The sequence below is a fragment of the Nylanderia fulva genome, unplaced genomic scaffold (genome assembly GCF_048542155.1).
Source record: "Nylanderia fulva isolate GAGA-0341 unplaced genomic scaffold, ASM4854215v1 Scaffold304, whole genome shotgun sequence".
Lineage (NCBI taxonomy): Eukaryota > Metazoa > Arthropoda > Insecta > Hymenoptera > Formicidae > Nylanderia > Nylanderia fulva.
The window spans coordinates 1-129,107 of NW_028190373.1; the positions used below are offsets into that span (position 1 = coordinate 1).

General features: G+C 36.1%; 1 protein-coding gene and 3 long non-coding RNA genes across 9 annotated transcripts; 2 read left to right on the forward strand and 2 right to left on the reverse strand.

Moving 5' to 3' along the window:
• Nucleotides 1–175: 175 nt before the first annotated feature.
• On the forward strand, nucleotides 176–786 carry LOC146722506 (uncharacterized). Its single transcript, XR_014925133.1, has 3 exons — nucleotides 176–406; nucleotides 488–588; nucleotides 718–786. It is a non-coding gene; the product is annotated as an uncharacterized LOC146722506 (long non-coding RNA).
• A 20,650-nt stretch (nucleotides 787–21,436) lies between these two features.
• On the reverse strand, nucleotides 21,437–29,443 carry LOC146722507 (uncharacterized; the record flags this gene model as incomplete). Its single annotated transcript, XM_085484671.1, has 3 exons — nucleotides 21,437–21,604; nucleotides 22,022–22,222; nucleotides 28,904–29,443. Coding segments are annotated over 3 exons (909 nt in total), but the record flags the coding sequence as incomplete, so codon positions are not given.
• On the reverse strand, nucleotides 29,385–30,619 carry LOC146722508 (uncharacterized). The gene is made up of 2 exons (XR_014925126.1): nucleotides 30,352–30,619; nucleotides 29,385–29,466 (listed from the first exon to the last, which is right to left on the reverse strand). It is a non-coding gene; the product is annotated as an uncharacterized LOC146722508 (long non-coding RNA).
• A 4,519-nt stretch (nucleotides 30,620–35,138) lies between these two features.
• Nucleotides 35,139–48,917, forward strand: LOC114940656 (uncharacterized). Of its 6 annotated transcripts, none has more exons than XR_014925130.1 (6): nucleotides 35,139–35,440; nucleotides 38,046–38,276; nucleotides 38,568–38,705; nucleotides 38,879–39,098; nucleotides 39,459–39,618; nucleotides 39,788–40,323. It is a non-coding gene; the product is annotated as an uncharacterized LOC114940656 (long non-coding RNA). The 6 variants fall into 6 exon arrangements; XR_014925127.1 differs by lacking the exon at nucleotides 35,139–35,440 and adding an exon at nucleotides 36,709–37,739 and having other exon boundaries at nucleotides 39,959–40,323; XR_014925128.1 differs by lacking the exons at nucleotides 35,139–35,440; nucleotides 39,788–40,323 and adding exons at nucleotides 36,710–37,739; nucleotides 48,837–48,917.
• The last annotated feature ends 80,190 nt before the right edge of the window (nucleotides 48,918–129,107 follow it).

Here is a 129,107-nt window from a genome sequence, read left to right on the forward strand (position 1 = left end):
ATACTACAGTGGTATATATCAACACAAAATATTTTTTAATTATGTGAAATACTAATAATATATGACTGATGAATATTAGATGACGCGGCGAATGAAAACGTGGTCGTAGAGGAGCGAGAACAGAAGGAGGAAATCGACGAGAAAATAAACTCGATTTCGGAAGATGAAGAGAAACTGGAAGAGGAAGTGAACGAGGAGGAGTAAGTGGAGGAGGAGGAGGAGGAAGAGGAAGATGAAGAGTTGGAAGAAGAAAAAATACAGCAAACGGAAGATGAAGAAGAAGAAGAGCCGGAAGATCGAGAAGAACAAACGGGAGATGAAGAAGAAGAAGAAGTGGGAGATGAAAATAACGCCACGTTTTCTGAAGAAGAAGAAGAAGAAGATAGCGGGGCGATGACTGAGGAAGGTAATAATTGCATATTTTATACTTAATCTTTTCCTACGTATAAATTTTTTGTTTATTTTAATTAAAATAAAATTTTATTAGGAATTTCTTTCTCTCCTAACATCGCGCCCGAAATTTCATATTCACCGGAGTATTAACCCACGCAGGGTGATACAAATGCCTCGGTAAAAGAATATTAAAACGTAAGTGAACTTAACATAATTATTAATAACAAAAATTTTACATTATTAATAAAAATTCAAACGTAAGAAAATAATATCTTATTAAATATTGTATTTTATTTTGTTAATATAATTTTTTATTTCTCACAGTACAGAGTGGCGGGGGAAGGAACGTCGAAATACACCAAGAAGATTCTCAAACCCGCTCCGGTGAGGAATCCGACGATGTCAAAAAGCGACATTTAGCGGCTGCTGGCGGGCAAGAGGAAGAAGAAGAAGAAGAAGCGGTGGAAGAAATAGCGAATCAAGAGCCTAATGGTAATTTAAGATATTTAATAATGTTAGCGGAAAACGTGCGTTGGTTTAGAACTTTTGGTGTAGAAGGACGAAAAATTAGTTTTCGTATTCGGCCGATATCCGAAGGAGCAAACGCGTATGAGTGGTTAGAAAATGCGTTTCGCGAACTTCACGAGTACGCGTTGCATTCGTGCGAGGGATTACGTCGGTATGTCTTTTGATTCCGCAAGTTTAACACGCGGCCCCGTAGGTATATCGTTCCGACCTTCGCGAGATTTGACTTACAAAAATATTTGAGAACTCGTAAGCTCGTTAGCGCAAAGCTGCGGAAGACACGATATAGCAAAAGAATTTAACATTTGGATTTTTAAAGTCACCCCTCCCATTGGTCGCGGACGTAACGAGCTTACGCTCAATGTTATTGCAAAACGCTCGATTTTAACAATTTCCAATACCGATAATTTATGTCTTTCTTGCGCGCTTGTATCGGCTCTAATTTTTAACGAGCATGGAAATTTACGCACGGGAGAGTACCTTCTTTTGAACATGGCCTGACCTTTTCATTTCTATGATTTTTTAGGATATCACTTACTTTTTAAAGTACAGATATATAGAGCAGCTTTCTAGTAATTCAAGTATCACAAATATATGTATTTTCGATTCTTATCACATAACATTGTATAAGTAACAATTTATGCAATACAGTTCAAAATAATTGAAATATATGGTATATATGTACATATATAAAATATATAATTATTTTATAGTATACATATATATTTTATTTAATCATATATGTAAATGTTTGTATAATTGTAATAACTTTTAACGATACATTGTACATTTATTTCAATTGCAACAGAATGAATTTATATTCTTGTATGAATATTGAAAATAAAGAATGGGCCCCTCCATCGCCCATTCTCGTGAGAACGCAACCATATTTTTCTTCGTCTCTCCGATTTTAACACGACATACATATTTCTGTCTGATAATTTTTTTCTGGATGATACTTTTTGAAATGTCATGAAGCCTAGGTCAAATTAGAAACTTATTGCACTCGTTTTAATGCAGCGCTTACAGCAGCTTTTATAAAGCGCCAGAGCAGCCGATATTTTATTTTGGCGCTTGCGGCAACTTTTATACAGCGCTAGAACAGTTGATGTTTTAATGTAGCGTTTACGGCAGCCTTTATACAGCGCCATTATTTAATCTGTTCTAAGAACAATATGTATGCCCCTTGTGCTCCTTTGGGCCATTTTTTCTTGAACACTTCCATATCATTAGAGTAAAACCATTCCGATTTTGTGTCAGCTCTCAACATACACGTGTAGTGACCACGATTCATTTCTTCGCCTTCGTGAAATATAGCGCTTATTAGCTTGTACTTTTTTTTATTAATCGTGATATTACTTGTCGGCACGGCGGTAATCCGATTGTTGATAATTTTTTTAGAAGCACCATTTACAAAAGTATATAAATTGAGCTGTATTACTACGACGGATAAAGTTGATTCGATTACGGTTTTCTTTTTCAACACGGTGCCCTTACATTCGTTACAATTGCCGTTTATCGTTTCCCATTTAGAAAATTCTACATTAATCAAACTTTGTAGAGTGACACCTTTTTTCCTTTTTAATGTCGAATGTATAGGTAATATTAACAAACTACTGCTTTCCAGCTTAGTTACATTGTAATTACATTTGATATTCGAGCAACATGTTACGTGCTTTAATTCGAGTTTTAATACATCATTGATGTCGGAATACGTCGATATTAGAGCCGTAAAAAATTCCGAAACATCTTGTTGTGTTCGTTCTTCGAAGCGTTTTCCGACAGATCTTCTAACCGCTTAAATGTTGCAATATTTACGTTCACCATACGCGCAGATAGCATCAATCAATGCATTCGATGCTTTATTTTTCAGTATTTGTTGCCTAATACGTACGCAATGAAACGCACATTGTAATATTACATTAGCGTAACACGAAACAGCATCGTTATTGCAAAGGCCATATATTTTCCACGTAACTATACTTTCTGGTTCCTCACAATCATAATTCTGCATATCATCAATGATATTAGAGATATCCCATCGACGATCGTACATTTTCACAACCTTTTTCTCGGACAGATTGATTTGTGGCAGTTCAGATTTGAATATAGATCTCAGTCAATTATATTCTACAATGGCTCTCGAGTTTGCTTTAACTGATGCTGGATTGAAATTTATCAAATGTAGGCCTTCCAATTTACTTACTCGTGACAAACCTACGTAGGCTTGACCATCACTGAATACAGTCGTTCCTAAATCCATCATTGCATTGTTACATGTAATTCCTTCGATTATAAATAATTCGACATCCTTTAATTTGTCTCTCAAAGTTTTCAAGACCATGTCTGACAATTGCGTATATTTTGGTGTAGATTCATGACTAACCGGTAGTTGAAACATTCTATGGATTGTCAAGCCATCGATATTGAATGCTGCGATACCCGTGAGAGCAGATATGGCAGTCGTTTTTTCCAAATTTATTCTGATCCAATGTTTAATCGTTTCAATTAGAAAACTTTTCCCTGTACCACTCTCGCCACTTACGTACAGTCGCAGAATCTGATTCTTATCTTGTAAAACTTGGCATACTCCATCAAAGACTCTTTTCTGGTCTTTGTTCAATTGCGACATCATTTGCGATAAATCAATCGGGTCGTCAATCTTACCAAAATCTTCCAGATCTTTCATCGCGTCGTCAGCTTCTATCGGATTACAATCCAGTTCATCGTCATCGGATTTGTCTCTATCTGCTGTTTTCAGATCATTTTCGCGCTTCTCGATTAATTCAGCAACGTTCTCAAAAGCTTTCTGTATTTCTTCGAGCCTTTCGTGATATTTCATTGCCTTCGTTAAAACAGACTCTGAATTCTAACAGCATCCGGGTAAGTCTCGAATGTACCTTTGAGTTCACTCAAATCTCTCCATGGTTTGAACAGAAGAAGCAGCGAGTAAAGTATTTTCGGGCTCAGTTTTTATATAAATCGATAATGTGTTAATTAAATAACCCTTTTTCGTTTTTTTAAATAAACCCGATGCCAGTTTGTAACACTTGACTTCGTCATTAGTTTGACATCTGTTTCGTAATTTCCCAGATTCTGCAAAATCGTACAATTCAATGATTCTAATTCCTGAGGTCTATTTGGATAGTATCATTGATGAGTGACGACAATAAATATTCTAGAATGTTCATCGAGAGCTTAAATTCATTAAATGTTTTAACTTTCTATTCTCACCTCATTAACATCGATCCATTTGACCATGGTATCATTATCCGTACCGTACAAGGGATTCCCTAATAGTGTATCCGCCAGCTTCTAAAGCACCGCATTCTCTGTTATTTAATGAAGCGATTGCAAAATTCCACAGTTTCGATGCCAAGGACTTATTCGAATCTATCACTTCAAAGTCTGTATTGCATTTTCCGACTTTGTCGTGTATTTTGTTAAATATGAGTTTAAAAACCTGATTTTTCTCTAATAATTGTATGTCCATATTTCCTTCCCAGGCTAATTTGATAGACGGATTATAATCATTTATAAACGTTCCGACTCCTTGCGAGGAAGATCGTACAATCTGCTCTTACTGCGTAAAATTTTTTCTAACCGACAATCAAAGTGATAACGTCTCTTAAACGAAATTCTCAGTAACTGACCGCGGAAAATCGAAACCGACACTATTCGTATATATTAGTTTCCGTTTTTTTCGTACGCATGCAATACGAGTTATGTTTATGAGTCTGATCACTTATTACCGTATCGTGACAACTGTTGGCGAACACATTTCATCTGGAATTTCACACCTTACGTATTTTCGAATAAACGTAGCAACTTCTTCATCCGGGGCGATTTTCCTATTACTGGAGCATCTTTTATCCAAATCATACAATGCATGTGCTGAATTACCCTCTACTTTGATATTCCATCGTCAGAAGTAATGAATAACCTTTCCTATTGGATTATCGACGAACAAATAAAATCAATCATGGCTTTGAATTTTAATGCACATGAATCTAGAAGTACTTACAGAATCGTATGTGACTAGTTCGCTGATGCTTAACTTCTCTTTATCGGGATTCATATCGTAAATATTCACCCAAATCGGACCATTTCCATTCACTAGGACTCAAAGTCAAAAACCACGTCGCTGGACCGGTAATGCAAAGTCATGCATTTTACATTATTGGACGGTTGTCGCCAAAATTGATCCGTATTTCTCAATTTGCGAAAATACTCATTAAATTCGATTCTAATTGGTAACCTTTCAATTCGTTCAAGTATCTACCAGCAGTGTATCTCTCCTCGTGGGTTAGTAACCATCATCGTATAATAGATACCACTTTTCAACTGTCGGTAGTTAGCATCATTGAGAAGGAAGAACAGATACTGCAGATTCAACCTGAATCTACTATGTTTCGACATCACATCGTGTTCTAATAAATAAATATTCCGGCAATGCAAAGTTTCTATCTTCTCGTTGTCCATTGACACCATCAGGATATAAATCAGGGAAACACATGACATCCAGATATTTATAACGATTATCCATTGGAAAATCTTCAATTTTCACCATTGATAAAGCTTCAATGCAGATTCGTTATCGATTCTTTTGCGTGTATTGGAGTATATGTATACTGATCGTTAATATCCGAATGTTCAGTGATTTGTGTGAGAAAATCCGTACGTTTTAAAACGGTTTAATCATTATTATTTTGTTTTGCTGTACATTGTACAAATTCAATGCTGGTAATTCCTCAACCACCTCATTATTTCGTCATTGTCGCTTTCCTCATCGACAATTCGATATTCTGTTTCCTGCAACTTATTCTTTAATAGATCATCAGATGACGCTGGAAGACGAATTTTTGAATAATGAGGATTATTTTCTTTCAACCATTGTAAAGCCTTATACATTTTATTAATATCTACCAAATTTTCCCAAACCACTTTAGATTTCTTGGGTATACCTCGAACGAGAATGTGCAACTCGTGATTCAAATTTATAGGATCTTCCGGAGGACATACCTTATCCAATGTTTCTTGTAAAGGCAGAGGCAAATGAATGTTCTACCTTTGCCTAAACAGAGTTTGATTATATAAGTTTCTTGATTTAAAATGTGCTATATTTAAATCATTTAATTATTTTTTTTGTCTAAGTACAATTAACAGCAAAAACTGCATATACGTAGGTATGTATTTGACCATACTGCCATTACTTGAAACAAATACATTATTCGATATTAACAAATTGGAACTCTGGAATTACGAGTAATTATTTTTCATTGTACAGACTAGGTTTAAATTTTTGAGGACCTTCTTTTAACATGGCTTGACCTTTTCATTTTTATGATTTTTTGGAAATAGAGTGAGAGAGGACGAATGAGGGTAAGAGAAGACGAGATAGGCGAAAGAGGGTGAAAGAGAACGAAAAAGGGTGAGAAAGGACGTACGAGGGTGAAAGAGGTGAGAGAGGGTGAGAGAGGACGAAAGAGGGTGAAAGAGGACGAAAGAGATCGAAAGAGGGTGAGAGAAAACGAAAGAGGGTGAAAGAGGACGAAAGAGGGTGAGAGAGGACGAAAGAGTGTGAAAGAGGTCGAAAGAAGATGAGAGAGGGCGAAAGAGGGCGAGAAAGAATGAAAGAGGGTGAGAGAGGACGAAAGAGAGTGAAAGAGGACGAAAGAGGGTGAAAGAGGACGAAAGAGAGTGAGAGAGAATGAAAGAGGGTGAAAGAAGAACGGAAACAGGGTGAAAGAGGGTGAGAAAGAATGAAAGAGGGTGAGGAGAGGACGAAAGAGGGTGAGAGAGAATGAAAGAGGTGAAAGAGGACGAAAGAGGGTGAAAGAGGACGAAAGAGGACGAAAGAGGGTGAGGTAGGACGAAAGAGGGTGAAAGAGGACGAAGGGGGTGAGAGGGAATGAAAGAGGGTGAAAAAGGATGAGAGAGAATGAAAGAAAGTGAAAGAGACGAAAGAGGGTGAGAGAGGGCGAAAGAGGGTGAAAGAGGGTGAGAGAGGACAAAAGAAGGTGAAAAGGCGAAAGAGGGGTGGGAGTGGGGATGGGAGTGGGGTGGGGGTGGGGTGGGCGGTGGGGGTGGGGGCGGGATGTGCGGAGCGGAAAGGAGTGGGTGGAAGTTGAGGGAGGTGTGAGTGAAAGGTGGGAAGAGATTTATACGCGGACAGAGAGAAGAAGAGAAGACGATGTTTCTTAATTTTTCATGAAAAAACGTCACTTTTTGACCGCTTGTATCTCCGGAACGGCTTGACCGATTTTATTTCTTCTTGGCTCAAATTACTCGTGGCGATGCCGCCTTTCAGGTTATGTTACGTGCAATTCAAATTTTTTATATTTTAGTAGTTCTACACCCCCAAAAAATGGACTTTGATGGTGCAGGATAAGGAGGACTTGTAGTGTCTTTTAAGGTCTTTTAGGATTGAACATGGCCGGAGACACTACCGCGTCTCCTGATATAACGACGATACTTTTGGTCGAGGCGGTAATCCGCTATTCGATGGAAACGTATTTCTAACCACTCTGCAGCGGGAAATAAAAACTTGTCTGAATCTATTATACCGTTCAAATAATAAACATTTCGATGTAATTTTAAATTTAAATGCAGCAGCAGGCGGGCGGGGATATTGTATCCCGGTAATTTAAGTTACCGCTCCGATGTGAGAGAGCATCGATGCTCTAATAAATGTCCGCGATGTAACGGAGAGCCGCCGTGCGAGCAATCATTCGCGGATCGTACTAGGTGCGATAATTGTAGACGTGAATTTTTCAATCATGCCTGCTTGGAGCGTCATCGCGCGGTAAAATCATACGATGGTAAATCACGTCGGAGTGTTTGTGAAATTATGCGATTTTGCAAAGATTGCGGACGTTTGATTCAAAGAAATAAACAACACAAATGCGACACGGCTTATTGCGTTACGTGTCGTTCTCTTCAACCTTTGAATCACCTTTGTTACATGCTTCCCCTTCGTCGGCATAGCGATAATCGTCCCGATCCGCGCACTTCCGAACACGCGGATGGAAATAGCGAGCAACAACAGCATCAGCGGAGAAACGACGACAACGATGACGCCGAAGGTTCGATTAATCAGACTCGCGAACGCGTAGAAAGCCGGGTCGCATTCGTGTTTTATGACTTTGAGACAAGGCAAAACAAAACGCTCCAAGGTAGCACAAATGTAAAAATTCACGTACCTACGCTCTGCGTCGCTCAACAAATTTGCGAAGAGTGTGCAGGAATAAATGAAATGTCGGTGCGATGTCGTTGGTGCGCGAATTTATATTTTGTCGCAACCCCGTGCAGGAATTTGTAGATTTTGTAACGCGGCCGACGAAATATTTTAAACAAATAATTTGCATCGCGCATAACGCGAAGTCATTCGACGCGCAATTTATTTTGAAATATATCGTGGAAAACCATGTCTAAGAGCTTCGAGTCATTTTAAACGGTACGAAAATAATTGTATTAACGCTAGGTCATACGAAATTTATCGATAGTATCAATTACATGTCGATGCGTTTATCCAAATTACCCAAAGCTTTCGGACTGGCAGAAGGTACGAATAAAGGCATTTTTCCACATTTATTCAATACTATTGATAATCAGTCTTATGTCGATGCGTTACCCGATGTTCAATATTATTCACCCGATTTTATGCAGATGAAAGAACGTAAAAAATTTCTTGCGTGGCTCTCCAAGATGACGCGCGCGAACTATGTGTTTGATTTTCAACAAGGTGAAATATTGCTTTATTGTCGTAACAATGTAGATATCCTTAGACGAGCGTGTATGACTTTTAGAAAAATATTCTTAGAGCGCGAAAACGTGTGTCCATTCGAGGAATGCACAACCATTGCCTCAAGGTGTATGCGAGTATTTAGAAAAAACTTTTACGCGAAAGAGAGATCGGTATTATTCCAACGGGGGGATACAGACATGCGAATATTCACTCGCGTCAAGCCCTGCAATGGTTGATATGTAAAGAGCGGGAGCTCGGTCATCATATTATCCATGGCAGTCGCGCTCGAGAATATCAATTACGCGATGGTACGCTAGTCGATGGATACTACGAGTTGGTAGAAAATAACGTTACGCAATATTACGCATTAGTTTCACGGTTGTTTCTGGCATGGTTGTCCAAGATGTTTTTGGGTAAATCGCGATAGACTGCTTTTGACGGATCGTACTAATATGTGTGATTCACGTTACGAGCACACCGTTGCAACGACATTTCGCTTTCGAAAGCGCGGATATAGAGTGATTGAGAAATGGGAATGCGACTTTGATCGCGAGATAAATGAAAATGTCGAAATGCGTGAATATCTACATCGACATCAAATGATAGACACCAAACCGCTCGATCCCCGAGACTCATTTTACGGCGGACGCACAGGAAATATCGTAACGCAATACGAGATCACGGGTACGGAAAAGATACGTTACGTGGATGTATGTTCTCTGTATCCGTTTGTATTGAAGACCGGTGGTTTTCCGATTGGTCACCCGACAATATACGTAGGTGAGGAATGCGAGGAGTTAATCGGATTATCACCGGGATATAATTTCGATTCAGTCGGGGGGGTTGTGCGATGTAAAATACATCCTCCCCGCGATCTCTTTCATCCTGTATTACCCTATCGCGTGCGGGGTAAATTATTATTTGCGTTATGTCGTAGTTGCTGCGAAACATTTTCTCAGATTGCGTGTACTCACGAAGCTCACGAACGCGAATTCGAAGGTACATGGATATCGTGCGAATTACGAAAAGCAATCGAGAAAGGATATTTTGTGACAAGGGTTAGTGAGATTTGGCAATATAACATTACTCGTTACAAACTCGGTACGCGACAAGGGGGTCTATTTACGGAATACATCAATACATTTCTACAATTAAAGCAAGAAGCTAGCGGATGGCCAAGCGACTGTGTCGATAACGTTGCTAAAGAGCGTTACATCCGCGAGTATGAGGAAGTAGAAGGAATCGTTCTGGAAAAAGATAACATTGCACTCAATACCGGTTTACGCTCGGTGGCTAAATTATGTTTGAATTCTTTTTGGGGTAAATTTGGTCAACGTGCAAACTTACCGAATACCGTGATTGTCAAAACACAAGAACGATTAATGAGTTTGCTCACTAGCCTTCAACATGAAATAACCGATATATTGCCTGTAAACGATGAGGTGATATATGTTTCGTTTCGACTACGAGAAGAGGCGATCGTACCTTCGCTTCTTACTAATGTTATAATAGCGGCTTACACGACGGCTCAAGCGCGATTAAAAATGTATGATTATTTAGAAAAATTAGACAAGCGCGTTTTATATTACGACACGGATTCCTGTATTTATGTAAGTCGCGGAGATCCGCAGGAATACGAACCGCATACGGGTAATTTTTTAGGCGACATGGCGGATAAACTCGCTAGCTACGGACAAGTTAGTTACATTGAGTCGTTCGTATCCGGTGGTCCGAAATTTTACGCATATGTGGTCCGTACACCCGAAAGACTCACACGCGAAGTTTGCAAAGTAAAGGGTATAACCTTGAATTTTGAAAACTCACGTTTAGTTAATTTTAATAGTATTAGAGAATTATTGCTGCGTAAAAAAAGAGAAGAAGAAGAAGAAGAGGAACGGGAAGAGGGAGCGCGCGGAGAGCAAGTTGAAGAGGCGATTCCTGGGACATCGATAAATCTTCGTTTTAAAGCCATTCGGCGAACCGCATTTCACGATATAATAACGCGTGACAAAACAAAAATATACAAGCCTGTGTTATTCAAACGAAGATTTATCAAAAATCGATATTCTCTTCCATACAGTTATTTACCAGAACAATGACATCGCTCTCTTCTTCACACTTTTCTATCTTTGCGGAGATACGCGTGGGTTTTCCGCCACTTGCATAAAAATGCAAATATTATGTAAAAGTGTAAATATTGTAGAAGTAAAATGTATTTCATAAAATATTATAAAATATTATACTTTATATTATATTTTATAAATCGTAGTTTTAATTATAAAATACCCGTAGTTTTAATTTTATTTTTATAATAGGAAGGACAAGGAATAATTTAACTAAAGTTAGAAGATGTAGATATTAGTAATAAGAAAAAAATACTCTGTAAATATAAATACAAAAATTTATATTTTTAATAAAAAATATTGTTCAGTAATAAAATTTATATATTTTAATAAAAAATATTGTTTCCCTACCCTAGTTTTAATAATAATAATTAACCTTTTAAGCAAAATCATTTTTATTTAGTGAAATATTAAATTTTTAACAAAATTTTTAATAAAAACGTAGATATTTGAGAATCGCCAGACAGAATTTAAAAAAGGTAAGAATCTTCTTTCGACCGTACTGGCAAATATTCTTTATTCAATCACAACGTTTTGACTCTTCTTTGAGTCCTTATTAAGTGATCTAGATATACATAGACAGAGATTAATAAAATAAAAACAAAATTACTTCACTAACAATATTACAAAATGACAAAAAGAAGCGATACGTACTTGTAAAAATAAAAATAAAATTATAATGTTAAGATGTCAAGAACGAACATAATGTCGGTTTGACAACACGTCAAGACTCTTAGACGAGTTACTGGAGATTAAACAAAATTTTTAATATAAATTTTTTTTGTCTAAAAAACTTTAACATAAAAATATTTATAAGTATGCTGCCTTCTAAGCCGGGCATTAGAGCCAAGGAAACGAAACGAAACGAAAAATTAATTAAATTAAACGGAACTGTATCTCAATTTGAGATCCCAAAATTCCACATATAAATTAATTTCGAAACTTACATATAGAGAAATAAGCGAGAAAAATATAGGTCCGAAAAGTCGCTGAAGCGGGAATCGAACCCGCGTCTTTCACTTTCCGGGCGACTGCTCTTACCAACTAAGCTATTCAGACCCTTTCGATCCCATATTTTTCATTTGCCTTTTAAGTAGATGTTAGTAAATACCCGCCGTGATTAGCCCAGGCGTGAATAAACTCAGAAATTAATTTAATTAATTTTTCGTTTCGTTTCGTTTCCTTGGCTCTATTGCCCGGCTTAGAAGGCAGCATACTTATATTCTTTATATTGAGAGCCGATAAAAATATTTATTTCTGAGTTTATTCACGCCTGGGCTAATCACGGCGGTATTTACTAACATCTACTTAAAAGGCAAATAAAAAATATGGGATCGAAAGGGTCTGAATAGCTTAGTTGGTAAGAGCAGTCGCCCGGAAAGTGAAAGACGCGGGTTCGATTCCCGCTTCAGCGACTTTTCGGACCTATATTTTTCTCGCTTATTTCTCTATATGTAAGTTTCGAAATTAATTTATATGTGGAACTTTGGGATCTCAAATTGAGATACAGTTCCGTTTAATTTAATTAATTTTTCGTTTCGTTTCGTTTCCTTGGCTCTATTGCCCGGCTTAGAAAGCAGCATACTTATATTCTTTATATTGAGAGCCGATAAAAATATTTATTTCTGAATAAAAATGTAACGGCGTAGCCGTTACTAACGCCTCGCGGGCCGATCACCCGCCCGCCACTTGAGGCTATGGCGCCTAAGGCGCCCCTAAGCACAAAATCATAACTGATACACGGGTCACCCTACCCCAGGGGCGCCCCACTACAACCCCCAGAGGCGCCCCACTACGACGCCGGCGTTACCCCCACCACAGCCTCGAGGTAGAGTGGGGGAACCGCCGGCAGGGTATATAAGCCGGCTCGACGGATGAGCCGGCACCAGTCCTGTTCCGGACCTCCTAGCCAGGCAACGGGCTTCTCGTTGTTACGCCGGGTTTCTCGGTTTCTGGCCTCCTACCTTTAGTATCGGGCAACGGGTTTCTCGTTGTTACGCCGGGTTTCCCGGTTTCCGGTCTCTTCCTGCTATACACCGGGTGACGGGTTTCTCGTCATTACGCCGGGTTTCCCGGTTTCCGGTCTCTTCCTGCTATACACCGGGTGACGGGTTTCTCGTCATTACGCCGGGTTTCCCGGTTTCCGGTCTCTTCCTGTTACACGCCGGGCAACGGGTTTCTCGTTGTTACGCCGGGTTTCCCGGTTTCCGGTCTCTTCCTGCCACACGCCGGGCAACGGGTTTCTCGTTGTTACGCCGGGTTTCCCGGTTTCCGGTCTCTTCCTGCTACACGCCGGGCAACGGGTTTCTCGTTGTTACGCCGGGTTTCCCGGTTTCCGGTCTCTTCCTGCTACACGCCGGGCAACGGGTTTCTCGTTGTTACGCCGGGTTTCCCGGTTTCCGGTCTCTTCCTGCTACACGCCGGGCAACGGGTTTCTCGTTGTTACGCCGGGTTTCCCGGTTTCCGGTCTCTTCCTGCTATACACCGGGTGACGGGTTTCTCGTCATTACGCCGGGTTTCCCGGTTTCCGGTTTCTTCCTGCCATAGGCTATACGCCTCCGTACACCGTATCTCTAAGTTATACCGGGTAATTTGTAAATCTTTTCCGGACACCGCTACAGGCTATACGCCTCCTTATTTTGTTTATACCGAGTAGTCAATAAGTTTTCTCTATTTAGGGCTTTATGCCAACAAACATTTCGTTTATACCGAGTAGTCAATAAGTTTCTCTATTTAGGCTTTATGCCAACAATCATTTTGTTTACTTGTTTCTTTTTGAATAAACCAAAGTATTGTTAATAAGGAATAAGCGAGTCTGAATCTCCCCCTTCCTCCCGAATCCTGGAACCGGCGAGCCGATCCGCGGCGTCGGGAAAGGTGAACCGTTACAAAATATTTAATTTTTAAAAAATTCTTGTTACGTACGATTTTTATATATTCAAATATATTCGTGCCGAACTCACATACGTCCACTATCACAAGACATACACACCAACAAGAACATTTGATTAAAAGTTGATTGTGGGCAGCGCAAAGTAGCGCTCGTCAGCTGATCGGTAGCGGTGCGCTAACCAGGCGCTCATCAGCTAATCGGCGCTATTCGAAGTACGCTAGCACGAGCATGCGACCGCCGCGGGTTGGTCCCCGGAGCTTGAATAAGCTTTTTCCGCCGTACTCATTTCATACTATGAGTAATATTAAAATTTAAATACGCGGGCGCTCTTTACGCTAATTTTTTGTTTTTAAGAACGGCCCGGATTAGACTTTCTTCATTTACGAGATTGTACGTAAACGGTGAATATCGCGTTCATTTTGGGGAAATGGATGTGCGCTGGAAATATCCTTGGACGTCAATTGTCTACGGGCCTACGGGATGTGGAAAAACGATTTTCGTAAAAACATTTCTTCGTTATTTGTCCGACGTGTCCGATGCTCGATTCGGGAGCATTTTATTTTATTACGCCGAGTGGCAAGATGCCTATCAACGCCTGCAATGCGATGAAAATGAAAGAGAAGAGAAAAGTAGCGTAAGAAAAAAGAACGTATATGCAAATAACGTTCCGATAAACTCGAAGAAAAATATAATCGAATTTCACGAGGGTTTACCGCGCCCGGAAGATTATTCTTACGATCCACTCACCCCGAAATTAGTGATAATCGACGATCTTATGAGAGAGTCGTCATCGTGCGATGTTATCGTAGATCTGTTTTTTAAAGGAAGCCATCATAAGAATCTCAGTGTTATTCTCATTTCGTAAAATCTCTTCCATCAGGGACGCGGACAACGCGACATATCTCTCAATGCGAATTACATAGTAGTTTTCAAAAATCCACGCGATCGCGCGCAAATTCGGCATTTAGCGCGTCAAGTATATCCGGACGATTCTAAGTTTATGGAAGAAGCGTACTACGACGGTACCTTGAAGCTTCACGGGTATTTATTGCTCGATTTAAAACAATCGACTCCAAATGAATATCGATTTCGGACGTGTATCTTTCCCAACGATAAGTTGCATTACGCGTACATTCCACGTAGATCGATCAAAAGAGGCGGAGGCGTATAAAAGACTTGTATTCACACACAACTTGTCACTCGTGCAATTACACTGCGATGGTAAAAAAAGAAAAAAAATCGCAACCGGCATCATCGTCGTCGAAGAATTCATCCGACGGGGCGGTAAAAATCGCAAGACAAATCGCTCTATCGGCAAAAAAAACACGAGTCTTTTGAAAACTTTATGTTATCTGAAAAAAAATCAAAGAACAGCGTTTTACGCACCGTCGATAATAATCTCATAAAGTGTATTCAAGAGTGCGTTTTCAATACTTTTAAAGGTAACGTACCGTTTGCAAGTAGTAAAAAGAAACGCCTTGCTAGACATAAATCGATCCTACGGCGTATTGCTGCGAAAAAAGGTAATTTGAAAGTTAAGAGAAAATTATTAGTGCAGCGCGGCGAATTCTTACCCTATCTTGTTCCTATTCTCGAAGCGATATTATCCCGGATCATTGGAGATTAAAAAAGGGCGCTATTCTGTGTATATTTGTTGCGCCAAATGTGAAAAAGGTAAAATATTTACGATTCAATAATGGAAAGAGCAAAAAAAATGATTTTGATTTCGTTGGAAAATCTGGAAAGACTGCAGCGACATCCGGAAATTTCCTCTAACGCGCCGGCTGATAATTCATTGAATAAAATTACCAAGATATTGAATGTGGAAAATAATAATAATAATTCCGTACGGATCCCGGGAACTCCTTTGTCACGGCTTGGTGCAGAAATGTGGCGTATTCTGAATCTCACGCCTCAGGTCAGCGAGGACGAAAGATGGAAAATGTATAAGGAGGAACTTCAGCGTTATCTCCAGTTTGTTCGTGCTGCGAGAAAACGTTTACGCAAAGACGTGGACGCCAGCGGTGAACGCGATGGAGAGCAGAACGAAGACACGAAAGAGCAAGAGGATGATAACATCGATGATGACGATGAACTTATGGAAACGCAAACTTTAATTAGCAGCGACGGTAACATTAGTGCCACTAGTAGTAGTTTCGAGAAAAAACGCACTCAATCAGCGGAAATAATCCAAAAAATACTTAATAGTGTTCCGAAAAGTTATCGTAGTAAAGCACGCTTGCTAATGAAACATCTGCTCGATACTCCGTCATCTAAGATTGGCTGGAATAGACAAGGGCTTGTAACTATAGACGGCGACATTGTGGAGAGTTCGAATATCGCGGAACTTATAAACGATGCGGTACGCGAGAAAAAAACGGTAAAAGCAACCGGAAAAAAATCAGTTTGCTCGATTACTACGTGACATAGGTACGTCACCGCGTCTCATAGGAAATCAAAAGTTATTAAAAGTAGACACGCGATCTCGCTATATTATTTCCGCGTTACCTCGCGGATCCTTCACTCCGATCACACGTTCAAAATCGTACAGTCACAGGTTAGACGAAGCGAGTGAAACTGAAAGAGATACGCAATCTATATCCGCCGACGAGGAAGGTGATGACGACGGTGACGACAATAGAACATTAGCACATAGCGTAGTTTCTCCGTCAAAGAGAAGAAGAGGTTTACTTGATTGGATAAATCTCAATTGATGGAATTCAAAAAATTGTATTACGACCCTTCGCATTATGCAGGCTAATCTGCGGTGGACAATTTATCGCGAGCCGTTAAACCGAATTTTATGCGTAACAAAGTCGTCGAGTGGCTTAAATCGCAGAATGCATACACGCTGCATCGTCCGGTACGACGAAAATTTCCTTGTTTACATTATAACGTAACAAATATCGATGATTTATGGGAAGCCGATTTGATTGATCTTCGTAATCTCAAGAGCTATAATGACGGTTATTCTTATCTACTAACGGTTATCGATGTGCTTAGTAAATTTTTTTGAGTAGAACCTTTACGTGACAAAACAGCCATCTGCGTAATAAAGGCCTTTCAACAAATATTTTCGAGAAACAAGGGTCGACTACCTGTATACTTACAGACAGATAAAGGCAAAGAATTTATCGCCCTCTCTGTACAAAATTTCTTAAAAGAAAAAGACATCAGTTTTCGTGTAACGCGCAATCCCGATATTAAACCGTCTATAGTGGAACGATTTAATAAAACACTCAAGAAGCGGATGTGGCGTTATTTTACGCATAGAAATACACGTCTATACTTTGATGTTTTACAAGATATTGTTCACGCTTACAATCATACTCGTCATTCCACCATCAAAATGCAACTTGCTGTCGTTACGCAAGAAAATGCTCGTACTGCGTGTGAAAATATGAAACAACGATGGGATAACGATAAAGGAAAGAAAAAGAAGCGTGGGCGTGAACAAAAGACTAAATATCGCGTGGACGATCTCGTACGCGTCAGTAGAGCAAAAGTAACCTTCGAGAAAGGATACGAGGCGAAGTGGAGCGAGGAGATATTTCGAATTCATCGAGTTCTCGAATGGAGAAAACCCCGCGTATATGAATTAAGCGATTTATCGGGTGAAGTAATAGACAGAATTTTTTACAAACAAGAATTAGTACCGGTTATTAAAGACTTACGCGACGAGGAATTTATCGTCGATCGTGTGATAAAAAGCAGAGGACGCGGTAACAATAAACAATTATTAGTTAGCTGGCAAGATTATCCTTCTAAATTTAACTCCTGGATACCCGCTTCGAATTTAACTATTCTTCGAAATGAGGGCGAATCAATTTCTTCTGATTCTTCCAAGCAATAGCAGTATGCGCTATTTTCCCAACAATAAAACCTCGCCGTTTATTATGGAATTACCTCAATCGCTGCACTTACACGGTGAATGGGAAGTCGCGTTGAGCAAAATTTAATTCCCTAATACCTTTTTTCATATAAGGCGCGAAGAAAATATACTCAGTTTCGTCGATATCGACCCTCAAGTTAAAGAGAAAAATTAAAAAATCGAGGTGTTTCAATCCGAAACTTCGAAGGAAGCCGTAATACCGTGTGGCGTTTATAATAACATGGAAGAGTTCGTCTCCATGATTAATTCGTCATGCAAAAAAGTCGGTTCCCATTTTCGTTTGGAGCAAGATTTACAGGCGGTAGTATTTTGTTCTCCCTCGTGTGTCCTGCTGGTTGCAATCTGATTCATTATATGCATTTTCCGATAGACTTCTGCAAATGCTCGATTTAGCTGATTTTCTTTATAACGCTCCTAAGAAGAAAAGTCACTATTGTTCTATGCTCACGACATATAAACTTAATTCCAAAAAAAAATCTACTTCAATATTTCTTAAACTCAGTTCTTTTGACGAAAATGGAATACGTCGCGAGGGATTCTATAGTTACAAAGCGTGTAGTTTGGCGCTGGGTATTCCCGATAAACTGTTCGTTTATTGTGATATTTGCGAGCCTTACATAACAGGCGATGTGCAAACTCCTCTTCTCCTAATAGTGCCTGTCACGGGGGGAGGGCGCGATTACAAATTTAGAACGAATCAAGTGAAGCATTTCTCACCTCCGCATTATATTCCGGTGCGCCTAACGAATTTCCGACGGATTGAAATCGATATAAAAGACGATACTGGAAAAAAAATACCATTTGAATCCGGCACGTTAACGGTGACTTTACATTTTAAACGTATCGATTAGATTTTTAAAAATACTCTGTAAAGATTTTTTCTTTATAAGAAAGAAGGGATTTGTCAATTAATATAGATTATTATTCGGAGTATTATAACGAATTACAAAACGGTGGAACTCACGGCGGTGGAATTCCACGAGTTTTTGTCGGTTTACCCTATTAACGAGGTCATGGAATAGGTAGTTTTCTCGGAGGAATGTTCGGACGTGTATTGCCTTATTTAACTAGAGGTCTAGGGGCAGTGGGTAAAGAAGCTTTGCGGGCCGTGGTTAATATAATCGCGGATGTTGAAAATAAAATGCCGTTAAAGGTAGTTGTCAAACATTATTTTGAACAATCGTGTAACAATCTTAAGAGAAAAGCTAGGGAAAAAATAAGTAGTCTAATGAAAGGTACGGGATATAAATCAGATGAAAAAAATTCATGTAGCGCAGTTTCCTTTCGGCGGGCTTAAGACTCACGTCGCTAAATCCTCGGAACCGCGTCGCGTAAACGGCATAAGACAAATAAAAAAAAAGTTTATCGAAAATCAAGTCGCGTGGGAAAAAAAGAACAAATACAAAAAAAACTAAAAATAATACGAGTAAAAATTGTTCGACTGTGAAAAGACTCAAGTCGTCCGCGAAACGGCGTAAAGCTAATAGCGGTAAAAAGCGCACAGTATACGATATGTTTTCATAATTGCCATTATTCTAAATACGTTTGTCCGTGACAATAACGTTGGTAGAGCGGGCGGCGATAGAAAAGAATGTCATTTCTTCACACACACTCGAGCGAGTGTTTAAAGAGCGAGCTCGAGCTCTTCTCTTTACCGCCCACACAAACTAGCATCGAAAGTTCACAATGGATTCATTACAAACCCGTGACCTCGCTTTCGGACGACTCCCCGCTAGAATTTGTTATCCCGGGTCACGGAGAAGAATATTTAGATCTCACATACACGTTACTAAGTCTTCGGGTACGCGTAGAAACCTCCGTCTCCGCAGCCGCCGTCAACGTGGGCCCCGTAAATTATTTTCTTCATTCCATTTTCAATCAAATTGACGTGTATTTCAATTAAAAGCTCGTGTCGCCTCCAAACAACGCTTATGCGTACCGCGCGTACATCGAAGAATTGTTAAATTATTCATCATTCGCAAAAACTTTTCATCTTACCTCATGCTTATGGGACGCGGATACACCCGGCCACATGGACGATACGGTAGGAGCGGAAAGCAATACCGCTATAGCAAGACGAGCTCGTTACATACACGGAGGGCGCGCGCTAGATTTTATAGGTCACCTCCATTGCGACGTTTTCAATCAGGATAAATTCTTAATTAATGGCGTCGAGGTGCGGTTGAGACTCGTGCGTTTGAAAGATACGTTTTGTTTCATAGAAACTAATTGCACGTCGAAAATTCGTATGCTCGATGCAAGCTTAATGGTGAGAAGAACGAAAATAAGCTCCGGAGTATTACTAGCGCATGCTAGAATGCTGAGCAAAGTTACTGCCAAGTATCCGCTTACGAGAGTTGAAATTAAAACATTCACGATTTACAGCGGGGTTGTTGGTGAATCGTTAGATAATGTAATACTGGGACAATTACCGAAACAAATAAAGTAGGTTTCGTCGATAATAAAGCGTTTAACGGTAACAGAAAATTGAATCCGTTTAATTTCCAAAATTACGGAATAAATTTTTTCTCACTTTACGTCGACGGTACACAAATACCCAGTAGACCGTTACAACCGGTTTTCTCGTCTCGCGAACCGCTTTACATCGAAGTTTATCATACGCTTTTTTCGGGGACGGGTATCCATTTTTTGAACGAGGGAAATTCCGTAAATGGAGATGATTATTCTCGGGGATATACGTTATTTACTTTTGATCTTACACCCGATCTATCCGCTAATTGCGCCGGTCATTGGAATCTCGTGAGACACGGAAGTCTACGGTTAGAAGTGAGATTCGAGAAGGCACTTACCGAAACAATTAATTGTATTGTTTACGCCAAATTCGATAATGTCAGAAATCGACGCATCGCGTCAAGTTATCGTCGATTTTTCCGGTTAGCTTTTATCGCTCGTTCACCAACATGTATTTATACACCGTAATGTAATACGCGATTAGAAAATTTTCCCTCTCTTCTTCTTTGGAAATTTCAATGACACTTTTCACGAAGTGGAAACTATGTAACGTGCTAAAATGAATTCAGTTTTGTACGAGACACGAACAAACGCGCACGTTTCGCTAAGAGCTTCTACCTCACCAACAAAAATCTCACAATATGGACATAGTCGTCGACATACAAGGTTTCCGCGATGAAGCCAATAAATTTATCGCGAAGGAAGTCGCCGTTGTCGCAATCGATGCTCCGATTGTCGAGCATTGGATTATGATGCCACCATACGCGTTTGGAAAATTACCCGCAAAAGCAAGACAAGGAAACAATTGGCTCTCACGAAATTATCACGGTATCGAGTGGTCCGACGGCTCAGTTAATCCAAAATATTTTCACCTTTCGGGGCCAGTCGCCATTTTTTTTCCCCCAACACTCGCAGTCGGAAAAACCAGACGCTGGTGGTGGGGGAAAAGACAAGCCACGCCCACGGCGCCAGAGGGGCTGGTGGTGGGGATTTGTTTTGACGGGCCATACCTGCCACTATACTACTCTGTTTCTTCATTACTGTCACTTTTACTTTCCATTTTTACTTTCACTAATGCTTGACAAGCATGAGTTGATTGTTGATATTTTATCTCCTAATATCATAAAAGAAGATGAAACAGTAATAATTGAAACCAAACAAGATTCAGTGTCAGCGTCTATCACGTCCATGTTTAATGTATAAAGTGCATGAAATCTGTTCCGTTACTAGAAGACACATGGTTCATGCATTAAATGCATGAAGAAACGGAACAAATTCTGCACTTCATGCTCTGCGTAGGGCATTCATGCCTTCCATGCGCGAAACTAAACGCACCCCCTATGATTAAACGTTTTGTGCACCTCGGCTTCTACAACGCGTTTCTTTGTGTATCATCTAATATCAGAGGGATGGTCGGTCTCTATATCGCGATTAGCAAGTAGTTTATGTGCATCAACTTCCACGACTCGATTATTGTCGCGGATTATGGTATAGTGAAGGCGGTTAATTTCGCGGTTGATGGCATCTTTGGACACATTCATGGCACCGTTTGGCGGTATCTGCAACATGTTAACCTGACATTCGTTTGAATCGAAAATACTGTTGTCATATGATGTTAATAAAAACTCTCTGCATTGCAATATGTTACTGAGAGTTCGGCTCACGCGTACTTTAATTATATTTTTATTTTCGATATTGGCATTGGTTTCTTTTTCCGCAAACAGACTTTCGTCAAAAGTATCAAACGGGAACTCGCTCGTTCGGTTATCATGTGAGTAGATAATTCTGAGTCGCTCTCGCTCGAATAATGTGCTTTTAATTTTATTCGTACCTTTTCGAGGGTTTCTAAGGACAGTGGCAATGCCTTTATTGCCCGCTCGGCTAAATTGCTAAACAGCTACGATTTATTTGCTATCGATTGCTGGGGGGTTTCGTGTTTCTCTGACATTCACGCAAATAATAAAATTCGAACTTACAGTATTACTGCTCGCATCATTACGCTCTATACGGGTCGGCTGCTGCTGCTGCTGCAACTCGATCACTTGTGAGCTGATAACAGCTGCTCCATGTTGGTGATAGATACGGCGAATTGTCGCTCGTGGTGATGCGCTGCCCGTGAGGTTGTCGTAGTTTAGCGTTGTGATCCTTGGATGTTGACGATCCTTTTTGATCCTCAGCTACTTATCACTCGTTGCACTGCTTGTGTTGTCCGTTTTCTCTTTCTCTCGTTATTGCCGTGGCTTCTGCTTGCTTCCGTCAGCGTTATTGACTATTGACGTGCCCGTCTAACATCTTTTATAAATATTTTTTGTGTTTTTACAAGACTTTTTTCTATAAGGAAACCTCGGCGATCTCTGGCATACTACCGTTGCCACCAATTTGTTGTACCTCGGGTAAAGCACTTAGGGATGTAGGCCGGATTAGAAAGAGGACTTCCGAATTGTCGGAGTTTTCTCAATAATTTGTAGTCTTGATAGATTTTAAGTTCACTTCTTTATTCAATATATTGATATATAAACTCTATCAAGACTCTGAGTATGATTATTTCTAGACCTCGTGTGACTCCGTTTTTCTTTTTTACTTGCTTAACGCGACTCTCAATTTATTCGCGATGCGACTCTGATGTTGATCTTTTTGAACCCTCCCGAGTTTTTACGTAAACTCGGTTTTTCGTTATTTCGTTTAGAAGAAGTGCCTGGCGACAGGCACCTAGTTGGTGAATAGTTTTTACATACGCGGCTAGATTTTGAGCGCAAAGCTGCTCGAAAGACGAAGCTCTTAGCTCGCGTCTCCGTGGTTTCCGGCCCGCTGCTGTATCAGCGGTCTCCTCGCGGAAAGTATAGTAATTCTATATTTTATATCCGCTATATTTATAATTATAGCCTTTCGGGCTATAACAATTTAAAATAATAAAATGTAATAAAATCTATTTTAAAATAAATTTTTATTTTTATGACGCAATATTTTGATATTATAATTAATTTGTAAAGTTTTCAATTGACATTTTATAAACAATTTTTTACATTAATTTAGAAATAACAGTTTTTTATATAACACTTTTGGATATTGAATACATTTGACGGTTTTTATTACTCTCTTTTAAAAAAGATAAGTTTTTATGAATATATAGCAAATAAATAGTAACAAATAAATAACACAACATATGTTATGCTCAATTTATATTTAACATATTTTGTTAACATATATATGTAATGAAATACATATGACTGCATATATATGTAAGTTGTTGGAAAAATTAAAAATAACTAATTAATAATTTACTTATACAACTAAGTAATTTAATAATTAATTTATTAGTAGTAACTTAAATAACTAATTAATTCATATTAATTGTTTGATGTTAAGGGTCGACAGGTCGGCCGGCCAAACTCCAAATTGATGTTGGAGACCTCGCGCGGTGACAACGCGAAACTCCGTTTCAGTGTTGCCAACGCCGAGAAACCAATTCTCAGGTTTTATGTAGTGGTGCATGTCTGTACACGTACATATACCATTGCATTGCTCACGCGGACGCACCGTAGAGAGACAAGGACCGATAATCACGTGTTGTCCTTGTTCCTCTACCGTGCCGGAATACGCGAGATGCCGCCTGAAAATGCTTTCTGGCCTTCCGTAGCAGAAGGCAGTAGCGTAGCAAGGCTAATAAGCACCCACTTTTTGGAAATTGTATATATGGTTATGCACATATGTGCGTATATATATATATATATATATATATATATATATATATATATATTATATAAAGGATATGTTGATTATTCTTGATTTCTTTTTGATTATTGATGCTATTGTATAATTTGCTCCAAATACTTATAACGTGAAAGAATATATTATAATCTTATATTATATTATATATATATATATATATTATTTCATTTATTTATAAAATACATTTTATAAATAAGTAAAATATTATACAGACAATGTATAATACAAAATGTTCAGTTTGTGCCATAACAAGCTTCAATCAATAATTATTACTCCAATGAGTATAATTCACAATAATTTTTATATAATATTATAAGTATTTGAATATATAAAAATATTTTTAAAAATTTGTTTTAAAAATTAATTGAAAAAGAATCGCCTTCTGGCTGACGTCATTATATTCATTTTGAATTTTCATGTGTATAATAAAAATATACATTTGTATACAAGAAACTGAAAACTTTATTTTCTTTACCAAGTCCGTATAATTGCATGTTAATGAAAATTAATGTGTATATGCATTACAATATATTCAATACAATATATCCTTAATTTGAACGAAAATTATAAATAACTTATGCGTAATATATATTTTTGGACTCCTAAATAAAAAAATATATTATATTATTTGCAAAAAATAAGATGAAATATTTTTTATTCGAATAATCTCAACTGCTCTTTTAGCTGAATGTTTAGAAGCAATGAAAAAAATCGAGGATCTACGAAAAATTTAAGTACATTTCTACATGGACGCTACTACATATGCGATGTAAGAGAGACAAAGATGGAATGATGCTCTCTCCTTGTCAAGCAGTCAGTATGTTACCACAGAAATTTCCCCTGCTCCTTATAAATCTAGTGAGAATCTTATCGTCCAGATATTTCATAAAATAAGTGACATAACTTTGTGAATTCTTTTTTAATATATTCTTTATATAATAAAGCAGTCCTCTAAAAGGCCGGATATTACATTTTCGCTCTTAAAAATTTATAATAAATAAAATACGGACTCGCGGCTAACCCAACCTTACCCGTTCCTAGCTGCGCATTCTCCCAAGTTTATTAAAAACTTTTATTTTTATCAATTCAATTCAATTCTTTATTCGTCCCCTAAGGAATTGAAGGCGCTTTTGAAGGAGCGTTCCCCAACCTTACAAACTCTTACAATCTTACTTATATCTACTCTTAACTCTACTCTTACATCTAAATTACAAATAACTTAATTCTACCTTAACCTACTTATCTACTACTTTAGAGAGAGAAAGAGCCGTCCCTACCTATCGCTTCGCTTCGGCTTCCGATTCCCCATACATTCTCCACCACCTCATTCATACCTCACTCATTCTCCTCCTCATACTTCCTTCCTCCTTTTCCCCTCCTTTCCTCCTTTCTTCCGTTCTCCCCTCTTCCCTCTTTTTCTCTATTTCTCTCATCCATCCTTCCCCTTCTCCTCCTTCCTGCAGTATTTCCTTCATTCTTTCCCAACAGTTTCCCTTCCCCCCTTCTCCCCCACATTCTCCTATCACATGCTCCCATGTTTCATTTTCTATCCCGCATAACCTACACCTTCTTTTCCCCTCTTCTTCCCAGTATCTCGCCCCTCTCATCTCATTGTTCATTCTGAACCTGACTATTCTTCTCCATCTACTTTCCCCCCATCCCTTTCTCAGGTATTCCGGTAAACCCTCCTCCTTCCATTCCCCATACCATCTATTATATCTCGACTCTCTTATCCTCTCCCATCTTTCCTCCTTCTGCCTTTCCCTGTCTTTCTGTTCCCACCCCTCATATACTTCCTCTCCCTTTCCCCTTTTTTCCTCCATCTCTTTCCCGTCCGGAAAGTAATGCGTCGCATTTTTTTGTGACGCGACTATACATCGCAGAGCGATGGGACCGGTTGGGGAGGAAGGTGGGTACCCTTAGCTTTCCAACGGTAGGTCGCTCAATTGTTTCCATGCGCTTGGAGGGTTAGGACGGCTTATTCTGTGAACCTCTGCTTAGTGGTCGCGTCGAACTTGTGATGGAGAGAACGATAGAGCAACGCTATGCGATAAAGTTTTGCGTGAAGCTGGACAAGACGCCGCTGGAAACTTTTGAAATGCTCAAGAAAGCTTTCGGGGACGATTGCCTTTCCAAATCGCAGTCAAACAGATGGCACAAGATGTTTAGAGAAGGTCGGAAGGAGGTCGCCGACGAGGCCCGCGCAGGACGCCCGTCAACATCGCGAACGGACGACAATGTGACTCGTGTGCGCCAATTATTGAATTCAGACCGTCGAATGAATGTTCGCTTAATGTCGGAATTATTGAACTTGCCGAAAACGATTGTTCACGAGATTGTATCGGAAGACTTGGCCATGCGGATGATTTGCGCAAAACTTGTGCCCAGAGTGCCCGCGCCGGCTCACACCGCCTTTGTTATTACGGCCTACCTGACCCGGATCGGTGTGGCAACGGTGCCGCAGCCGCCCTACAGTCCCGACTTGGCCCCGGCGGACTTTTTTTTATTTCCTCGGCTGAAAAGGGAGCTCAAAGGACAACAGCTCGAGTCGGTTGACAACGTACAAGCTACTTCGACGGCCTCCCTGAACAGCATCCCAGTCAAGGAGTTCCAGAAATCTTATGACGCATGGAAATCGCGTTGGCAAAAATGTATTGACGCAGAAGGGTCATACTTCGAACAATTTTAAGTTGTTTTACCTATGCGATCAATAAATTCTTTTTTAAAAAAATGCGACGCATTACTTTCCGGACAACCCTGTATTCCTCTTTCTTCCCAGAATTTCCCCCTCTCTTCCTCCCACATCGTTCTTTCCTTTCCTCCCCTTATCCTCTCTTTCATATCCTCAAAACATTTCCTCGCTAAACTTCCTCCCCTTCCTTCCTCCAACTTCCTCTCATACCCTATCGCTCTTCTTCCTGCTCTTATCCTGAATTTATCCTTTCCTATCTCTTCTCTTACCATATACTCCGGCGTACACCAATCTACTCCTAACGTCCACCTAATCCATCTTTCCTGCATTGCCTCTACTTCTCTCCTCTCCTTCCACCCCCATATTTCCGCCCCATACTCCATCACCGTTCCCACCAACTTTTCCATTAACCATACTCTTTTCATCCAGTCTCCTGCAAATCTTCTCTTTCCCATACCCCATACTTGTCTCATCACCGCTCCTGCTTTCCTCACTCTGTCCCTCACCTGCGCCTCCTGTCCTCCATTCCTTTGTAACTTATATCCTAGATACTTGAACTCTTTCACTTCCTCTAATTTTTTCCCTTTCCATCTCCACTCCATTTTCCTCATTCTTCCTCCCCCCTTTCTAAACCTCATTATTTTTGTCTTATCCACATTTACCTCTAGCCTTTTTTTATCCATGTAATTTTCCATTTTCCCCAACATATGTATCATCCCCTCCTCCTCCTCCGCCAACAACACCATGTCATCCGCATATGCCAAGCAGTGCACTTTTTCCCCTCCCAACTTTACTCCTCCCCAGCCTCCTTTTTTCAGCACTTCCTCTATATCCGATATCAACAAATTGAATAAGTGTGGGCTCATTGGACAACCTTGCCTCACACCCCTTGCCGTCCAGAAGTTTTCACCTTCCTCCTTCCCCGCTCTTACTTTACTCCTCGTTTCCTTGTATACCTCTTCTATCCTCCTACTTAACCCTTCTCTTACCCCCCTCTTCCTCATCGCCTCCATTAACACCTCCCTATCCACTGATATTTTTTTTACAATTTATATAAACATGAAACCAAAATAATATGAATATAAATTTAAAGATATAAGACAGGCAGTAAGAGCCAACTCACGGATGACAGTGCGTTATCCTAACGAAACTAAATTTTTTTCGTTAGGATTAAGTATCTGTGCACAAGGCACCAAATTTTACTTGGTCACGGCCAAGATTTAAAATATGAAATAATCTCATATTTGAGATTTAATTTCAATAACCCTTTCACCACCCTACGGAAATAAGTAAATGCAAGAGAAAAATATAGATCCGAAAGTCGCTGAATCGGGAATCGAACCCGAGACCTTTCGCTTGCCGGGCGACTGCTCTTCCAACTGAGCTATTCAGATCCTTTCGATTCCGTAGAGGGGTGAAAGGGTTATTGAAATTAAATCTCAAATATGAGATTATTTCATATTTTAAATCTTGGCCGTGACCAAGTAAAATTTGGTGCCTTGTGCACAGATACTTAATCCTAACGAAAAAAATTTAGTTTCGTTAGGATAACGCACTGTCATCCGCGAGTTGGCTCTTACTGCCTGTCTTATATCTTTAAATTTATATTCATATTATTTTGGTTTCATGTTTATATAAATTGTAAAAAAAATTGCAATATCTTATGTCATAGTCCTGCATACGACATATGTAAATTAATACACAAATCACACATTAGTCACACTTAGTTGAAAATTTGTCACATCCATGTGTATAACAATACATATAATATGCCATCCAGACGAGTGTATGCAAATGTGTGACAAGTTACATTCACATCAGAAATCTTTAATCTAAGTATTGACTTTATAAAAAGAAAAATAGTAATATTGACTATATAAAAATAAAAAAAGAACATATGTAACCAATTTGTCAACAATTATACATAAATAAAAAATAAGTTTAATATACTCGAAGTCATCTTGAAGAGAAATTGGCTTTATATTAAACTTGTAATACGTTTCAAGAAAAATAGTTTATTTTCTAACTGTGTACTTGGAGGTCGATGAAGAACTCGTCCCACTAAGAACAGAAATAATCCTTCGATCGGTACAATCGTTGATGATGTTATAACTAGTCCATTTTAAGAGACAAGGAAGAAATCATATAAATGATTTCTAACTATTCAACGATTGTACCGATCAAAGGATTATTTCTGTTCTTAGTGGGACGAGTTCTTCATCGACCTCCAAGTACACAGTTATTGAAAAGTCGAATAAGTGTGACTAATATGTAATAAAATAAAATGAAAAAAAATGTAATAAAATAAATGACTAAAATAAATCTAGGCAGGCATATATCCTGGTGCTGCCGGCGGTGCGGATATATATCCTGGTGCTGCCGGCGGTGCGGACACGTATCCTGGTGCTGCCGGCGGTGCGGATATATATCCTGGTGCTGTTGGCGGTGCGGACACGTATCCTGGTGCTGCCGGCGGTGCGGACACGTATCCTGCTGCTGTCGGCGGTGCGGATATGTATCCTAATGCTGCCGGTGGTGCGGACACGTATCCTGGTGCTGCCGGCGGTGCGGATATATATCCTGGTACTGCCGGCGGTGCGGACACGTATCCTGGTGTTGCCGGCGGTGCGGACACGTATCCTGGTGCTGCCGGCGGTGCGGATATGTATCCTGGTGCTGCCGGTGGTGCGCACACGTATCCTGGTGCTGCCGGCGGTGCAGATATATATCCTGGTGCTGCTGGCGATGCGGATATATATCCTGGTGCTGTCGGCGGTGCATATATATATCCTGGTGCTGCCGGCGGTACAAATATATATCCTGATGTTGCCGGCGGTGCAGTCACGTATCCTAGTGCTGCTGGCGGTATATATCCTGGTGTTGTCGGCGGCGCAAGCACGTATCCTGGTGCTGCGGGAGTATGAAGGCGGCGATCGGCGTATTTACGTATTGGCGCGCCCGCTCCTTGTTTACCGTTTTACGCACCGCGGTGTTAATTCGCTGCAAAAAAAAGAAATTTTATATTTACATATATATATATATATATATATATACATACACAGGGTGTCCCAGAACTGGCGAAAAAGCTTTTGACAGATTTTTGGTATCATTCGGAGACGATTTTTCCTCCGTGAAAATGTCGAGACACCAATAATTCTCGAATTATATTTATCAAATTATATTCTCGAATTGGAGCAGTTTAAAATAAAGGCTTTTTTGGAAACTAAGCCTTGTGGAAATTAATAGAACTACAATATTCAATTAATTTTAGATAGTTTGCTTTTAGAATTTATAAGGCTTATATAGATACATAATAACAAAAATTGGGAACATTCTAAAAATGATGGCCTCTCTCAATATTTTCACTCAGGAAAAATCGTCTCCAAATGATACCAGGAATCTGCCATAAACTTTTTCGCCAGTTCTGGGGCACCCAGTATATATATACATACCAATATATATATATATATATTTCCGATTTTTCCTGAGTGAAAATATTGAGAGAGGCCATCATTTTTAGAATGTTCCCAATTTTTGTTATTATGTATCTATACATATATATGTTCCTGTCTCTCTGTCTCTTCTTTCTTTTCTACATTACATTCTTTCATACATGCAGACGTATATAATAATAAATATTTTCTGCATTACATAAATAAAAATAATTACATACATACATACATACATGTATGTAATTATTTTTATTTATGTAATGTTAAAAATATTTCTTATTATATACGTGTGCATGTATGAAAAAATGCAATGTAGAAAAGAGAGAAGAGACAGAGACAAAAACACACAGAGATGTGTGAGTGTGTGTATGTGTGTGTGTGTGTGTAAATATACATACACAGAGTGTACATAAAAGACCGGATATATACATACTCATCATCATCCTCGCGTCCGCTGGCAGCGAGGTCATCATTATTCTCGCGTCCGCTGGCAGCGGAGTCATCATCATCCTCGCGTCCGCTGGCAGCGGCGCCGTCGCCGTTCTCGCGTCCGCTAGCAGCGGCGTCGTCGCCGTCCTCGCATCCGCTGGCAGCGGCGTCGTCGCCGTCCTCGCATCTGCTGGCAGCGGCGCCGTCGCCGTCCTCGCATTCGCTGGCAGCGGCGCCGTCGCCGTCCTCGCGTCCGCTGGCAGCGGCGCCATCGCTGTCCTTGCGTCCGCTGGCAGCGGCGCCGTCGCCGTCTTCGCGTCCGCTGGCAGCGGCGCCGTCACCGTCTTCGCGTCCGCTGACAGCGGTGCCGTCGCCGTCCTCGCGTTCGCTGGCAGCGGCGCCGTCACCGTCTTCGCGTCCGCTGGCAGCGGCGCCGTCGCCATCTTCGCGTCCGCTGTCTTCCTCTTCGGGATGACGTATCCTTCACTTCTTGCTAAAATAATTAGAAAAAAAAATTATTAGATAAAAAAAGGGAGAGAGAGAGAGAGAGAGAGAGAGAGAGAGAGAGAGAGAGAGAGAGAGAGAGAGAGAGAGAGAGAGAGAGATTATGTGAAATACTTACGTCGCGACATCTTTGGTTCCTTTGTCTTCGGCGACGAAAAGTGGACTGCGCATCTCCCGAGTTCGTGCGTTGTGTCGCGCGGCTGATTGTTATTTGTTTGCAAATAAGGTGTTGCCGCACGGCGCGCGCACACACACACATATTCAATGTTACTTTTTTTTCTTTCCTGTGTCTTTCGCTTTCGCTTTGAAAGATTGCAGGAGAATTTTTTATTTATATATAATTATATATACATTTATAATTATATATGATTATATATAATTATATATAATAATTATATATAATAATTATATATAATAATTATATACAATAATTATATATAATAATTATATTTAATAATTATATATAATAATTATATTTAATAATTATATATAATTATATATAATTATAAATGTATATAATAAAAAAAACATGTCTGATATACTATACAAAAAAAAAGTTTTTCTCGGTTTTGAACCCTAGTTCGCACGGTGGTAATTCCACGCTCTAAATTAACGCCACGGGATTCATGTTATCAATATAGATTTTTATGAGATATTTGAATTAAAAAGAAATAATTTAAAAAAAAAATATTATTCATCCACTTATTTCAAAAAGATAAGATACAAAATAAAACTACTTTTATCTTTTGGAAATAAGTGGATGGTTTATATATTTTTTTATGTAAAGAAACGTAAAACAATTTGTAGTATTATTGGTGCTATATACGATTTATGATATCAATATGGGGTTTTATGAGCTATTTGGATTTAAAAAAATTTTTTAGAAAAAATATTATTTATCCACTTATTTCAAAAAGATAAAAGTAGTTTTATTTTGTATTCTTTTTAAAATAAGTGGACGAATTTGTTCTAAAAAATATTTCTTTTTAATTCAAATATAAAAATCCATATTGATATCATAAAACGTATATAGCGCCAATAATACTATAAATTATTTTACGTTTCGTCACATAGAACAAATATATAAACCATCCACTTATTTCAAAAAGATAAAAGTAGTTTTAAATTTAACGTATAAGACGGGCAACAAGAGCCAAATCGCGGATGACAATGCGTTATCCTAACGAAACTAAATAATTTTCCGTTAGAATTAAATACCGGTGCACAAGGCACCAAATTTTACTTGGACACGGCCAAGATTTTAAAATATGAAATAATCTCATATTTGAGATTTAATTTCAATACCCCCTTTAACCCCCCCCCCCCCACGGAAAATAAATAAATGAATGCAAGAGAAAAATATAGATCCGAAAATCGCTGAATCGGGAATCGAACCCGAGACCTTTCGCTTGCCGGGCGACTGCTCTTCCAGCTGAGCTATTCAGATCCTTTCGATTCTATACTTTTCTCTGTTATATATATTAATGTTGGTAAACAAACGCATTTTTAAGCCAGCGTGTATCAATATAAGAGTTTTAACAAGGCTCCGTAATATAAATATAAATTTAACGTATAAGACGGGCAACAAGAGCCAAATCGCGGATGACAATGCGTTATCCTAACGAAACTAAATAATTTTCCGTTAGAATTAAATACCGGTGCACAAGGCACCAAATTTTACTTGGACACGGCCAAGATTTTTTAAAATATGAAATAATCTCATATTTGAGATTTAATTTCAATACCCCCTTTAACCCCCCCCCCCCCCACGGAAAATAAATAAATGAATGCAAGAGAAAAATATAGATCCGAAAATCGCTGAATCGGGAATCGAACCCGAGACCTTTCGCTTGCCGAGCGACTGCTCTTCCAGCTGAGAAAAGTAGTTTTGTTTTTTATTTTATCTTTTTGAAATAAGTGGATGAATAATATTTTTACTAAAACATTTCTCTTTAATTCAAATATCTCATGAAAATCCATATTGATACAAGAGTTCTGTGGCGCCAATTTAGAGCGTGGGATTATCATCGTGCGAATTAGGGTTCAAGTCCGCGTAGGACATACTGCCTTTTTCGCATGATGCGATGGCCGTTGTTGCCAGCGGACGCGAGGATATGATGATGGCGATAAATGTCGCTCTCCCCCCCCTTGCACCGCCGCAGCACCAGGATATATAATTACTCAGCATTGCCCGACAGCACCAGGTTAATAATCCCCGCACAGGGCCCAGGACTTAAATTTTTGCAATTTTTTTGAATAAAATAATTTATTCATGAAACTAATAAAATTATAACAAGAATATGTAATAAGAATATTTTTAAATTGATCTGTGTATTGGTTTAATTTATCGTCATCAAAGAGGAAAGAAGGAAAATCTCCGATTACGTTTATTTGTCAACCATAATTAAAAATATTCGAAAAATCATATGCTTTTGTTTTGTAATTGTCAATCTAATCTTTGATTGACTTTGCACGATAAGAAAATTAGTTATATTTTACAATTTTACATTATAAATGTTGATAAAAATTCAAGTTGTGAACTTTGACTTCGGAATCGAGCAAATTCAATCGAAGATAGTATCGACAATTTATCATTTGATCGAATATCTGATTGATAAGAAATAAACATAATCGGAGATTTTCCTTTCCTTTCCCTTTGATGACGCGATAAATTGAACCAATATATTGATCAATTTAAAAAATTATTCTTATTATATATTCTTATTAGTTTGATGAATAATTATTTTATTCATAAAATAGATTGCAAAAATAAAATCTTGGGCTTTTTTGTACGTGGATATCATTCTAATGCTACAGGCAGTGTAGGTACATTTGAAAATCTATATTTATAATTGTGCAAAAAATTATATATATATATATATATATATATATAATTTTATCTTCATATATATATACAGGGTGTTTGGTAACAGGTGGGCCAAAATGTAAGGAGTGATTCTACATGATAAAATAAGACAAAAATCAAGAATGACAAAATTGCGTTCGAGACTTTGTTTATTAATTATAAATATTTTACATTTTGCAAAATATACATCAACTGTTACGATGTAAGTTTTTGTATACTTATGCGTCACAGTGTATTTTGACGGCGACTCTACCGATGTACCTTACGCACGCAAAATATCGGAAAATTGCCGTGCGTCAGGCGCCCTTAATGCGAAGTTTAAAATATTTATAATTAATAAACAAAGTCTCGGACGCAATTTTGTCATTCTTGATTTTCGTCTTATTTTATCATGTAGAACCACTCCTTACATTTTGGCCCACCTGTTGCCGAACACCCTGTATATATAATTTTTTGCACAATTATAAATATAGATTTTCAAATGTGCCTACACTGCCCGTAGCATTAGAATGATATCCACGTACAAAAAAGCCCAAGATTTTATTTTTGCAATCTATTTTATGAATAAAATAATTATTCATCAAACTAATAAGAATAATTTTTTTAAATTGATCAATATATTGGTTCAATTTATCGCGTCATCAAAGGAGAAGGAAAAGAAAATCTCCGATTATGTTTATTTCTTATCAATCAGATATTCGATCAAATGATAAATTGTCGATACTATCTTCGATTGAATTTGCTCGATTCCGAAGTCAAAGTTCACAACTTGAATTTTTATCAACATTTATAATGTAAAATTGTAAAATATAACTAATTTTCTTATCGTGCAAAGTCAATCAAAGATTAGATTGACAATTACAAAACAAAAGCATATGATTTTTCGAATATTTTTAATTATGATTGACAAATAAACGTAATCGGAGATTTTCCTTCTTTCCTCTTCGATGACGATAAATTAAACCAATACACAGATCAATTTAAAATTATTCTTATTACATATTCTTGTTATAATTTTATTAGTTTCATGAATAAATTATTTTATTCAAAAAAATTGCAAAATTATAAGTCCTGGGCCCTGTTCAGGGATTATCAACCTGGTGCTGTCGGCAATGCTGAATATATATATATATATATATATATATATATACATATATATATAATATTTTTGTATTGTGTTAGGCCTTACGCACAAAATAGAAAAATATAAAGAGTAAAAATACATATTATAAATTAGTAAGAGAGAAAAGAAAGTCTTTTACTTTCTTTCTTGTTTAATAATTATTTTTATTTCTAATAATTTTTCTGTTGCGTTGAGCCCTATTAGTACCAGAGATATATACGAATTGATACGTGCTGTTGATCACGTGTTCAACATGTCTAGTCATGTGTGTGCGTTTTGGCAGACAGAGACTCTTTCTCGCATATCGCGACACGCGATTGTTTGAACCGCTCTGCGCAGCACATGTACGCGATCAGGCCTGTGCACGTTACCACATTTCCGGCAGCGAGCACGAGCAATTGTTTCAAGAAGTACTGTTGCTGTGTGATTGTAATACTGATATTCTTTCGCGCCTAAAGTTTTGTGAGCTGGTGTATCTTTTTGAAGAGATATCTCCTCTGAAGAGCTGAGAGAAAAGCTGATATCTCCTCTGAGCTGACTTCTCCATATTGCATAATTGTGTGCATAGTTTTTTCAAGTATTAGACGAAACTTTTTTAAAGTAAGTACAATCATATTAATAAAATACACATATTTATAACTTTCACTCTTTTTTATTGTGTTCAGTGTTAGTCTAACCTCTAGCTTTGACTATGGATAAGTTAAGGTTTAAAGATAAAATTAAATTTAATAGAAATCTTAAAAATAAACTAAATCGATCTTTAGAACTCATTAATAATAATTCTGTATTTTTTAATACACATATCAATAACATCACAGAAATTGTAATTGATAATAATATTGCTACTGATAGTTTAATATTGCCTACAAATTCATGCTGTAATAATAATGTAAATGTCAATATTCCATACAACAATGAGTTAGTAGATAGTTTAATATTGCCTATAAATTCATGTTGTAATAATGATATAAATGTCAATGTTCCAAATAATGAGTTATTTAATAATGATGTCGAAGAATTACCGAATAATATTGAGTGCAATAATAATGAAAATAATATATCGTTAACCTCAAAATTAGCTGTATGGGCTGTAAAAGCCCATATAACAATATCGGCGTTAGGAAATTTACTTCCTATAATACGAGAAATACCGGGATGTAGCAATATTCCAAAAGATGCAAGAATAGTACTAAAAACACCTAGTAAAATAATTGTAACACCTTTAGGTTCCGGGACATATTTTTATTTTGGTATAGAAAAAACGATAAATTTATTTTGTATAAATCATAAAATCAACTTAGAACGAGATGAAGAGTTTTTATTAGCTGTCAATACTGATGGTTTACCGTTAAGCAAAAGTTCGAATAGTTCGTTTTGGCCTATTTTATGCTCAATCAAATCAATAAAAGTTCTTATAAACCACATATTTTTAGTTGCTTTATATCATGGTTCGGAAAAACCAAAATCTGCTAATAATTTTTTTAAAGATTTTGTAAATGAATGTATTCATCTAACAACTAATGGCATATTAATAAATTCTTTTTGATACAAATTCAGAATTTTAATGTTAATTTGTGATTCTCCAGCTAAATCATTTGCTTTATTTATTAAAGGTCATACAGGCCATTTTTCATGCACAAAATGTGAAGAAGAGGGTGAAATGTTTAATCATGTATTACGGAGACAGAACGTTTTTGCAAAAGAACTGATCATACATTTAGAACTACTGCTCAACCGGAACATCATATTGGCAAAAGTATACTATTAGGTATACCTAACTTTAACATGATAGATAATGTACCAATAGATTACATGCATAATCTTTTATTAGGTGGTATGAAAAGACTCCTTTGTCATAAACGGTATGACTGGATTTATGGTAAACCACCCCATAAATTACGAGCTCGCGATGTAAATAAAATTTCAGAAAATCTTCTAAAATTAAAGCAATACGTTCCTTATGAGTTTTTTTTAGAAAAACACGTTCTATAATTGAGTGTAAGAGATATAAAGCCACGGAATATAGATTTTTTTTGCTCTATTCTGGTCCTATAGTTTTGAAAAAGGTTTTATCATCTAAAATTTATAATAATTTCATAACATTAAGTCTTGCTAGTTCTATAATGATAAGTCAATGTTATTCGAGAAATGAAGATTATGTAATATATGCTCACAGTTTGATGAAACACTTTGTCTGTCAGTCTATTCAAATTTACGGTCCGGATTTTGTATCACACAACATACATAACTTTTTGCATTTAAGCGACTGTGTAAAATTATATGGTTCACTTGACAATTTTAGCGCTTTTCCTTTTGAAAATTATATGCAACAATTAAAGAAGAAAGTTCGTAAATCAGCTCAGCCTTTACAGCAAGTTATATGTACATCGCGTGCTTGAGGAAAGTAATATTGCTCAACATAACTTTAATAATATCTAATATAATATAAGTGTTCGATATACGACCTATATGATTCACGCCGGACACCGATCGCGGTGATATCACTGTTTTCGTTCTCGTATCATCTCGGTGAAATTCGGCGTATTCCGAAAACACGGACGAGTGGGGAAATGAGCCTCGACGGTTTCCATCGATGTGTCCGTGATATACTTCTGTTACAACAGTCGCGCGAATAACAAGTAAGACCTTCACAACAACCGGCGAGCGAACGAACGAACATTGTACATCGATCTACTCGGCACCGCAACAATAAATCTCGATCTTGAGAATTAAATTTGATTGCATATGTTACGTGGATTTCCCCGTCACATCACAGTTTGGCGAGACAATACAATTAAGAGAATTACGGACATCAAAATACTCGCATCACGCATACGAGATCACATTTTCTCGTACAATAAGCGATTAATAATATAAGCGAGTAGTTTGGGCACTTATGGTAAAGTATATATAAATTGTCAGACACAGACACACACATACACACACACACTATATTGTGTATTTGTGTAACAAATATATATTTTATAAATCTTTTGTATATATTTATATATGTATAGCAATTATATTACATAAGTAATAGTCATATATATATTATTTATTAAGATAATTTACTTTTTAATTAAAAATACAACTACGTATTTATTTTTCATTTTTTTAATCAAATTTTAATCGACTTATATATTTATATACTTAGTTGTTACTTTAATTTTAATTAATACTAATTTAAATAATTATTATTTTGCAGACACTTATAAAAAAACGCATCAAAAGGCAAACAAAACCAAAAGTACAAACATTCTTACTTCTAATAATGAAGAGTTGAAAGAGAAAAGAAAACGTAATACAAAAACTAAAAAACGCAATAACAAATCTGAAAGTGAATCGTCCTTCTCTGAAATAGATAGATCATCATCAGATGATGATGCACTATATCCTGACGTTCCAAATTTTAACGAACAAATTGACTCAAACAATAGTAAGTAAAAAATATGATGTTGGTATAAGATATTATAATTATGTAATAAAAAATTCATTAAGATTATATTTTGTAAAAAAATATTTATAATAAAAATAATTAATATTAAAAAATACAGAAATATAAGAAAACATATAAAAAACAAATAAGAAAAATTTAAGATTTTAATTGCACTTTTTCTTGATATAGCTTTAAACCAGTACTTACTTAAAATTTGTAACAGCTATTAATGTAGAAAAGAGAATATAATTATATGTAAAAAGATATATATTTAATTTATATTTTTTCTAGGAAAGAAAAATCAAATAGAAAATAACACTCATAAGTTCAAAGTTACTGTTGATACTATTTCTAATTCTGGTACTAGTACTTCTATTTCTAATATTGTTGAGTCATATCATAAAAACCCGGCTTTGGAATTAAATTCTGGTAAGAAAGATAGTTCGTATAATATATTATAATTTATTACATAAGATATACGTATATATTGTAATAAAATAAATACAATTTAAAAATTTAAAAAAATGGTATACATATGTAAATAAAATATTTAAAAAAAATATTACTAAACAATAATTTATAATTAATTATTTACATTTTAGAATTTGGAAAACGGATTTGTAGAGAATTACACATTCTCAGTTTGAAAATGGATGATATTTTCGAAGGTATTAATGTTCTACTAAAAATAAAGCAGATCTAGTACAAAATGTTGTATGTAATGAAATTCCCGAAATTATGCAATCATTTCCTGTAAATGATAATTCTTTGGCTGAATTGGAGAACTGGTTAATGACATCTGAAAATAATAAAACAATTTTGGTAAGAGAAATTAAAATATTCTTTCTACTATTGTAAATAAAGTATAAATAGTATGACAAATTATATGTATATATATATTTTAATAAGATAATTTATACTCAATTTAGTAAAAAGAATATTTTAACTTGATTATATGTGTGTATAATTGTATCTTATATTATTATATGTAAATATTTTATAAAGACTACATATTTATTTACATATATATATATATATATATTTTATATATATAATTTCAAGATTTATAAAAAGATCGGTAAAAATTATATTATATTTAATATTTAATATTTGTATTTTATATTTTTATATTATATTATTATATTTAAAATATAAATAAATATAATGATCTTATTGTTTTAGTCTCAAAATTTAAGTCGCATTGAAGGATGTACCGTTAAAGAAATCGTTCAAAGAATTATGTATCGCATTTTTACCTACGAAGTCGGTATGTCTTACTCATGGAAAGGGGCAAAGAAAAAGAAAGTTTTCAAAAATTTAGCTGTAACGTCTGTAATTCTCTGTAAGTTGATTTTATAATTTTTATTTATTAAATTATGTTTTAAAGTTTTTGTTTTTTCCAATTTTTTTAACAAAAATAAATAATAAAGTGCTTTTTAAATAAAAATATATTAAATAATATTGCTTAATATTTTAAAAACAAGAAAACAAAAATATTTAAACCCATGTAGAATTTTACTACAAAAGTAATAATATAAAAAAAATTGTGCCAAGTGAAAGTAGAAACTTGTACCAGTGGAAAATTAAAATTGCAATATATATTAAAATCATACAAATTTATTGAAATTTTGACCTAACTGGCCAATACAATTCAATTAGAAACACTACGTTTCGACCCTTAGGTACGGGTCCTTTTCAAGTGTAACTGCACAATAAAAATATACAATGATTAAGATATGAAACAATAATTTACAAAATTGTTAACAAAGAAATTTAAAATAATATAAAAAAAATGTAATGTACCTTTCAAGATGTTGATTCGACAGCAGTAAAATTACTAATGTTAAACCGGAGACAAATAAATCAATTTAAGTCAAACGTTAAAAACAATAATATCAAAGTTTGACAATACAACGAAATAAATAAATAAATAAATAGACAATCATATACTGTTGATCAACTTATCATAAATCGGATTTAGATTTTCTGTGTCCTTTTGCAAATTAATGTTATTCTTATATTATTTAATAAAAAACATCTCCGCTAATTCTCTCTTCTTTCTATGTTTTTCGCAATGCAAAATCCTAGGTTCCATCCACTTAAAATCATGGTCATATTTTTTTCGATGTTTGCTAATTACGTTAAAATTGCTACGATGTTGTTTAATATTTCTACAATGTTCGTTTACGCGTGTAGCTAATTGTCTTTTTGTTTGCCCTGTATATGTTACATTGCAATCGTTACATTTTATCAGATACACGTCAGTTCTTTTCATATGATTGATCTTATCTTTACCTCTCTTGATTAATCTATTTAATTTTTTCGGGATAGTATAAACAATGTCGAGGCCACATTTTTTTAACGCAATACTCAGATTTTCGCTCAAGTTTTTTATATAAGGTATCGGTAACAATGATGTATTAAACTTTTTACATCTATTGTCATTAACCATCAAATATTCTCTACGGTGTTTTAGTTTTCATTCTCTTCTCAATATGTAGTTCAATGAAAGGTTTCGGGAAGCAATTGTTGACCAAAATATCCGTAATAATTCTGATGTTATTAGTGTGAAAGCATTCATTTGAGAGTAATAAAGCTTTGTCGACTAAACTTCTAATCGTGTTGATTTTGTACTGAAGGGGGTGGTTAAAAAGGAAATTTAGATATCTACCAGAAAAAATAGGTTTTCTGTAATTAAATTGTACTGGCCAGTTAGGTCAAAATTTCAATAAATTTGTATGGTTTTACTCATCACTGGCGACTTCATTAATTTTATCGTTATATATTAAAATATATTTTAATTGCAATAAGTTTTAAAGTAACAAATAATTAAATTTTAATATCATTAGAATATTATTTAGCAGAGCGCCAAGTTTTTTTAACTAAAATTTTATTTTTTTCTAGCCACATCATTTGTTTTATTTTTTTATTTTATATTAATTATAAATTTGCATAAATTTTCAAATTTTAAATATAAGAGTTTTAACAAGGCTCTGTAATATAAATATAAATTTAACGTATAAGACGGGCAACAAGAGCCAAATCGCGGATGACAATGCGTTATCCTAACGAAACTAAATAATTTTTCGTTAGAATTAAATACCGGTGCACAAGGCACCAAATTTTTACTTGGACACGGCCAAGATTTTAAATATGAAATAATCTCATATTTTGAGATTTAATTTCAATACCCCTTTAACCCCCCTACGGAAATAGCCTTTCAAATTTTAACTTTTTGTAAAAATTTTTATTTATTTGCGCAATTTTAAATTTTTACTAGTTCATTGTACGACTCTATATATGTTTGCAATTTTAATTTTCCACTGGTACAAGTTTCACTTCTACTTTCACTTAGTGCAATTTTTTTATGTCATTACTTTTGTAGTAAGATTCTACATGGGTTTACAATAGATAATTTTTCATATAATTCTTTACATAAGTTTACAATGATTTATTTTGTATAGAATTCTACATGGGTTTGCAATGATTAAGTTTTCATAGAGTTCTACATGAGTTTGCAATGATTAACAACTAAGACTAAATTACGGCTCTGTAATTTATTAAATATAAATCTAAAATCGCAAGAAAAGCGTAAAGAGCCATACGCGGATGTTGCTGCGTACATTTTCAACAAAACTAAGTTTTCATTGGAAATAAATCGTGTACAAGGCACGTATTATTCTCGGTGTATTACCAAGACTTAAAATTTTTAAGTCTTGGTAGTAAACACGCCGGCAAATAGGCATCATTTAGAGTATAAGCAGAGAAAGGTATAAAATCGAAGAGTCTGAATAGCTTAGTTGGAAGAGCAGTCGCCCGGCAAGCGAAAGATCTCGGGTTTGATTTCCGATTCAGCGACTTTTGGATCTAGATTTTTCTCTCGCAATTATTTATTTATTTCCGTAGGGGGGTTAGGGGGTATTTTAAATTAAATCTCAAGTATGAGATTATTTCAAAAATTTTAAGTCTTAGTAGTACACCGAGAATAATACGTGCCTTGTGCACGGTTTATTTCTAACGAAAACTTAGTTTCGTTGAAAATGTACGCAGCAACATCCGCGTACGGCTCTTTACGCCTTTCTTGCGATTTTAGATTTGCAATGTTTAATTTTTCATAGAATTCTACATGAGTTTTGCATGGGTAATTTTTTGTTACTGGCATGCCGTTAACTGGGCGCCTTTCTTACCTTTTTTCAGAAAAACATCAAACAAAATTTTTCCAAAGTCTTAAACCGAAAACACTTAAAAGTTATACAAAACTATTTTTTTTTTTTTTTGGTATTGTTAAAATATTTACTTTTTTGTTCGTCAGAATAAATTCTTTTAATTGTTCCAAATAATGTCCTGTCCATGAATCAAGCAGTAACAGACTTTTTTCTCTTTCGTATTTCGTCTTTATTTTATTTCTCAAGAACTAATTTCCGCAACATAACTTTATTATATTTATACATATATAGTTGAATTTGGCGTAATACATAAACTTTAAAATATATATAATTTTAAAATTTTCTCAAAATATAAAAAAATATTGAGTGGGAAAGGATAGTTTGAAAAATTATATCATTTTTTAAAAATCCAAATACGCCATTGTAAAGTACATTTGAAGCCAAACTTTTGTATAACATTGAAATCTTTTATATTTCTATTCGTCTCGACGATATTTGCTTCGGAATGTAAAAACAGATTTTTCGACGATTGGTTGCACCTCTAAACCTATTTTTACCAGTAACAAAAATGGTTTCGTTATTAGACCTATTACCCTAAAATTGTGCTGAGTTTCAAATTTTTAAAATTTTCAACTTACCGAACGTTCCTTGTCAGCCAAATATAAACTTGTATCAATTTTGCAAATTATTATTTGATTTGATATATAGAATCACTTTTGTATTTTGAAGGATGCATAGTCAAAACGATTTAGTCCTGATATTAAAAGGATTAAAAGTCGAAAAATTTGGCCCGGGTCGAGACATTAAAATGACATCAATTTTTAATACAAGATCTAAATCGTTTTGACTAGATTAGATCTGCAAAATTAGAATCTGCAAAAGTAATACAAAATATATGGCTGAGTAGCTTTTTTAAATATTTAAAATAATAAAACTTTATTTATATAATACAGGAATTTTGAATCGGCCAATAGAGCCCAAGCGCGAAAAATTAATTTTTCGGAACTGTATCTCTTGGTTTGAGATTACTAAGTTCCATATATAAATTAATCTCAAACTTACATATGGAGAAAAATAGGCGAAAAAAATATAGGTCCGAAAAGTCCCTGAAGCAGGAATCGAACCCGCGTCTTTCACTTTCCGAGCAACTGCTCTTACCAACTAAGCTATTCAGACCCTTTCGATCCTATATTTTTCATTTGCCTTTTTAGTAGATGTTAGTAAATAACGCCATGATTAGGTCCAGGCGTAAATAAAATCAGATAAGAAATATATGTCGGCTCTCAATATTATTAATAATAATAATACATAAATTTAAAATCAGCCAATGAAGCCCAAGCGTTATTTACTAACATCTACTAAAAAGGCAAATGAAAAATATAGGATCAAAAGGGTCTGAATAGCTTAGTTGGTAAGAACAGTCGCCCGGAAAGTGAAAGACGCGGGTTCGATTCCCGCTTCAGCGACTTTTCGGACCTATATTTTTCTCGTTTATCTTTCTCCATATGTAAGTTCAAGATTAATTTATATATGGAACTTAGTAATCTCAAACCAAGAGATATAGTTCCGAAGAATTAATTTTTCGCGCTTGGGCTCTATTGGCCGATTTAAAATTCATGTATTATTATTATTAATAATATTGAGAGCCGATATATATTTCTTATCTGATTTTATTTATATACTTTAATTTTTATTTATTTGGCGCAGCTTTTTGATGTCATAATTATTTTATAGAATTTTTTATATAACTGAATTTTGTAGAACAATTTCTTGTGGGACAATTTCTTAGTAATTAAAAAATAACATTGTTTTTTTTATCATAATATTTTTACTTGGCGCTTTTTTACCTTTTTTTAAAAAGGTAAGTTATTTTATAAAAGTATAGTCTTACATTTATTTAAATACATTTTCTTGCAATACAATAGAAGCTTCTTTGCAGCATTAAAATATTTGTGTCGCATTATATCTATTTTGACCTATTTAAATTTAAAATTCTAATAATATCCGTTGAACTTTGATTTATTTAAATCTTACATTTATTTAAATACATTTTCTTGCAATACAATAGAAGCTGCTTCGTAGCATTAAAATATTTGTGTCGCATTATATCTATTTTGACCTATTTAAATTCAAAATTCATATAATATCCGTTAAACTTTGATACCGCATGCAATGTGTTAATTCAAATTGAATGAATAATCTATTTTATTTTGCATATTCTATTTTGATAAATAAAAAGTCAAGGTTTTTAAGCTTATTAATATTTATAGTTTATTAGCATTTACACTTTACACATACACATTTATTAGTATTTATACCTTAAACATACACTATTTTGAAAATTTTATTAGTTAATTTGCATTATATTAATAAAAAATGTCAGGGTTGGGAAAGTTACTTTGTAAAAATAACTAGTTACAGTTACAGTTATCTTATTGAAACAGTAACTAGTTACAGTTACAAGTTACCAATTTTAAAAAATAACTCGTTACAGTTACAGTTACTCAAAAAGTAACGAGTCGTTACTTTTCAATTACTTTTTAAAAATAATTATACATTATTTTAAATATAAGGAGCTTACATATTATGCACAACTACAGTCAAGTATTTAAAAAAATTCTTGAATGTAATATTGATCGATTTGCTTGCGACTTTGCGATTACCATCAATGTATGAACGACCTTTATATACAACAGTAAAAATAGTTATATATGGTAACTTACTAAATAGTAATCGCAAAGTCGCAAGCAAATCAATTAATTATTACATTTAAGAATTTTTTTAAATACTTGACTGTGATTGGTCGATTGTAATTATGTGTTGTATTATTTTATGTACACAAAATGAAAATTTTAGGTAAAAAGTTAAATTATATGAAGATCTATATATATATATATATATATATATGCTCCTGTTATCAAAATTTAATTTAACAATATAACGGCTACCATACTTAAACGATACTTTTAACGAATGTTTCCAAAAAAAGTAATTAATAAAGTAACTGTTAAAATAGTTACTAGTTACTAAAAAAATGTAACTAAGTTACAGTTACAGTTACAGATGGAGAAAAGTAACGAAGTTAAGTTACAGTTACCGAAAAAAAGTAACTGTAACTGTAACTTCGTTACAAGTAACTCGTTACTTCCCAACCCTGAAAAATGTTATACATAGTGTCAGATAATTTGCGAACAACCTTTCATGGGCAGATAAAACATAGTGATAAATATAAGGCCAACTTATCGAGCAGGTAGAGCACGTTAAACTAAATAGAAAAGTTTTATACCATTTTGTTAAATTTGCAATAATTAATGAGTTATTAATTAAAATATTTAACAAGGGGAGGTCGCGGTTGACTCTTCACGAATTTTGATCTCCTTTGGTGTGGTGAATGTACATCGAAAAAAAGTCGATCCGTGTTCGAGCTTTTCGTTCAATGCGCCTTCTAAAAAAATTTTTTTTTCCTCGGATTTGGACAAATTGCCAGGTTCGTTATCAGGCTTAAAAAAAGATACACTTTCGATCTGTGCCGCTAGTCTAGTGGTAAAGCGCAAGAATAGTAATCCCGGGATTCCGCGTCCGCGTTTAGGACTTTGGGCTGCCATAATTTTTTTTTATTTTTTTACATATTTTTTTATTATTTTATAACATGTATTATTTATTATGATAAATAAATATTTGGCATACTAATAATGTTAGAATAGAATGTATATTCTAACATTATTAGTATGCCGAATATTTATTTATCATAATAAATAATACATGTTATATAAATATATATACAATAATAAAAAAAATATAAAAAATAAAAAAAAATTATGACAGCCCAAAGTCCTGAACCCGGGATTACTATTTTTGTGTTCTGCCACTGGACTAGCGGCACCGATCAGCGAAAGCGTATCTTTCTTGAAGCCTGATAACAAACCTGGCAATTTCTCCAAGTGCAAGGAAAAAAAAAATTTTTATTTAGAAGGCGCATTGGACGAAAAGCTCGAACACTCAATTTTTTTTTATGTACATTCACCACACCAAAAGAGATCAAAATCGGTGAAGAGTCAACCGCGACCTCCCCTTGTAAGCGAATAAACAGATAGAAAGCGGTAGGCCGGACTTGGTGGGCATGCCGGACGGCTTATTTGTTATATGTCGCTGAGTCTCAAACGTATTATCTTACTTTTCGGCGCCGCTACATTGCTCGCCGTTCGCTGCGTGACGCCGCCTCTCGATCAGATAATGCTTCTTTCTACTTATTCGCTTAGATATTTTAATAAATAACTCGATAATTATTGCGAATATCGCAAAATAATACAGCACTTTTCTATTCAGTTTAACATGTTTTATCTGTAAATTAATACAATTGTTGCTCGTATATTGAAAACAAAGTGATAAATATAAGGCCAACTTATCGAGCTGAATATTCGAGATGTTCAGTCAACTACCATTTATTACATGTATAAATTATAAAACTACAGTCATTATATTAAAACTAACGCAAATTACAATCATTCTATAAACGTTTCGACCGCACGCGGTCTTCTTCAGTACAATTATTGAAATATAAATTCTTACAATTCACATAATATCGAAATTTAATTATAGTTATTCAGAATCAAGAGTTTTTGAGCAATTAACGCGTGTTTCAATCCGTCCTGTCCAACAATGTTCGCCTCGATATGATCCCTGATTTTGTTCAGATCTCGGATAGTTTCATCGTTAATATGCGAGAAATTAACCCGTTCCGTAGGCGCTGCGATTAATAAAAAATTACCGATCAACGTATGTCCAAATTATAATATGTATCCCCTACAATTGGTAGTATGCTTACCTATCATCGTTCTTCTTGACAATTTTGCTACTTATTAACAGTTATTAAGGATGACACATAACAAACCAACAATACAGAAAGACAGCTCATTTTAAACTCTACTTGATCGGAGAGCGTGCGTGTTTATATATGATCTAATATCTATGTTTTACTCGTTAATGTCCTATTTGTCCTATTATTATTTCTTGTTCGCTAATATATCCAAAATATCAAAATACGACTCGCTAAGTAACTCACAATCAGTATCTTTGTTTAAATTTAGTCCATTTTTTTGTTCCTTGATATGTAGCATCTCAGAAATGAGTCTTTTATAATAATTATTTTCGTTGTCCATGATCTTAACATTGTCCCAATTAAAAGTATGATGTTCATTTATTATGTGTTCAGAAATTACTGAATGTTTCGTTGAGTCCAACCTAATATTATTTTTATGTTCTTTTATTCGCGTCTGCAATTGCCTCTTTGTTTGGCCTACATAAGATGCATTACAATTATTGCAACTGAACTTATAAACCACATTCGAATTGCATGGATGTTTAGTTTTATCTTTCTGCGCTTTAATAATATTATCCAGTTTGTTGAGACATCTATACCCTACCATACAATTTTTATTTTTTACCGAGGAAACAATCATTTCTGAGATCCCATCTATATACGGAATGACAAAGAATTTTTTATTGACCGAGTCATTTCTTATACTTTTTGTTCTTTCTATGTTGGCCTGTCTCTCTATAATGCTCCTTAGATATGATGTGTTCTATCCATGATTAATTTGTTGCTCCCCTTAGATATGATGTGTTCTATCCATGATTAATTTTGGTTAAAAAATCAGATCAAGAGGGTAACCATTGCTTCTGAGTATATTAATAATTAACTCCAATTTTTATTAAAAAATAGTGGATGCGATAGCAATAGACATCTGTCTACAAGGTTATATATTATTCCAATTTTGTGGCATAATGGGTGGTTTGAATAAAATGATAACGTCCTTCCTGAGAAGGTTTCTTTTTGATACACAGTCTATATATATTTGTTATAATAATTTTAAGTGATAAATCTAAGAAATTCAAGCTATGGTTAACCTCTTGTTCGACCGTGAATTTAAGTCTTTCATGATAGTTGTTAAAATTTTCACAATCTGAGTCATATTAGTCATAGAGGTGGCCACTATTATGTCATCCACATAACGAAAATAAAACAAACATTCCAAATTCACGCTTTGAGAAATGTATCCTCAAGATCTTGCATAACCAGGTCTGCAATAATTGTGATAACGGTGACCCCATAGGGGTCCCAAACGTCTGTTTATAATTATGTCATCAAATGTAAATATGTAGAAGTCAATATGAATTTTATACCCCCCAAAAATTCGTTTTTCGGTATTTTAGTATTTATTCCAATGTGATCCCATCTATCGTTAATACCGTTAATCGCAAGATCCAGAGGAACGTTCGTAAACAAAGACACCACATCCAAGGAAAACATCCTATCATTCTCATCAATCTTTTTACCAGACAATATGCTGTACAAATCAAAACTATTATTAATATGACTCTTCGCTTTGGGTAGGCTAGTTCGTAAGGTGTTTTGTAAAAACGAAGCCAGCGAGTATAGAGCTGTATCAACCGATGAAACTATGATTCTAACTGGATAGTTTTCCTTATGGATTTTAGGTAATCCATACGCTTTTGGAAGGAGAGAATCACTACAACGTAATTTATAATATTCGTTTTTTGAAATATAATCTTCCTTAAGCCATCTCTTCAACAAATCATTCAAATCGTTCTCTATTTTTTTGCACGGATTTTTTTTAACAATAGTGTAAGTGTTGACATCTTTTAAAACGTTTTCCATTTTGTTAATATAATGAGATCTTTCAATTGCCACCGTAGCATTACCCTTGTCCGCGCGTGTGAATAGAACATTCGGATTGTCTTTACAAAATTTTATTAAATCTCTGTGTGCACCAAGTAATTTTTGTTGACTTACGTCATTTTTATCCTTCGTGTTCAGAAGTTGTGCAAATTTTGGAACCGCGATATTTCTGATCGTTGTGAGATTATTAATATTATTTCGTTTGCTATTACTCTCTATGTCCTTGATGAATTCATGTATCGCTGTTTTTTTACTAATATTCGGAAGACAGAATTTATCACCCATTTGCAACAGATTAGAAACGTTAGGCGGAATGTCTGTGTTGGAAAGATTAACAAACCATTTTTTATTAGTATTTTCCAAAGGGTTAATTGTATCATTGAGAAATTTATTGGCTTCTATGTGTATATTGATCTCCTTGGCATCATTAGTGATTGCCCTGAGAGAATTTTGTGATATTTTCGTCGGTTGTGAAGTTTCAAAATGTAAAGAACAATGTATATCTATAGGTTTGATGCTGTTGATATACTTATAGTGTTGTTTTCTCTTAAGCCAATTGAATTTCTTTTCGTGTGCAGTAACCAATCTGTTGTGGCAATTTTTAAAAGCAATGTTATGATGTTCGAAAATTCTATTCCACGCGAGTACAGGTAAACGATTAAATAACCCGCTGGTGAGATGAAAAATCCTATTTTGTAATGACTCTACCTGTCTATGCAAATCAAAGATTTCAAGGCTCATCGCATTTGTTTTGAATTTGTACAACATACTATCTAGTCTTCTGATCGATCTGTGATGAAAAACGTTAAATTTAATGCGGCAAAAACCTTCTAAATGTGTAGGAAAAATATCGCCATTTTTACAATTTCTTAAAAATTCCAATTTTGCTCTCGCTCTTATTAACAAGTAATTCGCATTAATCCATTGTTTAAAATAATCTGCGGTTATTCTTCCAAAAACTCTATGAATAAAATTAAAATTAAAATAGTAATCAGTCCGTTTGTGTTAAAATTGACGCCTTAATAACTGTTAATAAGTAGCAAAATTATCAAGAAGAAACGATGATAGGTTACCGCATACTACCAATTGTAGGGGATACGATTATAATTTGGGACATTGCGTTGATCGTAATTTTTATAAATCGGCAGCGCCGTACGGAACGGGTTAATTTCTCGCATATTAACGATGAAACTATCCGAGATCTGAACAAAATCAGGGATCATATCGAGGCGAACATTGTTGGACAGGACGGATTGAAACACGCGTTAATTACTCAAAAACTCTGATTCTGAATAACTATAATTAAATTTCGATATTATGTGAATTGTAAGAATTTATATTTCAATATTATACTGAAGAAGACCGCGTGCGGGTCGAAACGTTTATAGAATGATTGTAATTTGCGTTAGTTTTAATATAATGACTGTAGTTTTAATAATTTATACATGTAATAAATGGTAGTTGACTGAACATCTCGAATATTCACTCGATAAGTTGGCCTTATATTTATCACTTTGTTTTCAATATACGAGCGACAATTGTATTAATTTATAGATAAAAAAAATTAAAAAAATATAAAATATAAAAATCAAAAAAATTATATTTTCATCATTTTTTTCTCGCACGTTTTTTTTTCATTCCGGCATGTGAATTTATTTCTGTGTTCTTTGAACCCAGGGTATTAAAAAGGAACCCTCAGTTAAAACGGTCGACGAAAGACGAGTTAATAAGTTAAAAATCGGTAAGGTCATTTTTTAAAAAATTAGGAGAGGGGGGTTCTTAAAATATATCGGAGGGAAAAAAAAAGTAAAAATTTAAAATATTAGGGGGGGGATTTTAATAAACGGAGGGGAAAAAAAAATTTTTTAAAAGTAGGGGATAAAAAAATTTTTGAAATCGTTGCTGAAAAATTTTTAAAAGTAGTGGGGGTTTAAAAAAAATTTTTAAAAAATCGGTTGGAAAAAAAACAAAGAGAAAAGTAGTAAAAAAAATGTTTTTAAAAAAAAGGTGATCGTCCATTCCGACCCCCAATTGAAAAATTTTTTTAAAAATTTTTTTTAAAAGCCCAAAATTTTTTCTTTATTCCGTAAGTATATGGGGGATCTAATTTTTTTTAGAGGCCTTTCCCTTTGCACCAAAGGTTCATAAAAACCGTTCCACACGCCCTATTTCGGCAAACACCTCCCTTTTCAGTCCTTTTCCAAAACGAGAGAGGGCTTTCCTCCTCGCCCTTGTTCTTTATGCCAGGATAGCGGGCCCTGATCAAGGCTGAACCATCCCGGGGGGAAAACTTTTCCATCCCCCCATTGAAGCTGTGATGAGCGAGTTACCCATGAGGCCTGGCCCCTTTTCCGATTTTATAAGCACCCCCCACGGCCCCGGGGAAAATCCCGAAAAAATAGTGGAATGATATTCCTCTTCTCAGGTTGCCGCTTCCTTCAGTTAAATCGCTTTTTTAGGAAAAATCCTTGAGGTCAAAAAACTTTGGGTTTGCGGACGTTTCTCTTCGATGGGGAGTCAGTCGAGAGGTTTTTTCCCACTAACATCAGAATTCGAATCATATGTTTAAATGTTTTCCTCCCCCCTCCCCTCTTCACGCGCGTAGTTTTTTTTAAACATTTTTAGGTGTTTTTTGGGCGCAAAAACTTTTGGTCAACGGGTTTACTTCACGCGATCGGCATGATGGGGCCCAGAAACGCATTGGTATTATTGGGTATTTCCCCTTACACTAAAATTTCCAACTCACACCACCTTTGGGGCTTTTGAGATTCGTTTTTCAGAAAAATCGATAATCCCCAAAACGGCCCTTTTTGAAAAAAAACCGTGTGAGGGTGAGGCTCGGCTCGAGAAATATCGTATCCGTAAAAAATTTTTGCAGAAACGCCCCCAAAAGTGTCTACAAAATCGACCATTTTTCTACGAAATCCGATTAAATGTCGTCGTAGGGGATAACATTCCGAGTTCAATGGGTTTTTCACTTTGGGTTTAATTTTACTTTGTCAAATCGCTTTTACCCCTGGGAATAAAAAAGAAAAAATTTTTTTAGGGCCCTGTTTTCAGAGCAAAAATTAAAATATCGCGGCTTCCCCCAATTTGGGGGTCGCGGTCTTAAGGGCCCACAAATTTGTTTTGGTCTTTTACGCGGCAATAGGGGGAAATTCGTATAGACCCAGAGCGGAAACCCATGCGGGGGAAAACGTCCGTTTTCCCAGAGCGCGAAAGAAAATCGAAGCTTTTAAATCCGCTCAACAACACGTGTGGCATTCGCCTTTGGGATCTTGAATATTTGATAAAGGGCCCCGTTGCAAAATTTCCTTACAGAAAATTTTTTGTCTTTTGCGGCCCTCGTATTAAAAAATAACTCATGCCCGCGTTTTTAAAAACCACGCTTTTGGGTAATCCCCCCGCAAAATCCAGCAACATTTGCAGCGGTACGCAAAAAATTAAAGTACCCCTTCACAGTAGTCGGGCATCCCAGCCTGCATTTCGCATAATCACGCTTCATCGGGGACATTTTTGGGCCATGTTTTTAACAAAATTTTTATTCCCACTTTCTTTTGCGTCAATCCCCCACACCACCCGAGCTGGGAGGCGAATTTCTTAAAACATAAAATCCCGACCCCAATTTTTTCCCAGATCACATTGGACCCCTAATTTGGGATGAGTTTCCGCATTCACCCTCGATGAAAGGGGGAAAACTCTCATAGGGGCAACGTATAAAATCCTTTTGTTTTTTGGGTATTTTTTTTTTTGGTGCTTATAAAAAATTTTGTTTTGGGCCCAAAGGGGTTTGGTAGGTGTGAGTCTCAATCTTGACGTTTGCGACGTCAAAGACGGGGCTTTTTCCCGTTGTTGAAAGAATCTCATTCTTTTGATCAGAGGGGGCCCCACCCCCAAATCCCAAAAATTGAAAAAAAACGCAAAATTTTTTGACGGGGGGTGATCTCTTCTTCGGGGTTTAATTTGAATTAGCAAATGATGTTTGCTGCGGGTTCTGATTTGTTCTTCTTTGTCTTTATTAAACACGAGCACCCGTCGCACAGGGGGGGCCCGCCGTCGTAGGGAAATTTTAATTTTTTAAATCCTTCACCTCGAAAAATCGGCAATTCCCTCCCTGATCAGAACGGTAAAAACTAAATCAGTAACCCTTTCTACGAAGCCCGGCCGGAAAATTTGATCTGCGCCGGCTTTTCCGATTCTTTTTCCCTTTGGTGGTCCCTGGGTTGGGAAAATTGTGTATCGTGTGAACGATTTTTAGGGTTGCTGTTGACCCGGGGGTCACGTTACATCTTTTGCGGATATTTTTCCCCTTTTTGTAAATAAAAAGCCAGGATTTTGCCATTTTCGGGGTTTTTTTGCAAAAGATTGGGAAAATCCCAGAAGGTGATCCAATTTTTGGGGGGGGCCCATCCCAAAAGTTTATTCTGAAAGGCCCAACCCTTGACTCGCTTTTTCTTTCGTATTGTAATTCCCCGGGACACGATTGGGGTAATTTTTAATCGTCGACCCCCCTTTAAATTCACTAACAGCATTATTTTTTTGGGGAAAGTGCGCGTTTTCAAAAATTCATGTATCGCTTGCAGCTGTACGATCCCTCGGGAATCTTTAATTCCTTTCCCGTCTTGGGGCCGTAGAAAAATTTTATTATTCGGGAATTCCCTTTTCGTTTATAGTTGTAAGTTTCAAAATCAGTAAAAGACCGAGCTCGTAGTCCCCCGGCCCGCCCCAAACCCTAGGGGGCGGAAAGTAGGGGGCCCGCGGGGACGCACTTTTCCCAGTGAATGTTATTGTTAGCGATTTGTTGCAAAACGATTTAAATAACGAAATGTCATCTTTAAATTCGCTGCAAGTTGAACAAAATTCAATTTCTCGGGGGGGAAACTGAAAGCAAAAAAAAATTTGGTCCCCCAATACTCTGTTCTACTTTTGGGAAAAAGGGGTTTTAATTGTATTTTTCCAATTTCGGAAACTTTTAAAAATATAAAAACCCAATTTCCCTGGGGGGTCGAAGATTGCCAAAACTGTCAAAATTAATTGCGCGTTTTCCCCTTTTTGATACGCCCCCCAAATGGGGGCCCCGGGAAACCTTTTCCTGTTTTGTCCAGTTTAAAGAACCGTCTCTTTTTCCCTCGTGCGCCATTTATCGGTAAATTTTTGCGCATAAATAAAACCTTTTTAAAAATAGGGAATGTGCTACGTTTTGAAATTTGGTGAAATTTTTGCCATTTGTAGTTAAAAACCCTTGCGGCATTTTTAACGTTTTTTAAACTTTTTTTTTTTTTCCTCGCTCCTGGCCATATTTGAAAGGGGGGAGATACATTCCGGGGCCTTTCCCTGGCGCGATTGTGGCGTATTTTATTCTTCCTGACGTTGGGGGCTTTATTGCCCTTTTTACCGTTTTTTGAAAAGGGCCACCCCCGGCTCCGCCGCCCCAGGTTTCCGAGCGCCCCCAGCTTTGGGTAAAATCGGCAAAAACCCCGGGCCTCGTTTCGCTGCCCGAAAGTCCCCCTCCTCCTTTTCCCCTTCCCCCCGTCCCTTCTTCAAGCCCAGGCCGAGCTTCGTTTTGGCTTTAAAACCCCGCTCCCCCAGACAACTGGGGCCGGGGCCCTCTCTCCCCGAAAACCGGTTTTTCCGACGATCCCGGTTTTTTCGTTTTTCCCGGGCGAGTCCCTTTCCCCCGGGGTGTCCCCCGGGGGATTTCGCTGCCCCCGGAGATTAGGGAATATCGTTTAAAGGGCACGCCGCTTTCCAATTTGGGTTAAACCCCGGGAAAACCTCACCCAAATCGCTTTTCCAAACGATTCCCCGGGGCCGCAAAAATTGATGGCCGGGGGAATATGGCTGGGACCGGAAGGGGTTTTAAAAATGCACTTTTTAAATACACCTGGGGCCATTTTCTTAAACACCCCGTTTGCAATCCCCGAAAATTGAGCAAAGCGCAAATTTTCCGCGCAGCTAAAAAATAGGCGGACGTTGGGGGGTCAAATCGGGAGTGAAAAAATGCAATTCGGCGCCCAAACCCTTGACGTACGATTGATAAATTACGCCCACAAGTCCGCTGCAGGGGTTAAGGGGAAGGGGTGTGGGGAAAAACACGGTACAAATTACCGACCCCCTATACCGCGATGTTTGGGGCCCCCTCGAATTGCTTTTTAAAACCCAAAATTGTTGAAGCCTGCGGGAAAGTCCGCACGGTGGGTTTGCGGAACGTGTACTTTTACCAAAAATCGTTTTGCAAAAAGCCGAAAAATCGCTTTTTGGGGGAAAAATTTTTTGAGGGGCCGTTTGGACGAAATCGGCTTTTTAATTCTCCAATAACGTGAGGGTCTTTTATCTACCGGGGCGAGGGCATGTCCAAATTAAATTTTTTGTCTTGATGACGTGGCTGCGCAGCAAATACGATAAAAAGGTACTTTCCCCAATGGGGCCCCCAAATCGAAAATCGCCCTGCTTCTTTTCTCTGTAGACAAAAGCGGAATACCAAAACATTTTTAAAAACGCGCCAACGAAAAACCTGTAATCCTTTTTAAAACGGGCGCCACCTTTTTAAAGCAAGGTACAACAAATACGTAAATTTACCGACATGTCGTTTTGAGGATTTCGGGGAGTTATGCCCGTACTTTGGCAAAAAGTAGGAAATTTTAGTGTAGCCCAAGGGAAAAGCTCGCTTACAAGGGCGATACAAAAGGTTTTTTAACGGGGTTCGCGTCCCCGCGGGGGCCTTTAAAGTCGTCGACAGCACTCCTAAAAGTTTAGGATGGTGATATATTGCAAAGGAAAAAAGGTTGCCATGGAGAGCGAAGACACCCAAAAATCGATCCCCCAAGAAACACCGCGCTTTTGAAGACCGGAAAGATCGTGATGATATCCCCCGTAAAGACTCATTTTAAAAACTTTTATCGAGCCGCTACAAAAGTTTGTCGACAATTTTTTTTTAAAAAACCCCCTAACACCGCCCGGACGACGATGACGGTGGGGAAGACAAAACCACGGTATGAGGGGGGACCCAAAAAGAGAAAACAAAAAAACTATAAAGCGTTTATAAAAGGGGGGAAATTGAAAAAGAAAAATAGGGAATTTCAAAGCCTTTGGGAAACGCCCCCTGGGACAAAAAACCCTAAAACCGTTTAAGCTTTACTACCTGTGAACCCAAAAGCAATCTTTAGACGAAAATGTTTTTCAAAAAACCAAACCATCCCCCCGCCCGAAATACCCCTTCACACGGGTTTAAGATGGGTGGGAAGGTCGACAAATGATGCCAAAATTTTTGGGGGGGGCCCTTTTGGAAAAAAGTACAGGGGAACGCTCTCCTCGGGGCGGGATGAAAGAAAAAAAAATTGGATAATGTATACGGATTCAAATTCGGCGAGAATAAAATGGGGGGCTGGGCCCAGAAAAGCGATTCGCGTTTGGAAAAAATGAAAATTAAATTTCCTGGGCAACACGGGGGGTACATTGGAAGGGCCCGGATTGTACAGTTGATCTTAAAGAAAAGCCCCGTTACCAGGGGGGACGATTTGCAAAAATACAACCCCATATTTTTGGCGACAAACGTGCATAAACGAAATTTTTATGCGAAAGGTTTCGGTAAAGGGAAACGGGGGACAAGTACAAAAAATTAATCGCCCCCTTTGGACGCGGGTGGAGACCCCAAAACTGCATGGGAAGGGCCTCGCGCTATGCCGCCCCCCGACAAAAAGTTTGTTTAAGTGCACTGGGACGACCCAAAACGAGCTAGGGGGATCGCCTAGGGTTTTCCCTGGGACGTTCGCCCCAAAATGGAAACCCAACGGGGCACGAAAACGAGATCCTGTGATCATCGAGGAACTGCGGGAAGGGGGCATTATTATAAATTAAAAAAGGGTTCCGAAAACCCTTTTCCCATTTCCATCGCTTTACCTCTACAAACATTGAAAAAAAATGTCTTCAAAAAATTTTTGGATTTTTCCCGGAGGAGAATTGATAAAACCGGGCAAATCATTGGCAAAAATTTGTGAAAAGATGGGTGCGAAAAAAAAGCTTTTATTTTCGCGCCCGTACAGATTATGACGCGAGATCGCGAAAAAGATTCGCCGTTTTTTGTCCCAAAACCTGAGGCGGTTCCCGTTTCCCCCGGAACAAATTGTACCGGGAAGAGTGTTTTTTAAAAAACTTTGATGGTCCACAGAAAAGTTAATGGGGAGCTGGCGGGCTTTAAGAAGGTTTTAAAACAGCTTTGGGGAGACTGGGGAAAAAGAACTTTTGCGGGGCCCCAAAAACACACCTCAGACATCAAATGAGCGGTTGGCTCAAAACGTCTATCAAAAAAAAACGTTAAAAGAAGGGTTTCCCTCGAGTTTTTAAAGGGCGACGTGCCCCCCAAAACCAAAAATGGGGTATCAGTGACCGCCCCCGGAAGCCAGAAACTGTAAACGCCCGGAAGCAGAAAGGTGAAAGACCGGGAAAAGGGGTGGTAAACGGGGCCCCGCTAGGGATCGAGGTTACGATATGTAAAACGGGGTTTTTGGAACGGGGGGAATAACAAGCCCTTTTAAAGGGTTTACTACAAGGCTTTTCCCCAACTCAAAAAGGGTTTGGCGAAAGGTGGGGAGGGTTTTACGTTTCGATTAAAAAAGGGGGGCTGCGAACGGATCGGGAAACAAATGTTAAAAAAGGCTTTTAAAAAACGAGTCAAAGACTTTTTTTCGAATGGGTAAAGGAGGGGAGTAACTACGCTAAAACGACCCCTAACCCGAAAGAACCCCAAACCCAACGTGGCACGAACTTTGAACGAACCCCGAAAAAACCCCAAAACAACGTGAAAAAAACCCCCGAAAAAACCCTCAAAACAAGGGTGAACGAAACCCCAAAACCGTAAACGAACCCCAAAAACAACGTGAAAAAAAACCCCGAAAAAAAACCCGTGAAAAAACCCCCAAAAAAAAAGTGAACAAACCCTCAAAAAACAACGTGAACAAACCCCCAAAAACAACGTGGCACGAACCCCAAAACAACGTGGCACAAAACTTTGGAACGAACCCCGAAAAAACCCTTAAAAAAACTTTGAAAAAACCCCTAAAAAACCCCTTTGAAGAACGTGAACGAACAAAAATTAAATAGTGAAAATAAAAACCGAGAAAACATAGTTTGGAGAGAGGCGTTGGAAAAACGGTTGCACGGCGTCAGCAAAAAAAAAAAATTTCCCTTTAAAAGGCCTTTGTCTAGTGGAGGTTTCGAGGATCTGGGAAAACCCGCCCTTGTCGGATGCTTCCGTATTTCCCGTTTCAAAAAGGGGTTTTAAACCACTAATACTCACCGTCATCGATGTGTTTGACCCGGGTATGCGTGGGTTTGACCACTAAAGAGTAAAGGGGAAAAGGGGGAAGCGGACGCTACCAAAAAAAAAGCTGAGATAATTCGAGACAGCAAGAGATTTTCCAAAAAAAAACATGAAAAACCGATAAGGGGAAAGGGAAATTTTTAAAAAAGGGCCGATGTAAACCATTTAAAAGCAAAACAAAAAATTTAATCACTTTTCAACAATTCGGTTTTAAAAGGCTTTCGGTCGGAGCGATTCAATCGCACCTAAAAAACGACATAGGGAAAGTTTTTTTCCGCGAATGGACTTAAAAGGGGGTTCGAAAATACTGCCACGCTTCGTATCAGATTACACGGGACGCAAGTTTGGGAACGTTTGGTATGCGACCCCCCCGACTTTTACCCCCCCGTTTGGGGCCGAAAATTTTGGGCTACCGTGACAATTTTTAAAAAATCGGGGGGCCCCGGCAAAGTTAAAAGAGGTGATCAGGTTCCCCCGTAAAAAATTAAAAACAACTTTTCAAAAGGGGGTTTTAAACACGAAAAATTTGGAAACCAGTGTTTAAGATTTTTTTAAAGTGCAGCATTAACCCCCGTAACATATCTACTCGAGGATTTCGCAAAAAACATCTATCGCGGGACTTTTTTAACAAGCCAGCTCCCATCGGGAAAAAATTTGGGCCGGATGGGGTCCCCTCGTGGAGAAAAAAAAAATTTGGCGGGGGGGGGGGTGACGATTTTTACGTGAAAGGTGGGTTTCGACAGTTCGCACAACTTTTGGTTACAAAAAAAACATGTTATTTAATGTATTTTATTCAATCATTTTTATAACAAAATATATTGTAAAACCATATATAAAAATTATAACAAAAAAAAATAAAATATATATACTTCTCTTTAAAAAACCCCCTTTTAAAATAAAAATAAAAATAAATTAATAATAAAATAAAAATAATAAATAAAAATAAATAAAATAATAAATTTAAACGGTATTTTTCCCCCAGGGCCAAGGTTTTGGGTGCCCTCAGGTACAACTACCGTTTTTTCGCGTGGGGACTTGAGAAATTTTTTGTCTCGCTGAGGGTATAAAACTTTAGGGTAATTTCGTTTCTTATGCGATACGACGCGTCTTTTAAAAATTTCGTCTTTTAAACAACGCGTTTTAATCGTCAAATTTTTTATACTACGCGCTACGACTTTTATTTTGAAAACCTTTTTCCCTTTTTAGTGCCCTTTTTCCCAATCCCCCGCAAAGCATACTTTTTGCTCTAACCCGACAAATTGGGGTCATACCCGCCGTTTTTCCCCATTTTTCCCTTTAAGGACCCGGCTTTTTTTTAATTCGCGAGGGTAAAAAGTACGATTATTCCGGCGTAGCTGGTATCAAAATCGAGCGCAACCCGCTTTCAAATTTTTTTAGCCCATCCTGACTTTGATTTGAAAAATTTTAAAAACGCCCGTGCGGGTACATTACTCTAAAATTGCCCACGATAGAGTGGTGAAATGTATTCGTGAAAAATTTCATAAAGGCATACTTTGATATGTCAGTATGCACATGCCGACGTGATTTTTTTGGGTAGTTTTAACTTCGATTTTTGCGTAATTTATGGCAATAATTTTTTCCCAAAATATGGCCCTACATGAAAATTTTGGGGGCGCGATCATTGCCCCCCCCCACCGTACCGTCCGTCCCCCTTTTTTTTAATAATTTTTTTTTCATCAAAATTTTTCCATCGTCTTGGCCCAATACCGCATTAAATTTTACAGTTTATTAAATTTTTTTTTAAAAAGTTTTTTTTCAAGTGTTTTTAAATGCGTGTTGATTTGAGGGATTTTTTTCAAACCCCGCTGACTGCCTTTTAATTGTAGTTGCGGGAAAATTTTTTTATGCGTAGCCCGTGGGCGTGCAAATGCTTAGATTAAAATGTGTATCAATTTGCGCTTTTTCGCAAAGCGTTTTCGAGGAAATTTAAACTTCCCCTTGCCGGGGGGCTTATCGCGCGTCGGGCCAAAAAAGGTAGGGCAAAGGGCGGTCCCTGAAGTGCCCCGGATACCCCTTTAAAACTACTTCAGAACATAGCCTATAGGGGAATGAACGCGATAGATGATACCCTAAAAAAACGATATACGTCGGGCCCCCCGAAAAACGGCATACGGGGGGAATGGGTTACACAAATTTCCCCCCCCCCTCAAAATTTTTTACAAAAATAAATTTCAAAGAGGTCGATGAGGGTTTCGATGGGGCGTACGATTGCAGGTTACTTTTTTTAGCCTTTTGCGAAGGGGTTTAAAATTTACTAAGGCCGCCGCGTATACCCGTTTCGAAAAAACATAACCATGTCAAGTCCTTTTAATAATTCAAATTTTTTTATTCGTATGTTTTAACATGGCGTCCCATGTATTTATCCGGGCCGAAATATAATACGGGGGGGTCCCAGGGCCGGAAATTTTATACAAAAATCGCAAAAATTCTCAAATTACGGCCAATAAAAAGACCCTCCCAATTTTTTAAAAATTTAAAAGCTATATTCGCCTAGCGTTTTGGGGGAAAAGGGAGAATCGGCCAGACGGGCTTTGGGGTGCGCGAACACTCTCGGATACTGTGGGCGCCGGTTAAGGAACTTTTAAAAAGATTTGCGCGGCGGTAAAAGTGGGTCTTTTAATCTGTCCACGCTCTTGTTAAAAATTTGTACGGAAAAACCCCCCTTCCGTGTCAAAAAATTTAATTTTTTACTGTTAAATTTTGATATTCCCCAATGTAAAAATTTTTTGTTTTTCTTTTTCCAAAAGAAGCAATTTGTCCCAGACTAGCGCTGGAAATTGTCCCAACGATAAAGGTAATTTAATATAAAATTTTCGAATTTTTATCTTGGTCCAATCTAAAGTCTTCGGAAGGGAAAAATTTTTCCTTTGTTTTTTTGGCATTTAATTCGATTTCCCCCCCTTTGAACGTGTGGGGGTATTTCCCCGATAATAAAAGTTTTCGTCGTAGCCCCGGGCATTTGTGAAAGCCCATAGGGATCAAAATGATTTTTTGTAATTTTAAATTTTCAATTTGAAAAGGAAGGGGGCCCCTTTACCGGGCCCCGGGAGGGGGCAAAATCCGGGCGGTGTATCGTTTCGTCAAACGGTTTTTTTACAAAAGTTTTTTTACAATGGTCGCGGTGCTAAATTTTTAAACCCCTCGTCAGGCGTTTAAAAATTTTCCCTTGGGGGGCATTTGGGCGGTTTAAAAATTTTTTTTAAGGGATTTCTAAAATTTTTTTTGCTGTTCGGGCGAAACATGCGAAACCAAACGACCCCTACGGCGGGGGAAATTTCCCCGGACAACCCAACCCCGTGTCCCAACATTGTACATTGTAAAGCGATGCTTTTTTAAAAAAAACTTTTTTTGGGGTTTATAATTTTTGGCATTTTTCGGTCTTTGCCAAAAAAACCCCTCGAGGGGCGGGCCCTAAATACAAAAAACACCGCTCCTTTCCCCGGTTTTGGGCGAAGTGGGCCCCCTTTTCCTTCTCGCTCGGGAAAACCCAATAGCGCAGTCCCTTTGGGTTTCCCCCAATCTTCCAATGCGCCTGGGAATTTTTCCCCCCGCTCCGAAAAAATTTGGCATCTGTAAAAATAAAAATTTAAAATGAAAAATTTAAATTAAAAAATAATTTAAGTTTTTAAAAAGTAAAAACTTTTCCCATCGCAAAATAATTTTTGACCATTTTTTTTGCCCCAGGTTTGGGGGCTGACGAGGCGAAAAACAGATTTTTAAAGCATGTGGGAAAAGCCCCCTCCGTGTTCGTCCTTCCCGTCACAAATTGGGCGTTTCCTGTCCTTTTTTTTTTTTTTCCGGAAAAAAAAAGCAACGGGACGAGTTCCATTCCCCGATGATTTTACCGTTTTCGGAGAAAGTCCCTTTTGGGAAAATTCGAATTTTTTAATTTGAATTTACAGTCACTGGAAAATCAATTTTTGGAGGGTTCAGGGCCCGTGGGTTTAATTTCGGGTAGGAGGATTTCCGATCCACGGGATATCAGCGGGGTTTCAAAACGGCCCCCACCGACCAAGGGGAAAAACGCATTTCCGTGATTTCCCCATTAACAACCCCCTCTCTTTGTTACAATTTTTTGGGGGTTAATTTAACGAATCCCGCGCCCATAGGATTTTTAAATTTTTTAATTCACTGTCAAATCTTTATCCCGGCAAAAGCCCAGGCCCCCTATCGGTTTCCCGGAACTCTTTTAAACGATGTAGCGTGGGCTCGATTAGCGGGGGTCGTACCCCCGCGTAATCGGGCGTGCGAAAGAGTTCAAAGTTTCTCGTGTTAATACTTTTTTGGCGCGCTTGTCAACCGGACACAAATTCACCGTTGAAAACAGTGTCACTTTTACACTGATGTGTCTCTGCAGCACATTCTCCACGTTCTCGACTACAATGTCTGCGGCATTTTCCAAAAAATGACGCGGTTCGATGTAGTCTGCGTTAATTATCGCACACCGGTAAGTATACGGCTATCGAACGCCGTATCGATTTCGCGCCAACGAGTCTTTCGCGTTATTGCCGCCGCCACTGAATCCGCCGCCATAGGCATGGATCACCGACATACCGTCTCTGCAACGCGCACCTTTGCACCCTCGAGTCGCGCTATTCTCGCCACCAGAGATTGTCTATGTCCAATCGAGAGACGCGGACGCTTGGCACGGCTGCGTTCTTCCAGCTCTTCGATAAATTCTTCGCACTCTTGCAGCCATCCGAAATATTCGCCCAAGTTAGCAACTTGGCGGGAACGCTCCAACAGTCGCGCTCAACGTTCTCCATTTTTGAAAAAAATTCACTTTTTCACACTTACTACAAAAAAAAACTTCTTTGCACACTAAACTTTTTTTTCTTGCACCTCGAATGAAGAGAGCGTGCGCTCGCCAGTGGTACTATGGCCCGGCAGCTGCATCGGTCCTCATTATATATCCCGATCATCCCTTTGTTCGTGGGGATGATGATGCAATTGTTAATTTGCGAGAAATATTTGTGCGATATCTTATCTTCGGAGAAAATTTAGATATCGCTGATAATTCTTAGAAATACATAGATAAGGCCGCCGTTTCATTTCACCCGTCGGATCGACACGTCGCGCAAACATGTCGCAACCTGTACGGATCAACCCGCTTGATTGTCGGCAAACCTTTTGTTCTTAGTAATTCGCAGAATTATCTTATCTTCGGAGAAAACTTAGATATCCAATTGTCGGCGCTCGATCCAAGCCTGAAACGGCGGCAGCCATTCGCAGAATTTTTATCTTATCAAATTTAGATGAAGAAACGCAACCCCCTTAGTAATAGATATCCGATTGTCGGCGCTCGGGATCCAAAATGCGGCAGCCATTCGCAGAATTTTTATCTTATCTTGGATTTTCGGAAAATTTTATGAAAACTTAGATACCCTCAAGCTTATCTTATCTTGTTTATGAAAATTTTGATACCTTACAAAGACGCCGCTTATCTTATCTTTGATACCTTAAAAGACGCCGCTTATCTTATCTTATCTTGTTTATGAACATATCAGGTAACATGATCCCCTTATCTTATCTTGTTTATAAATATATCAGGTAACATGATCCCCTTATCAGGTAACATGATCCCCTTATCAGGTTATCTGATATGTTTATAAACAAAAGATAAGCTTATCTACTGATAAGACCCCCTCCCCCCCCGCGTGACCGTCACCCCCTCGCCGCCGATTCCCCCCCGCCCCTCACCCCCCCTCATTGCCCTGGTCTAGAACTCCCCTAGTATACCTACTAACATTATTTCGATGCATGAATCGAGCTCGAACATACGACGTAACGTCGATTCGATCATCATCATGCGCACGTCCGCTGATTCGAGACTTATGAGTTTGGTGTCGTTTATCTTGTGAAATCGCACTGTTAGCGGCCCGACACTTATGAAATTATACACATCGTTGTTGGGAGGGCGGGGGGGGGGGTCATTGTTCAGGTAATTTTGAATAGCGTGACATTGCTTGTAGAGTCCTTTCCACGTTTCGAGAGATAGTATTAGCTGTTTCCCCGATGATCTCCTATGGCGATTTCCACGTAACTCGGCGGATCCACTCTGATGCCGATTTCGTGGAATTTAAATTCTGTGGCTGTCAATGCGTATCGTCGTGCCGATATACAAACTGCGTGAGACTTCAGCGAAACGCTGTAAAAATTAGATAAAAATTATAACTCGTAAAAAAAAATATATAAAATATAAAATATAAAAAATATAAAAAGATAAAAGTATAAATACAAAATAAAAAAAAAGTTATACTTACTCGTCGCATTTTTTCTCGCACGTTTCATTACGTCTCGGCATGTAGTAATTCATGCTGCTGCTTCTTTTGATGCAGAACATTTTTCTCGAGGGTATTAAAAAGTGAACCACCAGTCAGAACAGTCGACGAAAGACATCGTATAAAAGTACTAATAATCAAGTAACGCTCATTTTTAAAATATTAGGAGAAGGGGTAAAATAATTCTTAGAAATATACGATCTCGTGAGAGGGGAACAAAGAAAAATTTTTTTTAAAGTAGTGGGGATAAATTAAATATTAGGAGAAGGGGTAAATCGAATTCCTAGAAATATATATCTGGAGGGAGGAACAAAGAGAAATATTTAAAAGTAATGGGGATAAATAAAAATTAGGAGAAGGGATAAAGGAATTTTTAGAAATATATATATATATATACAGGGTGGACCATTTAAGTTGATAATGTGAAATATCTCAAAAACGAAGCGTTGGAGAAAGAAATGTTTTAAATAAAGTAAATTGACTTTAAGGGGGAAAGCAAATTACATGATTTATGTTTTATTTGGAGGATATTTTCAAAGTCATTTAAAGGTCAATCTAATTTTTTAAAATAGAAATTTATATTTTTTATTTTTTATTCTTATTCTTCGTAAAAATATAAGCAACTTTTGTAGGAACTATTTTTTAATTTAGCACATACTGTAAGTTTCACAGATATTTGAAAAGTGGAAATTGATAAAAGAAAGTAATACCGTACTGTACAGTACAATTTTATAAGCATCCGCTGTACATTTTATTATTATTAGTCAAAACAAAAAACATTAACATAATTTAATTAGATTGCTGGTAGTGTTAGTAATTATTATAAAGAGTTTTATTCTCCACGTCTTTTATACAATATTTAAACACAGCGTATAAGTTTCTTCTAAGGTATGACTTATTTTGTGTACATCGGGCTTATCATTGTTATTAGTTATTAGTGTTGCCATTCCGTTCGGACGTACGATCTAACACATTTCCTGACATCGGCAATAGCTCATTTTTAATTTATTTATTATTAACTTTTGAACAAAATTTGTTTGCGTCTATGTGTTTATTTATTAATAATTTATTCCACTGTTGACCAATCGTGTTATTACTTACTACATAATGTGAGTATTATTTCTTTTTTCTGCGTACTTGATTGTATTTTAGATGAACTTATGCTGTTATATTTCTTTATTGTTATTTTAGATCTGCTTGAAAAGGACGTAAAATTGAGGTCGAAATATAGCAATTTAATAAAAATTATATGCCAGAGTGTCGAATAGAAGAGTATTGTTTTATTTATTATTTATAATTCTTGGTAATTTCAATAATTCGATTGTTAGTAATTATTGTCATTATTTAGACTCAGCAATGGAGTGTTTATCTGTGGAGGAAAAAGTTAAAATGGTTCTTATTTATGGAGAATCTAGGAGAAATGTGCAACAGTCTATTCTCCTGTATGCCGAATCTTGTTTCCTGATAGAAGAACTCTATCACAAATATCATTTTATCGTGTTATAAAGCAGTTTTCAGAAGAAGGAAGTGTTTAGCCAAAAAAAAGGAGCCGCTATCGGCGAAAATAAGGAAACTGCAGTGTTAGCTGCAGTAAATTACGATCCCCATATAAGTTCCCGAAAATTAGTTACCAATTCAGGAATTTCTAAAAGCAGTATTCTTAGAATATTAAAACGGCACAAATTCCATCCATACCATGTGTCGTTGCATCAAGAACTACATGGTGACGATTTTGTGAATAGAATAACATTTTGTAAATGGGCACAAGATATAATGCGGAATAATAATAACTTTTTTTTATCCGTATTATTTAGTGACAAATGTACTTTTACCAATCATGGTGAAGTAAATCGGCATAACATGCACTATTGGGCTGTTGAAAATCTACATTGGTTAAGAGAAGTGGAGCATCGGAGATCTTGGTCTGTTAATGTGTGGTGTAAAATTTTGGGAGAAAAAGTAATTGGGCCTTTTTTTATCGATGGCACATTAACAGGAGAAATGTACACAATCTTTGTAACTGAGGAGTTGCCGTTACTGTTGGAAGATGTACCATTAGAAGAAAGGCAGACCATGTGGTACCAGCACGACGGATACCCTGCTCATTATGCACGTATTGCTAGAAATGCTTTAAATCAGAATAACATTGGTCGTTGGATAAGACGCGGAGGTTCAGTACATTGGCCAGCTCGATCTTCTGATCTTACACCCCTAGACTATTTCTTATGAGGTTATCTCAAAGATAAAGTTTACATCGATGAACTAACAACTCTAGAAAACATGCAAGAGCGCATACGAAATGCTTGTGCAAATATTGAAAGAAACGCACTTTTACGCACACATCAATCTTTTCTACAAATAATTGTAAAGTGCATTGAGGTAGAAGGGCATTACTTTGAACATTTATAATTTAATTGAATTATGTTAATGTCTTTTTGTTTCGACTAATAATAATAAAATGTACAGCGGATGCTTATAAAATTGTACAGTACAGTACGGTATTACTTTTTTTTATCAATTTTCACTTTTCAAATTTTGTGAAACTTACAATGCTACATTGAAAAATGGTTCCTACAAAAGTTGCTTATATTTTTACGAGGAATAAGAATAAAAATAAAAAATATAAATTTCCATTTTAAAAAATTAGATTGACCTTTAAATGACCTTGAAAATATCCTCCAAATAAAACATAAATCATGCAATTCGCTTTCCCCCTTAAAGTCAATTTACTTTTATTTAAAACATTTCTTTCTCCAACGCTTCGTTTTTGAGATAGTTCACATTATCAACTTAAATGGTCCACCCTGATATATATCTGGTGAGGGAGGGAGAGAAATAACAAAGAGAATAGTATGTAAACAATATGTTTATTCAAAAAACGGATGATCGTCGCGATTGGCCGACCACCAATTAAATAATTTAAATACATTTTGTAACGCGCAATTTTTTACATGTTTATTATACCGTAGAGTATATGTAGGATCTAACTTATTTAATGCAGGTACATCTCATATATGGCATCCAAGGTCTCAATGGTGAAACCGCTGCTCACACGTTCCTCGTCCATTATTCGGCCAGCCATTCTCGCTTTTCGAGTCCTTTTACATACACGAGAGAGGACTCTTCTTCATCGTCTTCTTGTTCTTTATGCCAACAATAGCTGCCGTAATCAAGCGCTGAGCCATGCTGGTATGGAACATTTTCATCCTCCCATGTAAGCCATGATGATGCTGACGCTTTTCGACTTTATAAGCACGCTCCATGGCACACGGCATGCGAAGAAAATAGTGTGACAGGATATATTCTCTTCTCAGGATTGCCGCTTCCTTCACAATAACGTTTATTTAGGATAAATCCTTGCAGGTCGACAAAACGTTGGTGCAGACATGATCTCTTCGATGTGAGTCAGTCGAGAGGTATTACGATACTCTTCAGACTCCTCCCTCTCTTTCTCACACACGTATTTGTGTAACATTTTAAGGTGATTTTGCGCACAACGTTGGTTAACGGGTTGTATGGATCACGCAATCGTGCATGATGAGATTTATGCTGTAGTATTATTAAGTATATTCTCCTTACATCAAACTCTAATCTTACATCCACCGTTTGCGCTCTTGACCGATTGTTTGTCAAGAACAATCGATAATCACAAACGGACCGTGACGTAAAAATAACGAGACGGTGAACTCGGCTCGAGATACTCGTATCCGTAATAATTTTTGCAGAAACGTGCATACGTGTCATACAGAATCGACCATCTGTTTCTATCGAAATCCAGATTTATTATCGTCGTACGGATAACATTCCGAGTTCAGATAGAGTTTCACGTTGGGTTAATTTACAGTTGTCGAATCGATTCGTATCCTCAGACATGATATTTTCCGCCCGTCTGCAGACAAAAATTACATATCGCGGCTTCTCCAGTTGAGTCGCGGTCTTAATGGCCCACGAAATGCTTGGTCGTACGCTGCAATAGTGGAAATTCGTATAGATCCAACGAGCGGAAACCCATGCTGATGTAACGTCCGCTTTCCAGAGCGCACAGTATCGACAGCTTCTTAATCTCGCTCAACAACACGTGTGGCATTCGCCATTGTATTTTGAATATGTGATCACAGGCTCCAGTGCAGAATCTCCATACAGACAATTATTGTCGTTGCGCGCTCGTATTAAGATCAACTCATGATTCGCATTAATAACCACGCGTCTGTAATCCTCGCAAAATCCCAGCAACATGTGCAGCGGCACACAAAATTAAAGTATTCATTCACAGTAGTCGGGCTATCCAGCCTGCATTCGCTAATCACGCTTCTATCGGATTATATTGTTACATAGTTTTTCAGCAGACTTGTATTCCCCAATTTCTGTTGCGATCAATCTCCACACCACGATCTCATAGGGAATTTCGTCAAATGAATGCGACGCAATTATTTCTCAGGCCACATGGATCCCTCAACTGGATGATTTATATCCCAGTTCTCCCTCGATGTTAGGGAAACTCATACGGCAACGTATATAAAATCCTGTTGTTGTATGGGTATTCTTATCTCGTCGCTGTGTCCAAATGTTGTGTTGGCAAACGGGTTGTATGTGTGAGTCTCAATTTGACGATGCGATCGTCAAAGACTGGGCTCTTCCTCGATGTTGAGAATCTCAGTCATTGTTCAGATGGCGCGCACCGCCCAAAACCCAAAGATTGTAAAAACGCAACGTTTGACGAGGTGAGTCTCTTTTCGTAGTTGATTTGATATTAGCGAATGATTGTTGCTGGGTAGCCTGATTGTGTTCTTCGTGTCTTTATTCAACACGAGCATCCCGTCGCACGAGATGTTATCGCCGTCGTACGTGCAATCAACTGTTATCTCTTCGTGGTGTAAAGTTGGCGTATCATTTTGCGGAAACTCATTATATTTTGAGAGTTTTGACTTCCTTTTTAATAGTTTTTAGAGTTCCTGATAGGTAAAAACACATAGTTCTGCTCGTTTTAAAACCAAAAAATTGCTTAGTGCAAAGTGAGACGCCAACTTCACGCAGCGTCTCACTTGTCCTACGACATTTTCCGTATCAGAAATGATCAGAAATGAAAAATCTATAGTTCTACATGAGTTCTAAGAAGAGTTTTTACCTTCTAAAAGCAGAAAATATTAATTAAACAAAAAATTAAAATAATCGGATACCTGTATCTATAGATGTCGAAGGGAGACGCCAGTCAATTTTTAACAGTTCTGCTTATTATAAAGTAGTTCTCGATAGTTTGGGTATTTTCGATGAATTTCCAAAGAGTTCTGATAATTAAAAACTCTTACAAATTATTTAATTAATTATTTACCCAAAAAAGCCCATTTTCCACTCTAAAGGTGAGACGCCAGTCGATTTTCGAGAGTTCTGTTTTCTCTAAAACAGTTCTCCTATAGTATTTGTCATGTACAATGAGTTTCCAAAGAGTTCGATAATTGAAACTCTTACAAATTATTTTAATTAATTATTTTACCCGAAAAACGCCTATTTTCGACTCTAAAGGTGAGACGCCAGTCGATTTTCGAGAGGTTTTTTTTCTAAAACAGTTCTCCCATAGTATTTTCATGTACAATGAGTTCCAAAGAGTTCTGATAATTGAAACTCTTACAAATTATTTTAATTAATTATTTTACCCGAAAAAAGCCTATTTTCGACTCTGATGGTGAGACGCCAGTCGGTTTTCGAGAGTTCTGTTTTTTTTTATAGCAGTTCTGGTATAGTCATGGGGCATGTATAAGCAATTCCCAGGAGGTCTGATAATCAGACACATAAAAATTTTTTTAATTAATTTTTTTGGCCGAGAAATGCATTTTGGGTATATTAAATAACTGATCAATTTCGATAGTTTTATCGATTTGAATTAATATTTTACGACAATCTGCATATTTTTAATTTTTAGAATGTTCTATGTGAAAAAGTTATCAAAATATTTTTGAGAAACTAACACACCACACACACACACACAACACCACAATTTAAATTGCCTAAGACGTCAAACGTATAAATGTAAATATTGTATAAGACTTTTATCATTAATATTTATGGATTTTCAAAATTATTTATCATAATGAACGCGTATTGTTAAGGAGTTTTTATCTCGTTCTTAGCGTAACCCAGAACCACGGCGTGGACGTGACGAGATTGTGGTTCCTCTTTTTTTTGTTTTGTCTTTTGTATTTTTTTTTTTTTTGAATTTTTTTGTGTTAAATTTTTTTTACATGTTTTCTTGTATTATAACAAATTTTTAAAATATTAAATCGGTTATATATTGTATATTTATAATATTGTATTACGTTTTATATAATAGGTTATAATATTTAATATAATATAGGTTTTAATATTTTATTTTATTGTGCATATAGTAATACATGCGGCGTAACTGTATATTTGGTGGGTGATACTTCAATACACTTAGATTTCAAGTCGTCGTATTCGTACCAAGACGCTCCTGTAAATAACAAAGCAACATAGTGATTGCCCAAATAATTGATAACGCCTCTAAGTGTGTATTTATTATTCGCTATATTAATAGTTTTGGCAATATTGTGTAAATTGTATATATTTAAATTAATTTTAACATTTTTGGAATAATTGCTATCTGTTAAAATACTTGTATCGATCAGAATTTGTGATCCATAATTTTCATTAATATCACATACATTGTTGCATTTGATACATGTTTGTTTCAACATTAATGTGTCATTTAAGAGCATCTTGAATATCTTGAAGACCTTTTTGTAATATTATGTCAACATTTATGCTCATAGCTGTAAATTTTCTCTCGTTGGAATAATTGCATATTTTGCAAATTTTATTTCTTGTCAAACTTGGTAGAGAGACAAAAGTGTATTCAGCTAAGTGAGCAGCATTACACATTGCGTCTAAAGAATTGAAACGTCTGGTATATTTCGATGATGGAAATAATGTCGTTTCAATGAGAAAAGATGCTCTTTCTGCATATTCGTTTTTACAGATTTTACCTGTAGATGCAATTTTTAATGCTAATTGTAAAAAGCGATCGTCTAATTTTTGCAATGTTTCCTTATATTGCACATGCATACCTATCACGTGTATTGTAATATGAAGAAGAGCATCGAAAGAAACATGTATTTCGAAGCATTATAGTTTCTCCATCCAATTTTACCGGTTGGCATAAACTTCCATTTTTCATTATAGGTATGCTAATAATATTATCCTAAAAAAAATCATAAAAATGAAAAGGTCAGGCCATGTTCAAAAAAAGGTACTCAAAAATTTAAACCTTTCAAAATCTCTCGTCTGGAGCTTACTTATATTACTGTGGTGAGGATGGTCAGCTACTCCACTCCTCTGTACGAGCTCCAGACGAGAGATTCACTTGTCGCGATACAGCAGCATATTAAAAAGCGATATAAAAAGAGCATATCGAAACCCGGAGAAGAGCAGCAGTGTTTCAGATTTTCTTTATTGAGAGATTCCATCGAATATTTTCAATAATGTACGATCAGAATATACTAATAGATATATTAAAAACCTCGGAATTTAGATGTATAGATCTAAATGGAAAATGTTTCCACCTTCAAACCCTATATATTTAAAAATAAGCGAGAAGATGGAAAGTTTTGAACTCTTATATAAGTCCTAAGCACGTATATACTATTTAAACACAAATAGACGCGGTATATATTCTATTGTATTGGAAGCATTTAATTTGAACAAAGTAATCGAGAAATCTTCTGAAAAAATTATTGATGAATCTGCGAATGTAAGTTCGTTTGAACATTCGAAACAGATAATAAAAATTTTCGATTAATTATCTCAGAAAAAAATTGGAACGATATAAAGCCTGTTGCAAAACAAGGGCCGTTAAAATTCCCTTTTATCCAAAAAAACAAGAACTTTTTTGGGCCTTGGGAAAACCAAAAAAAATGGTTTTCTAAAAAATGCCAATTTTTTTTTTCCCCGGATTTTGGAAAGGGAAAAAAAAAAATGTTTAATTTAATGGAAAATTTTTAGCCATTTAAAAAATTTTAAAAAAAATTTTTTTAAATTTTTGGGGTTTTTTCCAAAGGTTAAAACCCTTTTAAACAGATTTGGAAAAAAAAAAATTTTTTGGTTTAAATTAAATTTAAAAAAAAAAGGGTTTTTTTTAAGGACTAAAAAGGGGTTTTTTAAAAAAAAAATTTTAAGAGGAAAAAAAACCCCTTTTTTTTTAAACCCCAAAGAAATGTTCCAAAAAAAAGGGGGGGTTCCAATTCGATGTTTTTAAAAAACAAACCCCAAATTTTTTTGGGATTTTTAAAATTTAAAATTTAGAGCCCATTTCCCCTTTAAAATAAAATTTGGGCGAAAATTTAGGCTTAGCCCCATTTTCAGATTGGCTAAACCCCCAAAATTTAAAATTAAAAGGGAAAATTAAAAAAAATAAAGAAAAATTTTTAAGTTTTTTTAAATAAACACCGTTTTTTTTACCAAAAGGGGGAAATTTTTTTTAAAAAAAGGGTTTAAAAAAATTTTTAAGATATATTAACGACAAAAGGAAAGATGGGAAAATTTTTTCAACCTTCTTTTTTACCCAACGAAGAAAAAGGGTTCAAAAAGGAAGTCGGGTTGTCCGGGCCCCGCTTGCTTATAAGGGGAAATTTTTAAAAATAACAAAAATTTTGGGAAAAAATAAACGCTCATTAATGGGCTTCATAAAAAAAAGGGAAAAATTTTTGTTGGGAAAAAAAAGGACCCCGGAAAAAATTAAAATTCCCCAAAAAAAAATACTTTGGGCCCCCCCCAAAAAAAAAAAGGGAAAAGGAAAAAAAATTAAGTTTTTTTTAACCAAAAATTTTAAAAAAAAAAATTTTAAAAAAAAAATTTTTAACCTTAGGCCAAAAAGCGGGGGGAAAAGGGGAAAAAAAATTTTTTCCCCGTGGATAAAATTTTGGGAAAATTTAAAAAAATTTTTAAGGGTTTTTTTTAAGGGGAAAAATAAAAAATTTTTAAAAATTTTTCTTTTGAAATTGCGTTGGTTTGTGGGAAAAAAAAAAAAAAAATTTTCCAAAACCTTACCCAAAAAACCCAGCAATTTTTGGACTTTAAAAACCCAATCATTTTTGAAAAAATCCCAGAAAGGGAAAAAAAAACCTTTTGGGGGAAAAAATTTTTTTAAAAACCCCAAAATTTTTTAAAAAAACTTTAAAATAAAAAAAAAGCCTGAATTCGTTTTTTTGGGAAAAAAAAGGAAATTGAAAAAAAACCCCCAAAGAAAATTTTATTTTTGAAAACAGAAATTCCCCTTTTAAAAAGAAATTTGGGGGGGTTTAAAAAAAAAACCCAAAAAAATTTTAAATTATTTTAAAAAAAAAAAAAGAAAAGTTTTTTTTTTTTGGGAAAAAGGGGGGAAAAAACCAAAAACCTTTTTCCCCATTTAAAAACCCAAAAGCCCAAAATTAACCCCAAAATTAAAAAAACCTCCTTTTCCGCCCCATCAAACCAAAGGGGGTTTTTAAAATTAAAAAAAAAAATTTTAATTCCCAAAAATTTAAACCGAAAAAGGGGCCCTTTTGGGTTTAGAAAAAAAAAAAAATTAACCCTTTAAAAAAAGCGGTCCAAAAAATGGGTTTTTAAAAAAAAAAAATGTTTCCGTCCGGTCCCCCGGGGGCCCCAAAGGGGTTTAAAAAAAAAAAAAAAAACCCACCCCAAAAAAAAAAAAATTAAAAAAAAAAAAACCCCCAACCCAAAAAAAAATTTGCCCAAAAAAATTTTTCCCCTTTTTTTTTTTTTTTTTTTATTTAAAAAATTTTGTTTTTAAAAAATTTTCCTTTTTTTTTTAAAAATTTTGAAAAAATTTTTTTAAAATTTGTAAAATTTTTAAAAATTTAAAAAATTTTGGTTTTTTTTTTTTAAAAATTTTTTAAAAAAAAAAAAATTTTTAAATTTAAAAAAAAAAAATTTTTAAAAAATTTTAAAAATTTTGGGGTTTTTTTTTTTGTAAAAAAAATTTGAAAAAAAAGGGGAAAAAATTTTTTATCTTTTAAAAACCCTTTTGCCCCAAAACCCCCCCCAAAAATTTTTAAAAACCCCAAATTTGTTTTCCCCCCAAAATTTTTAAATTCTAAAAAAAAACCCTTTTTAAAATTTTTTCCCCCCTTTCGTTTTTAAAAAATTTTCCCCCTAAAACTTTTGCCTTTTAAATTTTTTTTTTTCACCCTTTTTAAAAATTTTTGTTTTTTTTTTTCCCCCCTTTTCTTTCTTACTTTTTTTTTTTTTTAAACCCCCTTTTTCTTTTTAAACCCCTTTTGTCCTTTTTATTTTTGTCCCCTCACCCCCTTTTTTTCTTTTCACCCCCTTTTTTATCCAACCCCCCTTTTTCCTTCTCCCCTCTCTCTCACTCTTTTACCCCCGTACGTCCTTTTCCCCCCCTTTTTTTATTCGTTTTTCTTTACCCCCTTTCCCTCTACCCATCCAAAAAAAACATAAAAAAGAAAAAAGGGCAACCCGGTTTTAAAAGAAGGTCCCCAAAAAATTTTAAAAAAGTTGTACAAAAAAAAAAAAAATTTCTCGTTTTTTTTCGCCCAAAATAATATTTTTCCAATAAACCCAAAAACCAAAAATTTTTTAAATGAATAAGGGATTTGTTTCAAATAATGGCCCGTAGGGTCAAAAAATACCTACGATAGCAGTTTTTGCGTTTTAAAAGCTTTAACGAAAAAAAAAAATTTTAAAAAAAATTTTAAAATAGCACATTTTTAAAACAAGAAATTTTTCTATAATGAAAAAATGTTTTGGGAAAAAAGTTTGTTTCAAAACAACAAACCCCCATTTTCTTTTTTCTTTATTTTTTAAAAAAGTTTTTCACCAAAAAATTATAGTACAATAAGGTTTTGGGTTTTTTTTAAAATTAAAAAATATAAGTTTTGTGTAGTGTATAAAAAAGGGGCCCTTTTAAAAAATTTAAGGGGAAAAAATAAATAATTATTTTTAATAAAGATTTATATAAAAAATTTTTTTAGAGATTGAATCCTTAAAAAAGCATTTTTATCAAAACAACCCCCCGGGGGAGAAAGAAAAAATTTATTTAAAAAAAATTTTTTTTATTACAAAAAAATTTTCTACTAAAAAAATTTGGGAAAACATTATTTAAAAAAAAGATTTTTTTTTTATTTTTGATTATTAAAATTTTAATTATTTTTTTTTTTAATGTCCCCTTTTTTTTAAAAAATTATTTTTTTCCGTGTGCTATATAAAAAATCAATGTAGAAAAAAAAAAGGGGGACAATAAAAAATAAAAAATGTAGGGTCGATAGATGTAGAATTTTCAAAATGGGGTTGAAAAAAACAATGGATGTGTATATAATATATAAAATTTTAAAATTTTTAAAATAAGGGGATTAAAAAAACCCGGGGTTTGTTAAAAAAAGGTCGTATTCCATGATTTTAAAACGTTTTTTTTTTTGAAAAATTTTTCCCAAGCTTTTTTTTTGAAAATAAAAAAAAATAGTTAGCGTTTTCAGCACGAGAGGGCGGAACAAGAGCGGCGCAAAATTTCCGCGCGGGCGATTCGTGGGGTCGAAGCGATAGCTGTTTGTTACACGCGGGAATTTTTATTAATTTAATTGATTAAAGGGAAAAATTATAAAGGAATCAAATTCAATTTAAAAAAATTTAAAAAAATCAGAAATTAATCTTAATACCTTGAGCCCAAAGATTTTTTGTTTTTTTATTATTAAAATTTCACGAAGATAAAAAATTTTAAGGGAAAGGGAATGGCGAAAAAAATTAAAAAATTTTGAAGTAATGTTCAAATTTTTCAATTAAAGATTTTAAGGGGGAAAAAAGATTAAAAAATTTATTTAATTTTTGAAAAAAATGAAAAAAATTTTTAAAAAGTGAGGGGAAATTTAAAAAATTTGAAAAAAATTATCATAGATTGGAGAATTGTTTTTAAAAATGTAAATTTCAATATTAATTTTAAAAAAAGAAAATAAATTTTTTTTGGGTTTAAACCAAATGCAAAAAATTCCATATTAAAAAATTAAGTTTAAATTAAAGAAATTTAAAAATTTTTTAAATTTTTGGGATTTTTTATAATGTTTTTAATGGGGGTGGGTCTTAATTTTTTAAAATAAATTTTAAAAAAAAAATTTTAAAAATTAATCGTTTAGATGATAGATTCTCAAATTAAATAAATTTAAAAAATTAATCTAAAAATTTGAAATTAAGATCCAATAGAAGATATAATATTTCAGGATAAAAAATTATTGGATAATCTGAATATCGTCGACGTTTTCCCTCTTAATCCTAAAAAATGTTGAGGAAAGAATGTTAAGTTTACACCAATAAATATACAGATAAATTGAATATTTAAATAATAATTGTTTAAGGAAAATCCAGTTATTGGGGGAAATCAATGGATAAATCTAGCAATATTGCAAAAACAGCTCCTATAGATAAGACGTAATAAAAAATGAGCTACAACATAATATGTGTCATGAAGAATAATATCAATAGATGAATTAGATAATATTACTCCAGTTAAACCTCCTATTGTAAATAAAAAAATAAATCCTATAGCCCATCAAAGAGAAGAATTATTATTGATTTTAGTTCCATGAAGTGTAGTAATTCAACTAAAAATTTTAATTCCAGTGGGAATAGCAATAATTATAGTAGCTGAAGTAAAATAAGCTCGTGTATCAACATCTAATCCAATGGTAAATATATGATGAGCTCAGACAACAATCCTAAAAATCCGATAGCTATTAAAGCATAAATTATTCCTAAAGATCCAAAAGTTTTCTTTTTTCTCTCTTTCGTTTATAATAATATGAGAAATTAAACCAAATCCTGTAAAATTAAAATATAAACTTCTGGATGATCAAAAAATCAAAATAAATGTTGATAAAGAATAGGATCTCCACCTCCAGAAGGATCAAAAAAAGAAGTATTAAGATTTCGATCTGTTAATAATATAGTAATTGCTCCAGCTAAAACAGGTAAAGAAAAAGAAGAAGGATAGCTGTAATAAAAATTAATCAAACAAGGAGTGGAATTTATCAATTGAAAAATTTTTATGATGTATATTTAAACTTGTTGAAATAAAGTTGATTGCACCTAAAATTGAAGATATTCCAGCAATATATAATGAAAAAATGGCTAAATCAACTGATGGTCCATTATGAAAAATATTAGATGCTAATGGGGGGTATGCAGTTCAACCTGTCCCTACTCCATCATTAATAAATTTCTTAATAAAAGTAAAGAAATTGAAGGTGGTAATAGTCAAAATCTTATATTATTTATTCAGAGATAAGCTATATCTAGCGATCCCAACATTAAAAGTACTAAAAAATTTCCAAATCCACCAATTATAAATGGTATAACTATAAAAAAAATTATAATAAAAGCGTGTCTAGTAACTATAGAATTATAAATTTGATCATTATTAATTAAAGGGTTTGGAAATCCTAATTCTAATCGAATAATTATTCTTATAGAAGTTCCAATTATCCCTGCTCACACAGCAAATAAAAAATATAAATTCCAATATCTTTATGGTTAGTTGAATATAATCATTTATATTCATAATCTATAGTTTTATATTATATCTATAATCTATTAACTATTAAAGTTTTTATAGCATTAAGAGAAGTGTATAATATCTGGTGGGATTACTTTGAAGGGGACAAAATAGATATTCATGAATAAATAAATAATTTTTAAAAAAACACAAAATTCGCGATACTTTTTGAACACACCTCGTACACTTGTGCCAACGTTTTTTCCAATCCTCGAAGCACTTCAAAAAATCATTTTTGTGATCTTGTTCAGCTCCTCCTCGATGTCGTCTTTATCTCCTCAATCGTAGCGTAGCGTCGTCCTTTCATGGGCCTCTTCAGTTTCGGGAACAGAAAAAGTCACAGGGGGCCAGATCTGGGGAATACGGTGGCTGCGGCATTATTAGTGTGTTGTTTTTGGCCAAAAATTCGCGCACAAGCAACGATGTGTGAGCATTTCGAATTTCGCGGCGACCCGTGTCATGCCCAAATCATTGGTAAAAATCGAATGGCACGAGCCAATCGATATGTTTAGGTCCTCAGCAACTTCTCTAACGGTGATTCGACGATTGACCAATACTATTTTCTTCACTTCATCAATGTTTTCGTCTGTTGTTGACGTGCTCGGGCATCCGGCACGCTCTTCGTCGTTCACATCTTCTCGGCCCTCGGAAAACATTTGTACCACCGATAAACGTTGCTTCGGTCCAAGGTAGCTTCACCATATGCCACAGTCAACATTCGGAATGCGTCCGCGCACTTAATTTTGTTTTTCACACAAAATTTGATACAGATTCTTTGATCCATTTTTTGGAATAGGCAAAAATCGAAGACGAGCCAAAACACGTGCAAGCAAAGCAGCTGTCAAAAATTAACTGAACATTCAAAATGGCCGTACTTGTCGGCATAAATGAGAAACATGAGTACCAATATAACGCCACAAAAAAATCGAAAATCGATTATACGTAACCCGCGGAAATTCAAAATTCGCGATACTTTTTGAACACACCTCGTACGATGATGGTTACTAACTCACGAGAGAGATACACTGCTGGTAGATACTTGAACGAATTGAAAGGTTACGAGTTAGAATCGAATTTAATGAGTATTTTCGCAAAATTGAGAAATACGGATCAATTTTGGCGACAACCGTCCAATAATGTAAAATGCATGACTTTGCATTACGGTCCAGCGACGTGGTTTTTGACTTTGAGTCCTAGTGAATGGAAATGGTCCGATTTGGGTGAATATTTACGAGATATGAATCCCGATAAAGAAAAGTTAGGCATCAGCGAACTAGTCGCATACGATCCTGTAAGTACTTCTAGATTCATGTGCATAAAATTCAAAGCCATGATTGATTTTATTTGTTCGTCCAATAATCCAATAAGAAAGGTTATTCATTACTTCTGGCGACTGAAATATCAAAGTAGAGGTATTCAGCACATGCATTGTATGATTTGGATAAAAGATGCTCCAGTAATAGGAAAATCGCCGGATGAAGAAGTTGCTACGTTTATTCGAAAATACGTAACGTGTGAAATTCCAGATGAAAATGTTTCGCCAACGTTGTACGATACGGTAATAAGTGATCAGAATCATAAACATAACTCGTATTGCATGCGTACGAAAAAAACGGAAACTAATATATACAGAAAGTGTCGGTTCGATTTTCCTCGGCCAGTTACTGAGAATTTCGTTTTAAGAGACGTTATCACTTCGATAGTCGGTAGAAAAAATTTACGCAGTAAGAGCAGATTGTACGATCTTCCTCGCAAGGAGTCGGAAAGGTTTATAAACGATTATAATCCGGCTATCAAATTAGCCTGGGAGGGAAATATGGATATACAATTTATTGGAGAAAAATCAGAGTTTTTAAACTCATATTTAACAAAATACACGACAAAGTCGGAAAAATGCAATACAGACTTTGAAGTGATAGATTCGAATAAGTCCTTGGCATCGAAACTGTGGAATTTTGCAATGCGTTCATTAAATAACAGAGAATGCGGTGCTTTAGAAGCTGCGGATACACTATTAGGGAATCCCTTGTACGGTATGGATAATGATACCATGGTCAAATGGATCGATGTTAATGAGGTGAGAAATAGAAAAGTTAAAACATTTAATGAAATTAAAGTTCTCGATGAAAATTTTACGAATATTTACTGTTCGTCACTCATCGATGATTACTATCCAAATAGACCTCAGGAATTAGAATCATTGAATTTGTACGATTTTGCCAGATTCTGGGAAATTACGAAACAGATGCCAAATAATGACGAAGTCAAGTGTTACAAACTGGCATCGGGTTTATTTTAAAAAAAACGAAAAAAGGGTTATTTAATTAACCATTATCGATTTAATATAAAAACTGAGCCCGAAAAATACTTTTACTCGCTGCTTCTTCTGTTCAAACCATGGAGAGATTTGAGTGAACTGTTTATGAACGCTTTATAAAAGCTGCTGTAAGCGCTGCGTTAAAACGAGTGCAATAAGTTTCTAATTTGACCTAGGCTTCATGACATTTCAAAAAGTATCATCCAGAAAAAAATTATCAGACAGAAATATGTATGTCGTGTTAAAATCGGAGAGACGAAGAAAAATATATGGTTGCGTTCTCACGAGAATGGGCGATGGAGGGGCCCATTCTTTATTTTCAATATTCATACAAGAATATAAATTCATTCTGTTGCAATTGAAATAAATGTGCAATGTATCGTTAAAAGTTATTACAATTATACAAACATTTATGTTGGGCAAGTGATATATATTTGAAATAAAATACTCTTGATGCGTTGAAAACTGTTTATTACGCGGAGAAGAATCAATAATGAGCCCGTCTCTCGACCGAGCGGTCGTCTTATATACCGTCGTCAAAATAACCGACGCTTCGAATCGCGCCAATCACGCGAGGACACGAATTCGACAAAAATCTCAGACGACGAACGGATAAACATGTACGGAAGACATACAATACAAAAGAATATAAATACCGAGACAATGCCTTATAATAATACATGCCCGCAATAACAAGACGGACGACGGATAACTAAATAAGTCGAGCCCAACAAATAAATGCCAACAGTTCGGCCATTCTGACATTAGGCCGTCCCGGCCTAACATAATCAAATATCGCATATCGGTCAAACGCATATTCGTAAACACAATTATAATTTTACATATGGTCGCATCTGATCGGGCGCAACCTACAACCGCTATATGGCCGTTGTGTCACCCGGAAACCGTCGATATCGCATACAATATATCGGTCATAATCGAGCGTTTTCTTTATCACGCACGGTCCTTTAAATTTTGGTATCAATTTTTGTTTATTCCGACCGTATTCTCTGACTTTGTCCCGCCTCCGCGGGAACCAATAAACTTTCCCATTTTTGTCCTTCCGATAGACCAATCCGTCGCGCAATTCATAATATTTTATTTCGCTTTTTTCGAGTTCGTCACGAATTTTACTAATTTCTTCGTCGTCTAGATATAATAATATTTTATTGGCTCTAATTAATGACACAAACACCATATGTATAAAACGCTGAAACACACGCGGCGCGTTCGTCAGTCCGAACGGCATACGTAGCCATTCAAACTGCCCCAGCGGCGTCACAAATGACGTATATTTTATCGACGCGGGATGCATCCTGACGTGATGGAATCCATCCTTTAAACCCAAAATCGAGAAATATTTTTTGCTTCTCAAGCGATCAATATTATCGTCGATCAATTCCGTGGGGAAATTATCTCGCACCGTGATTTTGTTTAGTTCGCGATAATCGGTACACAAACGAATACTTCCATCTTTTTTCCTAACGAGCACGATGGGACTCGCATACGGGGAATCGCTGTGTCGTATGGTTCCATCACTCACGCGCCTGTCTAAAATACCGCGCAAAGCCTCCTTGTCAGCGACTGACAACCTCCGCGGGCGCGACGCTATCGGTTGTTCGTGCTTCAACGCGATGGTCATCTCAAAATCGGGCGCGCCGCTCTCCGCCCACAAGCAACCGAGGTAACATGCCTCGTGCGCCTCGCCGATCTCTCTAACGCTCTTTTCGCCAATATCTTCGTCGAGTCGGAGTTTGCCACACATATTGACCGAATCGTCACCACTCTCAATTATCATAATTTCTCCAAAAATACTCGGCTCCTCAATCGCTACGATTTCTACTGTTTCTCCGAGCGTAACTCGTATCGACGGACACATCAAAAAATCTCTTCCGAGAAGAACATTATACGCCATTGCGTCGTCCGGTACTGTGTAAAACTTTATTTTGATTTGGACGCCACAGACTTTTACAATACTATAAAAAATACTATTTACGCGGAGTAAAGAACCGTTAATACCGCGAAATTGACTTGCGCTCTGATCGACCAGTGAACACAATTTTTCTGGGACGTAACTACTTCTTATTAGGCTGATCGGTGATCCCGAATCAACCACCGCGCCGTCGGTATAATTAAAATCTGCGCCCTCATCTGCCGCTAAAATATCCACACTTACAATGTACGGTCCAGGAAACGCGGCGGGCCGAACCGCGTCCGCCAACACGATCTCCGTCGATCCCGCCGTCGGACCCGCCACCGCCGGCCGTCCACGCCCAGGGCACCCCGCCGCCAAGTGCCCCGACGCCCCGCAAACATAACACGCGCGACCCGTCGGCGACCGCCCGCAAACGTGCCGCGATATGGCCTACCTCACCGCAGCGGAAACACCGCGTCCGCTCCAACCCCGGCCGTCCGGCTCCACCATCCGCATCTGGCCTCACCCTGCCTCCCCGGCTCTCCGCCCGTCCCGGGCCCAACGCCGCTCCTAATCCCTCGCCGACAGCGGGTCTCGCTCCTCCGGGCGGCCCCATCATCCTGTCTCTGCGCTCGAACACGATGCTCTCGAAGGTCTCCAGCAATTCCGCTCCCGACCGGAACCTCATCAGACGCGCCTGGTTCCGCAATTGCACGTTTGTAATGCCCTCAATCACATGATCAAGAAGCTCGTCCTCAGCCACCGGGACACGATTAGCAAGAATCACCTTTTCGTGATAATAATTGCTAAATGGCTCGTCGCCCCTCCACATGCGAGCCTCAAATTTTCTCCGGAGCGTGATCCTCGCCGGACGCAGGTCGAACATTCGCGCCATCTCTTCCAGCAGCTCCTCCATTCCCAATGCAAGGTGTTCGGTTTTGGAGTAGAACCAGGTCAATGCCCGTCCCTTCAAACGAGAGCCGATCAGGATCCTGGTAGCGCCTTCGTCAAGACGATAGGTGTCCCTGAGAAGTCCGAGCTGACTCCTCCACCTCCAAAACGTATTCTCACTTCCGTCGAATTCCGGCAACAACTCCTTGACACCCCTAAAACTTTCACCACCGGACGATCCCGCTGATGCCACCGAAGAGCCGCGAAACAGCTCTCTCTCCCTTTGAAAAAATGATTTTTCTCTCTCCCACAAATCTCTCTCCCTCCGCAAAAGATTCAACTCGGCGCGTTCTAAATTTCCGAGGAGAGCGGACGAGGCGCCCTCGTGCCCTCGCACCGCCGCATCCCGTCTCGCCGCAGTCCTCTCCAACGCGTCTCCTCCGCAGCAAACTCCTCCAGAAGGTCGTCCTCCGCCAGGGTCTCTCCCATCTCACTCTCCATTTCCGGACGCGAGGCACCCGCTGAACGCCGCCCCTCTGGCTGCTTGTTCAATTCGGCCCACACGCCCGGATCGCCGATCTTCTCAAGCCTCCGGATCAACTCCGCTCTCGCTCCTCCCGACGGCAGCCCTTTCGCCCGTAAAGCCGATCTCAATTCCACCACCGTGAAATTATTATCCGGCATACTCATTATGCACTCTTCTCCTTTTTTTTTCAAGTAATTGACACGCGAACTTCGAATCCCACTTCTGATAAACTGTTGGGCGAGTGATATATATTTGAAATAAAATACTCTTGATGCGTTGAAAACTGTTTATTACGCGGAGAAGAATCAATAATGAGCCCGTCTCTCGACCGAGCGGTCGTCTTATATACCGTCGTCAAAATAACCGACGCTTCGAATCGCGCCAATCACGCGAGGACACGAATTCGACCAAAAATCTCAGACGACGAACGGATAAACATGTACGGAAGACATACAATACAAAAGAATATAAATACCGAGACAATGCCTTATAATAATACATGCCCGCATAACAAGACGGACGACGGATAACTAAATAAGTCGAGCCCAACAAATAAATGCCAACATTACATATATGATTAAATAAAATATATATGTATACTATAATATAATTATATATTTTATATATGTACATATATACCATATATTTCAATTATTTTGAACTGTATTGCATAAATTGTTACTTATACAAAGTTATGTGATAAGAATCGAAAATACATATATTTGTGATACTTGAATTACTAGAAAACTGCTCTATATATCTGTACTTTAAAAGTAACTGATATCCTAAAAAAATCATAAAAGTGAAAAGGTCAGGCCATGTTCAAAAGAAGGTACTCAAAAATTTAAACCTTTCAAATTTAAACGATCTAATAATAAATTATCACGAAAAGTAACTGATATGTTTTCAAGATGCCAGTTCAAAGTGAACATACGTAAAGTGTATATTATCTAAATTTAGTAATAATATATTACCATGAAAAGTAACTGTGATATTTTATTCAATGTGCAAGTTCACATTGAACATACATACATATAAGTAAAACTGATTACAATTTGATTCTAGAAAATAAGTGCGATATGTTATTCTTAGTGCACAAAATATAATAGTCGTTTATAGAGATTTGATTTGAAATTCATACTAGTCCGTACAATGAAAAATAATTGCTCGTAATTCCAGAGTACCAATTTGTTAATGACTCAGAAAAATAACATGGCGGCCTGCTCTCAAAAAACTATGATGTTTTTCGATGTCCATTTAGAAATAATGTCGAAGCTCTTACAGAATAATTACTACAACATTAGAAGTACGAAAAGTAATTACATTAGAAGAAGATTAGATTAGAATAAGGATTCAACGTATTTTTAAAAGCTCTACACACAACGAAGTGAATATACAAAACTATATACAAATACCTTTTTCTTTTTGTTTTCTAAAGAAAATTGTAAGTCAAATGAAACCTTGCTATTCAAAACCTATTCTTCATGATCGCAAGACACTATTTTCTATTTAAAAGACGTCTGCTAAAATTTTAATAAATAGATATTATTTATGATAGAAATGAAGAATTTGTGCTTTACAGTATATGGATAGTACATGGTTATTTCAACACTGAACCAATGCATCAACAAAACTTTTCTCTATCTATTCAATAAATTACTGATAATGTTAAATCCCAATCACATATGCCACCTTGCCTAGGTTAATGATGGTCATTAACGGGAAATTTACTAAAGAAAGATTGGAGATTTTTAATTTATACAATTTTCACAACTCTTATTTCAATTATTTATTCTATCCATCGAAAGTTTTTTGAGAGCAGGCCGCCATGTTATTTTTCTGAGTCATTAACAAATTGGTACTCTGGAATTACGAGCAATTATTTTTCATTGTACGGGCTAGTATGAATTTCAAATCAAATCTCTATAAACGACTATTATATTTTGTGCACTAAGAATAACATATCGCACTTATTTTCTAGAATCAAATTGTAATCAGTTATACTTATATGTATGTATGTTCAATGTGAACTTGCACCTTGAATAAAATATCACAGTTACTTTTCATGGTAATATATTATTACTAAATTTAGATAATATACACTTTACGTATGTTCACTTTGAACTGGCACCTTGAATAACATATCAGTTACTTTTCGTGATAATTTATTATTAGATCGTTTAAATTTTGAAAAGGTTTAAATTTTTGAGTACCTTTTTTTGAACATGGCCTGATCTTTTCATTTTTATGATTTTTTTTAGGATATAAAATTTCACAATGTCTTATGGAGACGGAGACATCTCGGGAAAATCTGGATCCCAAAAACCTGTTAAGAAAAAAGATTACATTGTATTTTTATATAAAAAATGTATTATATGTATATATGTATATATATGAAATAATGAGAAACGTAAAATATATATGAGTACCTTCTGGTGTTCGCGGTCTTTCGTACTTGTGCCGATGCCGCGAACATTGATTTTCTTCGCTTTTGCAATTCCTCTTCAGATAGGGTTAAAGCCTTGTAATACTAAAAATTATATATAACAATTAATACTTTCTTATCAAGAAATATATTTTATTGTAATTTAATATATTAATGGTGTAATATTAATATAATATTACTTTTTCGCATTGCCAGCAATCCCAGCCATTCAGTTTTGCTCTATCAGCTTTGCAACGGATATTAATCCGCTTTGGAATCTTTTCTTTTCTCTTTTGCAATCTGTAAATAATATTTTCATTAGATACATTATATATATATATATATATATTGTAACGTCCGTGTTATACTACGATCCCTGAATTTGTCTTCGAACATCGAGTCATCGAGTCTTCTATGAGATCTACGAACGTCGCCTTGTCAAGGCGTCGTCAAGGGTTGTTGATCAACAGCTGTCGTCTTCTGAGTTCGAATTCCGCAACTGTCACGAGCGGATTCGGCTTTCGTTCGATAATTTCCCATTTTCCCTTTATTGTATTTCTTCTATTTAATATCTTTTAATAAAAGTCTTTCGTTCCTCTAAATACGAGTACGATTTCTTTCACGGTTCGCAAGTGAACGACGTTGCGTGTCGCGGCTGATATCAATATATCGCGAAATCGGATCCGCGGACATAACAATAAATATATATATATAATATATATATATATATATATAACATATACAGGGTGATTTATTTTAATCTATCACCCAAAATATTTCCGTTTCTATGAATTTTATGAAGAAATGTTTCAGACAAAGTTGTATGGTTTCGAGGGGGACATAAGATGGTACCATTGATTTAACTTTGGATAATCATATGAAGATCACGTGAAGGTAACCTTCAATTTCTTAAATAGAACCTACTATTTTTCATTACATATTCTTGTAGCTTACCTCGAGAGCTTTCCAAAACACTACAACAAAATTTTTTTCATTAAGTATTTTTCGAGTTATTAAGGCTGCAAATTTGCAGTATTTTGACATAAAATGTCAATTTTGTATTATAAAATATCTTGGGAAATATTCATTTTTCGATTATCATACCTTAATACTTTTATGCACAGAATAATGAGACAAATCAGTTGGTATATATATATATATATATATATATATATACATATACAGGGTAATTCTTTTAATCTATCACCCTAACTAATCTATCAGGAAATATTTTGGGTGATAGATTAAAATGAATCACCCTGTATATATTATTTATATATGTAGCGACTTATGAATAAATTCACCAGATCTTTGAAAAAGTAATGTTTATTCATTGAAAGTATAAAGCGAAAGAACAAAAAGAATTAATATGTAACAATAAATGAATGAATGTGTTGTTATGGAAATATTGATTTTTCTTAAAAACATTATGTATATAATGAATTGAAGTTATTACAAATGTATAAAGATGTAAAAAGTGTAAAAGTGCAGTGAAAAGTGTAAGGTGTAATAAAAGTGTAGAGTGTAAATGAAAGGTGTGGATGATGAATGCTACAGTACTCCCCCCCAAGTGACGATATTCGTTGCGAAATGGACTTTCTTCTTCTTTGGTGGGTAGGTGCGTAAAGCTTTTCCAACAGTAGAAGAAGAAGAAGGATTTGAAGAAGCAGAAACAGGAGCTGAAGTAGCAGGAACAGGAGTTGAAATAGCAGGAACAGGAGTTGAAATAGCAGGAACAGGAGCTGAAGATCTGGTAGAAAGTTCAGTAGAATCTGAAGTTCTAGGAATGAAGGCTGGCTTGAGACGTTCTGTCGAAATATTGACAACTCTTCCTGAAACATTAACTGCAAATAAATGATCAGAGATACGTTTCTCAATAGGAAAAGGGCCAGAATAAGGAGGTTTGTAGTGACTTCCTAACAGTATCTTTCTCGAATCCAAACATGAGTACAATCAAAAAGATTCTTGTGAACAAAAGGTGATCTTTTGCAATGATGACTTGTAGGAGATGATCTGATATTCCTCATATGAATCCTGTGTTTTTCAAGAAAGATTTCAGGATCTGCAGGAAAATCTTCTTCAATGAAAAATTCTCCAGGAATACGAAGAGGGATCCATAAAGAAGTTCTGCAGGTGAAGCTTTTAAATCTTCTTTGAAACACGAACGTAATCCCAAAAGAACTGAAGGTAAAGATTCTACCCAGTTGGTTGTTTCGTGGCACATAATCGCTGCTTTCAAAGTCCTATGCCATCTTTCCAGAATTCCATTTGAAGCAGGATGATAAGCAGAAGTTCTAATCTTTTGGCATCCAATTAGGTTTGTTAAAGCTTTGAATAAAGCTGCTTCAAACTGAGGACCTTGATCTGTTGTAATGCTAATAGGAGAATCAAAACGCGCTACTCAATGTGAATAAAATGTTGTAGAAATAGTTTCAGCAGAAATCTCAGAAATAGGAACAGCTTCAGGCCATCTGGAAAAACGATCAATCATAGTAAGACAATAACGGTAATTTTGACAAATAGGAAGTGGTCCAACAATGGGCTAAATGACATGCTGAAAGCGTTGATCAGGAATTGCAATCTTAATTGGAGAATTTCTTGGTGTGTCTTGAAATCTTCGCACGTTGACATGGAAGACAAGTTCGAGTCCATTCCTTCACATCTTTCTTCAAAGAAGGCCAAATGAATTTCAGTAGTAATTGTTTAGATGTCAATCTGCCGCTGGGGTGAGCGAGTCCATGAACAACATCAAAAATTCTCTTGCGTAAGAGTTTAGGAACATATGGACGAATTAATTCCGAAGAGCAATCACAATAAATAGGTATGGTTGATCCTGAAAGAATAAGTTTTCTTCAACAAAGTGAAGAATTTGAAGAAAGTAAAACTTGAAGTTCTTCATCTTCTTTCTGATAATTAGCAAGTTCTTCTAAAGAAACTATAATAGGCATTGAAATAGATTCAATTCTTGACAGAGCATCAGCAACTGAATTCATTTTTCCAGAAATATAGGTAAATTTGTAGAGAATTGAGCAATAAAGTCCAATTGTCCCGATCTGTCTTGGTGACGCTTTATCCAATTTCTGACGGAAAGCAAAAATCAAAGGTTTATGATCAGTTCTGATAATCAATTGTCTTCCTTCAACAAAATGCCTGAAATGTTTAATAGCCAAATAAATGCTAAGAAGTTCTCTATCATAAGTGCTATAATTTCTTTGAGCTTTGTCTAGTTTCTTTGAGAAAAATGCTATTGGTTTGATATCGTCGTCAATAGACTGTTCAAGTGATGCACCAACAGCAAAGTCAGAAGCATCACAAGTTAAATAAGAGGAGCATGAGGAGCAGGATGAGAAAGGATAGTAACTTGTAAAAGTTCTTCTTTACATGACTCGAAAGCTAATTCCGCTTCTTTAGTCCAAGAAATAATTCTTCTATCCCTCTTGCGACTGTCCTTTAATATTCTGTTAACAGAGCTTGATGATTTGCAGCATCCTTGAGACAGCGACGATAATAATTGATAATTCCTAAGAATCTGCGTAATTCATGAAGTGTCTTAGGTTTAGGATAATCATAATTGATTTCACTTTTTCGGATGTAGGTTTAACTCCTTGGTTAGAAACTAAGTAACCAAGAAAAGAAATCTCGCTTTGACCGAAAAAGACATTTAGCGACTTGTTGTCATTCCAGCTTGTTGAAGACGATCAAAAATAATGCGTAAGTGTAGCAATATGTTCTTTCTCATCTTTAGAAGCAATAAGAATGTCATCAAGATAACAAAAGGCAAAACTCAAATCATTAAGTAAAGAGTTCATGAGCCGTTGAAAAGTTTTGGGCTGCGTTTCGTAAACCGAAAGGCATTACGACAAATTCAAAAAGCCCAAAATGGGAGTAGTGACAGCTGTTTTGTTGAATATCTTCTTTAGCGACGGGTACTTGATAGTACGCTTTTAACTAAGTCGATTTAGAAAGATATTCTTACCAAAAAGGTGAAGAAGAAAATCTTGAATATGAGGTAAGGGATAACGAGCCGGGATAGTCACTGAATTGAGTGCACGTAATCACCACACAGTCCCCCAAGAATTTTGTTCCTTTTTAGGTACCATATGTAGAGGGGCTGCCCAGGAGCTGCTTGAAGGTCTGCAAATTCCTTGCTCCATCATAGACTTGAATCTTCCTTGGCACATTTAAGTTTCTCAGAGTAAGTCTTCTGGGAGTCGAAAATTTAGGAGAACCTTCCGTAACGATATGATGTTCAACACCATGTGTTTTACCGAGGAAATTGGAGAAAAAACGGGTGGTCCTGGAAATTCGGTTAAAAATTTGTGTGGTACACAGAATCAGGAGATGTGGTAAAAATTGACAAATGCGCAATTTCTTGAATTTTCCAGTATTCATAAGACCGGTAACATTATCAATCAATTTCTTTGTTTTAATGTCAATTAGGAGATTAAAATGACAAAGGAAATCGGCGCCCTAAAATAGGACGTTGAATATCCGCGACACAAATTTTCCATTTAAATTCTCTCCTTAAACCGAGATTCAAAATTAAAGTTTTAGAACCGTAAGTATTAATTTGAGTACCATTTGCGGCAAAAGTTTTAAATTAGTATGCCACGGCTTCAATAAAAACCTTTTTAGGTAAACAACGATATATCAGCGCCCGTATCGACAAGAAAATTCAAATTTGAATGTCCTGTCGAAAATAATGAGGCGATTGTTAGAAACACCGTCGTAAGCAGCCTCAGTTCTTAAGCGGCGTTTTTTAGTTTTTCCTGTGAAGCCAAGAATGGTTTTGGACATAGAACAAGGTAAGAGCACATCGTTTAGCCTTATCACCCCAAACTTCTTATGGTAAAAACAAATTGATGTATCTTTAATTCTTTTGATTTGATTTGTTCTTTTGTTACGCGATAACGATCTAAATCTTCTATTCTCTCTAGACCGGCTTTCGGAACGATCTCGACGACGAGAAACTTCTAGAGCTTCGATTCTTCGTAACAAATCCGCGAAATCCGAAGATTTATTACTTGCATTATTGGAAACTTCCGCGACTTGCAAACCGCCGTCCCGATCAGCAATTTTAACGGCTAATTCCGCAAGTTTAACAAGAGGAACATCCTCTACTACGGCTAAAGTCGTTTTGAATTCTATGTGGTAAGCGTTGAAGCCAAATCATTTGCAAAACACTATCTGCTAAATCCTCCAGACAGATGACGAATTTCTCGAAGTAATTCCGAAGGCTTTTTATCATAAGTTCAATTCCAGCTAATATTTGTCTCAAACGTTTTCCTCTGAATCCGTAAAGCGATTATTAATATTTTCTTTAAATAATTATATTTATCTGTTTCAGGTGGTTTTCAATGACTTCAGATATGTTTTACTAAGGCTTGTTCATCAAGATGACGAATGACAGAACTTATTTTAATATCATCTGATCGAATTCGATAAACCGTAAACTCACTTTCAATAGAAGCAAACCAGAGTTTAGGTTGTTTATGCCAGAAAGTCGGTAGTTTTAATAAACGAAACTCATTTGAGTGAATTTGTAACATAGGATCACTCACCTGATGTCCCAGTTTGAGAAGGTAAAAATTTAATATTTTCTGATCCACCTGATTTGATCCGCTCGCCAAATCCATATCAATCTGTGTATCCGAAACAGGTCTAACTGGTGATCTATCGATTGGCAATTTTCCTCTTTTCCCAGGAATCCGATAAAATGGATTTGAGAATTTCCGTGAAGGACTAATCCGCCTCTGATGTTTCAAAGATCCGGAGAATGAATCTCTTAAAAATCAGAATATCCAGCAATTCCTCCAAGCGATGATAATATTTCGCAGACTTCAAATACGACGATCACTTGGCATTATTCCGCATCAGCCTTTAAAATGCGTCGGCTTTAATATCACGGCGGCTTTAATATCACGTCGGCTTCAATATCACGTCGGGGCACCAAAAATGTAGCGACTTATAAATAAATTCACCAGATCTTTGAAAAAGTAATGTTTATTCATTGAAAGTATAAAGCGAAAGACCAAAAAAGAATTAATATGTAACAAAATAAATGAATGAATGTGTTGTTATGGAAATATTAATTTTTCTTAAAAACATTATGTATATTAATGAAATTGAAGTTATTACAAATGTATAAAGTTTTAAAAAGTGTAAAAGTGCAGTGAAAAGTGTAAGGTGTAATAAAAGTGTTGGGAGGTGTAAATGAAAGGTGTGGTATGAATCCCTACAACTCACTGTTATTTGAGAATGTAAAGTACCGATTTTGTCAATCGGCGTCAATAATCTTCCAAATACGATATTTTCGGCTGTTTTTGCAGCGATTTAAGTACACGACACGTTCTCGAAACGCACACCGTGCGGATTTCCCAGCGGGGCTTATCAAACGTTGGTTTTACCGCAGTTTTGAGGGGCCGCAAACGATCGGGTATAGTTGTGGTTAGCATCGTACCGGGTGTTTTGCCCCACATCTTTGTTCACGCTGCACCCGTACTCTGTCGTCCTAATTCTAACCGTATCGTCAGAGGTTGTGAACGAATTAAATTTCTCACCCCCCGATTTGACCTCCAACGTCCGCCTTTTATAGCTGCGCGGATGCGCTTTTGCTCATAATGTCTGAGATTGAAACGGATGTCAACGAAAATAGGCACAGGTCTATTAAATCTTTGCAATAAAACGCCCTTCCGGTCGAGCTTCTTTATTCCCGGGCTATCAATTTTGCGGCCCGGGAACTCGTTTGGGAAAAGCGTTTTGGCAGAGGTGATCAAGGGGTCAACCCATTGGAACGCGGCGTGCCGTGAACACGATTATAGGTCTCTCGGAGCAGGAACTCACCGAAAAGACACGCGGCGGATAAGGTACTCGCCGAGAAAAGCGAAAACTGCATCGTCGCGAAAGACTCAGTTCGGTGAGGGGAGCCGCGGCCGCAGTTGTCTGGACAGGGGGTTTTGGGAAGGGCCCCCCCAAGACAAAGCTCGGCATGGGCTTAAAACGAAAAGGGGAGGAAGAAGGAGGAGATTTTTTGGGAAGCAAAACGGGGCGGATTTTTCCGATTTACCCAATGCGGCGCCTCGGATCCCTGGTTGGCGGAGCGGCTGGCGTAAAAAAAAAGCGGTAAACGACGGGAAAAACCGCGCAACGTCAGTTGCAAGAGATACACCACAATCGCGCCATGGAAGGCCGCGGACTGTATCTTTGCCCCTTACAAATATGGACGGGACGAAAAAAAAAAAAAAAAAACGTCAAAAAAAACGTTTAAAAATGCCGAAAAAAGGGGTAAACTACAAATGGCAATTGCACAACTTGAAAAAAGGGGGTGCACATCCATACTTTAGAGGTGTATTTATGCGCAATAATTTACCGATAAATGGCGCGCGAGAAAATGAAGGGTTTTGGGATCGTTTAATCTAGCCCGTACAGACGGGCCTGGACTAATTGGGTGGCGATGCAAAAAAGAGGAATCGCCCCAATCTATTCGACGTTTGGCAATCTTCGACCACCGAGGAATTGGTGGGGGTATTTAAATGTGTGCCCAAATTGGAATACAATTACACCTCTTATCAAAAGTATATCAGAGTATCTGCGGACAGTTTTGCTTGCAGTTTTCCAGATTTCCGCCGCGAATTTAAAGAATGACATTGGTTTTTATCAGTTTTTAAAAAAGTCGCTAAAATAAAAATTACGGGAAGAGTACGTCCCGCGGGACCACTTTCCCCCATAGTTTAGCGACGCGGGATAAGGGTCGGTCGGGGGGATTTTTTTAAAATTTCAACTAATCAAAAGTGAATTCCCGTAATTAAATTTTCACGACACGACGCGGGGGAAAAAATTTATTCCCGAGGGTCGTACGAGCTGCAAGGCGAAAAAATGAATTTTTTTAAAAGTGCACTTTCCCGAAAAAATAATGCGTTGCGAATTAAAGGTTTTTACGGAAAAATTACCCCCCTTTTTCTCCCCTAATTACAATTTTGAGGGGAACGAACAAAAGTGCCTACAAATAAAAATTTCAGCCCCCAAAAAAATTTGGTCACTGCTGGGATTTTTGAACGGATACTGCAAAAACCCGAAAAAAGGGGCAAAGAACAGGGATTTTTAAATTATCAACCTTAAATTATCCGCAAAGGGTAACGTGACCGCGGGGCATACGCAACGATAAAAAACATTCACACATACCGAAATTTTTAACCAAGGGGGGCCCCAGGATAAAGATATTGGAAACGCCGGCGCAATCATTTACCCGGCTTCGACGGGCATTTGATTTTGTGTTACCGTTTTCTGACCCCGGGGGGGCGATTGCTCAATTTTCGCGGGGGGAAAAAAAACAATTAGTTGACGTACGCGGGGGGCCACCCTTGTTTTGCCGGGGGGCCGTTTTGTAAAAACCAAGAACACAATCAACCGCACAACATTTTTTCCCTAAATCAAAAAATACCCCAAAAAAAACTCACCCCGTAAAGTTTTTGTTTTTTCAATCTTTGGGATTTGCGGTCGCCCCCTTTAACTGACTGAATTCTCAACCTCGAGGGGGAAAGCCGTTTTTACATCGCATGTCAAATTGGAAAACACACATACAAAACCCTTTTCCAACAAACATTTGGATACAGGACAGATAAGAATCCCTCAAAAAAATTTATTTTTCATTGCCGTTGGAGTTTTCTACATCGGGGTGAACTGCGGTTTTAAATCATCCGTTGGGGATCCAATGTATCTGGGAAATAAATTCGTCCTTTCAGTTTATGAAATTCGTTGACTCGAGGTGTGGAATTGATCCCCAAAGGAATGTGGGAAAAAAGTCTGTGAAAAACTATGTAAAAAATCCGATGAACGTGTTATAAAAAGCGGTGGGATAGCCCGACTAGTGAATGGAACTTAATTTTTTGTGCCGCTGCATTGTTGCGGGTTTTCCCGGGGGATTAAAAAGCGTTGTTTTTAATGCGCTTTTATGAGTTGTCCTAATACACCCCGAAACGAAAAATAATTCCCGGGGGATGGGATTTGAAATGGGCCTTTTGATCAAAATTTTTAAAAAAAAAGGGGAAAACCCCCAAACGTTTGTTGAGCGGTTAAAAAGCGGTTGGTGCGCCCCCCCGGAAAGCGGCCCTTTTTTCCCCAGCATGGGGGTTTTCCCCTCGTGGAACTATACAAAATTTCCCCTTTTTTAGCGACGACCGGGGTTTTGTGGCCAAAATTAAACCCGACTAAAAGGAGAAGCGGGATATGTAATTTTTGCTCTGAGAGGGGGGCGAAAAAAATTTATGCCAGGTACGGGGCGATTCGACAACTGTAAATAACCAAGGGAAAACCTTTATCTGAACCGGAATGTTATCCGAAAGACGAATACGGGGTTTCGATAAAACGATGGTCGATTTGTAGCCTAGCGCGTTTCTGCAAAAAAAATTCCGGAAGAGTTTTTCAGCCGAGCCCCCCCTAAAAAGGTTTTTTACAAAAAGGGGCCGTTTGTGATTATCATTTTTCCAAAAACGAATTTTGGCAAAAAACCAAAGGGGGTTTTGGATTGGGAAATTTTAGTTTTTAAAAAAAATTACCTAAAACCCCTGCTAATCCCCCATCAGCACGATCCCCACCATCAACCCGTTGCCAAGTTGGGGGGCAAAAAAAACCTAAAAAAAATTTACACAAAAAACGGGTGTGAAAGAGGGGGGGAGGATTTTTTTAACAAGTAGGGATTTTTTTATGTTAGTGATATACCTTTGATGACTCGCAGAAAGATCCTGTCCCCCCCAACGTTTTTTTCGATCTGCAAGGTTTTACAAAAAACGATTTTTGTAAAGGAAACGGCAATCCGAAAGAGGTTATCCTGTCGCAAAAATTTTTTTTTCATCCCCCTTCCCGGGCATGTTTAAATCGGAAAGGGGCTTTAGGCCCGGCTACCCCCAAAATCATAACTTTTAATGGGGGATGGAAATGTTCCAACGGCCTGGCTCCGCTTTTTTACGGGTATCGTTGGCAAAAATAGCAAGAAACGATAAGAAATCCCTCTCGTGTATGTAAAAGGTGAAAAGCGAGGGGGGGGCTGGCCGAAAAAATGGACGATGCGAGCCCCGGTTTCACCATTGAAAAACCCCTTGAGCCCTATTTTTAAATTTTTTTCCCGCATTAAATAAGTTTTATCCCCCTATACTTTCGGTTAATAAACAGTAAAAAATTGCGCGTTAAAAATGGGGTTTTAAATTTTTTAATTGGTTGGCACCGCAAAATCCGGTTGGATCCGACGATCATCCTTTTTAATAAACATATTGTTTAAAAACTATTTTCTTTTATTTTCTCCCCCCACCAGATATATTGTTATTTCTTTTAAAATTTTTTTTACCCCTTTTCCCCAAAATTTTTTAAAATTTTTTTGTTCCCCCCAGATATATATTTTTAAAATTCCTTTTTTTTAAATTTAAATTTTAAACCCCCAAAATTTTTAAAAATTTCCCTTTTTTCCCCCCCAGATAAAATTTTTTTAAGAATCCCCTTCTCCTAAAAATTTTAAAAAAGCCCCCTTACTCAAAATTTTTCCCCTTTTTTTAACAAAAAGCTTTGGGGCGACCTTCAACTCCCCGGGTTACTTTTTAATCCCCTAAAAAAAAATTTCTCCCCCAAAAAAACAGCAAAATAAATTACTACCCCCCAGCCGCGATAAAACGTGCAGAAAAATCGACGAGTAAGTAAAAACTTTTTTTTTTAATATTTTTATTTTTTTTTTTTACTTTTTTTTTCAAATTTTTTAAAGCGTTTCGCTGGAGTCTGGGGCGGTTCGCATATTGGGGAAACATCCCCTTTTACGACCCCCGGAATTCAAATTTCGAAATGGGCCCTCAAGTGGTCCCCCCCCCCCCAGTTAGGGGGAGTTTCCCCATAGGGATAGGGGGAAAAAAGTAATAATCTCTCAAAACTTTGGAAAGGTCTACGAGCAAGCCACGCTATTCAAAATTCCCCGAACAATGCTCTCCCCAAACCCCTTTGGGGATAATTTCTAAGTGCCCCGGGCCCTAACAGTATTTTTTTCACAAATAAACGCCCCCAAGCTAAAAAGTCCGAACGGGGCGCGCGATGGATGGTCGAATTGTTACGTCGTTTTTTGGCCGATTGAAAAACGAAAAAATGGGCGTTTTACGGGGGGTCAGAAAAAGGTCGATATTAAACTAGCAATTCTCCAAATTGCCCTTGAAAAGAATCGAGAGAATTTCGAATGGGATGGCTAGCAATCCCCCAACAGGCACCCCCCTTTCTTTTTCGAGTTTGGGGGCTTTATTTTTTTAAATGTAATAAACTTTTTATATAATTTTATTAAAATAAGCAAATAAATACTTTTTGGGATATCATGGTTTTACTTTTTTGGGGCGCGCCCCCCTTAAAATTTTGGGAAAGGGGGAAAAACCCTAGAAAAAAAAAAAAAGGGGCGCGGGGGGGAGAAAAAAGGATTGGCGACGGGGGGAAAGAGTTGGCGGTCGCGGCGAGAGGAGACGGCAAATTTAAAACGCGGGGAGAAAAAAAAGACGGGCTGCAGCGAGAGAGTCGCGAGGAGAAAAAAGACATGAGTTTTGAAGAGCCCCGGCCCCAAAAAAGACGCGGGGAGGGGAAAAAAAAAAACGTACGCGGGGAAAGAGAAAAAAAAAGGAAAACGGGGGTTTTTGGGGGAAAGACCCCCCCAAAATAAACCGGGGGAGAGAGGAAAGAAACGGGCTGCAGCGAAACTACTCGAGAGAGAGAAAAAAAAACATACGAGTTTTGGGGACGTCGAAAAAACCGAAAAAAAAAAAGGGGGAAGGAGAGGGGAGAGAAAAAAAGAGGCTTTTAAAAATTTTTTTAATTTTTTTATATATTTCTTTTTTTTTTTTAAAAGGGAAAAAGAGGTAAGGGGGACTTTTAACTAAAATAAAAAAACTCTTTGATAAAATATTTTTTTTAATCTATAAATAGGGGTACTTTACTTTTTGGGGTGTGTTTGTGTGTTTTTGTAAAAATTAAAAAAAAAAAAAAAAAAAAAAAAAATTAAAAAAAATTACAAATAGAAAAAAAAAAAAATTAAAAAAAAATAAAAAATATTTTAAAAAAAAGGGGTTAAAAAAAAAATAAAAAAATAAAAAATTTTTTTAGGACGTTGGGGGTGGGCCGGTTGGGGCCCCGGCCCCCCCTTTTATTGCGGGGGGGGTTTATTGCGGGGTGACGGCCGGGGGGTGACGGCGACGGCGGGGGGGGGGGCGGGGTTTTCTGAGGGCCAACATCGTCGGGTCTGGGGAAGTGAAAAAGCTGCCCCGACCCCTCAGCAGGGGCGGTTCGTGCCCCTTAAAAAGGGGTCCCAAAAGAAAATCTCGGAACCTTAGGAACGATGGTTCTCAAACATAACAATTTTAATTTAAAAAAAAACAAAAATTTTAAAATTTTAAAAGTAAAACAAAAAAACACACTTTTTAAAAATTTTAACCCGCCTATTTTCGGACATTCTTTCAATCCCATCATGGGTGGGGACCTCAAAATGCTTCGATCCCGGCGATGGGAATTTCGAGGGGGGCGACGATATTTCCCAAATCCCGGTCCGTCTTATATACTCCGGAAGCTTGTCCCAAAAATGCTTAGAAAAATCCCCCCCTTTTGCTTTTTAAAAAATCTTCGGAAAATATTTTAACTTTCGGCACTTAAAAGAGAATGTCCCCGGAAAACACTTGATAGATTACAAACATCTTGAAGAAAGAGCGTGGCTCGCCTGGTCTATGGCCCCGGCCAGGGCAAAAGGTCTCATTTATATCCCCGATAAAAACCCTTTTTTTTTCCCAAAACAAAAAAAAAAAAAAAAAAAATTTAGATTTTCCCCAAATTTTTTTGGGTTTTTTTGTTTAAATTTTCCGCAGCCGCTGGTTTCGGCGCTGGTTTTCTTTTTTAAGAAAACAAAAAAAAACCGCCGCTTTGGGGAGGTACCCCAGGGTGATATACAATCCCTGCCAAAAAAGTCGCAGGGGGCCCAAACGATGACACTTTTTCCCCGAAACTTTACCCCTATTTTTTTTGAAAAATATGGTTGATCATGTATCAACCCCTTTGATTGTCGGCCCCATGCCACGGTGACCCTTCTTAAAATTTGATTATCTTGATTTTCAGAAAAGATTGTCGGGGGTCGGTCCAACGGCCCTTTTAGAATTTGATTATATTTTTTTGAAATATACAGATAAACGAAAAAGGGGAAGAAACGCAACCCCCCCCCCCCTTTCCCCCGATTTTCGGCGCCCTTTTGTAATAGATAGGGTTTTTCTTTTGTTTATAAACCCAAAAAGATGAGGAGAAGAAACGCAACTCCCCCCCCCCCTGATTTCGGCAGCCCTTTGTAATAGATATTGTTTTTTCTTTTTTTTTAAAAAATAAACGTATGAGGAGAAGAAAAAAGCAACCCCCCCCCCCCCCCCCCCCCGATTGTCGGCAGCCCTTTGTAATAGATATGTTTATCTTTTTTTTTTATAAACATAGATAAGCTTATTGCTGATAAGACCCCCCCGCCCGCGTGACGTTTATACCCCCCCCCGCCCCCGAATACCCCCCGCCCCGCACCCCCCCTCAGAGGACCTGGTCTAGAACCCCCCTAGATACCTACTTACATGCCGCTATCTTCGATTAGTATTATTTATATCGTAGCATGGATGTGACGGAAAGATATATATTTTTTTATTTTTATGATGACAACGTTTAAAATAATTAATTAAAGTGCGAAAAATTTCATTTGCAAGGATTTGACGATAATTCTTCTATAGGTTACAGCATTTGCGTAAACGTTATTTAGAAAATATTTCAATCCGTTAGTAATGTTATAATCAGCATTGAGAGTTAACGATCGTTAGAATTTTTCTTATAGAATTTAGCAAGAATAATATCGTTCTCTATTTCCTCAGAATATGGAGAATTGGTTAAAAGAAAATTAGGAATGCTACGGTCCCTCAAGTCACAGCGATATGATTCATGATTTTTTATCAGATTCATGATCAGATACACGAGTTTCATCATCATCTTGTTCTAATTCTGTAATCGGCCGTTTCTGTAGTATTGTCTATGTGTAATTTTTAAAATTTTAACTTAATATGATAATATATTTTTAAAAATATTATTAAATTGTTATATCCCTCAAAGATATAATTATTAAGAAATAACTTCTCGCGTTACATCCGCTTGACGACGGACACTGACCGCGTAAAACGCATACGATTTCGAGATATACGCGGAACCGAAATTGCTCAACGCGCAAGCAAAGTAGAAGGACTTTGAATCTGCTTCGCTTGCACTTGGATCCTTGACCGAGGGGCCTGTTGCCAGGCACCCCTTCCGATCAAGGAAATCCCAAAAAGCAATATTATAAAAGCGAAGCAGGAGACGCGCCGCTCAGTCCGTAAAGTCACTCTCGCGTCGTTAGTAAAACGACCTCGCTAGCCGCGTGCGATATATAACATCCCTTCGCAGTCGCGACCGATAAGCGAAGTTATAGTGAAACAGTGCCGTCAACCCGATATACTCACAAGTGTAAAAGTGGTAAAATAAATAAAAGACAACAACCCGAAATACGTTCCGACGCCCCGGATCCTCATCCTAATTTGGCGCGACCCCGTGTGTCTCACCCGAGACACACAACAAAATATTTTGAATTAATTTGAAAGTATTTTAGGTAATTTAAAATTCTTTAAAGATTACATAATAAAAAATAAAATAACGGGTTTGTTCCGGAAAGTAATGCGTCGCATTTTTTTAAAAAAGAATTTATTGATCGCATAGGTAAAACAACTTAAAATTGTTCGAAGTATGACCCTTCTGCGTCAATACATTTTTGCCAACGCGATTTCCATGCGTCATAAGATTTCTGGAACTCCTTGACTGGGATGCTGTTCAGGGAGGCCGTCGAAGTAGCTTGTACGTTGTCAACCGACTCGAGCTGTTGTCCTTTGAGCTCCCTTTTCAGCCGAGGAAATAAAAAAAAGTCCGCCGGGGCCAAGTCGGGACTGTAGGGCGGCTGCGGCACCGTTGCCACACCGATCCGGGTCAGGTAGGCCGTAATAACAAACTTTATCGCATAGCGTTGCTCTATCGTTCTCTCCATCACAAGTTCGACGCGACCACTAAGCAGAGGTTCACAGAATAAGCCGTCCTAACCCTCCAAGCGCATGGAAACAATTGAGCGACCTACCGTTGGAAAGCTAAGGGTACCCCCCCTTCCTCCCCAACCGGTCCCATCGCTCTGCGATGTATAGTCGCGTCACAAAAAATGCGACGCATTACTTTCCGGACAAACCCTTAAACCTGAATTTTGTACCCTCAGGCTCAAGTACAATATTATCATTTAAGTGATGTCAGTAATTGACACCTTCAAACCATTTGAAAACGTATTCCGTCCTTTTTCCCCGCCCATTCCTTTGGAGACAATTTCGTGGGACACAGAGATGCATTTCTCCTAACATTTGAATATACCTGTTCTTTTAAATGTTGGCGCAGTTCACACTCACATGGTGGCAAATCATAGATGTATCGAAATTTTTGGTACTAATGCGAAAGAGTTCTTCATTATCGTGAAATTTATAATTTTGTAAATATATGTAGTGTGTTTCATAAAACTTATTAATTTCTTTACTTTTCAAAATTTTCTAAAATTCTTCTAGAAATCAAAACTGAGCTTTCCACAGTTTTGGAAAAAATTTCCACATTATAAAAGGGTTTTATAAAGTTCAGAAACTTGCGTAAGTTAAATTTTTTTTTTTTTTTTTTCCTTTTTTGGAAAAACGCAAAATTGAAATCGATCCTTTTAAGCATGGAAGGCAGAGAAATGCATTAATTTTCCCCAAGTTTTTTTTGCAATTCTTTAATTTTTGGCTTTTTGTATTTCCTATACCAACTTTTACAAAATTTTAACTCCTGCTTTAAAAACGCATTTTGTCCAGCTGAATCCTAAAATATCTGTGTCAGAACATCTTATCAAAATATTTGCTTCGTGAACAATTTGACACACATGATAAATTATTTTAGTGTCAAATTCTTTATGTTCTAGGCACGATAAATCTTCAAACTAAAATTCTGCAATTTCTCCCTTAATTACTTCGTTTTTATTTGCAACTTCATAGTTGACAAAAAACAATTTATTGCCAATGAAGTGTATTTCATTGACAGTCCATCTATTTACAAGAATTGCACCAAAGCATGTTTTTAATATTTTTCAAAAATAAGAACGACTATAGACTAAAGCGGATGTATGTGCATGAAGACAAAAATTTTAAATTTTTTGTGTCTTTCCTTGCACGAAGCCCCGAAATTTCTTGCTTGCTAAAATTTTTTAAGGAAAAAATTGTATTTGGTTTTAGTTTAAAAATTCCCCAAAATCCCCTTACCCCCCCAAGTGTCCCGTTTTAACTCTCATAGCCATTTTATTTTTTTAGTTATTATTTTTATAGAGAGCTTTGTCGTTTTAATTTTTTACTCTATAAAAAACGGGGGCGTTTCTTTGGCCCAAATGTAAAAATACCACCTTATCTTGTCCCTTCAACTGATCTTGTTTTCCTTAATTAACGAAGAAAAATCTGTCAAACGTTATAATAATAATGTGTGCCGGTTTGACGAAATTTTGCAAAATTGTTTTGATTTGGTTTCCCAAACGAAAGGGCACCTTTTTTTCATTAAATGAATTAAAAAAAATACATAAAAAACTATTACAAACCACGTTTTGCGGGGGCTAAACTTTATTTCACACTTAATTTTTTTCAATAGCGCAAAACTTATCCTTTTTTACATATTTTTCCATCTATATGGCAAAAGATAAACCAACAGGTTTTTAAAGGGATAAGGTGAAATTTTCCATCTTGCCTTTAAAAGAATTTTTTTTCATACTTTCATATTTATCGAAAAATTCTTTTAAATCATTGCGGTTCTATTGTGGAAATCATAATCGTTGTCTTCTAATGCCTGTAATATTGTTGCATTTCCCCAGCACTTTTTTAAATTTTCTTTCCCGTCATAAAACTTTCAAAATCCCAAAATTTTGTATTACTAATGATACATGGGGCAGTCGTTTCCCCCTCTGATAAAATTTTTACCCATTATAAAACCGTTAACGGATTCATTTGCTAACATTTCCTATTTTATCATATTTTATTTTTTCACAATTATCATTTTACCAACACTTTAAAATAATCATCACTCATTCGTAAAACCCCAAATAATAAACAAATTATAAAATTGCGGCTTACTGTACTTGTTTTGTAGCGCTACTATCGCTAAGTCATACTGACTTGCATTATGTTAGGTATTTCGCCATATTCCTCAGCACTTTTTTACTTGAATTTAAAATTTCTCCCCCAAACCTTGTATTCGTCGGTGAAAAATTAAATTGGGGTTAAATAAAAAATTTTTTCTTACAGAGTATCACTATAATTAAACTGTTAAAAACCCCATCCACTGTTTTGATTTTTTAAAAGGGGAAAAAAGCATACAAAATTAATTTTGCGCAATGATTTTTTTTTTTGCTGGAACAGAAGAATGGCGGGAAAAATAAAGAGGCAGTAATTATTTATTAACTTTGACTTTTTCGAATATATTGCAATTTTGGGGGTAATTTCATGAAAGTTTTCTTTTTTCTCGAATTTACTTTTATGGGAGGAAGCTGCATCATAATTTTCATTATTCTATACTTATTACATGAATTTTGATTATATGCCACTTCTATCAAAAGTTGAAATATGATACCCCGGTACATCATGCAAAGTACTTTACCACTAAGTTCGACAATCGGTCGAAATCAATGATGTTAAAAATTTTAAAAAAATAAAATATACCTATGCAGTTTAGTTTAATCTTTTTGGAAAAGGAGCTAAAAACCCTTATTTCGCAAAATTCGCAAATATGTTTTATCAACGTTTTCCCCCTTTTGGGATTACATTCCTTTTTAAACAATTTCTTGTACGGCACATAATATTTCCTGAAAAAAGTATCAAAACATTTTTCCCAACTTGCACAATAAGGGGAAAATTTAGTACAAAAAAAAAAACCTCAAACCTCCCCGAATCACTGGATTTTGTTCAGGGCCAATTTTTAAAAACGTTTTATTTCCTAAAAATAAAAATCAAAAATTCGATTAAACCCCAAAAATTAATCTTGCGTTTTTTTTTTTTTTTTTTTTTTCTTTTTTGCTTGCCTCTCGTTTTTTTTGTTCCTTTTTTTGCTTCCGTTTTTGCTCTTTTCTGCTTCCCCACGATTAGAACAACAAAAATTATAGGGACTTTCGCATCCAGATCGTTTTAAATATTTGAGAAACCAATTACACAAAAAATTAAAAAAGTTACTTGGATTGAGTAAAAACTAATTATATTAAAAAATTAAAAATATTAATAAGACAAATTTTTTTAAATATAATTAGTTTTAAAAATTTTTTTTATAAATTTCTTTTTTTAAAAAAATGCAATTATTCAATTAAAGAAACAAAAATAATTCTTTATAATAAAAAAAAAAAAAATGTAAATTACTTTTCAAAAAACTAAGAAAACATTTCCGCATAAAAAATATATATTCGAATAAAATACTTTAGAAAATTCTGACCAATCGTATTTTCAGCAAAACTTTTTATATTTTTTGAGGAAAAACACCGCGACTAAATCAAAACGTTTGGAAAAAAAAACCCCTCAAAAAATCAACAATTAACGGTACACCCGTTCCGCCGAATAATTATTTTTTAAAGAGCTGCGCGGCTTTTTCACAGGGCGCCTGTTTCACCAAAATTATCGCGATCCCGCTCGCGATGCTTTCTTCCAGCCTCCGGTCCGTTAAATATTTTTCAAAATTAGACAAAATCGACTACTTTTGCCATTGTTATATCTTTTTGGAAAAAAATTAAAAATATTTGTGTTTTTACTAAGTGTAATTCTTATGAGCTTTTAGTTTTTTTTTTAAAAATTTTTTCTAGGCCCTTTTTTGGGGGGGAAAAATAAATTTAAATCTTTTGTTTCTAAAAATTAGCGCACTGTCTTTTCCCTGTTCTAAAAATTTCACATTATCACGATAATATAAAAAACAAAATATACAAAATTACAAAAAAAAAGAAAATCCAAATTAATTAATCACAACCTTTTTAAAAAGGATATACGATATTTTTAAAAAAAAAATAAGATTAATATTGTTCGACCACGTCTTTTTCTTTGTTTCGTGTCTGCGCCTTATTCCTAAGGAATAATTTTTTGGTTTTTGGGGTTTTAAAAATAATTTTCGTTAAAAATAATTTTGTTTCGTGCGTTTTTATCCCGTTAAGAAAATGCGGATGAAAACTTTATCTGTTCTACGTGGTGGAATTTTACAAATTTTAAATTTTTATTTTGCGAAAAATTTAAAAGCGAATTCACCACGTGAACAAAAAAGTTTTTTCATCCGCCATTTATTTTAAAAAAAAACCCAGACCAAAATTTTTTAACGAGTTTTTCTTAAAACACCCACACCAAAATTACCAGAGAATAAACGCGCCGACACAAACAAAAAATAACATGGCTTTTAACCCCCATACTTTAAACAATATGCTCAATAAATTTTACCGGTCCGCTCAGGGACTGCCCCGCGTATGCGCGAAGACCGCACCCCAAAAACTACACCAGTACAATGCCCCCATACGCACACTGATGCAGAGCGCTCGATTAATGGTTTTTGTAACCCAAGTAAATTTTTTATAACCCGAATTTTATGATCAACAGGAAAAATTTTAATCAGTCCTATAAAATCTACCAAAAAAGGGTTTGGGGGTTTACCGTTTTAAATTCTGGTTTCGAAACCAAAAATCTGCTTATTTACAAAAAAACCTCTAAACGAACAATTTTTTTTTTAAAAAAACGAAACCCCTTTTTCTTTAGTGGGGACGCTTGGGCAAAATTTGATATCGTAGAATATTTTTTGAACAAAACCGACCCCTGCAGAAGAAAAGTTGCTTCAGTTTTCAACTCTTCTAGTACGTAAGTGCAGCAATGCCCGTTTTTTTTTTAAATGTTACTTTTTTTTGTGTTTTCAATTTTTTTTAATGTAAAAAAAAAACCCCGAAAATATTTTTTAAAAAGGTTTAATTAAATCTTTTAAAAACCTTTAATGACCCTCTTGGAAAATGAATTAGCTTTCTGTGGCCGACACACTTTTTATGTCGTATTTGGGTATACTACTAAAATGAGTTAAATTTCATAGCTATTTGGTACAGAACTTCTCTTTTAATCAAGTCATTAGCTCAATTTTTCGGTAATTAGGTGATTTCATTATACGAATTTCCTTTCTTAAAAAAGTGCTGCTCCTGCAAAATATTTTTTTTCCCAAATTTTATTAAATCATTATCTTGAATAAACACCAGTATAGGTTTTACGAATTTTTTTTGTTTTTGTTTATAATAGCAATTTTTTTTGTTAACGTATTTAATAGGTTATCTTCTAAATGACCGTCGGAAAAACTCCAAAGAAGAAATTCCAAATCTACAAATTTTATTCTACAAAATTGTAAAATAGCAATGCTTTTTATCAATGACATTTTGTTAATAAAAAGCATATTTTGTTATAAGCTATGCTATGCATATCACGCTTTTTATCTAATCTGTTTTTTCAACAATGCTGCATGATGTAATTTACATTTACTTTTATACCTTTTTTACAATTATTGTGATAGAAAAGAAATCGCTTTTATAAAAATAAATTTTCAATTCTTGAATTAGATCTGTATTATTTATAGGATTGCATTAGATTTATTTTTTCAATAGTTAACCCTCTTTTTCACATATAACTTTTGAAGACGACCTTGATGTATTTTTCGTTCGTAGTACAAAAACCCACTTTTGTTTACTTGTGTTCCTAATGCACATATTTCTACTTGTAAAGTCCTTCTTGTGGATCATCGCCTAATTGTGGTAAGAAAATCGCCAATCCTTCTATTTCTATATTCTGAACACTGATTTTCTCAGCTAAAAATTTTTTTATTTTAGTTAAATTTTAAAAACTTGAAGATTTAAGAAACAAAAAAAAAATATTCATTACAATATAAAAGGGGGAGAGAGAGAGTAGAGAGAAGAGAGCGAGAGAGAGAGAGAGAGGAGAGAGAGAGAGGTATAGAGAGAGAGAGAAGAGAGAATGCGGGAATCGGCTTCTCGCCGACATTTGAAAACCAATCCCTTCGCGCCCCCGCGCCATTTGCCATGTGCCGACCCAACCTTATGATCCTGCCCTACTCTACGCTCAAATCACTGACTATTGATTTCTCGATTTCCTCGCGCCCCGCTTCACACGACCGTCCTCAGGGTGCGATCCCATAATACGAAAATTGACGTGCAGAACAGAGAATGCGTGAATTGAACAGCCAATTAGCGCTCTTCCATTTTTCTGTACCTTTTCCATATGCGTTTTACGTGTATGCGTTGCGTTACTCTAGCTAACCTACAAAGTTAGAATTGAAAGTGTCCTTTGACGGGTTCAGACGTGTTTTGTCTGAAAATTTTTTTTTCCTTTGTTCCATTATACAGCAATTTAGAACATCTTGTAACTTCTTTGTTTTAATAGCTTCTTGCAACATTAATAATTTGTTATCCATTTTTAAGCTTTGCTTCAAAATTCTAGACACATCAATAATAATGACGCATAATTTGATGTGCCCTGTACACATGATACGGAAAAAATTACCAAAAATGCGTCATAGGATTCAAAAACAATTTTTGTAATAAATAATTTTAAATTAAATTTATTTAATACTGTCGCATAATTATTTATTTCAACATTTTAAATATTATACTTGAATAAAATTAACAAATATGACTGTTTTGATGAACTACTTATTTTTTAATTATGTATTTATTTCCGGAAACGCATCATTTTCATGTCTTTCACGCACCGTGTGCACAGGGCACAGAAAACATGCGGGATAGAAAAATGCGGAAGAGCGCTGATTGGCTGTTCAATTCACGCATTCTCTGTTCCGCACGTCGATTTTCGTATGATGGAATCGCACCCTCACGCTCGCGATGTCACCCCCCGGGATCCAGAACATCTGGATATTTAAAGACCATGTCCTTCAATTTTCTGCAGACCATACCACGCCACCCTGACCAGGCTACCTGACCCATTTTGTTATAGGGATTCGGCGACAGCTGCTAACGCGTACACCAATACGCCGAGAGAAGAGAGAGAGAGAGAGAGCATGTAAAATTTGGAAGAGCCGCGTCAATTTATTTAAAGTTTTATATACATGGTCATGTTTATTTCGATGTAAACAATTTCACAAATAGAGGACACATAGAGGAAACTTTATTTTCCAAACTTATCAAACGAGGGGTAACCACTAGCTAAAATGTTGTCCCACAGATTACATGATTTCATTTGATTTCATGATTTCATCTAATTACAAACGATTTCATCTATTATAATGATTTCATCTGATTACAATGATTTCATCTGATTGCAAATGGATTTTTTTCATTACATATGAAATCATTTCATAAAAGTAATGATTTCATCTGATTACACATGCATTTTCGTGATTGCACATGTAATCATTTAGATTTTATGTGACACAAAATTATAAATAGCATTTATCTTGAATTTGATCGCAATTTATAAATCGTTTAAAGTGGAGCTTAAGTAAATTCCAACCTATATTATGTATAGAAGGACAAAGATTATGAAAAATAACATATAAATAAAAAATAAGAGAGCATAAAATAATGACAAACATGTTTTATTGCTTTACAAACAAAAAATATACTTATATATTCTACGAGTACTCATGTATTTGTAAGTTTCATTATAAGTTATATAAAAATGAACCAAATATATAAACATAAACCAAATTAAAAATACAATGGCTATATGATATATAGCTTCTCAAATAAAAATAATATTATTTAAAACTTATCCTAAATTGTAAGTTGCAAGTTCCTGTGGAGAGAATAAATAAAATCCTTTGGCATCAATATTAGGAAAGATAATTTACGTACAATATTTATTTTTTTCTTCAACGATAGCCATTTCCACAGAAGCAGGCAAAAATTCTTGACAACTTGCTTTTCGACTTGCTTATTTACCTGAAAAATAATTTTTGAAATTGCAATTTTACATTATTTTAATTTAAGTTTATCATTACTTTGTTAATATTAAAATAAAGTACTTTCAATGTACTTATTTATTTAGATTAAAAATTGGAATTATCCTCGTAATTATATATTTATTAAATTTTAATTAATTGTGTGGTTTATTTATTTACGTTTATTTGTGTAATTTTAATAATTAAGTATATACCAGTAATGTTTACATATTACATAAATTAGATACATTTGAATTACATTATATACTTACTTTGATTTGGTTTTTCAACCATGTCATTATTAAAGCATAAATACTATCGTGCTCCGTGTTTCAAATTAATATCGGATCCACTATTGATATGTTGCGAGGAACTCGGCGAGTCTTCATCTTGAGATTTACTTGCTTGATAAATTTTTCCGAGGTTTTTCCTTTTTTGACAGTTAGATTTTTTTAATTCGGGTGTGAAATACATTTTATCACAAGAGAGCTTGCTAGTATAAAATTTTATATTTCACTGAGTAATATTTTATGTCCGGTTGGAATGCGGAACTCACTAGGACAGCAATAATATTTGTCGAAATAATTGTAGTAATTCTCGTCTTTTTTTATGAACTTGAACATTTCATTCCTGCCAAAAAGTTCCAACTCTTCAATATTTTCTGTTGATATATTCTGTATGGTGATGGGTGTGTCATATCCTTCAAATCGCAAGAAATTTTTTAAATATATGGGAATTTTCAGCCCCATTCCCGTCTCTATCATATGCCACATTGCGACATCCGCAGATGGCTCCTTCTCGGTCTGAACATCAATATTAACGTAGGTTTTTTCCTCGATGTTTTTTGTTTATAATCTCCTCGTCTCGCTTATTCTCTTCATTATATACTGATAAAGAATCACTGATAAAGAATATTTGCACTGAACACTGAACTTTCGACACGCACGTCTTTGTATAGATTATGAGATGTGTCAGCGAGGTTGATTACAGATTATAGAGGGAACATAAACAATAGAACAACAGCAGATAGCGGGAATAGACCGGCGCGGCGCGGCGCTAACCGTCGCGCCGACGCGACGGTTATAACACATTACTACGGAAAGTGCTTGTGCCACACATGATTTCATCACAGATTTCATAATGATTACACATGATTCCAATGATTACACGAAAATTCAAAATGATTTTTGCTGACTACATATGATTTCATTATGATTTCTAATGATTCCGCATGATTTCATTGACTTTATCAATTACATCTGATTGCAAAACGATTACACGGGATTTTATAAGGATTTCATAAGGATTTCATAATGATTTCGGGGACACTGTCCCACGATTACATTAAGTGGTTACCCCCTCGTATCAAAAGCACATTAATAATATAAAATTTTAATGCTATATATATGAACATCAAAAAATTGTGTTTATAAATTAACCTACATATCCACGACAAGTATTGATGGTCGGGATAATGATGCACTTGTGGAGGAAGTCCTAGCTTCCTCAGATTTTCTATGTTTTTTATGACACTGCCGTGAAACGTCGATAACACATTGTATAATATCCTGAAAATCACTTAGCACTGTCGGCAATTGTACGTCTTTTCCTTCTAAATTATTCTCTTTCCTAATTTTTAAAATATCCGTACATTTTTGTAAAGTTTCTTATTTAAAAAGATTTATCTCATCGTATGTTTTATTGCAAAAAACGCAATAAATAATACTTCGGGCAGCCCATAGCAACTATAACCTTCCAAATACACTGTAACGGCGCAAAGGTAATATATATATATATGTAATATGTATATGTATATATCATATGTTGATAGCTTTCGTTTGAACACTCTGCAGACTGGCTGACTGTGTTTATCTTCATTTTATACGTAGACTATTTATTTAAAAAAAAGTTTACCTTTGCAGATATCGGTTTATACCTGACAATAGTCTTTGAAATAGTATTACGCAGTACGGTGCATATGCAACTCATCGCACTCGCCACGCTGCACTTTAAACTTAAAACAACGAACTGGCCAGTGATGATAATCTTTATTCTGCAGTTTACGTTTCAAACCCTCAACTTGAATTCTCTTCAGACTAAATACATAAAAATAATAAAATTAAAAATGGAAAGATTTTTTTAATTGTACTTGTGGTTTCTTCAGGTATTAATTATTTAAATTTGATCTTTGAGAATAACTGCCGTGTATCTCATATAATTTAAAACGGTATTTGTAACAACTATGTTTCATTATTTTTTTATTGATTGAATTTATAGCGTAACAATATTAATACTATTTGTTTTTTTTTTAATATTTCCTTTTTTAATTTTAAATTTTTTTTATGTATTTAATCTGAAGAAACCCAAGTTGAGGGTTGAAACGTAACTGCGGAATAGAGATTATCATCACTGGCCAATTCGTCGTTATTCATTCTCATCTTATTATTATATTTATGTTGCAGAAAACATATCAGTATCATTGCAGAAATATTACATAATATGGTTTGGGAGCGTTTAAATCTCTGTAAGATATTTGTTGAATTGTGCTATATGATTCATGTAACATCAATTAAAATGTTTCATATACATCCAAAAATATTACAATTGAGATTTTCATATAGAACATAATTGAGATAAAAAATGTCTAGTCGAAATGATATTATTTAAAAATGTTTCTGCAATATACGCATTGAAATGTTTTTTAAACATTACATTTAGTTCTTTAAATGTTTTAGAAATGTCGCAAATAGAACATCCTATATGTAACATAAAAGAGGTAGGACATGGTTACCGATATGTTTTATAGATGTTTTCTGAAATATACTTGCAAACATCACACTGTTATAATGTGATGTTGCTGTACGTTCCTTAAACGTAATTTGTTTAGTGGGAATATACATTAAGACTATAACAAGGCTCTTCTACATTCAATATAAATACAATTGAGAAACCTTAAAAGCCAAAACGCGGATGTTTAGTGTGTGTACTTCAACGAAAATTAATTTTAATAATTTTTTGTTGAAATGAAATGATTGTGCACAGCACGTATTTTTTCTTAGCTACCAAGACTTATATAAAATGGATTAATCTCTAACTTGAGATTTTAAATCCATAGATCCCCACTGCCCCTCTTAAAGAATTAATAATTAAATGTGAGAGAAAATATTAGATTCGGCGACTTTCGGATCTATATTTTTCTCTCGCATTTAATCATTTAATTCTTTAAGGGGGCAGCGGGGATTAACATCCGCGTTTCGGCTCTTAAGGTCTTTCTCAATTGTGATATAATAAAAGGCCAACTTAACGAGCTTATATGATATTAATTAAAAATTTTTTTTTATTAATTTACCTCATAATATACACAAAGATAGATAAACGTTTCAAACTGTACGACAGTCTTTTTCAATATCCTGCTAATATGTCAAAGAATTTAGTTTAGTCCATATCGACCTTATTATAAAACAACATTTATGAGATTATCATATGACGAACGCAGTACAAAATTCATTTTTTGCTTGAGTTAGAGCGTCAGATTTATGTATGTCATGCTGTTATATTATGTAACGACACTGTGAACAAATTAATATATCCGCTCAAATATTACATTTTAGATTTTTAATAAATAGTATTAACTTACTTTTTTGTCACGAACATAACACTTTTTTAAAAAATTATTTCTTTTTACATAACATAATCACAATGTGTCTTTTTTAAAAAAAATCGATATTGTATCTCACATGTCGGCGCGCTGTATATATACCCAATTTTTAAGATGACGTAGACAATTTTTTTAAAATATCAAAATAAGAACCGTCAAGACGCTCGGTGTCCTTTTTTAGTTGATACTGTTGTTTTTCTTCTTTAATATATATCATTTCTGATATCAACCTTTTATAAAATTCTTTTCATATCTAGGATTTTTGTGTCGTTCCAATTGAAATTGTGTGTAATTTTACAATATGATCAGAAACCACCGATGTGCCTTGCAGAATCTAATCTAATATTATTTTATGTTCATTTACTCTTGTACCTATTGTCTTTTTGTCTGTCCTACATATGTAGCATCACAATTATTACACGATATCTTTATATTGACCCCCGAATTATTTTGGAGCTTATCCCTGTCTTTTTGCGTTTTTATGACTCTGTTTATTTCTTAGACATCGTATCCTACTGTTATATTTGATTTCTTTAATTCTGATGCTACTAGTTCCGAGATTCTTTCAAAATATGATATCGCTATGAATTTTTTATTTTTGTCGTTATTTATGATTTCGTTATTTATATCTTGAGTCATTTCTTTGTTTAATCTATTAACAATAAGGAACTTCAGTCTATTATTGATTTCTGAGAAATGAGATCAAGAGGATAACTATTGCTCAATAAAATCTCTATGATTAATGTTAATTTTTAATATGAAAACGGGATGTGATAATAATATTGACCGGTCTACTAATTATATATTACAAATTTTTTTTTGTGGCATATAGGATGATTTGAATGATATGAGAGTGTTCTAACCCGAAATGTTTTTTTCTGAAACCAATCTATATATATTATGTTATTTATAATTTTTGAGTGAGATATCTAAAAACTTATGCTACGGTTATCCTCTCTTTTCTATTGTGAATTTTAAAACTATCGTGACAATCATTAAAATTTTTCTACTAAATATGTGACTTGATCTTCCGGCAAGCAAACCAAGATATCATCGACGTAGCGATAGTAAAACCTTATATTAACATTTATAGTTTCAAGAATCCTAGTTTCTACATCTTGCATGACAATATCCGCAATAATTGGAGATAAAGGCGATCCCATAGGAGTTCCATGTATTTGTTTATGATCGTTTCGTTTGAATGTGAAGTACTTTGAAGTCAAAATGAATTTAAATTACATTAACAAACTCATTTTTGTCTATTGATGTGTGGTTTTCAATGTAATGCCATCTATTATTTATGCTGTCTATTGCAAGGTCCAAAGGAACATTTGTTGAACAACGATATCACATCCAAAGATACGATTGTTCATTATTATTTAATTTAAGATCAGACAATGCGTTGCACAATTCAAACATTATTAACATGACTTTTCCCTTTGGGTAAACTTGTCACTAAAATGTTGTGTAAATATGCAGCTAAATGATGTAGTGCTGTATTGACCGACGATACTATTACTCTGAATGGAACATTTTCCTCCTGTGAATTTTGGGCAAGGGCCCTATGCTTTAGGAAGCACTGAATCACTGGAACTTAAACAATAATAGTTTTTTTTTGTGATCCATTCATTTTTAACATTGTTTTAAATTTTTATTAAGGTCTTTTTCTATTTTTATTATTGGATTGTTTTTGATGTCATAATTATCTTTGTCATTTAATAATTCTTCAACTTTGTCTATATAAAATTCTTTGGTCATCGCTACGGTCGTGTTTCCCTTGTCTGCTCTTGTGAAAATGATGCTGGGATTTGTTTACAAATGTCATGGTTTTTTTATACATAAAAGTAAGTTTGTCATTTATTATGTCTTTCCTAGTATTGTTGTTTAAAAAACAAAGAACTGTGGAATAGCTATGTTTCTTATTGTCGTGAGATTAGTTATGTTATTCGAATTGCTTTCTATGTCTTTAATAAATTCATGACAGCTGTTTTTTTATCAGTATTAATTGAAGGCTAAAATCACTAATTGCAATAAATTTGTGACATCAGTTGGAATATCTACATCAGTCAAATTAATAAACCATTTATCATTGTTTGTTCTAATGGATTAATAGTTCTGTTTATAAAATTTGTTGCGTTAATGTGGTTATTAATATTTTATTATTTTGAGAGTTTAAAACTATTTTTCTCTGAACAAGAAAAAACTATGGTTTAATATTATTATAGTAATCCGATTCTTTTTTTTGCAATAACCAACAGAATTTTTTTTTATGTAGTAATGTAGTTTAAAATTTGTTTTTTGAATAATTTACTATGGTGGTTATAAATCTCTTGCCATACCTGGGATGGGATGTTGTTTATTTAATCTTTGTGTAAAGTATCTTATGTTTTTGTTAAAATACCCTATTTGTCTGTGCAAGTCAATATCTCTATGTTTAATATTTCCATTCTAAATTTATGCAACACACTGTCTAACCTTTTTTTTGATTTATAATGACACACGTTAATATTACTATAGAGATTTTATTGAGCAATAGTTATCCTCTTGGATCTCATTTTCTCAGAAATCAATAATAACTGAAGTTCCTTATTGTTAATAGATTAAACAAAGAAATGACTCAAGATATAAATAACGAAATCATAAATAACGACAAAAATAAAAAATTCATAGCGATATCATATATTGAAAGAATCTCGGAACTAGTAGCATCAGAATTAAAGAAATCAATATTAACAGTAGGATACAGATGTCTAAAGAAATTAAACAGAGTCATAAAAACGCAAAAAGACAGGGATAAGCTCCAAATAATTCGGGGGTCATATAAGATATCGTGTAATAATTGTGATGCTACATATGTAGGACAGACGAAAAGACAATTAGGTACAAGAGTAAATGAACATAAAATAATATTAGATTAGATTCTGCAAGGCACTCGGTGGTTTCTGATCATATTGTAAAATTTACACACAATTTCAATTGGAACGACACAAAATCCTAGATTATGAAAAGAATTATTATAAAGGTTGATATCAGAATGATATATATTAAAGAAGAAAACAAAAGTATCAATCTAAAAAAGGACACCGAGCGTCTTGACGGTTCTTATTTTGATATTTTAAAAAAATTGTCTACGTCATCTTAAAAATTGGGTATATATACAGCGCGCCGACATTGTGAGATACAGATATCGATTTGTTTTTTAAAAAAGTACACATTGTGATCAGGAGACGCGGTAGTGTCTCCGGCCATGTTCAAACCCTAAAAGACCTTAAAAGACACTACAAGTCTCCTTATCCTGCACCATCAAAGTCCATTTTTTGGGGGTGTAGAACTACTAAAATATAAAAAATTTTGAATTGCACGTAACAATAACCTGAAAGGCGGCATCGCCACGAGTAATTTGAGCCAAGAAAAAATAAAATCGGTCAAGCCGTTCCGGAGATACAAGCGGTCAAAAAGTGACGTTTTTCATGAAAAATTAAGAAACGTCGTCTTCTTCTTCTTCTTCTTCTTCTTCTTCTTCTTCTTCTTCTTCTTCTTCTTCTTCTCTGTCCGCGTCCGCTGACGTCATCAGGATTATATATATATATAAATCTCTTCTCACCTTTCACTCACACCTCCCTCAACTTCCACCCACCCCTTTCCCTCCCACATCCCGCCCCCACCCCCACCCCCACTCCCACCCCTCTTTCGCCCTAACTCACCCTCTTTCGTCCTATTTTTCAGTCTTTTTGTTCTCTCTCACCCTCTGTTGTCCTCTTTCACACCCTCTTTCACCCTCTTTCGTCCTCTTTCACCATCTTTCGCATCTTTCGCCTCGTTCTTCACCCGCTTTCGTCCTCTTCGTCCTCTTTCGTCCTTTTTCACCATCTGTCGCCTCTTTCACCCTCTTTCGTCCTCTCTCACCCTCTTTCATTCTCTCTCACTCTTCATCCTCTTTCACTCTCTTTCGTCCTCTTTCACCCTCTTTCGCCCGTCTTTCACCCCTATTTCGTCCTCTCACCCTCTTTCGTCCTCTTCATCCCCTCTTTCGTCCTCTCTCACCCTCTTTCGTCCCTCTTTCACCCTCTTGTCGTCCATTTTTCACCATCTTTCGTCGCCTCTTTCACCCGCCTTCGTCTCCTCTCTCAGCACCCTTTTCATTCTCTCTGCACTCTTTCATCCTCTGTTCACTCTCTTTCGTCCTCTTCCCATTCTTTCTGCCCTCTTTCACCCTCTTTCGTCCTCTTTCGTCGCTTCGTCCTCTCACCTCTTCATTTCACCCTCTTTCGTCCGCTCTCACCCTCTTTCGTCCTCTTTCAACCCTATTTCCGCCCTCTTTCACCCTTTTCGTTCCGTCTCGTTTCGTCCTCTTTCAAACCCTCTTTCGTCCTCTCTCCACCCTTTTCGACCTCTTTCACCCTCTTTCGTCCTCTTTCACTCTCCTTTGTCCTTCTCTCACTCTCTTTCATTTTTTTTTCACCCTATTTCATTCTCTTTCACCCTCTTTCGTCCTCTTTCACTCTCCTTCGTCCTCTCTCACCCTCTTTCATTCTGGCCTCAACAACCCTCTTTCATTCCTGTCTCCACTCACCCTCTTTCGGCCCTCTTTCACACTCTTTTCGTCCTCTTTCACCCTCTTTCGTCCTCTCTCACCCTTTTTCGACCTCTTTCACCCTCTTCGTTCCTCTTTCACTCCCTTCGTCCTCTCACCCTCTTTTATTCTCTTTCCACCCTCTTTCGGCCTCTCTCACTCTCTCTCACCTCTTCACCTCGTACTCCTTTCTCACCCTCTTTCGTCCCTCTTTCACCGTTTTTCGTCCTCTTTACACCCTCTTCGCCCTTCGTCCTCTTTCACCCTCTTCGTAATCATCTCACCTGTTTTCATTCCCTCTCAACCTCTTTCACCCTGTTTTCGTTCGTCCTTTCACCCCATTTCATTCCCCTCACCCTCTTTCGTCCTCTTCACTTTCTTTCGTCCTCTCTAACATCTCTTTCATCTTTTCTCCCCCCTTTTAATTGCATGAGTTTTTAAAAGTACAAATTTAATTGTAATAGCATTAGAATATTATTTAGCAGCGCGCCCAGTTTTTTTAACTAAAATTTTATTATTTCTTTTTATTTTATATTAATTTTAATTTGCATAAGTTTTTAAATTTAATTTTTTGACTTGGCATCTTGGCATTTTAGAGCAGATAAATTTTCCAATTTTTGCTGTATCAAATAATTTTACTTTTTTTTTTAACTTTATCGGTGTGTACACACAAAACATTTCTTTGAGTACATAATTTTTATATTATTTAATTTTCTTTCTAAAATATTTATAGCTGATTTCATAAAAATTTTAGATCAGCTTTGACATAGCTTATACATCTTTTTTCGGACAATGATTTATAAATCGCTTTTTTTATTTACTCTTATTAAAAGTACATTTATTTTAGTAGTAATAAGAAACTACAAAGTAAGTAGAATATAAAGTGGCCTCCTCTGATATTATTAATGAAGAATAATCATGTTTCTCTTGTTACATAACATGTCAAAATATCAAAATTGATAATTTATATATGCCTCCTTAAATGTGTAATAGAGCATATTATAACTTCTACATACATTTCTAAATATAAGAATTAAATATTTTCAATGAGAAAAAAACTGCTGGTCAAAAATAAACTCTTCAAGTTTTTTTGCTTTACTCTAAATATAAGAATTAATATTTCAATGAGAAAAACTGCTGGTTAAAAATAAACTCTTCAAGTTTTTTTGTCATACTTACATAAATTGATATACATCTCGTTCAAAGTCAACATTTGGTAAATCTGACATCATGTGACTATCATCACTTTGAAGACTTTAAATTTCTGATGTATTCGTATATTATGTGATAGATTTTTTAATATTATTATAATTGACATATATGCAGTATTGGCTTCCGGTTCCGGTGAGAGTGTGAGTGACAGGTGTGTGAAAGCGTGGCAGGTATTTTGTGAGGAAAGAGTGAGGAAAAGGGGGTGAGGGAGAATAGGGAGATAGGAGGTGAGAGGGCGTAGGAAAAAGAGGAGGATAGATTGAAAAGGATAGGAGAAGGAAAAGGGGTAAGGAGTTAGGAAATAGAAAGCAGGAAAAGGGGAGACACGTGGACACGTAGACACGTGGAAAGAAAGAGAGTAGGTGTAGAGAGCAGTGCAGATAGAAGATAGGGAATTCAATAAGGGAATTCACTAGGGAATTCACTAGCGAGTTGGAGCGATTAGAAACATAGAGTAAGTGAATCAAAGAAAAGGAAAGCGATAAGAGAAAAATGAATAAGGAGGAAAAGAATGTTAGTGAAGAGAATAGTAGAGATAGGAGGATAGAGACTACTAGAGATAGGATGGTTGAGGGAAGGGGAAAGAGGGGAGATGAGGAGGAAGTAAAGAAGAAGGCAGGGAGGCCGAGAAGAGTAGATGAGTTAGCGAAAGAGAGGAGGAGCAGTATGGGATGTATAGATGATTTCTTGAAAAGGAAAAGGAGACAGAAGGGGGAGAGGAGGATAAGGATAAGAGGAAAGAAGTCTGAGAAGGAGCAGAAAAAACAGAAAAGGGCTGAACAGAGAAGTAGGGGGGGATAGAAAAGGGAGGAGTTAAAGAGGATTATGTGAGGAGATAGGAGAGAAGAGTTACAGAGAAGTTTGGGTGAGAAATAAGAAAAATTGAATATTGAAATATGGAAAAAGGAGGGGAATGGAGAGAAAGAAAGAAAGAAATGGGAACAAAGATAGAAAGTCTGGAGGAAAGGGTGAGTAGAGTTGGAGGCAAGAATAGAGAAGGAGAAGTAAAAAGGAAGAAACGAGGAAAGAGAGTGGGGGAGAAGAGTGGAGTAAAGGGTTAGGTGAGTCAATAATGGGGAAAATGAGAGACATATGAACAGAAAGTTAGAGTTGGAAAGAGAGAGAGAAAGAAGAATAACATCGTGATAGAGAATAATAGAAAGAAGGGGAAGGAAGATGTAAAGAGAAGATTGGAGAAAATAGATGAAAGAAATAGGAGCGAAAGACGGAAATATAATGGATAAGAATGTGGAAAGTGAAAATGGAGGGAAAGGAAGGAGAAATGGTGGTTTGTAAGACTAGTCAGCAGGAGAACAAAGATACAGGTAATGCAAAAAAAGAGTCTGTTAAGAGGAAAGAGGGTGAGGATAGAGGACGACCTAACATAGGAGGAAAGAAAGATGAAATGGAGAATAATGGAAATTGCGGAGGAAGAAAAGAGGAAAGGGAACAAGTGTGGACAAACTACGGTAGGATAAAATCAATGATGTTTGGTGAAAATGGGAAGAGGAAGAAAGAGTGCTCAAGAACTGGAAAAGAGAAATTAGAGAAGGAATGGAGAAAATGGAGGTGGAAGAGGGGGGCATGAAGACAAGAATGGAGGAAAAAAGGGATAGAAGAGGGGAGAAGAGAAGAAGGAAGGAAAGGAGAAGGGAAGAAGAGTAGTAAGAAGAGAAAGGAGGAGGGAGAAAGGGAGACGGAGATAGAAAGAAGAAAGGAGCAAGAGAGAAAGGAAAAAGGAGAAGTAAGAGGAATGGAAGATAGGTTTTTGGAATGTGGCAGGGTTGAAAAACAAGGAAGAAAAATTCTGGAAGGAAATAGAGATTGGGAGGTAGTGGTGATGATGGAAACATGGATAGAGGAAAAGGGGTGGGAGGCGATTAAAAGAGGTTACCGAAAGGATATAGATGGGAGAAGCAAGCAGCAAAAAGAGAAAGAAGAAAGGAAGACCGATGGGGGGGAATGATCATGGGGTAAAGGAGGAGAGGGGAAGGATAAAAGTATCGGGAAGGGGAGAAAGGCGGAGGGAATAATGATGGCGGATTTAGAGGTAGGAAGAGAGAAGTGGAGGGTAATAGGTATATACATTAACGGGACATGGAAAGGAAAATGGAGGAAATGAAGGAATGGATGGAAGAGAAAGAAGAAGACAATGGACGATTTTAGGAGGAGATTTCAACGCAAGGACAGGTAGAAGGGGGGGAGTGATAGGAGGAAGGAGGAAGAGGAAAGAAGATCGAAGGACAAGAAGGTAAATGAGGATGGGAGAAAGTTGATAAAAGAGCTAGAAGAAGTGGGATGGGGAATTTTTAACGGAGGATTAGAGGGATAGGGAGGGGGAGTACACATATACAGGAGGAAGAGGGGAATCGGTGATAGACTATGTGGTGGGAGAGGATAGAGTAAAGGAAAAGATAAAGAGAAGTGGGAGGTGGGAGATAACATAGAGTCGGACCATCACCCTTTGATTGTAACGTTAGAAAGAAGAGGAGGTGCTGAAAAGGGGAAAGGAAGGAAGGAAAAGGAATAAGAAAAAAGGGGAGATGGACGAGAGGGGAGGAGAAGAATAAGAAAGAAATAGAATGGGGAGAGGGGTGGAAAGAGGGAATGGAAGAGGAGCTAGAGGAAAAAATAGGAAGGATAGAAGAGGAATTGAGAGAAGGAGAAAAAGAGAGTGGAGAAGGAAAAAAAGGGTGGTGGGATAGAAATGTGAGGAGAAGAGGAAAGAAGTGAGGAGAAAGCTAAGGGAATGGAGGAGAAAGAGGAGGAGGAAAGGATACAGAAAAGAAAGGGCAGAATATAAGCTAATGTGTAAAGGAAAAAAGGATGAGGAGAGGATAAGATGGTACAAGGAAGCGATAGAGGCCAAGAACGGAAGGAGAGGTATGGAAAATTATAAACCGGGAAATGAAGAAGATGAGAAGGAAGTGAATGAGGAGATAAAAGCGGAAGAGTGGAAGGAATATTCAATGGACTTATTGGTAGGGGTAAGAGGTTAAAGTGTAAGAGGAGGAAAAGAGAAAAGGGAGAGGGATGAGGGAGCAGGTAGATAAGCAGGGGGTGAAGTAAGAGGGATATGTGGAAAATTGAAGAAAGTGAAAAGCAGCGGGGGATGGATGGAATACGAGTGTGAGTATGGAAATATGGAGGAGAGGAGGGTAAGAATAGTGGGTTTGGGAAATGTGCAACAGGAGGCTGGAGAGGGGAAGGATGGCCGGAGAGGTGGAAAAAGAGGGATAGTAGTACCAACTGTTAAAAAAGGGGAACGGGGAATAGGGTGGAAAACTACAGAGGGGTGACTTTGATGCCAACGTTTATATAAGGTGTATGTGGGGATTCTACATAAAGGTTAAAGGAGGAAATAGAGAGGGGAATATGTTGCCGGAGAGTCAAACAGGCTTTAGTAAGGGAATGGGGGGTGATTGACAGTATATATGTGCTAAACTACCTGATCAATAAAAAAGTGAAGAAGAAGGGAGGTAAGGTAGTAGCGGCCTTCATAGATCTGAAGGCGGCGTTTGACTCAGTGGATAGGGAGGTGTTAATGGAGGCGATAAGGAAGAGGGGGGTAAGAGAAGGGTTAAGTAGTAGGATAGAAGAGGTATACAAGGAAACGAGGAGTAAAGTAAGAGCGGGGAAGAAGGAAGGAGAAAACTTCTGGACGGCAAGGGGTGTGAGGCAAGGTTGTCCAATGAGCCACACTTGTTCAATTGTTGATAGCGGATATAGAGGAAGTGCTGAAAAAAGGAGGCTGGGGAGGAGTAAAGTTGGAGGGGAAAAGTGCACTGCTTGGCATATGCTGATGACATGGTGTTGTTGGCGAAGGAGGAGGAGGGGATGATACATATGTTGGGGAAAATGGAAAATTACATGGATAACAAAAGGCTAGAGGTAAATGTGGATAAGACAAAAATAATGAGGTTTAGAAAGGGGGGAGGAAGAATGAAGAAAATGGAGTGGAGATGGAAAGGGAAAAAATTAGAGTAAGTGAAAGAGTTTCAAGTATCTAGGATATAAGTTACAAAGGAATGGAGACAGGAGGCGCAGGTGAGGGACAGAGTGAGGAAAGCAAGGAGCGGTGATGAGACAAGTATGGGGTATGGGAAAGAGAAGATTTGCCAGGAGACTGGATGAAAAGAGTATGGTTAATGGAAAGGTTGGTGGGAACGGTGATGGAGTATGGGGCGGAGATATGGGGGTGGAAGGAGAGGAGAGAAGTAGAGGCAATGCAGGAAAGATGGATTAGGTGGACGCTAGGAGTAGATTGGTGTACGCCGGGGTATATGGTAAGAGAAGAGATAGGAAAGGATAAATTCATGATAAGAGCAGGAAGAAGAGCGATAGTATGAGAAAAATTAGAGGAGAGGAATGGGAGGAAGTTTAGCGAGGAAATGCTATGAGGCGATGAAGGAGAGGGTAAAGGAAGGAAAGGAGAAAACTGTGTGGGAGGAGGAGAGGGCAAAATTTTTGAAGGAGGAGGGATAGAAGAGAGGGAGATGGAGGAAAAAAAGAGAAAGGGGGGAGGAAAGGTAATATGAGGTATGGGAAGCAAGAAGGACAGAGAAAGGCAAAAAGGAGAAAGATGGGAGAAGCATAGAGGAGTCGAGATACAATAGAATGGTATGGAGAATGGAAGGAGGAGGGGTTACCGTTAATACTTGAGAAAGGGATGGGGGAAAGACAGATGGGAGAAGGATAGTGAGGTATAGAAGAATGAACAATGAAATGAGGGTGGCGAGATACTGGAGAGAGGAGGGGAAAAGAAGATTCAGACTATGTGGGGATGGAAGACGAGAACCGTTGGGGAACATGTAATAGAGAAATGGTGGTGGAGAGGGAAATAAGGGAAACTGTGTGAAAAAATGAGGGAAGTCCTGCAAGAAGGAGAGAGGGAGAAGGATTGATAGGGAATTAGAGAAAAAGAGGATGGAGGGGGAGGGTGGAAGGGGAAGAGAAGGAAGGAGGTATGAGGGTGAATGTGTGAAAGTATGAATGATGTGTTGGGGAATGAATGGGGAACTGGAAGCCGAGGCGAAGCGAGAAATAGGTTAGGGACAGCTCTTTCTCTCTCTTATTAGTAAATAGGTAGATTAAGTAGAGATAAGATAGATTGTAAGATAGATGTAAGAGTAGAATGTAAGAGTAGTCTATAAGTTAAGATTGTAAAAAATTTGTAAATGTTTGGGTACGCTCCTCAAAAGCGCCTTTAATCCCTGAGGGGGCAAATAAGGATTGAATATATGCAGTAGTGCTATCACACATGTTTAGTATATCATAAACATATTCTTTTATAATATATATTTATATAATGATATTTGCAACTTTTTGATATTTATTAAATACGTTTATTATGTTACGTTATCATTTTATTTAGTACTAGTTTTTCATAATAATTTTCCTGCAACGCTACCATTGGTACTACAGTCTTTCATAAGTATATAAATAATTATTATTGGTAAGATCGCTTCCTTATTTTACATCAATAATTATGCAGGTACTTATAAGAAAAAGGAATAGTAAGGAATGGTAGTGTAGCAAGAAAAGTAATTATTTTTATAAAAGAAATAGTTTTAAAATGATAACGTATCAATATTTTATTTTATACCCCGCACGTCAATATTATTATTTTTTTACATAACCCCGCACGCTGCCAATATCGTGGAGCACTACTACGCCGTCTGTTGTAAAGACGTGCGAGATGGACAAAATTACCACTACATGCCTTGCATGTGTTGTGTACGTGTGATATATGTGTGCGCATGTGGTTGTATACGTGTGAATACGTGTATCGATTAAGTCTAGTATAAACTCGATTGCTTCTGCCGTTAGTGAGGATTCAAAATATTATAAAGACTCAAAGTTCCGACTCGCGTTAAGATATACGGTGTCTCGGCTATGCCCTTACCTGGTCGCGTTACACTACCGTGTCTCTTGATAGGGTTTTTATTTAAATAAAATGAAGAATGTATATATATGTATATTTATTTATGTATATATAATGTATGTATATGCTATTAGGCGTTTCGCCGTCCCCGTCCTCGTACGCCTTCTCGTCCGCCCCTCCTCGGCCTGTTGCCCCAATAATAATTCGGCGAGGACAGTTTCATGAGGAAGCGCATAAAGCGCTCCTCTTGGACGCGAAATCCGGCGCGTCTTCCTCTGTAAACTGTAATTAAAAAAGAAATTATTTTAGTAATTAGATAATATGGTATATTTAGGTATATCTAGGTATGGTATAAAATATAAATGTATAATATGTTATAATAAAATGTTATAATAATATAAGGTTAATATTTATATAAAATATAAATATTTTATTAATTAGAATATATTTATAACTATTATAAATTTATTAAATCATTTATTTAATTAATAATTAATTATTTATTACATAAATACAATTTTTATCTGCAGAAATAGAGTATTAATTATTAATAAATTTTAATATTTATATATTAATAATTATTATCTTCCAATTTGTTGGACACAGTTTCAATTGGAGCGCTGTCAACATTTGAAGGATTGGATTAAATTAAACAAGAGCCTGATTAGATTAAACTTGCGAATCAAATTTTTAAAAGATTGTTTAAATCAGAATGTTACAACCGTCTCATCTTATATTTCTTTCTCGTTATGTTAATAATTTATATCATTATAAGTCTGCATTGAAACACAAATTTATTATTAAACGTACTATTAAAGACATTTTAAGAAATGAAATTTATGATGCTCATAGACAGAGGCACAAAGTTAGATTAGATATTTATGAAATCGTTCGTTACATCATGATAGATCTCCCAGTGTGTTATTGCGATGGGTTTTTCGGTGAGCAAAGCAGATCATTACATTATTTTTATAATAAGGAGCGGGTTCGACTGGATGATAAATTTAGATGGCTCTTAGATAAACAAAATAAATTCAATAATAAAATATTCGTCCTATCCAATATTATTACACATGTACGAAAAGAATTTTCTTCAGGCCATGTGAGTCAGGGCCGTCTCAGTTCTCTCAGCGTTTCCTTGAACCCGACTGTTCCTTTGTTTCTTTAAAATCCTGATGGTGCGACAAAAGAGATAAATGGTTTTTTAAATTGATCATCCGTAGCGATACCGGGTTGAATGCGAGATTTGTTGCGGGTAGGAGAGGAACTTCTGTCTGCCAGTATTTGACAAAGATAAAACCACCATAGAGTTGTTTGAAGAATGTAGAACAGAATATTTTTAAACTCCCTGTGGAAAAAACGATCTGCAGTCAGAAATAGAGCCTTGCCCATAATAAATAAATTCCATATTTCCATGTCTGAAAAGCTCACACAAAAAATAGTTTTTGTAAGGCTTACAATTGACGGGTAAATTCATCCAAGACAATCCCGATATTTTATTTATGAAGGCGGATAAAGGTAACATCACGGTTGCGATGAACAGAGATATGTACATGGACAAAATGTGTGATTTGCTGGCTGACCGGGATACTTATACTGTTGTTAAAAAAGATCCGACTAGGAACCTAATTAATCATTACACGGAATTTTAATGAGATGGAAAATGAAGATTACATTTCTTCCACAACATATAAATCCCTGAACTGCACGGACGGGGTTCTACCGAGAGCGTATGGTCTGCCGAAGGTGCATAAACCGAATTGCCCTTTACGTGTCATCGTGTCATCTAGGAATACACCTCTTTATTACTTGGCAAAATTTTTACATAAGATAATATATAAGGCAATTCCGAAACCTGATTCGGCTATTTCTGATAGTTTCCAATTAGTGAACAAATTAAATGGTTTATGTGTGGATAGTGATGTGAAGCTAGTTTCACTAGATGTTGCATCATTGTTCACCAATGTACCATTGGATATGGCTATTGATAGTTTAATTAACAGATGGGGGTATATTGAAAAAGAGTGTATTATTCCACGAGATGAATTTTTATTGGCAATTCGTTTTATTATGAATTCAACTTATTTTATGTTTAATAATGTATGTTATCAACAGACTTTTGGCACGCCTATGGGTTCCCCCCTCTCACCGATCATTGCGGATATCACGTTGCAAGATTTGGAGAGTAGAGCGATTGCTGCGATTCCAATGTCATTTCCATTTTATTTTAGATATGTTGACGATATCGCGTTGGCGGCCCCACCCTCCATGCTTAAAATTGTTTTAAACACTTTCAATTCTTTCCATCCTAGATTGCAGTTCACCATGGAGGAGGGGGTTGACAACCGATTGAATTTTTTAGACGTCACCATTATTATAAATAATGGGGAGCATTGAGTTTGATTTGTTTCATAAGCCGACGTATTCAGCGGATATTTAAATTTTGAATCGCAGCCATCCTCTCTGTCATAAAAGGGCACCATTATCAGCCTCATTGATAGAGTTTTTGGCTATCTCATCCGAAATTCCATAAAGGTAACTTTGAGTCTATGATTGGAGTTCTTTTGTCTAATAATTATCCTCTCAATTTGATATTTCAAACATTACAAGCGCGGTTAAAAAAGTTGTTCTTCCGCTACAATAATAAGTTGCATAACAATAGAGCAAATATATGCAATGACAAGATCCTTACGCAGAAAAAAGTTTCGTACTTTAATATTCCGTATATTAATAATGTATCGAAGAGAATTGAGGACATTACACGTGATTTGGATGTCATTCCATCCTATACAGCAATTAACAGTCTCCGTAAATTCATTAAAGTACACAAGGATAAGTTACCAAGGGAACTCCATAACAATGTAGTTTATAAAATTGATTGTATGGATTGTGATGCGTCGTACGTAGGGCAGACGGGTAGATTGTTGAAAACTAGGATGAAAGAACATCGCAACAACATAAAAAGAAACGCGTCACAATTATCAGTCATATCGGAACATAGATTATTGAACCATGAATTTAATTGGGAGGATGTAAAAGTCTTAGACGAGGAGCCTTTTTAGGTAAACGTTTGATATCCGAAATGATCCACATAAAACGGCAGAGGAATAGTTTAAATTTACATAGCGACACTGATAAATTAAACGAGAATTTTGATCTGTTAATAGAAAAATTTACCAAAATCTAGCTTTGTGATTATACATAGCCGGGTTTTTTTATTAGACCTTTGACATGAGTGCCGATAAGTTTAAATTGTTTTTATTTTTATTTTCATATTTTATTTTTATATTTTTATATTTGTTTTTTGCGTATATATGTATCGACTGTGTCGAGGTAGAATACCGCACAGTCGTTAGAGTGATGTGTCACGTGTAGCATCGTCTTCTCTCTGTTTTACGTTCGGGGTGAGTGTACTTCCCGGTTTTAATTTTTAATTTTTGTGGATTTTTCTACGTTTAATCTATACATGTTGATTGTGTTGGTAAGGGAGTCACTGCTCTGCTTCCTCCTGACGATGGTCACCGTTGGGAGACGCTCCGACGGCCGGACGGTTGGAATAGGGAGGAGAATGATAATTCATTTATTGCGGATTGTATGTATATGAGTTTATAATTTTCTGTTGTACCGATTATCTTTTATTTTTGTTTCTTTGTATTTTGCCAGCTCACTGAAAAGACCCGAAGTGGGGTCGAAACGTTTTAGAATTTAATAAATGCAGTTGATTTGAGATCTCATTTTAATTTATTAATTTTGTGCATGTCGTCGCACAGGCCGATTGCCGTGAGATTTTATTTTTGTAAACACAAGAATGGCGAGCCGAGAGGAACGGGGGGGATAGAATGAATGATTGAGTAAATGTTGAAGAAAAATTCTAATATTAAAGTATGTAATATAAATATATAAATAGTGGTGGAATCAATATAAATTTAAATGTTTATTAAATTTAATAATTAATTAAATTATATATTGATTAAAAAATAAATGAGTTAGATAAATATGAAAATTAGTTAATGAGATAGTAAATGTAATATTTATTTTTTAATCAATATATAATTTAATAATGTTATTAAATTTAATAATTAATTGTACTATCATTATGATAATCTCATTATTCTTTGGTAACATGATCTCAACATGAGAAAATTTAATTCTATATTAACACAGATGTTACCGTCAATTCATCAACTTTAAACTTTCTGACTGAAATTGAATGCGAGATGAATACGAGATAGAATCGTACACCGCGTAACGGTTAAAGAAGAAATACAATTAGCAAACGGGATTTTTCTTTTTTGTCAAAAACGTAAGAATCTATAATTGTTAT